The sequence below is a fragment of the Lepisma saccharinum genome, chromosome 10, assembly GCF_977018435.1.
Source record: "Lepisma saccharinum chromosome 10, izLepSacc3.1, whole genome shotgun sequence".
NCBI classification, from domain to species: Eukaryota; Metazoa; Arthropoda; class Insecta; order Zygentoma; family Lepismatidae; genus Lepisma; species Lepisma saccharinum.
In genome coordinates this window covers 47,900,506-48,038,907 of record NC_139238.1, presented here as the reverse complement: position 1 = coordinate 48,038,907, position 138,402 = coordinate 47,900,506, and the positions used below count along the sequence as shown (strand labels likewise).

The 138,402-nt window shown below is 38.7% G+C and overlaps 1 protein-coding gene across 3 annotated transcripts; it reads left to right on the top strand.

The window, feature by feature from the left end:
- The first annotated feature begins 39,256 nt into the window (after positions 1-39,256).
- On the top strand, positions 39,257-89,346 carry LOC145993903 (uncharacterized). 3 transcript variants are annotated; one of them, XM_083129812.1, is made up of 7 exons: positions 39,257-39,323; positions 51,183-53,023; positions 55,412-55,575; positions 61,140-61,265; positions 72,488-72,611; positions 80,658-80,865; positions 84,227-89,346. In XM_083129812.1, the coding sequence occupies exons 2-7, from the start codon at positions 51,190-51,192 to the stop codon at positions 84,396-84,398; spliced, it is 2,628 nt and encodes an 875-aa protein (XP_082985938.1). In that variant the 5' UTR covers positions 39,257-39,323; positions 51,183-51,189; the 3' UTR covers positions 84,399-89,346. The 3 variants fall into 3 exon arrangements, with proteins under 3 accessions (XP_082985938.1, XP_082985940.1, XP_082985939.1); XM_083129813.1 differs by lacking the exon at positions 39,257-39,323 and adding an exon at positions 40,074-40,154; XM_083129814.1 differs by lacking the exon at positions 80,658-80,865 and having other exon boundaries at positions 84,227-84,403.
- Positions 89,347-138,402: the final 49,056 nt, after the last annotated feature.

The following is a 138,402-nucleotide window of genomic DNA, read 5'->3' as shown; positions in this document are numbered from 1 at the left end:
ATTTTCTTCTTTTATATTATTGTTATCACATATACTGCACCGTAAAGACTCTTGCACGTCTTTGTTCTTCCATAAAAAAGGGGGGATGGCGGGAAAATGGCGGCTTCCTTTGAAACTGAGTCAGTGGCGCATAGACATGTCGTTTGGGGGTTACAGGTCGTGTTCTATTGCTCGTATGATAATAGTGCAATTATTTTCTTGTTCCAAATATGCATGCGATCATGTCCATGTGTATTGCGACAATGTTCTGTACTTTGTTGTCCAAGGGCGGAGGGGGGATTTTTTTCAGAAATTATTTAATTTTCCGGTTCCTCCCCTCCCCCCGCATCCACATATACACTCAATGTGTATCGGTACTTCATTCGTCTGTCTAGGGCAATTAGCCTCCGATCTTAAGTCATCTAAATGAAACTCTGCATTTTGCTAAAACATTGCCCGGTACAGGGGGCTTACATGGCAAAATGGGCTCGGTAATCTAAAGGTTTTCAATAAACAAAATATAACTTGCCAAATCTATTTACATGCTTATTTATGATATTATATGCCTACGTGGTTAGGTTAGGTAGGCCAGGTTTGATGTTGTTAGCACGTATTTCCAAGTTGCTAATGCTGTCCCTAGCCGCTCGTCTACGATGCCAATTGGAAAGCCAAGAAAGCTAGTGATTCCAATTTTGGAATCATTCGCTCTTAAAGGGTTAACTACTTGCAACATAACGAGTGCATAATTTAATTGATTAATTATTTATCCCAGAAAAAGACCTCGAAGAAGAGGGAATAACCTGGTGACTACGGTGAGGTGGTATTTAGTGGATTTTGCTTTTTACAGATTTGGGTGTAACGAGTTTGGGTTACCATCGCGGGTTTCCACTGGGCAGGATGTGTATAGTAAGGCTTTTGTTAAGGTGCTGGCAAGGTTTCATGTATATTTTCCTCTTATTATTTCTATTGAAAATTAAATTGAGTGCGCTGACTTGAATTGGAAGGGGTGCGCAAACACCTTCTCGCCCATTCCCTCTTGGCACAAGGTGAGATGAGAATGAGAAAGAATCCTCATCGTCGCGATTAACCAAAAGAGGCGAAAAGCTACATAAATGAACAAAAGCACAACGGCAAAGCCGGATTTACATCAAGTAAAGGTAAAGGGTACGTAGTGCGAGTTATTGTAAGGTGGCCAAAGTGAAACGTACTGTAACAATACAAAAACGTTATCTATATTGCTGATAAACAGTCACCATGGCAACGTTTCGCGGCGAAAGTGAACATGGAGCGTCGAATATGAACGATTTTCCTGGTTTTGTGAAATCATTACAATATTGCACAAGTGTTACTAAAAATAGCCTAAGCTGCAAATTATGAAAATCCGAAGTAAAATGCAAGTAAAAGCAATGTTGCTCTGTTTTTTGCCCTCTGCTCTTTTCGTTTTAAGGTTGCCAGGTTTCCAGATTTAGGGGAGGATCCTCCCGATATTTCAGTTGGACTGAAATAATGAGTCGCTTCGGTCTACAAAGAAGAGAGCAACTCGGAGCAAATCCTTAAAAAGTAGGAAAACTGAAAAAAAAATAATTAACCACATTTCTTTAGATTTTAGATTTTTAAAAGATAAGCAAATTGTATGAATCCAACAAGTTTACTGTTTCCCTTTTATTTTTAGCATGTCTATTTGGTCCTGAACTTGAATTTGAAGATAATTTGTTAACACCCATGACAAAAGAAATGTAATACAACTGCGGATTTTTTAAAAATATTGAATTGAAAATATTTTCAAAAGTCAAAACGTTCAGAATTTACTTTGTTCTATACACATAACATATACATTTCAATGTGTAAGGTCCATTCAGGGAGCAGAGGGTTTTTCTTTGAAGCTTTCCACCCGAAAAAGCAGTTCACAAACTTGGTAATACCCGTAACTGCACATTTCCTTCAATATCTCCAAAGGTCATAGTTTAGTTCTACGTAATTTGGCTGCAGGAAGTTGTGATGTACTTTTTCTGTTTCTGTTACGATTGGGAAAGAAAGGCAAGGGAATAAAACACCCGTGACTGGTTGCTCAATGAGTTTTTTGCTTGGATAGGCACTGAATGGCAGGAACTTTTGACAGATATACCAAATCGGTGGTTATCTCTCGTAGAACAGCGTGCAGTGTACAGCCGAGGGGATCTCCCTTATTGCGTAATAAAATACTAACTTCGTATTCTGGCGCCAGACGCAGAATGCCTATGTTATTAGGTTTGGTCATCTTAGCATAAATACACTGCAAATGCATTATTTATATACTAGGATAACTAAACCTAACAAGCCTATACAATGTACCCGTTATCTCTGGAGCAAGGCCGCGCATAACGTCAGAGAAGGGAGGGAATCGATGGGCAGAGCGAAGCAGTAAGTACACACTGCTCGAAGGCTCAAAGATCTTACGTGGCAGATTTTATCTCGCTCTGAACTCAGCCAAATGGCATTTCGCACAGATCTAAAACATTCTCCAATTCATTTTAAAATATTATTGAATGTTTCATGTCGATATTTTGATCAATGCATCAATTCTTGACGCTGAGACGATATTTTCTACAAATACCTTATCTCTCCTCTCGTCTCCTATCTCTTCTCTCCTTCTTCTTCTCTCCCCTCCTTCGCGTCTGCTTATATGTTATATCTCCTTCCCTCCTGTTCTCGCCTCTTGTCTCCATCCCATTCTTCTCCACTCCTCTGATCTTCTCTCCTGTCTTAGATTTGCGACTTCACTGCACTCTTCTCCTCTTCTTTTCGTTCTTCTCATGTTCTCTCTTTTACTCTACTCTCCACTCCCCTCTTCTGGTCTCCTCCTCTCCTCTCATGTCTTTCCCTCCTCTCTTCTCCTCTTTGCTCCATTTTCCTCATCTCTCCTCGCATCTTTTCCCTTTCTCCTCATTACTTCTCTTATCCACATCTGTCCTATCTTTTCTTCCCTCCTTTACTTTTCCTCTTCCCCTTTCGCTCTCTCCTTTCTCCTCTCATTTGTTGTCCCTTTTCGTTTCCTCTCTCCTCTTTTCCTTTGTGTAGACTCATCAGCGATGAAATACTAGAAAATCGATTTTCTTTCTTTCAGAAAGTATTTCTTATTTGCGACAAATGTTATAATAATATTTTTTTAGAGTTTTATACAATAATACTTGGTTTTATTCCTTTCGCGTACTTCATAAATATCTATTGTGCATATGGCAACCCTGAAATTGAGCCTAACTCTACACGCAACCCACCAGCGCCTTACGTAATTTGGGTTGTCTAGTTTAAAATGTCGTTGTCCTAAAACTTTTGAGAGACACTGTACGTTTTGTCGGGTATTCAAAAGAAAGCCATCTCTCGTGCAATATACGCTGTTCTGTTAAAACGTTGTTAGAACTGTTTCGAAATACGTTTTAAGCACAAAAAAATGAAAAACCTATTGTCAATCTGTCTTGCCTTTTAATGTAAGATGTAAGCACAGCTGTCCTTTTGCATTAGCGACGATCGCGACCCGCCTCCAGTTGGAGCCATTTTGAAAAGAAAAAAAGAAGTATCAGTAAGCCAAGGACGTATTTAGGGGAGTCCAGGGGGTCCAGGGGGTCCGGAAGGACTTTGAAGGACAGTAAAATCGTATTTAGGGGGTCCAGGGGTGCGGACCTTCCCCAAAAATACTTACGAAGTACTAAAATTAAGTAATGAAAATATTAGCATTTGTTGCATAATCGATGGTTATTAATTTCTTTTGAACTTCTTAGAAGGCAAGGATTATATTGGAATCATACGGCTTTGAATGACATTACAAAGAAGATTCATGTACACTACTACTCAATATACATAAAATATATAATATATTTTAGCGTCATCGCCTTGTAATTAAGGGGTACTGGGCTCGATTCCCGGTGGAGGCACATAGATCCCACTTTAAACTGTAGTTCCAGTCCCGATTAGCCTTCTCTGTGCATAAAGTGGACTTAAAACACCAAATCAATCAATCAATCAATGCATAAAATGTTAATCAGAAACTTACTTTTCTCTAACTACATGTAACATCATTTTTGTTGTTCTATAAACATTCAATTATTCATCTATTTGACATTAATTTCATTGCCAGGGCACTTGTTTTTATGTAAATTATTCCCATCTTACAGGTAATCTACGTAATGAATAAACATTATTATTATTAGTATTATTATTATTATTATTACTGTATTATTATTACTGTATTATTATCCCTAAGGCACTTGGTTTGGACCCCCCCCCCGAAACATGTTTCTAGATCCGTGCCTTCAGTCAGCCACTTTTAAAAGGTTGGAGTCAATCAGAACCAGCCTTCCGCGTAATGCTTAGAAGTAGTTTCGCGCTTGACCAGAGGTGGCAGCATTGCACACGTGATACACTTCTATAATCGAGGCGTCTTGTTCTCTCCATCCTCTTTGATCTCAGGTGACCACAGTGTTTACCATATCTCGCAACGCTTGCAGAGATTACTACCTGCTAGAACAAACAGCATGAAACACCTCATACGCGGAAGAAAAGATTAAATCAAGTGAAAAAAGCATTCTCCAATCACATTCCAGTATGTTCTTCAACTTTATAAAACATAGTTTCCAAAAATCTATTCTTCAGGATGTAAATCTTGATGAAATTACGACTACAAATATCGTATTCACATTGGCACTCCAAAACCAACATAATCGATTCTTTACCATAACACACGATTTTTGATAATATTTCCGGAAATTTTATGGGATACTATACAATACTGGATAATAATTTTAAATGAACCCACATATTTATTTAATGAGGGGGATTTAGCTGATATTACCTCTAGAGATATGGGCCTTTTGTTCTATTATGAACTTATATTGGTTTTGATTTATTTACTTTCTTCATATAAATATTAGAAATATCGTCACAATGATAGGAAGCCGGCCCCATCACCGGCAAAACGGAATTGTTCACCTAAAAACGAAAGAATAGGTGTTCTGTTGATACTAAGCGTCTAGACAATAGAAAATGCGTCCAATTCACATGACATGATAAACCTAAATGTGGAAAAATAACATTTTGTTTCGATTAGGCCCGCATTAGATGGAAGAATTTCGTTTAACATTTTTATTAGCATAAATGTTATGTAAATGCATCTAAAAATCTTACAGCAGATGGTACTTTACACGGAAGTAACATTTCGGTTAGCTTTTGCGATTGCAATGTATAATATATGCAGCACGAAAGGCACGTTGAGTTACACCATCTATGGTGAGTTCACGTTTGTTTACAATTGAAACAACTAAAATATTCTTCCATACGTATGTACTTATGTATGTACTTAAGCAGCGTCATTGCTTTGTACACTAAAATATTTTAATAGGATACGTTGTTCCTCTCGGTTGAATAGTTACTGTCTATTAAAAATGTGAAGTGATACCACCATTACATCTGCACTCGTGACCTATATGTTGCTTCTTCTTATTGGTTATGCTACGAAAAACGAGACATCCCAAAGAGATCAGCTCCCCTCCCCTTCCTGAAAACTCGGTTAGGCCTAATGCCATTACAATTATTTTATAATTAATTATACAATTATTGTTATTATTAACGTACTAGAATGGATCGCATAAATGATACATTATAAACAATAAATGAAAGATGATCTCCCGTTGTCAAAAGTGATAAATTATTTTAATCACGGTATGATTTATATATCGTCCTTTCTGATCAACCTTTGATGTTAGTCCTATGCTGAAGTTAAATAATGCCAGAAGTATTTAGCAGAAGAACCGATCTTCTTGAGAGCAGCTTCATTCTTCATCAATCGTTTATAAATCTCCCCGAAAACCTTACACTACACATATCCTGTGTCAAGACGAACTAACTAACTAACTCTCTAGCCTTCTTGAACCCGAAGGTTCATGTCTGCAGCAACACAGGCCTTCCATCTGTCCCTATCCTGAGCAAGATTTATATACTCTTTTCCATCTCTACCAATTTCCTTAAGGTCCATCTCCTCTTGGTTTTCCTACTGGTCTCTTACCATCAGATTTTCCAACAAGAATCCTGTAAACTCCTCTTTCCTCTCCCATTCGCGCCACATGGCCTGCCCACCTAAGTCTTCTTGATTTCATCATTCTAATAATATCTGGACATGAATACAAATTATGTACTTCTAAATTATGTCACCAAATATATTCTTAGGATCTTATTTTCAAATACTCTCAATTTATGTTCTTCTTTCAATGTAAGGGACCAAGTTTCGCATCCATATAATGTTACAGGCAAAATTACTATTTTGTATATTTTACCTTTTAGTTTCTTAGATATTAAACGAGAAGACAGAAGTTTATGAAGAGAAAAGTAACATGCATTTCTTGAATTAAGACTGCTTTTTATTCTCTTTAATATAATTTTCATTTGTTAGTATTACTCCTAAGTACTTGAATTTGGAAACTGGTTCAAACGAGTTGTTATCAATAATTAGATTTTGATTAGCTATTACCTAACACTTGGTTTCGGCCTGTAGGCATAATTTAGTTTTCTCTTTGTTAACTTCCAAACCTATCTCTTTAGCTGCTTTGAAAAATATTTTGGCATTATTCTTAATTGTATTTACATCATCCCCCAGTAAGTCTACGTCATCTGCATATGCTAACAGCTGAGTCACACAGTTTGATTTTAGTCCTTCGTTAGTTTCTTTTACCTTCCTAAAAGCGTATTCTAAGGCAAAATTAAAGAGCAATGGAGATAATGCATCTCCTTGCTTGAACCCATCATGAATTGTAAATTTTTCAGACATATTAATATCCACAAGAATTTTACTTTCTGTTTCACTGTTGCTTACTGGTGTCAAGACGCATTAACTTTAATTTTTTTTTGCAATTCCATGAAGAAACTGCGTACTTATTTTGCTCTACAAATAACGGAACACCTAAAAAACAATGCAATATTTTAGCATGAAATGTGTGTCAAATTTAGACTTGGTTTTCAAGACATTTCATAGACTTTTATAAAACGGGACAAATAGTGACTTTTTAATAATATGGACGGGACGACCGGGACACGCCTCTGAGACGGAACTGTCCCGGTCGGAACGGGACGTACGGTCACCCTACTAAAGGCCAGTAAAAAAAGCCCGACCCATACAAAAATGCTTTGCTTTTTTCTTACTTCATTTTACTACGTCTTATTTCGACAGCAATGTCAACTCAACTTCAAGAACAGAAAGAGTTATATTGCTTGCGAGATTTACAATACATTAACGAAATACACGACCAAGAAAACAATTTTTACTTTAATAAATATTACAATAAATTAGAACTTTATGTAGTTCAATTAAAGTTAAATAACTAGTTACATTATAAATATAGGTATGCTGAACGTTTACCCTTAATTTCTTATATCGAACTCAGTGACGTGCACTGAGGAGCATCAAGTCTAGCATTGATAGATCAGTGATCTCACAGCTCTAACTATTTTCAAATCGCAATATTTGTCTTCCCGAAGCCACGGTTCATATGCAACAGGCAGGCTGGAAGAAACTACTCTATACTCCGTTTCGGGAATATGTGGAGCAAGCGAACGAAAACAAGTCTACGCAAGTCGTGACGCGAGACGGCACGACCGATGAACACGTGAGAGGGAAAGAGATTGCGTGGAAGGGGAGAAGAGACTGCAGCAACCAGCTGCAGCGGTGCGTACTGCTTCGCTCCGCCCATTCGCTTGTTTCCCTTGTCTGCCGATATGCGCGGCTTTGCTCCACAGATTCCAGGAATAGAGTTTAGCAAGTTTTTTGGAGGGCATGACCAGTTTCAGGTAGAGACTGCCGCTGAAATGCAAAAATTCTGTGTTTACTCCCCCAACCCGCTTACCACCTCAATGATAGAAAGTTCGTAGTTTCAAGTACCCCAGTCCATAGGAGTGCTAAGTGTTCCATGCCCTTCCCCCTCGAAGTATGAAATATTTTAATGAGAACCTACAACATTCACGATATTTTAGATTTTGCAAGAATTTCTGTTTTGTCATTGCATAAATTGGTTAATTGGTTAAATGAATAAGTTACTTCTGGAGAGAGGTAGCTATATTGCAGAAGTCTTGACTTGATTTATGTTCTTTGGCGTTTGCTTTTCTGCCACTTTTGGCTAATTGCGACGATGAAGATGAGTTGTGATATAGTAAAATCTTTCCCTTTGAGAGACGGTTAACAGCAACATTACAAATTAAAGATAAAACTCGAATGCAAGACTAATATAAGTATGAAACCTTATTGATCATTTATAATTGAAAGCAGAAATTAAATAATATCGAACACTTACTAATATATTTCAACTATTTTGTAATATCGTGGCATCTTGAACCAGTCGGTAAAGGAATTAATTTGATAGTTTATAAATATCGTATCACACGCTCATGGATATGTATGTACGTGTAAACGTTTAAACACATTTTCTGATCTGCCCCCTTACCCCCTCTCGAAGAGACTGATAGAGGATTAGTTTGCCCCGATTCCCCTAATTTCGTCCGAGCAACTCGGAGGAGTATTTCCAGTATTTACAACACAAATTTCATACATTTATTTATGTATAATAGCATGGCTTCAGGTTTGTGAAATGAGCAAATAAGTTTTGGTATTTTAAATCCACTTTATGCACAGTAAGGCTAATCAGGACTGGACCTGCAGTTTAAAGTAGGATCCGATCCACTATGTGCCTCCACTGAGAATCGAACCCGGGACCTCTTCATTACAAGGCGAAGACGCTACCACTGCGCCATCGGGGAGCCCTAAGAGAAAGTAATTATTTTCTATGCTGTAATGCAAACAGTTTCGTTTTCTCCACTAGGGAATGTAAATATAACAACGTAAAAAAACACAAGAATCTCTCTTTTTCGTTTTAGATAGATACACAAATCTCTTGCCCGCAAGTAGGAGAGTTTATCAATACATTTTGATGAGCATAACAATCTGAAATATGTATATGTGCGTTTGTGGTGAGGCGCCTGTAGTGAAACAATGGAATAATAATGTTCCAGTAAAGAACTGTACAAGGCCCAAATTAGACAAAACCTCTTAGTTTATTCTCGCTGTGCTAATTAAATTTTTGCCATTTCAGATCACTTTTCTGGTTTTCGAACTTCAATTGCGACGCGGCAATAAAAGTTACTAAGAGACTCATGGTAGTGGTTAGTGATAGTCATAAACATTCATACTATACTTGTGGGAAAGAAAACCCTTATCTAAAATTCTTAATTCAAGTTTAAAACAATGGGTGTAAGAAGTCCCTTGAGAAAGGTTATAAAGGGACAAGACAAACACAACACATTAAAAAGTAAGAATAAACTAATAACTTTCTCACTGGCAGTGTAAGAGACCCGAATGCTAAAAACATTTGTTAAAATACTGTCCTCATCTCCCAACAGGTATGATAAACAATTATAAATTGTCTGCCTGAGGAATGCAAAATGAATACGCCGAACACGAGTTACAATAATTAGATTGAGAGCACACTCAACATAAGGAAAATTAGTTTCTTGTCTTCAATCTGGAAATACTCACATGCAATATCAGACTAATCCTGTATAATGATTATAATATTTCAAATCAAAATGCAGCCGACCTTAGCGGTAGAATGGTTAGCACCGCGCGCTACAGGCATGGGTGATCTCTATGACTGTCCCTTCATCAATTTCATCGTATCGTCACTCCTCATCCTCGCAATTAGCTAAAAGTGGAAGAAAAGCGACGCTCAGTACAAAAACAGAATCACATCAAAATCCTTAAATTGACAATCTTCGACCTTAGCGTGCTCACAAAATTGTATTCTGGCTACTCTGCACTGATTTTCATAAAGTACTTACAACATGTTAAAGTTTTATCATCAACTTGTTGCAGACTAGCTTGACTCTGGCGTCTCTACCCTCTGTATTGTGTCCTACCCATGTGCGTTTGTAACTTGCCCATTCATCAATTTCATGTTATCAACATTCAACCTCATAGTCGAGATTTGAAAGAAGTGGCAGAAAAGCGGCGTAAAATAACCAAATTAATAACCAACCAATTAAGTTTGTTATCTTAATATTAACATTATCAACCTTTAATAAAATTTGTTTTGCGTTGAAAGTGCACATTTTAATGTCAAACCCAGTATTGATTAAAATATTTGTGATAAACATTTTCTTTTGTAGTCTTCACGAATCTGGAAAATAATATTATTGAAGCATCCTATTTTAAGTTCCTTAATTTCTTCTTCGTTGGAATAAGACGTTGTCATCACTTTTATATTTACTCATCTATTTTGTGACCCCAGTTAAATCCGCCAATCTTACCTTAAAAAAAAAATATTTCACCCTTGTTCAGTTTATGAACAATTTACATTTAAATTTTCAATGTCTAATTATTTTAAACGTTAACAGCTACTAATTAGATTAGATATTAATTTTTGTAATTATCTTAACTTGTTTAAACCAGGATCAATTACACAATACGTGTACTTAAATATCTCGAATAAAAGAACAAATTCACAAGGAAACTAAAGGACGATAAAAAGCAATTCATTAGATGGCAGAGGTCATTTTAAAAATGGGAATATTATTTAATTACAATAACACATCAGGTTGAATTACGATTAGAACCCGTTGCCCCAAACTCTGTCCTCGACCAAAGTTTACACTAAAATCCATCTGTTGCCTCTGAGGACTGTCCTCGGTCAAAGGTTGCTCGAAAATCCATGTGTTACCTCGGTAGCCTGTCCTTGGCAAAAGGTTCCTCGAAAATCAATCTGTTGCCTCTATGGCCTCTCCTCGGCCAAAGGTTGCTCAAAAATCCACCTGTTGCCTCTGTGGCCTGTCCTCGGCAAAACCTTGCTCGAGAATACATCTGTTGCCTCTGTGGCTTCTCCTCGGCCAAAGGTTGCTCGAAAATCCAGCTGTTGCCTCTGTGGCCTCTCCTCGGCCAAAGGTTGCTCGAAAATCCACCTGTTGCCTCTGTGGCCTGTCCTCGGCAAAACGTTGCTCGAGAATACATCTGTTGCCTCTGTGGGCTCTCCTCGGCCAAATCCATCTGTTGCCTCTGTGGAATATTCTCGGCCAAAGGTTGCTCGAAATTCGATATGTTCTCTCTGTGGCCTGTTCTCGGTAAATGGTTGCTCGAAAATCCATCTTTTGTCGTTGTGGTCTCTCCTCGGCCAACAGTTGCTGGAAAATCCATGTGTTGCCTCTGTGGCCTCTCCTCTGTCAAAGGTTGCTCGAAAATCCACCTGTTGCCTCTGTGACCTCTCCTCGGCCAAAAGTTGCTCAAAAATCCACCTGTTGCCTCTGTGGCCTGTCCTCGGCAAAACGTTGCTCGAGAATACATCTGTTGCCTCTCCTCGCCCAAATCCATCTGTTGCCTCTGTGGAATATTCTCGGCCAAAGGTTGCTCGAAACTCTACCCGTTGCCTCAAGGTCTGTCCTCGACCAAAGGTTGCTCTAAAATCCATCTGTTTCCTCTGTGGCCTCTCGTCGGCCAAAGGTTGCTCTAAAATCCATCTGTTGCCTCTGCGGCCTCTCCTCGGCCAAAGGTTGCTCGAAATTCGATATGTTCTCTCTGTGGCCTGTCCTCGGCAAAAGGTTGCTCGAAAATTCATCTCTTGCCTCTGTTGCCTCTTCTCGGCCAAAGGTTGCTCGAAAATCATCTGTTGCCTCTGTGGCCTCTCCTCGGCCAAAGGTTGTTCGAAAATCTACCCTTTGCCTCAAGTCCTGTCCTCGAACAAAGGTTGCTATACAATACAGTTGTTTCCTCTATGACCTGTCCTCGGCAAAAGGTTGCTCAAAAATCCATCTGTTGCCTCTGTGGCCTCTCCTCGGCCAAAGGTTGCTCGAAAATCCACATGTTGCCTCTGTGACCTGTCCTCGGCAAAACGTTGCTCGAGAATACATCTGTTGCCTCTGTGGGCTCTCCTCGGCCAAATCCATCCGTTGCCTCTGTGGAATATTCTCGGCCAAAGGTTGCTCGAAATTCGATATGTTCTCTCTGTGGCCTGTTCTCGGTAAATGGTTGTTCGAAAATCCATCTTTTGTCGTTGTGGTCTCTCCTCGGCCAACGGTTCCTGGAAAATCCATGTGTTGCCTCTATGGCCTCTCCTCGGCCAAAGGTTGCTGGAAAATCCACCCGTTGCCTCTGTGGCCCCTCCTCGGCCAAAGGTTGCTCTATAATCCACCTGTTGCCTCTGTGGCCTCTACTCGGCCAAAGGTTGCTCTAAAATCCATCTGTTGCCTCGGTGGCCTCTCCTCGGCCAAAGGTTGCTCGAAATTCGATATGTTCTCTCTGTGGCCTGTTCTCGGTAAATGGTTGCTTGAAAATCCATCTTTTGTCGTTGTGGCCTCTCCTCGGCCAAAGGTTGCTCGAAAATCCACATGTTGCCTCTATGGCCTCTCCTCGGCCAAAGGTTGCTCGAAAATCCACATGTTGCCTCTGTGGCCTGTCCTCGGCAAAACGTTGCTCGAGAATACATCTGTTGCCTCTGTGGCCTCTCCTCGGCCAAATCCATCTTTCGCCTCTGTGGCCTCTCCTCGGCCAAAGGTTGCTCGAAATTCGATATGTTTTCTCTGTGGCCTGTTCTCGGTAAATGGTTGCCCGAAAATCCATCCTTTGTCGTTGTGGTATCTCTTCGGCCAACGGTTGCTGGAAAATCCATCTGTTGCCTCTATGGCCTCTCCTCGGCCAAAGGTTGCTCAAAAATCCACCTGTTGCCTCAGTAGCCTCTCCTCGGCAAAATCCATCTGTTGCCTCTGTGGCCTTTCCTCTGTCAAAAGTTGCTGGAAAATCCACCAGTTGCCTCTGTGACCTCTCCTCGGCCAAAGGTTGCTCTAAAATCCATCTGTTGCCTCGGTGGCCTCTCCTCGGCCAAAGGTTGCTCGAAATTCGATATGTTCTCTCTGTGGCCTGTTCTCGGTAAATGGTTGCTTGAAAATCCATCTTTTGTCGTTGTGGTCTCTCCTCGGCCAACGGTTGCTGGAAAATCCATCTGTTGCCTCTATGGCCTCTCCTCGGCCAAAGGTTGCTCGAAAATCCACCTGTTGCCTCTGTGGCCTGTCCTCGGCAAAACGTTGCTCGAGAATACATCTGTTGCCTCTGTGGGCTCTCCTCGGCCAAATCCATCTGTTGCCTCTGTGGCCTCTCCTCTGTCAAAGGTTGCTCGAAAATCCACCTGTTGCCTCTGTGGCCTGTCCCCGGCAAAACGTTGCTCGAGAATACATCTGTTGCCTCTCCTCGCCCAAATCCATCTGTTGCCTCTGTGGAATATTATCGGCCAAAGGTTGCTCGAAACTCTACCCGTTGCCTCAAGGTCTGTCCTCGACCAAAGGTTGCTCTAAAATCCATCTGTTTCCTCTGTGGCCTCTCGTCGGCCAAAGGTTGCTCTAAAATCCATCTGTTGCCTCTGCGGCCTCTCCTCGGCCAAAGGTTGCTCGAAATTCGATGTGTTCTCTCTGTGGCCTGTCCTCGGCAAAAGGTTGCTCGAAAATTCATCTCTTGCCTCTGTTGCCTCTTCTCGGCCAAAGGTTGCTCGAAAATCATCTGTTGCCTCTGTGGCCTCTCCTCGGCCAAAGGTTGTTCGAAAATCTACCCTTTGCCTCAAGTCCTGTCCTCGAACAAAGGTTGCTATACAATACAGTTGTTTCCTCTATGACCTGTCCTCGGCAAAAGGTTGCTCAAAAACCCATCTGTTGCCTCTGTGGCCTCTCCTCGGCCAAAGGTTGCTCGAAAATCCACATGTTGCCTCTGTGGCCTGTCCTCGGCAAAGCGTTGCTCGAGAATACATCTGTTGCCTCTGTGGGCTCTCCTCGGCCAAATCCATCCGTTGCCTCTGTGGAATATTCTCGGCCAAAGGTTGCTCGAAATTCGATATGTTCTCTCTGTGGCCTGTTCTCGGTAAATGGTTGTTCGAAAATCCATCTTTTGTCGTTGTGGTCTCTCCTCGGCCAACGGTTCCTGGAAAATCCATGTGTTGCCTGTATTTCCTCTCCTCGGCCAAAGGTTGCTGGAAAATCCACCCGTTGCCTCTGTGGCCCTTCCTCGGCCAAAGGTTGCTCTATAATCCACCTGTTGCCTCTGTGGCCTCTACTCGGCCAAAGGTTGCTCTAAAATCCATCTGTTGCCTCGGTGGCCTCTCCTCGGCCAAAGGTTGCTCGAAAATCCACCTGTTGCCTCAGTAGCCTCTCCTCGGCAAAATCCATCTGTTGCCTCTGTGGCCTTTCCTCTGTCAAAAGTTGCTGGAAAATCCACCAGTTGCCTCTGTGACCTCTCCTCGGCCAAAGGTTGCTCTAAAATCCATCTGTTGCCTCGGTGGCCTCTCCTCGGCCAAAGGTTGCTCGAAATTCGATATGTTCTCTCTGTGGCCTGTTCTCGGTAAATGGTTGCTTGAAAATCCATCTTTTGTCGTTGTGGCCTCTCCTCGGCCAAAGGTTGCTCGAAAATCCACATGTTGCCTCTATGGCCTCTCCTCGGCCAAAGGTTGCTCGAAAATCCACATGTTGCCTCTGGGCCTGTCCTCGGCAAAACGTTGCTCGAGAATACATCTGTTGCCTCTGTGGCCTCTCCTCGGCCAAATCCATCTGTTGCCTCTGTGGCCTCTCCTCGGCCAAAGGTTGCTCTAAAATCCACATGTTGCCTCTGTGGCCTGTCCTGGGCAAAACGTTGCTCGAGAATACATCTGTTGCCTCTGTGGCCTCTCCTCGGCCAAATCCATCTGTCGCCTCTGTGGCCTCTCCTCGGCCAAAGGTTGCTCGAAATTCGATATGTTCTCTCTGTGGCCTGTTCTCGGTAAATGGTTGCCCGAAAATCCATCCTTTGTCGTTGTGGTATCTCCTCGGCCAACGGTTGCTGGAAAATCCATCTGTTGCCTCTATGGCCTCTCCTCGGCCAAAGGTTGCTCAAAAATCCACCTGTTGCCTCAGTAGCATCTCCTCGGCAAAATCCATCTGTTGCCTCTGTGGCCTTTCCTCTGTCAAAAGTTGCTGGAAAATCCACCAGTTGCCTCTGTGACCTCTCCTCGGCCAAAGGTTGCTCTAAAATCCATCTGTTGCCTCGGTGGCCTCTCCTCGGCCAAAGGTTGCTCGAAATTCGATATGTTCTCTCTGTGGCCTGTTCTCGGTAAATGGTTGCTTGAAAATCCATCTTTTGTCGTTGTGGTCTCTCCTCGGCCAACGGTTGCTGGAAAATCCATCTGTTGCCTCTATGGCCTCTCCTCGGCCAAAGGTTGCTCGAAAATCCACCTGTTGCCTCTGTGGCCTGTCCTCCGCAAAACGTTGCTCGAGAATACATCTGTTGCCTCTGTGGGCTCTCCTCGGCCAAATCCATCTGTTGCCTCTGTGGCCTCTCCTCTGTCAAAGGTTGCTCGAAAATCCACCTGTTGCCTCTGTGGCCTGTCCTCGGCAAAACGTTGCTCGAGAATACATCTGTTGCCTCTGTGGGCTCTCCTCGGCCAAATCCATCTGTTGCCTCTGTGGAATATTCTCGGCCAAAGGTTGCTCGAAACTCTACCCGTTGCCTCAAGGTCTGTCCTCGACCAAAGGTTGCTCTAAAATCCATCTGTTTCTTCTGTGGCCTCTCCTCGGCAAAAGGTTGCTCGAAAATTCATCTCTTGCCTCTGTTGCCTCTTCTCGGCCAAAGGTTGCTCGAAAATCATCTGTTGCCTCTGTGGCCTCTCCTCGGCCAAAGGTTGTTCGAAAATCTACCCTTTGCCTCAAGTCCTGTCCTCGAACAAAGGTTGCTATACAATACAGTTGTTTCCTCTATGACCTGTCCTCGGCAAAAGGTTGCTCAAAAATCCATCTGTTGCCTCTGTGGCCTCTCCTCGGCCAAAGGTTGCTCGAAAATCAACATGTTGCCTCTGTGGCCTCTCCTCGGCAAAACGTTGCTCGAGAATACATCTGTTGCCTCTGTAGCCTTTCCTCGGCCAAATCCATCTGTTGCCTCTGTGGCCTCTCCTCGGCCAAAGGTTGCTCGAAATTCGATATGTTCTCTCTGTGGCCTGTTCTCGGTAAATGGTTGCTCGAAAATCCATCTTTTGTCGTTGTGGTCTCTCATCGGCCAACGGTTGCTGGAAAATCTTTCTGTTGCCTCTATTGCCTCTCCTCGGCCAAAGGTTGCTCAATAATCCACCTGTTGCCTCTGTGGCCTCTCCTCGGCCAAATCCATCTGTTGCCTCTCTGGCCTTTCCTCTGTCAAAGGTTGCTGGAAAATCCACCTGTTGCCTGTGTGGCCTCTCCTCGGCCAAAGGTTAGTCTAAAATCCACCTGTTGCCTCTGTGACCTCTCCTCGAACAAAGGTTGCTATAAAATACAGTTGTTGCCTCTGTGGCCTGTCCTCGGCCATAGGTTGTTCGAAATTCTACCCCTTGCCTCAAGTTCTGTCCTCGAACAAAGGTTGCTATAAAATACAGTTGGTGCCTCTGTGGACTCTCCTCGGCCAAATCCATCTGTTGCCTTTGTGGAATATTCTCGGCCAAAGGTTGCTCGAAACTCTACCCGTTGCCTCAAGGTCTGTCCTCGACCAAAGATTGCTCTAAAATCCGTCTGTTCCTTCTGTGGCCTCTCCTCGGCGAAAGGTTGCTCGAAATTCGATATGTTCTCTCTGTGGCCTGTTCTCCGTAAATGGTTGCTCGAAAATCCATCTTTTGTCGTTGTGGTCTCTCCTCGGCCAACGGTTGCTGGAAAATCCTTCTGTTGCCTCTATGGCCTCTCCTCGGCCAAAGGTTGCTCAAAAATCCACCTGTTGCCTCTGTGGCCTCTTCTCGGCCAAATCCATCTGTTGCCTATGTGGCCTTTCCTCTGTCAAAGGTTGCTGGAAAATCCACCTGTTGCCTGTGTGACCTCTCCTCGGCCAAAGGTTGCTCTAAAATCCATCTGTTGCCTCTATGGCCTCTCCTCGACCAAAGGTTGCTCGAAATTCGATATGTTCTCTCTGTGGCCTGTTCTCGGTAAATGGTTGCTCGAAAATCCATCTTTTGTCGTTGTGGTCTCTCCTCGGCCAACGGTTGCTGGAAAATCCATCTGTTGCCTCTATGGCCTCTCGTCGGCCAAAGGTTGCTCGAAAATCCAGCTGTTGCCTCTGTGGCCTCTCCTCGGCCAAAGGTTGCACGAAATTCGATATGTTCTCTCTGTGGCCTGTCCTCGGAAAAAGGTTGTTCGAAAATCCATCTGTTGCCTCTGCGGCCTCTCCTCGGCCAAAGGTTGCTCGAAATTCGATATGTTCTCTCTGTGGCCTGTCCTCGGTCAAAGGTTGCTCGAAAATCCACCTGTTGCCTCGGTGGCCTCTCCTCGGCCAAAGGTTGTTCGAAAATCTACCTGTGGCCTGTCCTCGGTCAAAGGTTGCTCGAAAATCCACCTGTTGTCTCGGTGGCCTCTCCTCGGCAAAAGGTTGTTCGAAAATCTACCCCTTGCCTCAAGGCCTGTCCTCGAACAAAGGTTGCTATAAAATACAGTTGTTGCCTCTGTGGCCTTTCCTCGGCCAAAGGTTGTTCGAAAATCTACCCCTTGCCTCAAGTTCTGTCCTCGAACAAAGGTTGGTTATAAAATACAGTTGTTGCCTCTGTGGCCTGTCCTCGGCAAAAGGTTGTTCGAAAATCTACCCCTTGCCTCAAGGCCTGTCCTCGAACAAAGGTTGCTCGAAAATCCATCTGTTGCCTCTGTTGCTGCTGTGTCCTTTTCTCGGCCAAAGGTTGCTCTAAATTACGTCTGTTGCTTCTGTGGCTTCACCTCGGCCATAGGTTGCTCGAAAATCCATCTGTTCTCTCTGTAGCCTGTTCTCGGTTATAGCCTGCTCGAAAATCCATCTGTTGCCTCTGTGGCCTCTCCTCGGCCAAATGTTGCTCGAAAATCCATCTGTTGTCTCTGTGACTTTACACAAATGTCGATCTGTGTTGTTTTGTGGCGCGTGTAAGGCGAAAAGCTGTTTTTTCACATCTACTTTTCTCATTTATTGTTAGTCCTTTGTCTTTCGTTGCTTCCCTTCCACACATGAAGCTGTATATGGTGGAATGGATCTGCTGCATAAGTATTGAACCATTTCTTAGAATAGAATTTATCAAAGATTACACAAATACGATTATATTTGGATTGAAGCAAAGTTAAATTGTGTGTTATGAATTTAAAATCAAATCGTGTTCTAATCTGGCTTAAGTTACCAAACGCTATGTATATTTATTAAATAAGTCAACAAATCTTTAAAAAATAATATCATTTTAACATTTTATTAAGGCAACTATACCCACGCAGCACGAAACTGTTGGGCAAATATTAGCAAATTTTTTTCGACTTTTGCGCCAACATTTGAGAAACGCTTGGCGATTCCGCGTTGCCATCTATCTCCCAACCAATCATTTCCCATCGGTGGGCCAACAATAATTGAAGGATTTTGCTAACCAACGGTTTCCTAACGGTGCCCAACGTTGGGCCAACAACGTTTATTGTTTATTGATTTACTTTATTTTACTTTGCTTTTTGTGCCACTTTTGGCTAATTTGCGAAAATGGGGATGAGTGATGATATGATGAAATTGATGAATGGACACTCACAAACATCCATGCCCAGGCCGGAATTCGAATCCGAGACTCCTGGGGCCAACAACGTATGCTACATGGGTAAATAATCACATTTTCCTAATAACGCTAATTTCATTGTATTTTAAAGCTCAAAGTTGGTATACCTTTCTTTAGATTATCTTGTTTATACGTTCAGTTTATTGTAAAGTTGAATTTCTTCTTTCTCCAGATGGACAGTGCGGTATATGAAATATTCGTCCAAGCAAAATTAGTGGAGTACAGGGAAAGCGAAGAAGGGGTTGGAGTAACACCTGCGATGCTGAAAGTGGCAGGTGTGGTGGAATTTATGTGTATAGCAAATAGAAATAGTGCCTAACAAATCAAAATAGAAGACGGGTGGTTTCATATAATGTGATCCTATACTCTGTCATGAACCTATACTCTGTCCCGGGTATCACTGGACCAAGCGATCGAAAATAAGTCTCTGTGCAAGTAGTGACGTGAGACGACTCCATGAGTGAACACGTGAGAGGGAACGGGGTCGTGTGGAGGGGAGAAAGCGACTGCAGTTATCAGCCCTCGTAGCAGCGTGTACTGCTTCGCTCTGCCCACTCGATTTCCTCCCCTTCTCTGCCGCTATGCGCGGCCTTGCTCCACAGATTTGTCGACTACTTCGTTTGTGGAAAATCCTAACGTTCCCATTGCACTGTAGAATGAATGTTCGTGGGCAACAACATCAAACAAATAACGCTGTCGAAGACTGGAACACAATTTGGAACGTATCTGTTGGCAAGAAATTACCAAACTGTTTTGCTTTGGTACTGAAAGAATCCGCAGAATATTCAGATTTACTTCTTAAAAATGCTAGAACGTGGCAACCCGGCAGCCAAAAGCAAGCAGTTGTAGCTACATTGGGGTCCATGAGTATTACCGTGCAAATTATCCATCAGCATGTTCGTGCACTTTATTGACTAAATAAGAGCTTCAAGAATTAAAATAAGACTCAAAACAAGCTGTTGACAACTTCTGCACCAGCATACATAAAAATCCATTGCTTAGAAACACATAGGATGTAAGAGAAAATTTAATGAAAATAGTCATGGATGCCACTGTACATGAATCAAAACTCGAGGATTAAAACTGTCTCAAAGCACTTTGGAACTTGTAATGATAAATCAAAGTGCCTTCTATCAATTCGTGTATTATATATTTATTTCAAACTTAATGGTAAAAAAAAGTGATCACCAGTTGTGAACAGGGGCGGCGATTATGGGAGCGAGGAAGGGGCTGTTGCCCCCCACTTTTTGCCACATTTGCTCCCGCACTATGCTAAAACGTATCTACCAAGCGAAAGTAAACTGTCCTTGCCCCCCTCTCCTTAGTTTTTGAACCTTGACCCCCCCCCCCTAGTTTTGGGACCCAATCACCACCACTAGTTGTGAATCACACAGTTTCTACACAACTGGTATGGTTGAAGTCCTGATTGGAACGCTAGTTCGTTACCTTTGACATAGCTCGATAGGAAGTCGAGTGGACAGCATCTGTTTTCCTGTGAAGCGCTGTTACATTTACCTGCAGTGTTTAGTCATCCAATACGAACTGCGGCGACGTTTCCCACCAATAGCGGGCAGACAGATCGGCACATTCTATGAAAATGACAACCCAGAAGCCCATCCATTTCATGAAAATTTCCACTTTTTAACACTCGTAGAGATATATAGCAACGTCCCTTGAAACTGGTTTTCTTTAAGACATGGTCACTGTTTCTCCGTAAACGTCCATGCATGCTTGTCAACTGTTATCACTGTTTGGAAGCTTTCAATTTCTACCACAAGACTCCCCACGTGAAGGAAACGGCTATCCCTGGTAGCTGAGAACAAACGACGTGCCCTCTCCAAGGCTTCTGCCAATGAATGAAAAGACTCACGTCGCGCCCGGGAAAGTCGGCTAGCAGAAGGACATCTACGGTTTGGCACCAACTGTGCCAGGTTAAACTTATCTTTCGGAACTTTCTGTGAAGTAAAGTGCCGTTCGAATCAGGACTTAAACTTTACAACTTCACAACTGCGAGTCGTAAGTCTTGATAAAGCGTGAAGGGAAGATTTGTAAAATGACGTAGCAAATTGCCTCCTTACCTTTGGGACATTTACGCAAATTCCACGTCCACACCAACACGTGCCACCCCAACCTTTCTTGCTTTTCCCCTGCACTCAAAGTCCACTAAGGGATTCTTTCTGAAGACACCCAAATGTCAACCTCACTTCTACGGAGTACACCATGGACTGCATTTCGCGGACTAACGAGGCTATGGCGTTTGGACCCACAGCTACTATAATAGAGGTAAAGGTGGTATTATGAGCCATTCAGGTATTATGAGCCCCCCCCCCCCCCAATATTTTTTCATGGAGCGCGCTCAACCTGGCGGCGACGATTTCAACTGCTAATTTAGTAACGCCTTTTGCCGCCAGAGAGTTCTCGTTCAGTTGCAGCTGACAGTTTATGAGTGAACGTGTTCTTTTTGTTTTCTCGATCCGAAAAACTTTGAAAGGTAAGTGTCTTGCTTTTAATTACAGTACTTATTAATTTAAATTCATCGTAGTGCATTATTGCATTGGATAAAGCATGTTTAAAAGATTGTGTTTGTGTAGGTACTATGAAATTTTGCATGTACAAAGATTCGTTATGCGTGTTCCAATTCCAATATGACGAGGGTTGTAAAATGAGCCCCCAGCGTGCTTGGTATACGAACTTTAAGGGGCTCATATTATATACACTACAGGAGTGGTTTCAACTTTGTCTTTTCAGATGCCACGAGAAGTACTAGGCCCAAGAAACAAGACCAAAAGAAAAGACAGGAATACTGAAGATATGATTAAGGCGATCAAGGCTGTAAGAAACAAAGATATGGGATTGAAAATGGCATCAAAAATGTTTCTTGTTCCAAGACCTACTCTTCAAAGACTTCTTCGAGTTGACAAACCACCGGAAAAAATCGCTTTAACAAAATTAGGGAGAAAACTTGTAATGGGCGAGGAGCTACAAACAGAGTTAGTCGAGTATTTACTTATCATGGAAAGTAAATTCTATGGTCTTACTAGATAAGCTGTTCGCAGAGTAGCTTACCAACTATGTGAAACAAATGGAATTAATCACCCATTCACAGAAGAGGGGTTAGCTGGTAGAGCTTGGTTCGACCACTTCATGAATCGTCATAGCAATGTTTTTTTTATCTCTTTTGGAACCTGCTGCGACATCGTATTCAAGAGCAAATGGCTTTAACAAAGAGGCAGTCGACAATTTATTTGATATCCTGGAAGCTGAGTACGCCAAACACAGCTACCCGGCAGATAGAGTATTTAATGTCGACGAGACAGGAATATCAGTCGTTCAAAGCAGAATCCCTCGAATCATTGTGTTGAGAAGAAAAAGACAAGTGGCAGCTCTAAGTTCTGCTGAACTGGGCTCTCTCGTGACAGTAGTTTCCTGCATGAGTACAGGGGAACTTTTGTACCTCCTATCTTCATTTTTCCCAGGAAAAATATGTCTGAGCTTCTCATGAAAGACGCTCCACCGGGATGCGAGAAGGATATATAACAGTTGGGCTGAAAAGTTCGTAGGCTAACATAGTAAAAAATATTTTTTTGACAAAATTCGATTTTATTATTCAATATAGTTGCCTTCGAGGGCGATACAACGATTATAGCGGCCATACAATTTTTCGATGCCATTTTTATAGTACGATTTCTCTTTAGCCTCAAAATAGGCCTCAGTTTCGGCGATTACCTCTTCATCAGTGCTAAATTTCTTTCCAGCGAGCATTCTTTTAAGGTCTGCAAACAGGAAAAAGTCACTGGGGGCCAGATCTGGAGAATATGGTGGATGGGGAAGCAATTTTATTACGGTTGAATATCGCTAAACATTGCTCCGAATCATCAAAACGTTGTTGCTTTTGATCGATTGTGAGCACGCGCGGCACCCATTTTGCACACAGCTTTCGCATGTTCAAATATTCATGCACAATAGGCTATGTCCAACACGTTCCTTTGATATTTTTAAAGTATCAGCTATCTCGATCAACTTCACTTTACGATCATTTAAAATTATTTTGTGGACTTTTTTGATGTTTTCGTCGGTAACAGCCTGTTTGGGGCGTCCACTGCGTGCATCGTCTTCGATGCTCATTTCGCCTCGTTTAAATTTAGCAAACCACTTCTCAACGGTTGATTTTCCTGGTGCAGAGTCCGAATAATGATTATCAAGCCAAGCCTTGGCTTCAACAGTATTTTTTTTCGCCAAAAAGCAATGCTTTATTAACACACGAAATTATTTTTTATCCATTTTTTCACAATAACAAAAGCTGCTTCACTCACAATGCTATATCTCACGAACTAATTATCCGGCAGCTGTGAAATTTATACACGTATCTTTTGAAGGTTAGTACTAAGTAAAAATCACATGGATTTAATTCTAGTAACGCCATCTATGAGTCAGCCTACGAACTTTTCAGCCCAACTGTTACATTTGCGACTTTTGTAAATAGGCATGAAAAAGAAATAAAACTTTTAAATGGTTTCTTAATGACCCTTTCAATTCATTTTTAATGGCCCTTTCCATTGGTCTTGTAATGTTTTTTTCAATGGTCTTGTTATAAACTCTTTTATGGTATTTCACATCATATCTTTCTTAAGGTTTTGTATTGAATAAAATGTTGTTTGTATGATTTAATTTGTCATACACTATTCTAAACCATTTATTCTATTATTTCTTCCTAGGGGCTCATATTACCAGCACAAAACTTTTTTTTTCCACAAAATTACTTGTTTTGTATTTTATTATTTTTCATATCCTTAAAGTTGCTCAAATTGGTTTATATTTTAACAGTAGTTTTATCAAATATTGTAGTTAAAGTTATCAAGAATCTGAACAAAAAAGTTAAAAATCAAATTTAAAAAAATACAAGGCAATATGGGTCTCATAATACCACCTTTACCTCTATTCTATGGGACTTATGTTGTGCGCTGTCCATATGTGTCTGTCTGTTCTTTCATATACTTCATCTTATCATCATTCATCCTCATCTTCGCAGTTATCAAAAATGAAGAATTAGCTTCTCTGGGAAAAAAACATAAAAATTTTCCATACTTTGCCATTATGGAATTGCATACAATATCTGAATTATGTGTACGATTTTTATTTTATGTGCACCGTATTTTATTACTTAAGTTTCACACTGTCAAAAATAATTTATTCAAATAACTTGCAAGCTACTCACAAGGGTTTGTTCCGCTTGCTCCAGAGATTACCAGGATAGGGTATAGTTGCACTGTTACGTGACACATAGAGGGCGTAGATGTAGGAGCCCACACATTCTCTTATCTCGCCTTAGTGGAGGTGAAATCATCACGGTCCGGCCGTCTCTATCATCCATGGTCCTCCCAGACATCCTTAATCAGTACTGATAACATTTTTTTAATATATACCTAGGTAGATTGTAATGCACATGTCCTGTAGTACGTACCTTTATGATCACTTTCGCAAAACGCCTTTGCACAACTCGGTACCTCGAATATCACATACTTATCAAATCGTATGCTACGACTGTTTTTAAGCAATAGCCTTAACTATAACGTATTGTGACTCCCATAGAAATAGTTGGGCATTACAAATTGCTAATATAGGTCATTCATTGTCGGGGTTCCAATATTTTTTTCTGGGAAGATCATGGAACAAATGGCATTTATAAATGCACCAATTTATGGAGATAGATTGAAGTTTAATATTGTAATAGGAAGTGTCCTGTAGTTAAGCATTTAGCCGCTAGGCGGAGGCAGTTTTTACAAGATGGCTCTCAGAAGGATTTTTTTGTGATTAAAGTTCTTCATAGTCTGTTGCTGTTTTCTGACGAATTTCATTCGCCGGTGGTACACACAGTTTCAGGAGAGAGCGTGCCTCTATAGTGAAAAACCCAAAAGCACAAATGAACCAGGTTCGAATTGAGTCCTAGAAAATAAGAAGGAACTCGGCAAAGTAAAGAGAAAGTGTTGCATATTTTGCTGTGGCAACTAAGCATGAGGTCATATTGCATAGCTACACTGCTTTGAGCTTTAACACCTGATCACTGTCAAAGGAAGACTTTCTGAGAAGTGTGTTAGACAGTAGTAAGGAACCTCTTTGTGAGATCCGTGACCCACCATCTTGTAAAACCTGCCTCCTAGCGGCTAAATGTGTATCTACTGGGCACTATCTTTGACGAAATACAGTGGAACTTTGTTTCCAATAATTGTCGTGGTTATAAATGTCATATGTTTCATGACTTGCCAAGAAAAAATATTGAAACGTCGACAATTATTTTAAATAACCCTGTATTCATTCTATTAATTCGATAAGTCGCGAATACTTCCACCTTTACAATCTTTTCTGTTCTTGCTCGTTCGGCGCCTCCTTTCCTTCGTCAACTGCCTTCCCCCGCACCTACTGCACGGTTCTACAGTCACTACGGTAAGTGCAAGTAAACAACTAAGTAAATTTTGAGGATATTGGTACAAACAACTTCTTGTCACATATACAACATAAGCTATATTTGTTAGTCTTAAGTATAGAAAACTAATAATTTACCTTCGATTGAATGTAATGCATTACACCATTCGATGCGCAAGTTTCATTGCCCCAACATGGATTTACTTTCACTTGATTTTTCCAGTATCTGTTGAGAAAACTATGGCGACATAATGGAATATTTGTTACGTAGCAATTCTCTATGCATTGCGAGAATTGTTGTTACAATTGTTGAATACCGATTGATGGAATGGTTTGAAATAATTATAATTGGGCTTATGCGGACTTACACATTCGTAGTTGAACAAAGTAGTGTTTGTTTCCTTCTATCTGTAATTACATTTCTCGTCGCTAGATGGTGTCAAATTCAAGATGCTGCTATCGGGAACTGAAAAGGATTCGAGTGTGCTACATTTTGATAAAACAAAGAGTGTCACAGATGTCCAACGGATAATTATAAGCCAATACGGGAAAGAAACACCATGCAGGAAGGCAATCTACGATTTGCATCGGAAGTTTGTTACAACTGGGTGCTTGTGTGCGAAGAAGAGAAAAGTAGTAAGTCAGGTGTGAGTGAAGGTGATTTGAATGGGTGAGGTAAGCGTTCAAAAGGAGATCGAGGAAATCTTGTGCAGAGCTTCACGTAGACTGGGTATGCCACCAATGACTGCATGGAGTGTTTTGCGGAAAAGGATTGTGTATGAATCCGCACCGACTGCAGTTCGTGCAAAAGTTATATCCATATCCCCAAGACAAAGAAATGCGGAACCAGTCTTGCTGCAAATTGCAGTAGATAGAAGACGACTCGTGAATTTTTTTATTTTCAGTGATGAAGCAACATTAGAACATTTTTGAAAGTGTTAATGAACTTTATGAACACCCTGTATTATCCCAACGTTCAACAAGGTGTGATATATTTTGTATGACATTTAACTAAAATAAAGGAAGAAATTTGAATTTTTTGTAAACTGTGTGCTTAAATTGCCAATAACTGATTCCTTTACCCTGTAGGAGCCTGCTAAACGTATTTTCTACTCTTACGGCAGGCGCTCTATATGCAGGATTAGAGACGTGGGGAGAGGGGAATACACAGCAGACCAGCCAGACAGCAGAGTTAAGACGTCGAGGGAAGGAACTACAACGTGCAAACCTCGTTCTACTGGCTGCTGCGTTCCTTATCTTGCTGGATTAGTCGCTTCCCCGCTCCCCACTTCCCTTGTCAGCATATAGAGCGCCCACCGTGAGACAGGAAAAGAGCTTATAGTAGATAAAAAGAAAGGGAAAAGGCCACCAAACGAGCGAAAGAGAAAAATTTGTTCTACCTCGCGAAAATATTCCTACCTTATTAATAAAGCTATTGGCAACTTTCCAAAGAAACTTCTAAAAAAATTCTTGCTCGCATTTCGTTTCAACATTTTGTGTAAGAATACCACGTATAGGAACTGTATCAAATTCGGGCCTTCATTTTGTTTTTCACGAATATCAAGGAAACCATCGACCCAAAATAAATGTCACTGAAGCCTGAAAGACTACGTCATTTACTTACTTAGCATGTCTGCTTCCACAGCAAGGAAAAATGACCTTCTTGTGCATATCCTATTTTTTTTTGGAAGAGACGTAATTTTGAACATTAAAAAAATATATTTCCTAAAATTCTTCCCTTAAATTTACTACAATTAAAAGGAGCAACACATATAGTGCTATTAGCTGAAGAGCAATACGTGGAAGACTGCGGGTGTTGTTCTGGGTACGTGATACATGTTCTTTTTTTCAATTTTCAAGCCTATCGTTTTCTGTTACATAAGATCTATGTTCATTTACGGATTTAGCGCGGGGGGGGACTTGTCCCCCAAATTAGTAAGTTATTATGAAAATGGATGGCAATTGTTAAATACAAACGAACAGTATTATTTCCATACTGCCATAGAAAAGAAAGAAGGCCAGCTATAGCTGCCGTGGCTCCCCTCCGCTGCCGAAATCTGCAAGCGCCTCGCCTCAATAATAATGATAGATAAATACATGTGACGTGACCATGAATGATCAGCACAAAATCTCTTCATGAGTTTATTTACTGTTGGTACATCTGTATACAAGTAATGAAAATGTAAATGTGTTGATAAATACAGGTAGACTATTGTACAATTTATTAATGTTTATAAGCTGACTGTCAATTGATTCAGCAATTAATAAGATAGAAAGATAAATACAAACAGTAAGAAAAACCGCATAATTGATGTTAAAAACAGGCATCATAGCTATAGTGTGTATGTGTTTGGATTTCTTCATTTAATTGTAGTCCTGTTTCTTCTAACATGCTCAATGTGCGAAAGCAATCGCCAATACAGGATACCCTTCTACCTTGTGGAGATACTTTCAGAACATTCAGTTTGTGGAAAAATCAGAAAGATATGCACATTTTTTTGCTGACATGTTTTTCTTCTACAAGGTACGAATGCAGTCTTGTCTCAGTTAAAAAAACACGGTAGATAACATTGCCGATGGACACCCAACGTCAGATGCAATAATACAGAAGAGACTGATATTTTTTTATATTTTTGGAATTCTCGATCCTTCCCTGAGAAACTTCGGCGCCTCCCTAGGGAGGCACGCCTCACAGTTTGAATACCATTGAGCTAATCGCTACAGGAGCTATTTGACATTGATATATGCCACCACTAAAACCGAATCTGGGACATCTTGTTTACAATTCGATAATGTTAATATACGAATAACGTTAATACACGGCAGTCAAAACAGTGGCGGCAATACAATTTTTGTGGCCCCTGCAGAAATGAATAAGAGGACCCCATGTAAATCGAGTTTCATAACTTTTCCTTGTAGTTTTCAGTACGCCAGAACTTATTGGACATAAGAAAAGTAACGAAAATTGAGTAACACCGTTGAAGCGCAAGAAAAATCGAATAAATGAATTAATAATAATAGTTGCGCCATCTGGGAGGCTCATATTAAGTATCATATAGGTAAATTTTGAATGTTCTAGTGGTACGAACTGCTAACTACGACTGATAAGAAGCATACAACCTGCTGGGGCAGTGGTAGCGTCGTCGCCTTGTAATGAAAGGGATCCCGGGTTCGATACCCGGTTGAGGCACATAGTGGCTGTCAATCGGAATATATTTTACTGCAACTTGAATTGTCTCGAAAATGAATACACAAGCCGTTGCCGCACAACATAGTGTTATTATACACAAATATCAAGTGGAAACTTTTCAGTGTAAATATTGCAATTACTCCCCCAAGTTCATCGGACGAAATGAAAGGGTATGGGTAGGGGTCACCATAATATTTTGACCCAAAAGCGGGGCATCAGTTTATTATATTATTTTCGATTATATTATTGTTATTACTAACGCATTGTTATTATTATTTATGAACGTATGATTCACATACATAATACTTCATAAACAATAAATGAAATATAAATTCCCGTTGTTAATATGTATTAATTATTATAATCTTGGTGTGACTTTCATTGTGTTTCTGGTCCCTCCTGATCAACCTTTGATCCTACGCTGAAGTTAAGGAGTGCCAGAAGTATTTATTAAAACCAGTCTTATTGAGAGCAAATTTATTGTGCACCAACCGTTCATAAAACTCCCCACATATCTGACACACAATTAATGACGTATTTATGGGGGGGTGCATGAGGTCCGGACCCCCCCGAAAGACTTACTAAATACTAAAATTATATAATGAAAGTAATGAAATAATACAATAGCTAACTAAAATTAAATAATGAAAATATACTTGTTGTGTAATCGAGGGTTATTTATTTCCGCCAAACTTATTTTAAAGCAAGGATTATATTGGAATCATACGACTTTAAATGACAGTACAGAATATGATTTATGCAAGATTCATTATGTGCATAAAATATTACCAGGAACTTTACTTTTCCTCAACTGGATCTAACAGCTTTTTTTGATATTCAATAAATATTAAATTCTTTATCAAGTTGACATTAATTTCCTTGCCAGTGCAGCTTTTTTTTTACAAATTTCGCCAACATTAATTATACGTAATCTAGATAATTAATACGTGCTGTTATATCACTATCCTTACGCCATCATTCTACCTATTCATGAAATAAAATATATTAATTAATTAATTTGAATATTTTAATTAATACTATTTCAATTAATACAATTATATTTATTTTAATTTAAACATTATATTATTATTATTATTTTGAGACACTTGGTTCGGGCACGTTCCCCTGAAATGCATTTCTAAACACGCTTCCAAAAGTTAAGCACGCGATGGTAAAATCAACAAAAATGGAAAAGTAAAGCTCGGATTAACACAAAATTGCACATGAAGGTAGCAAATGTGTTTATGCATTAAGGAAAACAAGAATTGTGTACAAAGATGAAAGAAATATTTACTTTTCGTAAGTTATATGATGACGTCACATTTAAAGGCAAACAAACCAAACAAAACTTACAGTAATCAATTCTGGTCTAGGAATCTCAGGTATCTCTTGAATTCTCAGAATAAATTTATTTTTGTGGAAGCAAGAAGCAACTTATTTGTTGTTTCAAGTAACCCCATTTTTAGATTATCGGAAAATCATTCTTTGATGTTATGCCCATACTGTTCGTGAAATTAAGGCACAGATGACAGAATGAACATTCCTTTGATTAGAGAGTTTATTAATAGTAAAAGTCAGGCGTCGAGATTGTTTGAATATGAGAAAGAAAATTAAAGAAAGCATAGGCCAAGTGATCATTGAAACATGCTTTGAATGGCATACTTCGTGTTCCCTTGAAGTCACCTGGCCAGGGTTATATAAAAGTTGTTTGGTCGAGGATCCTCATTCAAAAGCCTAGTTTTCAGGATAATTAAATACAAAATTATTCAGACCATCTTTTTCAGGCAAGCATGGTAATTCTTTTAATATTTTAATAAAAGCTTCTTCGAGCCTACATGGAGACCCTTTTGTGATAATTCTGTAACTTGCCATGTTCTCAATTTTGTTATTGTCCGTAATTCTACGTTTCCGTAATTCACTTCCTCAATGGACATTTTCTTAAAAACCGAAAGCGTCATAATACTCGTAGAGTTCGAGTTCAGTGCATTTAATTTTAGTCCAGTATCTATATGTAAAAATGCAAATTATTTCTTCAAGAAATTTTCTTTTGAATACATCGCTGCTCATTAAATGTTGTAGAAACTTATATGTTGATGTTCATTCTTACTTTCTTTCTGATTTGCCAATAGGCTGTACTGGACTATAGGGGCTATCCACGAGTAAACAAAAACATATCGAACGGTACAATCGATTGTGGAACTGAAGCACAGCAACTTCCTGTCCACTGCGGCTGGGTAATTCAAAGGGTTATGGCCATATCCCGTTTCGCCTTATTGCGTTTTCACCTCCCCAATACAATTTCGCGTGATTTATGTGACACTAACTTTCTAAGGCGAAACGGGACATCCCATTTCGACTTATCCTGTTTCGCCTTACACAAAAAAAATCCCACCAGGGAATATTATCGACATGAAGGGTAATTCAGGATAAGGCAAAATGGGATGTCCCGTTTTGCCTTACAAAGTTCGTGTCACATAAATAATTTGAAATTCTATTTGGGGAGGTGAAAACGCAATAAGGCGAAATGGGATAAGGCGAAACGGGAGGACACGATTCAAAGTTACCTTTCTTCTCGTTTAGTACATCGGATGAAATGGATCATATAAAAGCACTTGACGACGAAGAGAAGAAGAGATATCTTGGCAAAGTAGAGGGCTTTCCATATAAATTGGATGAGCAACTAGAAAGTAATACGACATTATTCCAGGATGAGATCCATTTGCTGACCGTCGTTGCATTTGGCGATTTTTGTAGCTCTTATATTTGATAGAAAGTACTTTTTCCTACACAGCGAGAGCGCTTAAAGCATGTATATCTTTGGATGCATACATTATTTTTTTTAATGTAAAAGTGCGAGATGTACGGACATATAAAAAAGGAAAAAGGAGCTTCTTTTTCTTCTTTCTTCAGTCAGAGCGAGTCAGAGGGATGCGGTAATGCACACTTACTGGTTTCGTTCCCGTTTGAACGCAGAATTTCAAAACGCTCATTGTTATTTTAAGCCAATTTTCAGCTATTTGTGTTAAACATGACGATGAAGATGGAAACTGGAAAAAATAATGCTTGGACAAACACAATGACACATCATTGCCCGACCAGTGTTCAAACCTAGGACCTCTTCCCTATCAATGTTGAAGAGATTTCCATTACAAAAGACGAAAATTAATAATAGGAATACCTGGACTTAGTTTTCTGGTTACACAAGAATTTATTTTGTCTGGACACAAAAATTTATTTCCTCTGGTTACACACACTTTTTTTTTCTGGTTACACAAAAATTTAGTACAGTTCGTGTGTTCTTCAAGAACGTAAGTGTAACTTAACTGACTATGACCGAGCATCTTTTGAAAGGAAAAGTAATATTTTTGCTCATATCACTAAAACAGAGAAAAAAAATTGAATGATTTATCTTCTACCTCTAATGAAGTGTAAAGAGTGCGGGACGCAAACATTTTCTTTGGGAAGGAAACAGGACGGGGTATTTTTAAAGTTCTGACGTTCAAAACTGGGAAAATAATGTAATTTCCAGACTAAATTGGTAGATTATAGGGGCGGAAAATATTCAAAATTACCCGACACTAAAAAATGTTAATTATACACAATTTTACTCTCGGGTGATGATTTAATTTGCATTTATGGAATAAAAACTGCCAATTTCAATAAATTTTGGACATTTAGTGTAAAAAGAATGTAGGGAATCAACTACTTTTAAACTCTATTATTTTTTCCGAAGTCTGGAACAGAATTTTTTTTCCGGTCCCGACTTTTTGGGTTCCTGCACATCCGTTGTCATTACTGAGGAGTCTACTCCTGCTAAGGGGCTTCCAATTTTCACGCCTGGCAGCTTAAATGCAATAATTTTGGTGCCCTAGATCTGGAAGAAATGGATGAAGAGAGATCTGTGAAAGATTATTTAGCCCTGATCGTAGTTTACATCATCCTTGTACACACCCATTCGTTCCTTTCATACATGACACAATCTCAGCTCCAGGGGCGGCGCCAGGGAGGCGCGAGGGAGTGCTTGCGCGCCTCTTAATTTTCTTCCACACCCCCTTCAGCATCCCCTACGTTAAACTGAAAACACTAACCCTTAGTATCATATTATGCTATGTCGTCATAGTCGTCATATTGAGCGCCGAATGTTAGGTACTGAAGTAAGTCCGTTATTATTGTATGCAACAGGAAGCACTAAAAGAGATGACGATGCCCGATTTCGTATTTACTTTTCTGTACTGGCGGCAACCTCTACAAAGATCAGCGGCCGTTTTTTTTTCGTCAGCATTTTTTTAGGAATTTTTCCTTGTTTATTTCTTCAAGTGGTCTGTTCGTGGTTTTTGATAATTGCCTATAGCTTAATGTGAGTTTTTTTATATATAAACTGTTTATTTTCCACCTACTTGTTCTTCCTCGTACTGGAGCAAACATTTCAGCTGCTTTCAAGGTATCACCAGGCCGTGCTCCGGAAATTATTTAATGCGAGTTGTAACATGAAAGATAGTTTACTTGTTAATATGCTCTATGTATTTGTTCCACGTAACATGCCTAGTAAACGTACCATTTCAGGCTTTTTCGAAAAGAGTTAAGAAGAGGCGTAATGTTCATGAATAATTTTTTCAGTGCGTTGTTGGGACTAGTGCGGCAGAAGGGATTTTAACGAAGACGAAGTTGCTGTGCACTTCGCGTTTTGCCCTGTAGTGGTATATGGAAGGTACATATTATGTACTATGTAGAACGTACTGTGATTTTTTTGGACCTCCATTGGTTACACTGAAAAGGCTCAAGGATAATTTCTTTCTTGTATTTCACTACATAGTTCAATAAGACTTTAATGTGTATCTGAATGTTTACACTATATGATCACTTTCTTGGAGTTTAAGACCTAATACATATCATCATGACCGTCCAGGGGGAGGGCAAGGGGGGAGCATAGGCTCCCTGGAAATTGAATGTCAGTCTAAAGTTTTATATTTCACACGTATAATTTCATTTCAGTCAGTAATTTATGTTAATCAGTGTCTGCGATTAGGGTTGTCGTTGCCCCCGCTATTTACTATTTTGGCCCCGCATTATGCTAAACCTTATCTACCAAGGGAAAGTAAACTGTCCTTGCGTCCTTCAGTTTTGGCACCTCGCACCCCCAGTTTTGAAAGGTTGCATGCCTGTTTCATGTTTTCCTTATTTTCAGCATCGCACCCCCTAAATTTCCTTCTGCACTCCCTCAGCACCCCTAGATAATTAATCCTGGCGCCGCTGAGCTCCCTTTAGCGGCATGTTGTGAGCCTAAGAACCGGAAGTTGTTGTGCTACAAGTATGGAGTCCGCGCGAAAACACTTCCTTCTGGTGGATAGCCCCTATATAATCTGAACCAACGAAACTTAGAATGGCGTTGATTTCTCTTCCATTTGATATAAAAATTAGATATTAATCAATTAATGTCCAATTATAAGCATGCAAAGTATATAAGTAAAAAATAAAATAAAATGAATAGAAACCTATAACTAAAGAGTATTGTGGGGAGCTCTTTTCAAACATCTATAAGATTAACCAATTAAGTTAATCATCCCCTCTGATAAAATCACATATCGCACCCTGGGTAGGTGTTCACTATCAGTTGACGGAGATTTATTGTAGATGCCCGGTGTCTTCGGCGACAGCTGAACTGTCTTTTCCTGCAATGAGACGTCTTAAGACATGGCTAAGGGCAAAACAAATTTTATTCCATAGCGCTGTTGAACATAGAAAGGGAAATTGTAGTGGATCGGAAAATATTTTATCAGTTATTTAGACAGAAGTGCATAAAGAAGCCCTTCTATTGAAGTTTTGGCTAAGACAAATACGTCATTGCTTAATGTTTTAAAGTTTCTTTTACAAATCAGCTGTAATAAAATTAGGAAAATGCAAAGTTTCATTGTATAGAAATTAAATAAATTTATTTTTTTTACTTTGTGCTTTAAAATGCCTTGCAGCATTATGTTTTGTTCATTACCCTGAAAATAGGATAACCTTTAACGTTATCACATATTAAAATTATATCTTCATTATTATAAGAAGAAATGTGCTCTTTAATAAGTTTGTAGCAATATGCAATAGTGTATTTATTCCTTTCAACAAAAGTGACACTCGATATCAAAACAATTATATTTCTTACGGATAAGATGAAGTGGGAATAGCCTGTGTCCCGTTTTTTTTTTTTGTTATGGATAATAGCGTGAATCAAGTTAGCCCCAGCTAACCCCACCTCCCCCCTCCAAGCGAACTGGTGAAAATCCGGCTATGTGTTTTTGTTCGTCTGTCTTGAATGAAGATTCGAGATAAATTGATATGTAAGTTTGATGTGTGAGGAAGGCTGCCTCTTATAGGTTTTCCTTTAAAAAGAAATATATAAAAAGTCGTTATGGCGTGTAACTACCACGCGAGACACCTGGGTTCGATCCCCGATGGAGGAAAAGTGGGATTTTTTTCCATCTGTTCAAGCGGCTCCGGCTCCATCGTAACGCGATGTGCTATCCACTCCGCCACAGGGGCCGGCATTACAAGATCTGAAACAAAAATTATGTGATTTTTTCCTCAAAGGCTCTTCTACGACGGAACGAACTTGTCTCTTAGCAGTAGGATTTATTCAGACAAAATTCCTCGGCAACCAAAAGTTCGAAATCTGCATTTTACATTACTCATTTTCCTTCTTCTTGGTAATTTACAACGCGTTACTGTGCACTGCACTATTGAGTAAAGTTATTACGGCATACAGCAAATCGTTATATTTTTTTAAAAGAAAACATTCTAAAACTTATGTTTTTAATATACACATACGTACATAGGATTACCAGATCGCTACAAGGGAAAAGTAGGACTATAAGTCAAAATTTAGGACACAATACATTCGCAATAAATAATACACATTGCCAGAACATAGAAAGTAATTTAAAATTTTCAGTTTTAAAAAGAAATATGATTTCTTAATGAATTCTTAAATGCAAAATTTCCAAACTTGTAATCAATACTAAACAACAGCCCTTTTTTTTAACCCATGTTTTAAATGGTACGCGTACTTCTCAGAGGAGACAATTTTTAACAAACTTTCAGGTTTAGTCAAAATATATCTATGAGAGACTGAGCAATACAACTCTTTGAAATTATACTGAACAAGTTACAAATATTTTTTGCAGACAGACACACAGCAGAACCTTTAGTTCCAGAACCTAACTTGACTGAAGTTAAAGATGCACTTGAAAGGCTAAAGAATAACAAAGCACCTGGCATTGATTTAATACCAGCTGAGTTAATTAAATATGGTGGAAATTCATTAATATGTCAAATTCATAAATTAATTTGTTTAATATGGAATAAAGAAGAAATCCCTCAACAGTGGAAAGAATCCATAATTGTTCCTGTGTTTAAAAAAGGTGATAAAATGAACTGCAATAATTACCGTGGAATTTCTCTACTCTCAACAACATATACAATATTGTCTAACATTCTTTTAACAAGACTAACCCCATATGCTAATGAAATTATAGGTGATTATCAATGTGGATTTAAACGTAACAGATCAACTACAGATCAAATTTTTCACATCAGACAGACACTTGAAAAAAAATGGGAATATAATCAAAATGTCCATCAGCTATTCATTGATTTCAAAAAAGCATATGATTCGGTCAAAAGAGATAAATTATATAATATATTAGTAGAGTTTGGAATACCTAAGAAGCTTGTTAGTATGATAAAAATATGCACCAGTGAAACAGAAAGTAAAATTCGTGTGGGTAATAATATGTCTGACAAATTTACAATTCATGATGGGTTAAAACAAGGAGATGCATTATCTCCATTGCTCTTTAATTTTGCCCTGGAATATGCTGTTAGGAAGGTAAAAGAGACTAAAGAAGGACTAAAATTAAATGGTGTGACTCAGTTGTTAGCATATGCAGATGATGTAGACTTACTAGGGGATGATGTGAATACAATTAAGAATAATGCTAAAATATTTTTCAAAACTGCTAAAGAGATAGGTTTGGAAGTTAACAAAGAGAAAACTAAATATATGCTTACAGGCCGAAACCAAGTGTTATGTAATAATCAAAATCTAATTATTGATAACAACTCGTTTGAACCAGTCTCCAAATTCAAATACTTAGGAGTAATATTAACAAATGAAAATTATATTAAAGAGGAAATAAAAAGTAGGCTTAATTCAGGAAATGCATGTTACTACTCTCTTCATAAACTTTTGTCTTCTCATTTAATATCTAAGAAACTAAAAGTTAAAATATATAAAACAGTAATTTTGCCTGTAGTATTATATGGATGTGAAACTTGGTCCCTTACATTGAAAGAGGAACAGAAATTGAGGGTATTTGAAAATAAGATCCTTAGGAAAATCTTTGGACCTAAAAGGGATGAGGAGACAGGTGAGTGGAGAAGGTTACATAATTTAGAACTACATAATTTGTATTCATGTCCAGATATTATTAGAATAATTAAATCAAGAAGACTTAGGTGGGCAGGCCATGTGGCACGAATGGGAGAGGAAAGAGGAGTTTACAGGATTCTTGTTGGGAAACCTGATGGTAAGAGACCTGTAGGAAGGCCAAGACGAAGATGGAGGGACAACATTGAGATGGACCTAAGAGAAATCGGTAGGGATGGAAAAGAGTATATAGATCTTGCTGAAGATAGGGAAAGATGGAAGGCCTATGTTGCTGCAGCCATGAACCTTCGGGTTTAAGAAGGCTAGGGAGTTAGTTAGTTAGTTAGTTAGACAGACACATATTTCTCTCATGAGTCAGTTATGCAGATGCCAATGAAAGTACTCTCTCAACTCTTGCATTATGACCTTGAAATGGTTACAGAAGTTTCATCTGAGATAGTTTTTAGTTGAATAACTTTGTTCTCTATACCCCCTGCTTTAGATTTCATTGAATAAGAATAGAAAACGCCCTTTTCCATCAGTATAAACCCCAAGGCAAGAAATTCCGCTCAGGCACTGAACAGTGACATCAGAATGTGGACCCAAAATTTTGTTCATTAATTGCTTCCATTTTTGTTCTAGCAGAGCAAACTTTTATTTTATTTTCCGACAATGACTGGACCAAAATAAATTTCACTAGACTAGACTTGTAACTTGAATGATTTCTTTTTGTTCAATTGAAACATGTATTTTCCTAATTACCTATATTATATGACGCTCAAAATGAAGGAAATTTATAATATTCTTCAAATTTCTCTCGGAACGCCGGACATTAAATTAAAATGTAGGACATGTCCGGGAAAAACCGGACGTCTGGTAACCCTACACATAGACTACACCAAGAAAACGTATTGAGTTTGTAATTGACAAATTTCACAATCAATACTGATACAATTTTTAATGCCTTCTAATTCATAATTGCTTCAACAAAACATCAGAAACATTTTACCCAATTTTAAGCTATTTCTAATTTTAAAACTCCTTACACATGCTATTCTTTTAGTAGTTATTGCTCGGTTTGCCTGGCATATCAAATCATCAAGAACCAATTGTGTACTTTAAATGTTTTCAAGTAATATCCATGGACGCCTACAGGATCTTTCCAGGGGGGAGAAAAGACCCTGCGAATACACACACCCCTTTATGCACGCTTGTACATAATACTTAATGTAAAATTGAACTATTATTGTCTCCGAAGATTGCATTACTAGATATAAATGAATGGATTATATGATTAGATATGCGGGCGACATTAACAGGAAGCAATTTCAAAATTAAATATTAATGGCACACGCACACAATTAACAAAAACTGCTCTAGACTCCGAGCTGCTACAACACGAAAATGGAGTTTGAAACATTTTGTATTCATTTTATGCACAGGAACTACAATAGTTCTGTCAGCCTATTACGATGAAAGCGAGAAAGCTAAAAGAAGAGTTTATTTATATTGTTTCAATTTCCTTAGAAAGTAACGAACAATGTATCAATTTAGCAAGGCGCCAATACTTTCACAAGATGTTTATTCTGTAGCTACAGTTTTGGTCTCGCCTGGGTAAGATCATGGAAGCTAAAGAATTGAAAGTCACTTTTCTATTCGATATTTCAGGATCAACTGAAGCTCCAAATACGTAATTCAGAAAGTCGTAATATGTAACAGATGTATGCGTTATATCTATGATTAATTCATAGATATACGTTTAAATGTCAATATGCATGATTAGACCGTCTATTTCAGAGTTCGAATCGATAATTGAAATAATCTATTTGTAAAATTATTGCAAATACAAAGATAAAATCTGGTATACCGACAAATTTATAATAATAATGCACTGACTTTGGTAAGGGGGGGGGGGGGGCTAGAACCATGTTTCGGCTCCCCAGTTTATCTCAAGGAGAGCGTGCGTGTGCGCTTGTATGTCTTGCCTCCAAATTTATTTCAGGTTGGTATCACTGCTATCATGTACTCGTTTGTAATATAAACTAACCTGACTTGTCAGTATCCTCAATGAATATATATATATATACAATTTTTCGAGGGGTCTCCCCGATGGCGTAGTGGTAGCTTCATCATCTTGTAATCAAGGGTCCGTGGTTTTATACTCGATGGAGGCACATAGTGGTTCGGATCCCACTTTAACTGTAGGTCCAGCCCCGATTATACTCACTGTTCATAAAGTGGACTAAAAACACCAAATCAATCAAAAAATCTGTCGATTATATACTAATTAGTACATAAAGAATATGTTCCGGTTACGCAGCTCGTATGTATTTTTCCAGAACCCTATCTCTTGCTTTCGGCACATGCTCTTCAACAAGAGCAAAGTCCATATTTGAGTCAACATTTGCTCTGTGAATGCCTATGGGACTTTTTAAGCAGAAGAAAACAGAGTGAAAGAACGTCTTTGTCGCAGTATCTTTAAGGTTTAGCACCTAACTGGTTGGTATATAATATTGATCTCTATTGATACGACACAAGATCCAAGAGCAGGTGACATGTGTCATTAGTTTTCAAAGGTGGTCTCTAAAATAATACAATCGAATCTCATTGGCTCCACGTTACGTCATACTCACGTGATGAATCCACACCCATAATTGAACTGCAGAGCTCCTCTAATAGCTGGCAGTTGTCCCCGTAACAAGACAGAGTACATATCCAAGTGAACTGAAGAAATAGGCGGTTTAGTACCTTCAAGGTAGGTAGACAATAGTTATTTTGTAGCTTCCATTTTCAGTTTCCTAAACGCACCGCATGTAGGTAGCTCCTGAGTGTGCACAAGCTTTACACGCAAACAGCTTTTCACACAAGTTGGCTTTCACTATAAAACAGAAACTGTAATAACGCAACGGTAAGAAAAATCACCATCTTCCAAAGAAGCACTGCAAACCGCGAAAACACTTGACGCGCGGGAAAATCAGCCATTTTGCTAAGAAGAGCCAACGCGTACATCTGATGCATCATAGCCATAGGCTTGATATGGAAGTATCAAGCAATTCTACAAGATAAAGTTTGGTGTATATCTTATCGCTGTATGTGCGTAACCAGCTTGCTTTCAGGCAACAATCGCGTCTAATTTTTTGATATCAATGTTTTCGTTGTTATAAACAGCATATGGGGATGTGTACTCGGGACCCTGGCATGTAAGTACCATCTATTCTACAGCTTATCTAAATTGCTTCGTATGTGCCATCTCTATTTGCGTATAAGATTTATGCTTAGATGATAACTACGATAAAAAATTAAGCGTTCCCTGCATTAGAATGTGATTATCAAAGCGGAAGATGTTTCGTGTGGAAGCTTCAACCACTAAACGTTATATCCGTGTTGGAAGTGTCTGCAGAGATTTTGCATGGCATGAAAATCGAAGTACTGTAACAGTATACTTGGAATAGTGGTTAGTGATTACTAACGTGTGCGGTAATTTCAGAAGTACTTCAGTCATTGAATGCAAATGGCGGCTTCTGGGCGTGGCAGAAAATGGCGGACCGAGAGCTTCCACAACCTGCTCGTGCAACGCGACCAACTCGTAAGTGCAATTTGTAATTCGGTACGTTCATATGCGTGCAGTTTTAACTACGCAACACCTACATATATATTTTCTGCAAAGTTAGACACAAGAATAAGCATTGAAGCTTGATCTAGTTATTGTTAACAGTAAATATCGATTGCTGGATCCAACGTGCATGTTCACTTTCGGAAGTTTGCAACAAATGAACACGCCCTTTTTTGCAATAACTTATGTGCTACTTTTATTTCGCACTCCACATGCCAATTTCTTTCATATTGACTGTGCAGAAATTGGTATCTGGCGTGGTTGGTTTATTTGGGTTAGAACATGTACTATTTTGATTCCAAACATGAACCGTTATTTTCATTCGAAGCTGGGGGTGACTCTCGTCTTGAAACACACTACCGTCTTACTCTAAGCTCTAAAGAGATAAAATAACATCGGTAATTATTGATTAATTGGTTTTTGTTTATTTTACGTCGCTTTTCTGTATATTTTGGCTAATTGCGACGACGTAAATAAATTGTAAAGATGAGATGGATGAGGCGACAGTCACAAACACATATGGAGAACACAAACAAATCTTTATATTATACTGGACCTCGTTAGCCTGAAAATTCAGTCCATGATATACTACGTGGAGCATCTGTAATAAAACGATGGCAGTGAGTGAACCTTAAAATCAGGCACCATACAAACAATCCAAACATTTTTCCCTCTCTCACATTCAGCCTTTTTTCCAGTGTTTCGTATCAAGAACTGAACTGGCTGCAGCTATGCTTATATACATAGGGAAGTAAGGTGATTAATTCTTCTCTACATATTAACTTAAAATTCGAATTTATTACTCCTTACAAATCATGCACATCGACATTTGGATGCTTCACTTATTCTTCATTACAAAATAATTAATTGCAAAATTTCTGAAATTTACATCTAAATATTCAAGCACCTTATGCACATATCTGCTTTGATAGCATTCGCTAGATGAACATATTAATTGCCATCTGCTCTGCTCCTTCTTCAACTAAAATAAGTGGCGAAGTATGGATTTAGAAGGTATTTGTTTCCATTGCGATATGTGCGTTTGTGTTCTGTTGAGTTTCTTGGTTTAATATTTTTTCCTTAGTTCTGTTTCACATATGACACTGAGGCAGAGTTAATATTTTGTATTTCCTAAACAATTTTTGCACGATACTGTACTGTTTATACCTGCTAAAATCCTTGTTTTGGTTTCTTAAATCTTCTAAACTTGCCGACGATTTTCATTAAAATATAATTGCACAATTCATTAGCGTAACCCAGCTATGGAAATCTACAAGAACGGTTACGAATGAAATTTTGCATAATGTTCCATGAATTTGTGAATGTGCATTTAGTGCTTGTTTTAACAGCATGCGTACCAGTATATTTTGTAATTTAGTTTTCACAGGCATTTTCACGTGGTTTCACCAAACTTTAAAAAAATTTAAAAACTAAAAAAATAATTAAAAAACTGTTTACCTGAATAATAGCTAATCCTCTCTGGGGATTTGTTTCCTGTTTTGTTTTGTTTTGTTTTGTTTTGTTTTGTTTTGTTTTGTTTGTCTTCAGAAAGCAAACATTTTAAATCTTGTACCGACTAGAACTGTACTGAACTTACTTGTTTAGGTAGCTTACATTTCAAAGTAATTTTCTGAAGACTGTGCAAATTGAAAGAAAACGCCAAATTAAAGAAACAACGACTGGGGTTGCTGACCACATGTCTGCTGTAACTATCAGATAACTTATCTCCCACCTCTGCAGGTGGGGTGAGGCCGGCAGTCGATAGTAGGCCCTGGCTCTCAGGGGTTGTTACTCCACGGTTGTGTGTATACACCTGTAAGTATTAGACAATAAAAATAAATGAACATTCAAACCGTTTAAATACAAAGATAATATTATTAGTTTATTTGAAGTGCTGAGCACAGTATAAAACCTGATACAGTGAAGCAAAAATTGTACGAAATTACAGGGATAAAATATGTAAGTGTATAATAATGTGGTCGGAGCAACATATTTACATTTCAAGTTTTCAATAAGATCTTCTACTATACCTCTAATAATTATTATTTATTGTTACTCCATGCACACCATCAAGTCCAATTAATACAATGAACTCACAACACATCATCCTTTAAATTATCTATAAGAGTTTCTATCAATTCCATACCGGTTTCTATTTACTGAAATAAGGGAATTGTGTCTATATTTGGGAACCTTGTGAGTTTCATTAAAATACAATTGCATAATTTATTAGCGTAACTCGTTCATGGAAACCTACAACAACGATTACGAATGGAATATTTCATAATGTACCTGAATTTGTACGTCATGAAATGGTCACTCTCAATACTTTGATGAGAGCACATAACGTACACATACACTTATTTTGTTACACCTTCTAAAGAACAGCGTTTGTAATTTAAGTGATTCCAATCACTCATCATATTGAAATGTTACATAACAATTTTGAATTTTCATACACAATAGTCTGACAAATAATTTCTGAATTGATTCTAATTTTTCTGTGTGGTACTTAGCACCTGAACTCTATATTCTAATAATGGACGTATCCGTACAATTGTGATAAATAAAAACTTGGTTGGTTTCCAATATCCTAAAAGAAGTCCAATTAAAAATATAAAACCTTGTAACTTATAGCTTTTTTATAGGTTTCTTTTGCGTTCATCAAATAATAATGCTAAATCAATGATTATTACTCAGCAGCAACTTTTGAAATTTTAAAAAATAATTGGATTCAATTAAGTGCGTTTTGGTCGTACATATCATTATTTTATCATGATTAATTTTCATTCCATACAGTGATCCAGAATGCCGAAAAAATCAGCAAAAATCTGGAGCTTGCTATTTTTCCCCTAAATCAATACAAATGCATAAGATTAGTAATTTTAAGGAAATTGTACACTTCGGTTTCACAGAATTGACGCGAAGTTGATTATTTATCCTATTTTATGCAAGAAGTATAATAGTGGCCCTGTATGTGATCCATCAACAGCACAACACGCGTTCACAAAGAACCTAAGATACCAAAAGTAGCAAAAATTAGCAAAACGTTTCTCCCGTACGGGTTTCACAATACTTTAAAGTATCCCTTGCTTTAGAAATCGTCGCGGAAATAGCGGCGATAGCTATGTTAACTCAAGAAAACTTTTGTATTTTCCACTTAAAAATTTTAATTCAAATGATTGTGTTCATTTTCTGTACATTAGTGGGAACTTCTGAGTCTACCTAGCACAATTATAGTGCCTGGTGAAATAAAAATTGCTACAACAAGTCTTAAAGATAAGTGCGAAATATAGTACGAAAATTCCATTCTTACGAGTGGCCATTTTTCGGGCCGAAAACAAAAACAAATGATTGAATTAGAGAGTTATTTCACTGGCAGTTTCCTGCTCTTGTTCGTGTTTTATCCCCTTGCCGAAAAGTACATTTCCACTTTTTTTTTTGGGCATTCTGGATCACTGTGCATTGCACAATAAATCGTTTATTTTAAGTGTTGAGCACAGTATGAAACCTAATATAGCACTAAGTCAAATACAAAAGTACAAAGTTACACGAATAACGAATAAGATTGATTGATTTGGTGTTTTAAGTCCACTTTATGCACAGTAAGGCTAATTGGGACTGGACCTACAGCTTAAAGTGGGATCCGAACCACTATGTGCCTCCACCGGGTATCGAACCCGGGACCCCTTGATTACAAGGCGAGGACGCTACCACTGCGCCATCGGGGAGGCCCTTACGAATAACGAATAAAATACGTAAGCTGTAGAATAACATAAGATAACAAGTTAGCATACTTACACCACAAGTTACAGTTTTCAACGAGATCTTTTATATCTCTGATACTAATAATTGTTTATTGTTATATAATATTGTGCAATTAACTGTGTATTGTTATAATAATAATAATAATCATATTTATTTAAGTGATGATAACGATTAAACAACCAGGCATATCACTATGTCAAAATTGGTTATACAAAATTTGAAAATTGTACATAATTATTAAATAAAACAGTGAATCCTACAATCTTATACATCAACATAAATTCAAATTGTAGGTTTCAACAAGATCAGCTACTAAACCTCTGGCCTTGTTTAGGCATGTGAGAATTGATAATAATGATGATGCTAATAATAATAATAATAATAATAATAATAATAATAATATAATGATGATGATGATAAATGCAATTTCACAAAGGACGCGCTGATACCTTTAGGATTCACTGTGACTCTGCCATTATTCCATTGAATAGTGAATTTTGTATTTTAATTCTGAAATTGCATTTGTTGGAAATGCATTCCTTGCTTTAGGAGTAAAAATGAAAAACATGATCTGTAGGCAGAGGTTGAATGCTGAGGTAAACGGAAATTCTTCCAGTTATGGGTAACGGACATCCTTTCGAGAATGCAATTTTTTTTTAACCGGTACTGACGGTTTGCCTTCCGCTAATATAACGTGGATGAAACTTGTGCGAAAGTAAGAATGTGAGTACTATTTAAAATTTGAAGAATATGTACCATAAAACATTTTTAGTTGGTAAATGTATTTAATATACGCATTTTACACCATTTTTATTTTTTAGCTGTACTTTTGCTGGAGTTGAGGAGGGTCAAAAACACAATAAAAAAATTATAGAATGGGTAAATTAATGCCTGGACAAGTATTTGCTTGCATTCCACAGGAAGGTATTCACGGAAACGAATCAGGCTTCTGAATGTTGCATTGTTGCATTTTGTCCTTGCACGTTCTGTCCGACCAGATAATTCGTCAAAGACCAGACCAAGATTTTTAGTGGCGTTGCTCATGGCAATAAACAAATAATTTATTTTCAGTATGAATTCAATTCTATTAATTAACAACCTTGAATAATTAATATCAATGATCCTGAAAGTGGATTTTTCTGGATTGATTTTCAGACAGTTAGGTGGACAGCAGTTATTGCAGGGTTTTCAGGTTGGAGTTCAATGACTGTATGTTGTAGGAAAAGTCGGTACAGGGATTGAAAGAAAGGGCCGGTTCCATCATATTTAATTAAATGTTTAAATCAGTTTATTTATAACTGGCAGAATTTCCTCGAACCTTACTTCTTCAAGCCATCGCGAACCACAAGGGAAGGCATGGCGTCATTGTGAGGGTTCATGGCAGGGTCGTTAAAGGTCCAGGAATTATAAATAAATTCAATCGGGCTGTTTGTTCATTGCCAAACTTGCACGTGACGTAAACAAGTGCTGTGCAAAATTTAAGGCTTTTTTTGAGTTCCGATATCTATTCTGTTGTTGACGATCGTCTTTTCGACAATTTTACTTTTATCACAGTGCTTTTACAGCACTGATTATTCAACTATTATGTTCAGACTTGATTTCTGAGGTAAAGATGAAATTAAACTTGCAATTTAATGTAATAGCAGCACGCTCATCATCAAATTACCCATGTATTTAAATGGGAGAACAATTGGCCATCAAAAGAATGGGAACACAACAGGGGTGCTGCCACCTACAATAGTTTGCTTTGACCAGGCCCATTCCCGCCCAGGAGGGAAAATCAGCAAGTGTAAATGGATTGTAGACCGTAAAAAACCTTTTCAGGTTTAAAGTATTATTTCAATTCAGTACAGGAACCTTTTCTCCGGATCAATCTAAATACGGTCCAGGAACTATTTTTTCCAGATCAATCTAAGTCCGGTCCAAGTTCCGTATTGAAATTAAACAACACGCAACTAGGACCGTATTTAAATTCTGCGAGAAAGTAGGTTCCGGTCCTGTTGCGGGAAACCCATAAAACCCATTAGAATTTATGGGTTCTTGGACCTTCAACAACCCTGGTTCATGATACATAGGTTAATATTTGCTTTTATAAAGCATTATAAACAAAGTTTTTCTGTTCATCGCTGCGGAATTATTTGCTCTTGGAGACACACTATTTTATCACTAAAAGTCAAGAAAGAACTTTGTTACTGAATAACTGTTTCCTCCCTTGTTTATATATGTGCAGTTATACGTATAATAATGAAAATAATTACAAGATTTCCATCATTAATAAAAAATAAGAACAAATTAATTGCATGCGTGTCACACACATATTTTATCGTTCACTAAATCTAAAGAAATGACACATTAATGTCGCATCAATCCTTCTTTGTATATATATAGTAATTATAATAATTTTCATCATTTACCAACCAATTCTGTTCTGTTACTTGCATGAGTGTCATGTCGTAACACACGTCCCAAGGGGGGAGCAGGTGCGGGAGTCGGAGATGCGCTCATCACGCGAAAGTTTGCCTCTTATGTACCTTACAGTTTTTAGATTTTATGAACAAAAATAATACAGAAGCCGACCTCCGTGGCGGAGTGGTTAGCACAGCACGCTACGACGTGTTCGAATCCCGGCCTGGGCATGGATATTTATGAGTGTACCTTCATTAATTTCATCATATCATTTTTCATCCTCACCTTCGCAATCAGCCTAAAGTGACAGAAAAGCAAAGTAAAATAAACCAAATCAAACAGACAAACATTGGGAACAAACACCCTAGTGAATAATGACTATTTTTTTCAATTTTTAATAAAAATATTCAAAGTTGAAAAATCGAAAAGCAAGAGGTAGTGGGCCTGGCAGTCCCCCCTCCCTTCTGGTAAGCTAGGGCTAAAAAGGCACACTCATTTTCTGCATGTTGCTTTGTATGGAAGTAGCAGACAATTTTCATGGAGCAAACCAGACGGTCCGCTTCATGAGAGAACGAACTTTACGAGTCGCACGGAACGCAATAACGAACTTCACATTCTTCACGCGAGGACTTAAGGAATACCCAATCAATGGCGTTTATCGATTAACATGTTACACTCGTGCGACTTTGGGAATGTCGTGTGCACGCATCATGGAGGGCGGAGCTTCAATTTTGTTCATCTGGATCATCCTTCAGGCCCTCTGTAACGTGTATTCTAATTGGTGGGAAAACCCATCGTTTATCTTGTCGATTAAACCCCGTCTTATAATGCATTACATCACAGAAACAAAACGCCGATTCCTTTCACTTGTAAACCTCATCCAATACGTTTGTATACCTATTTTTATATATATGATGTATTTTATTTTGTAAGGACGATTCTATTAATATTTTTAAAACATCAGAGCAATAACCAGTTCAACAACCCCTCCCCCCTCCTTCCCTTAAAATGATATCACGCTTTTTCCAAAGGATAAGTAAGATAAGGTAAGACAAGTGACGATAAGTGACGAAGTGCAGGGGAACGCGAATAAATCGAACCTGAGTCGACGGAAGACGCTGAAACGAACAACGCAGCTCGTGGTTTCTAGTGTTCGTTCACCAACGGGTCAACAGATGATGAGGAAAGCCGAATTTCATAGGGAATTTCTGCTTCTAAAAGCCAGAAAACAAGTCCTTGGCTTGACGCTAATGAAAAGCAGTGTATAGTTTGTACCGGCTATCCCTGGAGCAAGCGAACGAAATCAAGTCTCTGCGGACGTAGTAACGCGAGACGGCAGAGGAGGGGGAGGAGGAATCGAGTGGGCAGAGCAAAGCAGTACACGCTACTGGGAAGGCTGGAAACTGCAGTCGCTTTCCCCCTCCACGCAATCCCGTTCCCTCTCACGTGTTCATTGGTGGAACCGTCTAGCGTCACTACTTACGCAGACTTGTTTTCGTTCGCTTGCTCCAGAGATATCCGGGATAGAGTACAGTTTGCCTGTTGCGCGAGAAGGGAAAATAACTTCGTGTGTCTTATAATGTGCAGGGAGCGTGCAATGTTAAACGTTACTGCACTGTGTACGGTAATAGTCGACTGTTCCCTTTATTTGTCGAAGCCACCATACAGGTATCGTTTCTTGCAATTACAATGACCTCCATAGCCCTCTCTCTCACACATACACTCACACACATACATACTCACTTGGAACTTTAGGGTACGCAGGATTTTTTTCCCGAGGGGACTGGAATTGTAAAAGTCCGTATCACATAGCTGCTTTCTAGGTAGGGGCGGAATAAACTATAAAATATTTTGCAATCACCGCTTTAAACCTTCGTTTTAAAAGATGTCTAAAGACAAAAATGTTAATTGGAGATCATTTTAAGGGGTGTTTGCATTTAACACAGTTTCTCCCCGAGTTTTTTACTGCTTTCATCCGAAACTCAAAATTTCGAGATGGGATGTAGCCCCCATCAACATACCCGCCCCAACCTCACGTACGCCACTGCTTGGAACAACAAAACACACCTGATCCATGCCACACGCCTGACAATGAACAGCGCGAAAAAATTTCATGTCTGAATATGTAAAGTAATCCGCAAACTTTCTTCGTATACTGAGATGACAACGCTTACCGTGCTGTTGATCTGTATAGCACGCTAGCAGACGGTTTTACAGAGCCGAGATCTTACAGTATATACAAATACATCCCTGTAAAAACCGAGGGGCACGACGGGGTGTATTCAGGTCAGGCGCGCCTCGAGTTGGCGAAAACGTGCTATGAAGCCAATAGCCCGGTATTCGTTATAGCTTAACGTGCGGAAAATACGAGGAGGTATCAAAACGTTTTGCCTGTTGAAGTATAATTTGTTCAATAATGGAAAGATTGAAACAATGAACATACATATAGTTCGCCTGTAGTGTCCTCTACTCATAGTTACCCTTCCACACAGTTGCCATCACGTTCGATGCATTTGTGCCAGCGTTTTATACAGCCCTCAAAACCAGTTTGGAAAAATTCCACAGAACACTCCCTGCCCCACCGTTCAAAGCTGTTTTAACCTCCTGTCGGTCATCGAATCTCATGCCACGAAGCACAGATTTAGCTCAGACTTAAGTGGTTAAGTTCAAAGTGGGAGAAACTGAAAGCGTGGACATGACAAGGAGTGGCAGGCCATCAACGTCGTTGACCGACGACAACTGCCACAGGGATGATGAGTTCATTCGAGAGGATGGACGCATCACAATCCAGGACATTTCTGATGCAGTGCACATGTGCTATGGGTCAGCACATGCAATGATTAAGAATTTGGGATACCATAAAGTCTGAGCTAAATCTGTGCTTCGTGGCATGAGATTCGATGACCGACAGGAGGTTAAAGCAGCTCTGAACAGTGGGGCAGGGAGTGTTCTGTGGAATTTGCCCAAACTGATTTTGAGGGCGGGATAAAACGCTGGCACACAAATGCATCGAACGTGATGGCAACTGTGTGGAAGAGTAACTCTGAGTAGAGGACGCTACAGGCAAACTATATGTATGTTCATTGTTTCAATCCTTCCATTATTAAACAAATTATACCTCAACAGGCAAAACTTTTTGATACCCCTTGTACATAGTGCGCTGCAATTTTTTGAGCATCTTAACGCGAGAAGTTTCATTTTACTTCAGTGTTTTACTGAAATTCTTAAATCTATGAAATTTCTCCCATTCTTTCCATTTTAGCAAATTGAGTAACGTTCTATAGAACGGTAGCACGTATTGAGCAGCCGCCACTGATAACACGACATTAACGAAACACCGTTTCATAAACGTAACGATGAAAATTAAAACAGTTACTCAAAATTCATGCTACTACTGTAGTAAAATATGTGTGTGTGATAAAATCTTTAATTTTATTTATCGCATCATCTTTTTTCTTTTTTTTATATCGTAGAATTGTTGTCGTTGCTGGTTTCGGGAGGGGTTTGTTAGATACACCACTGATGGTAAATTCTAACGGTGCACTTTGGTGGAAATCCCTGTCTAGTTTACATTTTCGGAGATTAAGAAAGCAATTTGAGGGTATCATTTAAGCGTCTGTTTGGTAGACGGAAGCTTTCAACAGTGCCTGGAAGTAAATTGTTATAGGCAGTAGTTATTTTTGAGGGAATTCCGACTGTAAGTACTTAAAAATTGCAATCGAATTTGCGCAATGTTACAAGTGGAAATATGAAGGTATACACACCGTGATTCTAGTACCCCCCCCCCCCCTCGGTGTAGAAATTCAAGGCATTATGATTCGGTCTGGTAGAGTGGGATCCATGAGTATTACCGTACAAATTGTCCATCACCATGTTCGTGCACTTTATTTGACCCAATAAGAGCTTTAAGAATTAAAAGAAAACTCAAATTAAGCTGTTGACAACTTCTGCACCAGCATACATAAAAATTCATTGCTTAAAAACACATAGGAAGTAAGAGAAAAATTAATGAAAATAGTTATGGACAATTTGCAATGTAATACTCATAGATCCCACTGTATATGAAGGTTTGTGGTGTAGTAGCTGTTAATACTTTAAAATAGTCATTTTATTTTTACGCTAGTTGGATAGCAACGGAAATTGGCGGTTTTAGACCGTAATTTTTCCAATCAACTTTTCATAGGTGTGTTTCATTAACATCACAAACTGTTGCATTGTGGCGTCGAGCAGCCATGATGCAAGCCAGTTCTTGTAAATACACGCAATTCATGCGGGCGTGCGGGGGATTTGAACATTGATACATTGTGCAGTATTCGGTTGTTCAAACAGAAGCTGACGTTATTTCACAATATTCCCTTGCACACGACAAACAAAATTTGCCGCTAACATGGCGGCTGTGCGAATCCTGACGTTACATGAGTGCTCCTACAGTGTAGCATTACACAGAATTAGAATATCACAGGATTCCATTTAGAATATTTCGACGCCAGTGGCCCCGGGTTCGAATCTCTGCCTGGTTATGGATTTTTGTGAATGTGAATGTCCCATTCATCAATTTCATCATATCATCCCATCACTCATCCCCAACTTCGCAAATTAGCCAAAAGTGGCACAAAGGCGTTCAGTTACGTAGAACTGGTAAAAACCAATCACGGTACAAATTATTACCTGTAAATAGGTTATTACCTGTAAATAGAATCTCATTTTCGTTTTGACACTACAAGTGTCAGTTTGATCATTTGAGACAACCTGACAATGCGTTCTTTTGCACCAGATTTTTATTTGGGAACTTCACAAGAATCCTAAGTGCACGTCGTTTCTTTCCAGTTCCAGGATGGAGAACCACCAGTCGCCAGAGCCACGCTGGCGAGAATCAGACAGCGATGTCATCCAGAAGATTGGTAAACAAACTCCTGATGAGTCGCCACCACACCAACAACAGCAGCATCACCCCAGCCCAGTACCGACCCCCGTCTCGGAGCATTCTCTAGTCATCCAACAAGCCAGCCATGACAACACCGGTTCGGTCATAACTTCGTCACCGCCTGCACCACGACACGTTCCAACAATCACAAGAGCTGCTCATCACATCCAGCAACCCGCGGTTCAGTCGACTGCAATAATCAAGGTGGATCATTCACAGGAGCAGGTTAACGTTCCCAAGAGCGAGGGTGGCATCGCGAGTCAAAGTTACCATCAGCAGAGGATGACCTCTGTCGAGCAGGGTGGTGATGGTCAAAGGAATCCACCCCAGGAACAGCAACAATCCATGACAACCGTGAAGGACGCACGCGAGCAAGACGCGAGTCCTCCGCAGAGTACTGGTGACGTCACAAGGCAGCAACAGCTAATAATGACCACCAGTACCCATTCCCGTGACGTGATGCAGACCACCACGACGACGACTACTGTTCACCATGACTCGCGCGTTCACCATCAACAGCATTTGCAGCACGAAGACCCAGGGCGACAAAATCATCAACAGCATTTGCAGCCCGAAGACCCAGGGCGCCAAAATCATCACCAGCATTTGCAGCGAGAAGACCCAGGGCGCCAAAATCATCAACAGCACTTACAGTCCGAAGACCCAGGGCGCCAGAATCATCAACAGCATTTGCAACTCGAAGACCCAGGGCGCCAAAATCATCAACAGCATTTGCAACCCGAAGACCCAGGGCGCCAAAATCATCAACAGCATTTGCAACTCGAAGACTCAGGGCGCCAACATCGCCAGCAGCATGACGATGCAGCACGCCGTCATCAACAGCGTTTGCAGAATGATGAAGCAGGACGCCACCATCAACATCTGCAACATCAGACTCACCCCCATGACGTGCAGCATGGACATCGCACTCACGACCTTCAGCAGCAGCCACACCACCACCATCAACATCAGCATGGCGTCAGCACGCTGAACCAGAATCATCAACAGCAAGCCTGTCGACCTCATAGCAACGAGATGAACCAAGGAACCCAGTATCAACAATACCACTATCAACAGGAGCATCACCAGCAGCCAGCACAACAGCAGGTCCACGAGATCATCTTCGAAACTTCACAGCCAACCATCCACATCACTCCAGTTCCTCAGCTCAGCCCGAACTCTAGCCACCAGGAAAATCTTCAGGAGCTGCAAACGACCTACACCACCCTAGAGCCTGTAACCATGACAACCGGATCCATCCAGCCAGGATCGAACTACAACCATTCACAGTCGCCAATTGCTCAGTTTAGCGACCACGGGACGACATATTCCTTCCCCCTGCAGGGAGGAAAGCTCGACAACACGGTATTCATCAAAAGTGATCCCAACCTAGCTTCCACCTCCAAGTCACCCATGAATCAGTACAACCCTGGACCGTACAACCATGGATCCTCCTCTCCGGCCAACCAGATGACTCTCTACGGAGAGAGCGGCAACATGTCCTCTCTCCTCTTCCCCAATCAGGGCTCGAACATGACAGTGTCCGGACAAGGCAAAGGATGGGAGCAGCAGCTGTGGTTGAATCCATCGACGTCCATCATGGAGTACAATCCTCCCATAGTCTCTGCTGGAATAGGGGATTCCATAACCATACGCAACGCAGGGAACGTACCTCCTGGAGGTCTCCCAAATTATCCTGTTGAACCTTATCCTCCAACTTCTTGGCATCAGGAAGAGGAACTTGGTGAGTACTCACGCGCATTACTTACAGAAACGTTTTCAAACAATTATAATGTAGAGAGGGTAGACTAAATAGCACCAGTTTTAACCCTTGAAAGCTCTTGGTCACTGCAAGCAATTTGGCACATTGGCTGAGCTGAGTGACAGGAATTGAAACCGATAATACGTTAATATTAGAGCAATTACAGGTACAGTCATGGACACTTCTCGGTTGTATTTATTACCATTGAAAGTTAATGAGATTATTACAACTCAGAAGTGTCCGTGACTGTACATAATGTATTAAATTATTTTAACATGTTAAGTAATAGCCATTAATTATATTGTTCTCGTTACTATTGAATTATTGATTGATTATTACCATTATATTGATAAATGCACAATGAGGGACCCTATGAGGTCCTGCATCTAAGTCGAAAGTAATATTTTAGATTTGTTACGCTTGGTTGTTACGTGACCAAGCGAAGTAAATTGTCGACTTTCTATCTCGTCACCGAACTTCCTGGGCTCGAGTAAGGGCCTAGGAATAGGTATTCTTCTAAGAGTCCCTTCCAATCTAATATAATCATCATCGTCGCGATGAGCCAAAAGTGGCAGAACGACGACGCTAAATAACAAAAACACAAATTTCATTTTCTTGTGCAACAATGACTTTCTTAAATCTTCAACTCGATATTCGTTCACACTTTGAAGTCAGTTTTAAAAATTTTCAATTATTATTCATTGAATGTGTTTAGTCTTCAATATTTCCCTTAAAAAGCACAATGGTAAGTGGAAAATTAGAAATCTGAACATATACAAGCAAATAATAATTGAAAAGTTGTAAAAATTGGCTTAAAAAGTTAACGAATATCTATAGCATTGCGAAATATGAAATAAATTACATTTTGTATTACGTACCTGGCCTCACAGGCTCTCATTGTGCCTTTAAGTGTTAAGAAAGTAAAGTTGGCTTAAAAATACGTGTCATAATGTAAGCTTTTTCGTGTATTAACATGTATGGTTTAGAAAATGTTATTCTACGTAGTTTGTAGTCGACTCAACGTGGGGCTATTTAGGAGCCCCCGCCATTTAGAAATAAATTATTTCCCCTGCCTAAATATGTGAGCATACCACACGGTATTGATGCTTTTTAAAAAATTAAAGGATTGTAGTGGCATTCCCAGAACATTTCGGTTTTGTGGGCACCGACGGGAAAAGATTTAAATAAAGATAAGAAAGAAAATCGAGAAAAGAGCAAAAATAAATATTCAGAGGCTGAAAAAGAGATAGATATAAAGAAGGATTAGAGAAAGAAATGAATTAAGAAGGAAAGATAGAAAAAGATAGAGACAGAGAGAGAGATAGATAGATGGAAGAAAGAATACAAAACTAGGGAAAGAAATGGAAGAAATGATGAAAGAAAAGGGATATACAAAGGGAAAATGAGGAAAGGAGGGAAAGAGAGAGTGAGAGAAGAAGTTACAAAGAAAAAATAGAAAAATACTATTAGTAACCAAGATGTTCTTCCTTCATCTCTCACCTCTTTCCTTTTCGTCTCTTTCTATCTCTCTTTCTCCATTCCCCTTCTTTATGTATATGTTTATCTCTACCTTTTACTCTCTCTCTTGTTCTTAATTATTACTCTCTCTCTCTCTCTCTCTCTCTCTCTCTCTCTCTTTCTCTCTCTCTCTATCTCTCACTCTCTTTCTCTCTCTCTCTCTCTCTCTCTCTCTCTCTCTGTTGTTTATTGTTTTTCCCATATTACTCTTTCTTTTGCATGTTCTTCCCCTATTATTCTCTCTCTCTCTCTCTCTCTCTCTCTCTCTTGTTCATCTTTCTGTCAAGCTCTCTCTATGTTATGCTTCTTTCTCCCTCTTTCTCTCCATCTCTCTCTGGCCCTCCGCCAACTCTCGTTATCTCTCTTACTCACCCCCTTCTCTCTCTCTTTCTTCTATGTCTAGTACACAATCTATTCTCCTTATCTTTACATCTATTGCCAATTTTTCCGAATTTCTGCCTCTCCCATTTCCTTTATCGCCTCTTTTTCCTGTATTGAGCCCTCCCGGTGGCGTAGTGGTAACGTCATCTCCTTGAATCAAGGAGACCCGGGTTCGATACCGGGTAGAGACCCAAGTGGTTCGGATTCCACTTTAAACTGTAGGCCCAGTCCCGATTAGCCTTCCTGTGCACTTAAAAGTAGACTTAAAACCAAGAACTCAAATCAACTAAACCCCACTGTATTGAGACTTGGTCAAGTTGAACTCACGGATTGACTTTTAATGTGTCCGTGACGCTACGTGTACGAAACAGGAAATCAGAAAAAAAATTACGTAGTGCATTGTATTATTCGGTCATATGCTATTCCATATAGCAAGCAATCAACATGTTATGTGGCTTTTCTGTTTCGCAGTGATGGTTGAATCGAAGGAGTGTGTGAACTGTGGAGCAGCGAACACCCCTCTGTGGCGAAGGGCACCCACAGGGCACTACGTGTGCAATGCTTGCGGCCTCTACAACAAGCTCAACGGGACACACCGGCCTCCAATGCGACAGCAACAGAAGAAACTCAGCGGGGTGAGTGTCTTATTTTGTGCTTGTATTTTGGTTGTTTTGGGGTCGCTTGCCTAGATCTCTGTGTCTGTGTTTCCACATTCAGTGACATTTGCATTTGTGAAATGAAATTCAGATAAAATGAATGATTAAATCAAGGAGACTTAGATGGGCAAGCCATGTGCACGCATGGGAGAGGAAAAAAGAGTTTACTGGATTCTTGTGGGAAACCTGATGGTAAGAGACCTGTAGAATGGCCAAGACGAAGATGGAGGGATAACGTTGAGTTTGAACTGATGTTTTAAGTCCAGTTTATGCACAGATAGGCTAATTGGGACTGGCCCTACAGTTTAAAGTGGGATCCGAACAGTGCTTCCACCAAGCATCGAACCCGGGACCTTTGATTACAAGGCGACGACGTTACCACTACGCCATCGGGGAGGCCCTCGGATAACGTTGAGATGAGCCTATAGGAAGTCGGTAAGGTAAAGAAAAAAGTAAAGTGCTCCCCTGTGCATAGCACCACGCCATGAAGGCGTATAGGGGGTGTGGGGGTAACGCCCCACACTTTCTTGATCCGGTCGTGAGTGGGGGTGATGTGATCAGCATCACGCCCCTGACCGCCTTTACCCCCCAGGTACCCATGTTATTCGACGCTGGGTGGACGCCGGGGCCGCTTCCATCGTTAGAAAAGTTCCCGGATTTGAACCGGCCGGGGATCGAACCCGGGACCTTTAGCATGGTAGTCAGACGCGTTACCGACTGAGCCACCGCGGCCACTAAGGATGGAACAGATTGGATTCATCTTGCCCAGGAGAGGGACAGATGGAAGGTTTGTGTTGCTGCAGCCATAAACCTTCGAGTTTAAGAAGGCGAGAGAGTTAGTTAAATTCAGATACAATTTTAAGTAAAAGGTGAAGTAGAAATGTTATGAAAAATATCAAAATTGCAGGGACATTTTTAGATACAAGCGTCATAAACTCTATATCAAGTTTCTCTCTTATTTAGTCATTCCCATCAAGGGGTGGAGGGTTGACCTGAGAAGACACCCAAAAGTGAACCTCACTTACACGCGTACTACACCCTGGTGACTGCAGTATTGCAGGCTAAAGAGATTCTGGCGCCTACACCCCCGACCAGTACAATCCTCTGTGAGGTCGTGTTGTCCTTGTATGTGTACTTACAATCTCGCCTTTAACTACAGTATGGAGATTTTATCCTCGGAGACACTTGCAAAGAAATCTGTGAGTGTATTAGTTTTAAAAATTGAGTGAGATAGGTTTTAACATAAAGGGCCTGTCCTGTTTTAGTTAAGCGGCTGATCACCCTATTGTGAGATGGGCAAAAATAACCTACGTGCTGACGTGCCCGTAATATAAAATTTACATGTTGTTTTTGGGACAATTAATGCCTTCAATTTATCCAACTTTTAAAATTATAAAACACACTCAATAGTAAATGTTGGCATAAAAAGTATTCGTATTTTTGTACATTTTCATATAGTGTAGAGTCGACTTCCGTGGCAGAGTGGTTATCTCAAGGCGGTACGACGCCAGGGTCCCGGGTTCCCTGGCCTGGGCATGGATTTCATCGTACCATCACTCATCCACACTTTCGCAAATTAGCCAAAAGTGGCACAAAAAGCGAATTAAAAGAACGCAAATCTTTCGTCACTCCTTGTCTATCCAGTTCTCTTTGTTTCTTTATACACTGGAGCCTTGTAGCGGCATGGTGAGTTCAGTGTGAATGCTTTCATTTGTTTCTGCATGTTTTAAGAATTTTAAGAGTGTTCCGGGAAGCACGCAGGGCGTATCTTACTGCCTCGGAATGTGAGCTCCCTCAAGAGTCACTGTGCCAACATGCAGATAACAATGAATGAAAGTTTCCCCTACACGTCTGGCCTCGAGTACAACTTTACGAAGTGATGGGCGTGGCAGACGCGAAACAAACATGTCGATAGCGAAGGAAACGGGTCGTCGTTGATAATGAAATGGGTAAAACAGAAATGGGGAAATCCTTCTCTGTTTTACACATTTCATTATCATTTACGACCTCTTTCCATTCGAAATTGTTTGAATGTAGTGACACTCAGTGTGCCAATTAAGCTTTTTGCTATGTGGGATGCCCACACAGTGGCGTATTTGCAGTGCCGGATCTACAAATCTTGGGCCCCACCGCAAAATATTACTAAAGGCCACCTCTACCTACCTACTTTCACACACCACACACACACACATTATATATACCGGGTGGTCCAAAAGTCCTTGAACGGTCACATATCGTGAGAAATACACATTGAATCGGAAAACAAAAAAATACGTCTTGAATGAGTGAAAGAAAGCTATTCAATGATATCACACTTCATTCCCCACCCCCTGGGGATGGAGCGGGGGTAACTGTGAAATTTTAAATGGAAACCTCATTTTGTATTGTGGAATCGAAAAGAGGACTTCATTCCAAGTCCACCGAGCTATCAACCATCCTCCTAGCTCAATTAGGAACGGAGATATGGCGATTTTCAATCTTCGGAAAAAAAAATGCATTAAAACAAAAAAATTTAAAGGGACGTATCTCTGCCCTTAATTGATCTAGTGTGAAAGCGATTGCAGATTCGGAATCTGCACATCAAGACCTTTCAACAGAGTATATGGAAGGGGAGTTTACTGTTTCAAGAGCATAAACTACGGGGATCGTGATCGTGACTGTGAACGCTTAAGGGGCCAGATGGTAGAGCAAAGCTACGTTTTATGTTCCCCGTACAATCTCGCTGACAGGCTGCTGGCAGAGAGTGAAAAGATTTCAAGCTATTTCGACGATGTACATCTTACCTCTCGGCCAAGCGGTTGAGCATAGACGTCAGGCGCCCGAGCACTCATGGCTGGAGAGAGATTTTAGGAAGAAGTAAAAGCAAGCAAAGTTTTGCATATTGATGAAACTAGTTCAATAACTTCTACATCTCTATCATTTAGTTGTTACAGTCTCCCTTGAATTGTTCCACGATCCCCGGCCGGTTCAAATCCGGGAACTTCTCTAACGTTGGAAGCAGCCCCGGCGCCAACCCAGCGTCGAATGACATGGGTACCTGGGGGAAACCCTTGGGTGTAAAGGCGGTCAGGGGCGTGATGCTGATCACATAACCCCCACTCACGACCGGATCAAGAAAGTATGGGGCGTTACCTCCACACCCCTATACGCCTTCATGGCGTGGTGCTAAGCACAGGGGAGCACTTTACATTTATATATATATAATATATAATTACACATATATTATGTGTGTGTGTAATTCTTGATCTCATGTTGACTAAGGCACATACAAGGGCGTATAGAGTTATTCTAAAGTCCCTTAACACTCCTTATAAAGAGTAAAGGAATTAGGCTGGGTACATGATCTAAACAGTCCTCCTCCGTGGCCGTGCGGTCTAAGGCACCTTGCTTTGGACGGCGGCTGCGGGACGTCATGGGTTCGATCCCGGGTTCAGTCTCCGGGAATTTTCGGCCTGTGTATAGGGCCGGTGGCAACCCACCATCGTGAGGAAATTGGGGAGCTTCCTAGTGAGTGAGTGAGCGTAATCCAGTTGCAAAGTCCTACAACGGCTGGGGATCCCCCTAGTCTGGCTGCAGATCTCCACGCCCCCTTGGTAGCCCGCGTGGGAGGGAGGCCAGCAGTCGATAGGTAAGCCTTCGCCCAATATTGGGCAACTGCCCCCCCCCCCCACTTTTTGCAACTTTTGCTCCCGCACTGGCTAAACCTTATCTAACAAGGGAAAGTAAACTGTCCTTGCCCCCCCCCCCCCTTAGTCTTGGCACCTTGCCCCAAGTTTTGGAACCCAATCGCCGCCACTGGTTAAAGACGATTACCGCTCTCCTCCAATTTCGCATGTAAAACTTGATAAAACTTTACGGTGAACGAAAGAGCATGAAAGATCAACATTCCTCCTTCGACAAGCTTTATAAGTTAGCTGCAGATGCACAGTGATCAGAGACAACTTTAAAATTAAATTTAAATGTCATGGCTAAACCGCCACTGACCCTGAGCTTATCAATCACTGCGGTTTGACAAAATTTAGGTGAAACTGTAAAGCTCTCGCGTTGCCGAACGTTCAAGATCAAACAATGTACATAATTGTTTGGTAAAAATTTTAAAACTCGATAAGTGTACTCTTCACATTTGATTTTTTTTTCATTTATCATGAGATGGACCTAAGGGAAATCGGTAAGGACGGAAAAGATTAGATTGATCTTGTCCAGGATAGAGACAAATGGAAATCTTGTGTTGCTGCAGCCATAAACCTTCGGGTTTAAGAAAGCTAGAGAGTTAGTTTAGTTAGTTATTCATTTAGCATCGCTTTTCTGCCACTTTTGGCTAATCAGGACAATGAGGATGAGTACTGAGATGAAATATGATGAACGAACACTCCCAAAGAACACACACGTGCCCAGGCCGAAATTCGAACCCGGGACCGCTGGTTTCGCGGCGGCTTTGCTAAGCACTCCGCGAAAGAGGGCGGTCTTTAGTTTGGTGCGAGCGATCCCGAGTTCGATCACCGTTGGTTCCGAAATGTCGGTGTTGACACACCATCGTGAGGACAATTGGATGCCTATCTGAAAACGCTAACAGTCGAAAATTAGTCTTTGAACGAACCTTGACACCCAAAACCGTTTTTATTATTATTATGAGAAATGGTTGGACGTTCTTAGTTTGCAGTGTATGGATTTAAGAAAAGTAACCTCTCTCTCGCCATGTTACAACGGCCCATGAGAGCGGCTTTTCCACTGGGTGACGTTTGGTCAACGCGTAGAGTCCCATCGCCGCTGCTTTCTAGACCGGAGCCAGCTACTTCTTTTCAAGTATCTCGCCAATTGTCCACACTATTCTGGATCAACACCGGTATTATGGGTGGGGTGTTCCCACTGGGAATCGAACCCAGGACCGCTCGCACCGAAGGCAAGAGCACTAAACATTTGGCTAGGCGGGAACCATAGGAAGAAGTAAACAGGGAAAACAAGGGTATTTTTTCGAAAATTATTCTCATCTTAGATTATTGAGAGTCACTGCTAACAAGGTTCGTATGTACAGGGTGTACCAGAAGTGATAGCGCAAACTGAAACGGTGAAAAGTAGAAAAAATAGTAAAAGCAAGAAAGTTTCAGTAATCATGAAGTCGCAAACGAATCGTTTGCGAGATAATTGGGATGTATGTTTACGATCCACCACTGACTTGATTGTTTGTACACATCGTACGCTTGTCACTTTACAAGTGACATGCCTGTTATGCCTTCCGTCTTGTACAGGACTTATGGTTTGTTTACAACGCACCCTTTCGGCAGTGTTCAGTTTTAAACCAAGAAACCTCGAAGTGCGCAAGGAGACAAGCGTACGGTGTGAACATGTTTACTGAGATGCTTCTACTGTCGTGTGCTTTTCACCGTTTCAGTTTGCGCTCTCACTTCTGGTGCACCCTGTATAGGACTAGGCACAATTACATGATAGAAAATTTAAATGATGATGTGGTACTGACGTTTCGGTCATGCTGTGTTCAGCACAAAGGAACAAAAAGCTATTATTATTATTATTATTATTATTTTCAGTCTGGCAACCGCAGAACCGGGGTGTCCTGTGCCAACTGCCAAACAACCAACACTACGCTGTGGAGAAGGAACAACAACGGGGAACCAGTGTGCAATGCATGCGGCCTATACTACAAGCTGCACTCGGTAAGTACCTGCACTGATTTTCCTGAAATTTTCTGTAAGTGAGGCGAAAGAAATTCAAAACATATTGCATATCATCTGTAGTAACATACATTTCCTATTTTATTGATTCCTCAGAATTGCTGTTTTTTTTAGAAAGACTTCCAGCGTTTTTTGTTATTCTTCTTTTGAGAATTGAGAGATGGTAATCCAAGTATTCTGAAAAAAAAAAAACAGCACTGAAATTGATAACGTTTTTTGTTGCCTCAGGATCTATCCTAAACGACTAGGTTAGGTTAGAAGATACTAACCTGATGTGACCAGACTTGTCGATTGAAAAAATATTTATATGAAAAGTTTCGACGAAGCTACTGCAGAATAATATGAATAAATAACCTTAAAATCAGCAATTCATTTTACACTACACGTTATCTCATCCCAAGTGTGAAAAATAAAGGAATGTTACGTGTGTGCTCAATCCAAGGTCGTTTCAATGTCATCCAGACAGTGTATGCTTGCTAAAAATGTACAAGTGCGCTACACTCTAAAAATGTGTATTAAGGTCATAAATAACATGGGGGGAGGGAGATGCATCATCTACTCACGGCTATATTTCCAATTTTCATGTTAATAATAATAACAACAACAAATATAATATATGCACATGAAAGAGTAAGTTTATTATACACAGTACACATTGTTATAATATCATCTGTTCAACAATTTTCGGTCTCGATTTGTCACTCTCGTTTTTTAAAACTACCACTGTTACATTTTAAAATAGTCGCATTAAAGTATCCACGGGCATTTTTCTTTTTGTTGATTAGTTAACTATATAAATTTGTTTCAAAATTTATTCTATTTTATTTTTCGGGTATTTTTATTGTCTTTAATCTATCTTCTTCTATACAGGGCGTCATTGTAATGGCGCCCACGGAAACGTATAGAGGACATAAAAACAAACGACTTTTCTCAGTAACATTTTTCTCGTTGGTGCATCATTTCGGCGCTACAGTCGTTCAAAAAAGCCCGTTTTGCCGCCTGAATGCTGGTAACCACACACATCATTTGATTGCATTTGTGACTTCATATTCCGTCGTGAACAGAGGTGTTCACCCTCCGGAGGGCGACCCTCGTGAGGGCAGACCTCACCCTCACCCTCACCCTCCGGAAGACTTGTGAGGGTGAGGGCGGTGGAGGGTGAGGGCAACTGCGATCTCGGAGGGCGAGGGCGGTGGAGGGCGAGGGCGAGAGCGATGTCGGAGGGTGAGGGCGGTGGAGGGCGAGGGCGACTGCGATCTCGGAGGGTGAGGGCGGTGGAGGGCGAGGGCGAGAGCGATGTCGGAGGGTGAGGGCGGTGGAGGGCGAGGGGGACGTGCGATCTCGGAGGGTGAGGGCGGTGGAGGGCGAGGGCGAGAGCGATCTCGGAGGGTGAGGGCGGTGGAGGGCGAGGGCGATTGCGATCTTGGAGGGTGAGGGCGATGGAGGGCGAGGGCGATTGCGAGCTTGGAGGGTGAGGGCGATGGAGGGCGAGGGCGACTGCGATCTCGGAGGGTGAGGGCGGTGGAGGGCGAGGGCGACTGCGATCTCGGAGGGTGAGGGTGAGGGGAGGTTGACTCAAAATGAACACCTCTGGTCGTGAAGCGATGCGTTCCAGGGTTGTGAAAAATGACATAGGTACAATCAGCCACATTATTTACCGTAAAACAAAACGAGAAAACACGTTCTGTAACCTAACAGGAAGTAAACAAACGGTACGAAAAATGGTAGAAAGAAAATATAATTCAAGTGGAAATGGTCATATCGAATTTTGTCTCAGCTTACATGTCAAATATTTGCAAATCTAGTTACCAAGTTGGCATCTATCCACAATTTAGTCTAGCCACTTCGTTCTTCTGATACTAGTTGTCTGTGACACACTGAACAGATGACAAAATAGAAAAGAACTCAAAATTCCAAAGGTAAGCAAAATATAATATAATGTATATTCAGGGAATTATGAGGCAAGTGGCAAAAATGGTTGAAAATACACGGATATAAGTAGTAGTAAAACAAACTCTCCGGCGACTGTTAATCTACGCACCGGATATACTTTTACATCTAACAGTTTGCAACTGTGAACAGTGCTGTATACTCGCTACTGATTCATCATCATCATTAGATTGTTACTGTGGTTGTACGTGTTTCAGCCGTAATGTAACAACGTGAACCTCGGATACTTCAATTATGAGCACAAAAGTACCACAAGCCATCTGGACACAAACCTCTAGATATCAACCTTGCAGCGAGATTTGCAAATATAATTGATATGTACCTGGGCGTAAACAGCCACGTGTAAGCTGTAAGTCCAATAAAATTTATTGTTATTGATATTTGACACGTAGGCTGATACAAAATCCGATAATGACACTTCATTTTGAATACATTTTTTCACCATTTCTCATATCGTTGGTTCACTCCCCCTTCCCCTAAGATGACTGCTGATCTTCTGGCTGGTAGCATACGATGTTAGGTCTTCTGGACGCGTTTCTCGCTTCGTTTTACAGATAATAATGTGGTTGGTAGTTTGTCATTTTTCACATAATTTGTGTATTACTTGCAACACTGCCGTGCGCTGTTTCGCAGCAGGAAATGAGGTCACAGATACTATCAAATGTTGGGTTTGGTTGCCAGCATCCAGGCGGCAAAACGGTCCTTTTTGAACGGCTGTAGTGTCGAATCGACGCACCAACGAGAAAAATGTTACTGAGAAATGTTGTTTGTTTTGATGTCCTCTATACGCATATGTGGTCCGTGGGCGCCATTAAAATGACACCCTGTATATATAAAAAAGGATGTATGTGTGTGTGTGTGTGTGTGTGTGTATGTATGTATGTATGTATGTATCGTAACGAACCTTAAAGTTCGTGGGATCTTACAAGTACCTAGAATATTAACCAATTAATCAATGGGTGATGTAAGTTACCCATCATTCATCCTCTGATGAGAACACTCGTCATTGGCATGACGAGTTAACGCTTGGCAATGCGAAAGGTACAAAATCACACTAAGGAACTGAACTACAGAAAAGACAATGGTCACTCGTTGGGTTTTGTGAACCGTTGAACCTCAATCATGGCTGGGTGTTAGGATAATTACCTGTCTATCTGAAGTATTAAGCTGAATAGAATATGCGAAATCCTCTGTTAGCTTCTCCAATTCGTCGACCAAAGCGTCGTTCCGCTTCTGACCTACTGCTCTGCTAAACACCTCTTCTCTCAACTCCAATCCCAAAAGTCAGTCCCCTCTCAGCTTGTCTCACCTCTATATGACTAGGCCATCGAGCTCTTCCTCTATGCCGAATCGTGTTATTAATTGGCGCTATGCAAACCGCTGACTCCATAAACAGAAGGAACTACCTGTTTTCCTGAATGCTCAGGAGGTTTCCATAGCGCAACACTGTGCATTATAAACATGCCTCAGAGGCTTGAGACAACTGAGAAAAACAAGTGAATGCCCTGCTCAACGTGAAGCGTTCAGAGAGACTTAATAAAATAAACATATAATCTTAGGGATTGATACGGTATGTATGTATGTATGTTTGTTCCGGCATAACTCTCGAACGCCTGGAGCGATTTCAACCAAACTTGGTACACGTCTCACTTGCAATCTTAAAAGAAATACTGTTCGGGTAAAACACCCTTGGCATGGCAACCCTAAGGCTGGGGGTTGGAAAGCGGTGACATGTACAAATAATCGAAAAGGACCGATATTAGCAAGGAATCAATAGTTTTCGGAGTCGCTAAGATGAATAGTGTCACTCCCAATGCTGTTCAACTCAAAGACGCCCCTGGAACCTTTAAGGGTGGGGATGGGAATGGGTGACATGTAAAAATAATCGAAGACGACCAACATTAATGTGGAATCTATAGTTTTCGGAGTCGCTAAGATGAGCAGTGTCACTGCGAATGCCGTTTAACTCCAAGGCACCCCTGGCATCCCTAAGGGTGGGGGTGGGAAGGAGGTGACATGTAAAAATAATCGAAAACGACCGATATTAGTGTTTAATCCATGGTTTTTGGGTCGCTAAGATGAATAGTGACACTTCCAACGCCGTTCAACTCCAAGATACCTCTAGCACCTCTAGGGGTGAGTGTGGGAAGGGGATGACATACAAAACGACCGATACTAGTGTGGAATCCATAGTTTCCGATTCGCTAAGATGAATAGTGACATTCCGAGTGCCGTTCAACTCCAAGACAGCCCGTGCACCCCTAGGGGTGGTGGTGGGAAAGGAGGTAACATGTAAAAATAATCAAAAACGACCGATATTAGTGTGGAATCAATAGTTTTCGGGTTCGCTAAGATACATAGTGACACTAGGAATGCCGTTCAAACACCTGGCACCCCTAGGGGTGGGAGTGTGAAGGGGGTGTCATGTAAAAATAATCGAAAACGACCGATATTAGTGTTTAATCCATATTTTTCGGGTCGCTAAGATTCATAGTTACATATATTTTCCTTATGGTATTAGTAGAGGCACATATTTTTGGTAAATAAAGAAGCAAAATTTCGGTACAAAAGCAGAGTCTATTTCGGGTTCAAAAGCGGTAAATAAAATAAAATTTCGGTGTTATAGCGGTGAATCACATCAAAAGTGCTATATAAAATGACATTTTGGTTTTAAAATTGTGAATATAATCCTAAATTTGATTTAAAACTGCACTTATTACACAAAACAAACTTATCCCTTCTAATAGCACCTTTACGTAGTTACCACAGTATTAAGTTTATTCCTGTGTAAAGGGGTCCATTTTTGCTTCTCAAATATTTACAGCAGAATTAATCAATTTTCCGTAAATTGCATAACTCACAGGATACTTCAGACTTAAGAAAGTGTCGCGTCGGTATACGTATAAACGGTAAATTTCGTGTTTAAGAGTATATTTCGCATTTTGCAGTTCATTTCGCATTATTTCGTGACAAATCAGGGTAGAAAAATGCACTTCACACCTTTCAGAAACATGGAAAAGGAACATTACAGCATGTTATTTCATATTTTGTGTTTTCGTCAAAAACGCAATTTGCATGCCTCTAGGTATTAGCTCATGATGTATTAGATAACAATGATAATAATAAGAGTAATAGGCTGACTATGTACAACTATGACTACATATACACGTGTGTTCTTTCGATTATAGTCCGCACCCCACACGCACCCCTGGATAATAGATTCTGGCACCACTTATGTTTTGGAACTTTTTTTTTTTTTTTTCATATTCTGACTTTCAATCCATTTTCATTCTCTCTCCACAGTTCATTGTTTTGTGAGTGACTCTTCATCAATATCATCAAACAACTACTCATCATCATCGTCCCAATTAGCCAAAAGTAGCAGAAAAAGCAAACTAAGAACAAGAAAAAATGCAATAGAATAACAAAACATCAAGCCAATGAATGTGAAACAAATTAAGAAAGTTAATAACATGCTCTTTGTCTAGTTTCATGCTTTATTTATTTTATACTGCCTTTTAAGTGCCTTGTTTTAATATCTATTGCGAGCCTATTTTGCAACTTTTAGTGCATATAAATCCACATCATACTTACAAAACTTGGCTTTAAAACAAGCTTTGTCATGTGTGGGGGTTAATATGTGATAAGTTTAAGGGCTCTTGGTCTCATTTGGCATGCCACGTGGCGCACCAGTAGAGAATTATCCTTGAAGTACGTGCAGGAGTGATATTGTACTCCTGTGCTTGTTCATACCTTATGATTTGACTGAAAGTGAATTTGAATGTTTTTTTCAAGTTGTAATTACTTTTAATATGTTTCATACTCTTGAAACGATAATGAAATATAAATTGATTTTTGTGAGGAAGGGCTGTTTCAGGATTTCTTTTCACACTATCTTCGTCACACCACTTCAATAATGAACTCCTTATGTCGTTATCACAGGAAAGCAAATATAAACGTTCTTATCAGACGTCTTTTAGAAGCCAAAAGGGGTTTTGTTGAAAAACGTTCAAAGATCAATGATTGCATCATATCTAGGTGTTTCAATAACATGTCAGATAACGCCAAAAGCACGTGAAAAGAAAATTGGCACCTAGTAATGGACCTCCAGAAGTTGTAATGCAAGGGAAAAATCAGTTTCGGTAATTTCCTATCAGATTTCGTCCGAGAAATGCGTGGGAGAAGTGAGGGAAGATCATATTGTTGACTTGTAGGTAAAATATTAGAAGGTGTACTTGAAAACGAAACATTACGGAGACAGGATGTTCTCGTCGGTTTGGAATGCAGACCTTACAAATTCCATTACTTGCCTCGTCCGTGGAAAGGTACCAGCCTGACAGACGGATATGAATCGACAGGTATTGGAATTTGTATAGCGAAGCAACCGAACCGATCTGAGAAGATCGGAAGGGAATTTCAGCATCAGTATTGGATTTGGTTTTGGTGAGTGAACATCGAGGAAGACAGGGCAGGTATGTACCTGGAGGACGGAGGCGTCTCTCCGAACTTAGAATGGTCTGAGCCTTGTTACTGAACCTCTCGCTAGTACCTTTTCTTACTTACACCCCGGTAATAAAATAATGAAATAAGGGAAGGAGGAAACAATATACGTATCCACTAGAATGTTTGTGTTAGCAAGGTTTTATAACTAAGCCCCGCGACAGGTTAAGTTTGCAGCAACTTTTCACATATATAGACACAAACTTGCGCGCAGAATATAGTTCCGCTGCAATACTGCCGATTTTGTTACTGTCTGATATGAAGATCTCCGTGGTTAAGGTAAGACTGGCACAGGAGATGCTGAGCGCCGTTCTAGCGTGGATTAATACATAACATCTGCTGCAAAGTTAACCTGTCGCGGGGCTTAGACGCGTTTCTTGTTTATCTGAAGCACGTTGTCACGTTCCCTTCAGTTGGTTTTGAGGTCTGGCAGTTAACTGGACACGAACCACCTCGGTGGCCAAGTGGTTTGAGTGTTCGACTCACCATCTCGACACAGAAGGATCTCGACCTGGGTGTGATTGTTCTTTTTCCTCCAGATATTTTATTTTTTATTTATTTATTGAACACAAGAGGCGAATGTCCAATTTACAGTGTTCTAAATGATATATATATATATATATATATATGATATAAACTACATAAACTACTAAACATAATAATATAAATTACTATTTGAGAAGAGTATTTACAGACTTACACTTTTAACTATTATTTTCTCAAGGGGCTCTTTATATCCAATTTTTAACTCTTAGGTAAGAATTTTAGATCAGGGGCTATTTCCCCCTATACGCTAAAGGGTGCAAAATGGCCTTACGTGCCCACGCACCCAAAAAATGTTAATCAATCATTATCAATCGTACAGAGAAGTATTGCATTCTCGTTTATTATTATTTAATGCACTGATTCATAAGAATAAAGCATTTAAGCCTCCGCCATCCGCGTCCTCATTGCAGCACAAATGTCCCGTGCGCGGCACTCCGTGACGCCTCATCAAAACCAACGATATTTACGTGAATTATTGGTGCAAATTGAGGTTGAATTACACTAGAACTTGCTGGAAATCAGGAGAAATATACATGAACGCAAACATGTTCATTTCGGATATTTTTATCAGCTATTAAAAGAAAAGCAAAAATATATGAAAGAGTCTCATAGAATTACAAGCTTAGAATCTTGAAGCAAATGCACCAAAATATTATTATGAAAGTAATTAAAACTTTGGCATATAATGAGGACACTAAAAAATTAACTCACCATTCACAAAATTATCGTAGTATTTTCCAAAAATGTTGAACGTATTTTTTGTTATATTTGAAATATTTTTCAAATCGAATTGAAATCGTACAACATATATGGGCGTAGAAAGGAACTATTTGTTCCAAACCTCTTTGTCAAAATATTACTGACTCGCAGAAAAAGCAATCAAATGTAGAAAACACAGCTCGAAGAAACTTACAAAATATTTTTAAAATGTTCAAATCTCAATTTGTGTCTGGTACTCTTACGAGGTATACGTAGGAAAAGACATACTGACTCAAATATAAGGAACCGAATGTTGTCACTTTTCAATATCGTTATTTTAACAGCTCCGACATTTCGTATGGGTACTGCAGTGGTTTCTGCATACAAATAATTTGCATTCCGAACAACGTACCGTGGTTTTATTTTTCTTATTTCCCCAAAATTCATGGCTGGCATGCTGTGATTGAAGATATGAAACGTTCCCGCGCCAAAGGGGGGCCGGTCACTTCAGAGGCTTGTAAGTAAATGAAAGAACGGCAGAAAAAAGTCGCCAACGCCTCTATGTTTGCGGGGAAATAGTGAAGACAAGTTACCTAGTGCTATTCCGACCATTATTGCGCTGGTAAGCAAAATAATTCAAAATTTTAAAAAAAGGCGCCACTCGTTGCTGCCGCGCGGGTTACGGAGGATTAAACTAGCACGGAATATTACATTCACTTCTTGATAAAATCGAATTAATGATATCACTTATTACAATAACAACTCCTCCAGCATCGAAACCCTCATGAATTTAAATGGAAGAACAGTTGGCTGTTGCGTGGAAGTGCTGCCATGTGCAATTGGCTTTGCATGAACAGCCCCAACGCACTGTTCGAGTTCTTGTTGGGCCCACACTTCCCCCTGGGTTCATATTACAAAAGAGAATGAATGGTTGTTTAATAATTCAAGGCGATCTCCCATCATATCTACGTATGAATGGTACAGACTACAAAAAGATCGTATCCGAAACGTAGGAGTTAGGAAATAAAGTGTGGTTAAAAGTTCATGTGACACAGTACAGTCACAGACACTTCTCGGTTCTAATAACTCCATGAACTTACAATGGGATCATTACAACCCAGAAGTGTATATTGAATATTGCTCCTTCAACCAACCCCTGGGAAATGTGCAAACAGCAAACAGACTATGCAGAAAAGTTAATTAAAGATTTCTTCATTTAATACTACATTGTCCAGTTAGAGCAATAATACAACATATGAACTTCCTTTTCATGTAAAAAACTTAATCCTCAGTAAGGTAGCTAGAGTTGGTTATTTTTCACATTTTTTAAGGTGGACATTAATTGCCTCTTGACATTTTGATATACCTATGTAGATAGAACAGATTCCTTGCAATAATTGTCTTTTATTTGTGTTCGAATCGAAACAAGCTCTTTCCAGAGATGTCACAATGTTTCCCATCACCTTTTCACTAAACAGTTCATTACAAGTGAAGAATGAATGTGTTGAAAACGTTTGTAGAAAATATTGATTTATTTACTACAAATAGGCAAATCATTTCGGAGCAATTTACTTATACGAAATACATCTACTGGAAATATGATAATCTTAAGTTTCTTTACCACACTCACCTATTGCACTTTATCACAATGTTACACTGACAACTTACGAATGATTCTGCCTACTGATATTCACTAATTTATTTTGGGTTCATATAAAAGATATAAATGGTTCTGTTATTAAATATAAAATGCAGTAATTCCCGAAGTACATTCGAAGAACTACTTTTGGCGCCATTTTTCAATATGGTGGATCTGACTAATATGTCTTTGTTCTCAGTTTTCCCGCCCTCGTAATCGACAAATCAAAACTATCTCTTCAGCTAATAGTAGAATTGTGAGTAACGGATACATGTGGTATCGCCCTGATAGAATAATCACACTGAACTCTGATTTTAGATACAAAACAGCTGTTCTAAACATAAACGTCTCTATTTACCATGTCACAATCTGTATGACCTAGAGATAGAAACAGTCAAATCTTAACTCAACTAGGAAATGGCTACTGTTTTTTGGCGGATAAGATTGGATAACAGAAATCTCATCTCAGGAATGTTCTTAGGATAAGTTAAGAAGAAATATATTAGGTGGTGTAGGGTCCTAATCTTAACTTTCAAATATCAAAACATATGACTGAACCGATAATAATACATAGATATAAGGTAATCAGCTTATTTTGGGAGATATTGGTAGATAATTATTTATCTCTAGAAATAAAATATCAGCTGTTTTAGTACTTATTGTAGAACTATTGCTGTAAATAATTTGAAATTTTGTAATATGTTATACTGAAGGGAAATGAAATGTTATGTTTTTGATACGTTGACATGCAAGCACTGGTGTTGTATAGAAAAATAATAGCATTCATAGAAATAGTGCATGAAAGAGCCATGAAACTACATTATGTCTGACAAAAATTACAGGACAAACTGTAAACAGCTCAACTTTACACGAGGTATCGACTGTTATTTACAAAACGACCTCAAGGCTGCAACACTGATTACAACACTATTTTTGTCATCTTGAAGATGGCACCTCATGCATACACATGCACCAGCAAAGAGATCAGTGGTTTCTTGCCCTCTGGAAGCCTAAAACGTATAGACATTCTACGGCAAATGTAAATTAAATGTCTCTTTGTATGTTTAAAACGCCAGCAAGTTTACAAATAAAGGAGGAAGTTCGACAATGGCCTCAGTCTGCAAGCAGATGGGTGGAAAGACCTTCGCGGTGGCTCATAAGTGACTGCACATAAATTCCAAATACTCTTCTTCTTGAGGTATAGAGCTACTAACTCGGACTTGAAAATATATGTGGATCAGCATGCAGCAAACGTATTCAACTTTGCGTGTAGAAATAAAACACAAAAAACAAATTAAGGTTTTAATTTTAATGTCCCTCGTAGTTATGGTAAAACATTGGAATCATATGTATTCGATTCTTCAGTTTCCATTAGTGAGTAAATAGTGCAGACATGAAAAACTAATTATTCTAGCATTTAATTAAGAGGAGTACCCAAAAAACCTGCAGTCACTATTCCTAGAATAAGCAGGGACTACTATATTTGTGATAAATGGCAGTAGTAAGGAATGAAGTAAACGAGGAGATGTAGGACTTCCATGACTTAAAAACAAGATTAAGTGAAAGTAAGGTGACGGGTCTGTCGCTAACAGATTACTTCGTCGCCTTGTGATCAAGGAGTCTCGGGTTCGATACCCGATGGAGACACATAGTGGTTCGGATTCCACTTTATTTTCATTCATTCATTCTCTCTCTCTCTCTCTCTCTCTCTCTCTCTCTCTCTCTCTCTCTCTCACACACACACACTCACACGGACACTTATGTAACGCACAATCTATTCACATTTCTCCTTACTGACAATTTTAGAAGCATTAAGAAAGGATTGTTAATATGCGAATATCATATCGACGTGTTTCTTCTCTGATTGCAGGTGAACCGGCCTCTGACCATGAAGAAAGACGGGATTCAGACTCGCAAACGCAAACCAAAGAGCCAGACGGTGACTTCTCAATCAGCTAGCCTGGCCAGGGCTGAGCCCAGGGTTGGACCCTCTCGTAAGTATGAAATATGCAATTTTCTTTGTAAAACCTAAAAAGAAAAAAGGACATGGGACGAACATGAAATATAACACTGTCTATCCCAAGCAAGGATGATAGAAAGTAATACAGATCAACTTTAAAACTGGCAATTTGTATTATGTGTATTTTACACATTCGTAAAAGGCTATGAAACGAGAAATAAGTTGCACAACTTATCATGGTCACCTAACAAAAATTAGTGTAAGGAACAGGGTGCGAAATCGTGCAAAGATAAGCAATATGTTTTCACCTCAAATATACTTAACTACGGTTAATGTCGAAAACAGTGTTTGTGAGAGTTGCATGCTGTATTTCACTCCATTAAGAGACCATTAACGGATGTACACCAATAACAATATGAATAACAAAAGTAAAATAATAATGGAAACAAAAAATTAAACGTAATAAAACCTTTTCAGCTATTTTGTAAATCATTGATATTTTTAACCAGTTTCAGTAGTAAAGAATTTATTTATTTATTTATCTATTTATTTACGACTTTGTTTACATGGCGAAGTTAAGGCATTAATGCCTTCTCTTCCACTTAACCATTAATTACAGGGATCATTTTTTTCTTTGCAGTAAATTGTATACAATTAAAAAATTAAAAAAATAAATGAAAAATAAAATAATAAAAGAAAAATAAAGTAGTGAAATTAGTTTGCTAGTTATAAATATCTGACATGCATGAAATTAATAAAGGAATTCGTTCATATGCATATAATAATAATATATTTTAAGATTTAGGAATTCACTTTTTAAACGTAATAAATATTATGTCATATAATAATTTATATAAATATATTAAGATCTTGTTTCCCACACCAGTCTTCAATGATTTTGCAGCCCTGTAAGAAGTCAAGAAAGTGACACCAGACACCTTTCTCCATAACAACCGTCACTGCCCCCCGTTTTCTTTTACTGCCAGCATACCTTCTGGCAAGGCACACTCCCCATTCAAAATAATAATAATTTTCAGTTTTCAAAAAAACGTCATTCTTTAAACCGAAAACGAATTTCTGCAAACCAAAAAACTGTCTTAGAAACTAAAAAGCTTTTTTAAATCGAAAGTTTGTTTTCAGAACCAAATCTGAAAAACTGCTTTCAAAACAGAAAAACGGATTAAAACAGAAATCTGAAAAATGATTTAAAAAGCCGAATATTAAAAAAAAAGAAGTTTTGAAAGCTGACCTGTTTTATGAAATTATTTTCTGTTTTTAAAAAACAAAAATAGTTTTGACAGTACCAGCCGGATTTATACATGTGGAAGCTAGGGACATAAGATTTCGGTAATAAATTTTAGGCAAAGATTATGCACACGATAAGTTATTGTATATTCTTAAAAAACTTTCCAATATATCTCTTTTTAAAATTTTGTGGACCTTTTCAAAGCAATATTCCCAGTAGGCTGTTTGCAGGAGGCCCGGGAATTAGCTCCTTCGACTCCTCCCTAAATCCGGGCCTGTATGAGTTTGAGTTTCTGGAAAGAATGAAACATGAACAGTTTTAAAGAATGGAGCGAGTCGGGAATTACAGTGAAGTTCGGAAGTCCGTGCACCAGTGTGCACAGGATTAATTTTCGGAGGGGCTGATGTTGTAAAGGTGCATACTGCATAGTTGCGTCCTAGGGAAAAGTAGGATACACAATAAATGATTTCGTAATTACAATTGTCAGCCTTCGTTTTATAAGTTCATTAAAGAGGAAAAATAGTAATCTGTGATAATTTTAAGGGGAGTTTTGTTTTGAGCTTAGTTATTTATTTAAAAAATTATGTTTTTCTTAAAATTTCTGCAGGGGCTGTAGCCCCATCAGCTCATACTGTGTAAGCCATTGTATGGGTGCGAGAATATTGCAATTACTACAGATGTGAAATTAAATGTATATCCGGGATAGCTTCAAGGAAACGCAGAAAGTAAACTGACAAATATTTTTATTTACACAATGTTTACGTGATGTGGATCTGTAAACTGATAAATGTTATATCTATAAACTTGATTTTATGCCCTGTCAAGGGCCTCGGCAAACAGACGCTTACCCCAGGCGTGTTATTTCAAAGGCTTACAATGAAGCACGTTGCAAGAACATGACGCTTCCACGCGGAAAATAATGATGCGAGTAGGAGAGGCCCTACACAAGGCATAAAATCAAGTTTACAGACATCATAACGATCACGAGGACGCACCTCACACTCATTTCCACTGATCAGGACGTTTGCGAACAGGGGCGGTGCCAAACCGATGTATCCTTCTTGAGTAGCGTAAAAACCTTAATTTTGATTATATAAGCGAAGCTATTTGTGTTAAAAAAAGGTTTTTTACAAACCACATATTTTATATAGCACGGAATGGAAAGGAAGAAGTTACAGAAAGAAACAAAGATGGCAGCACGAAGTAAAATAATATATATATAAGAAATTTGAGGATAAGTATTGATTTAGTAAAAGTAAAAATACTGTAAAAAGATGCAAAAGACATGAAAGCAATGTATAAAAGTGGATAATAGAGTAAAAGGAAAAAAGTGGTATTAGATACTGAAGAAGTTCAATCCTGTAGTCAATTATTAGGAAAAACTTAACGAAATCTTTATCTTTTTTACAAAGAATTACAATTTTATATGCAACGTTGTAAAACCATCAAATGAGCATTTTAGTTCATAAATAAATACACAGGACAAAATAAGTAATTCTCCATATAATGAAAATTTCAATGTTACATGTGCGACCATAAAATTGGAGAAATGAGTTTTTTAGTATTTAAATACACTTTATTAACAGGAAAGTTAATCGGGACTGAACCTATAGTTTAAATTGAGTAGAACCACTGTATACCTCTGCCTGGTATCGAACCCGGGACCTTTTGCGATGTCGTTACCACTTTGATATTGGGGAGGTAATTGAAAAAAAATAGTTTCTTTTGCAAATAAAATAACTGGTGATTGAAAATCTTTTTCATGGTCATCTGAATAAAACTGTCCATATATTGAGTCACTTTCCCCGAAATTCCCAGGAATAGCTGTTTTATCCGCTCTAGTTCCTTCATGTCCATCTTATCACACCAACTTTTCAGTTGTTGCACAAGTATCACAGTTTATTAGAAATCCCACAAACACACAAATCAACAAAAAGGGCACTCTTCGTTAGTTGGGCACCAAACGGCAGGTCGTGGTGTGAAAGAGGAAGGTCATAAACGCAGCTAGACAGAGGGAGGATGTTGACAAAACAATAATTAATAAATAGTGACGTTAAAACCACACCCGCGGAACTAGAGACCGTGCGCAACCAACGAAGGGTTAATGCAAGCATCCATCCAAGGAGGAAGTTTTGGAATTTACTGCTGCATAACATAACACATACATTCCAAAATCATGTAGCAAAACCAAGCTAAAGAGATTACTGTTATTTACGTTTTGAGCCGCGATGGTCTAGTCGGTAGGGTGTCTGACTGCCACGGGGAGAACCGGGTTCAATTCCCGGGGTGGGTGATCTAAGGTGAGAATTTTTCCGGCCTTCTCCACACATAAACCGGCTCTGGGGTTCACCCAACCTTAAAACAATGGATGCCTTTGGGCAACCCTGGGGGGTACTGGTGGCCGAAGCGTGGTGGTGATCGCATAACTTCCAAAATGGCCTAGATCGGGAATATGTGGGGCCCTAAGCCCACATTCCCTAAATGTGCTTTCATGGCACAATTCAATTCTGGGAACTTTGAACCAGCAGTAACTTCATTTCATTCTTGTCAACAATAAATCCAATTCTTTTAAAAACAAATAGCACATGGTGAAAACACATGGTGATTTGAGTCCCACTTTAAACTGCAGGTCAAGCCCCGATTAGCTTTTCTGTGCATAAAGTGGACTTAAAAAATAAACTCAAACAAAGAAATATGGTTTTGGCGCAATTAAAGGGGACCCCCGAGAACAGGGCCCGGGTCGCTCACCTCTTAAGCCGCCCCTGAACACACAAACATTTGGTCAGTTTTTGAAAAATTTGGAGCGTCAACGTTAGTTTCTTGAATAACACAGTGTCGGCAATAACTTTATCAAACCCCGACAATCATTTTGGAAAGCCCTGAATTTTGTTGCTGAAAGTGTATTAAACATCCTTTATGTACCGTTGAAACAGTTTTCCCGGAAAAGAGACGGCGTTGAGTCTGGTCGGATCGGTTTGTTTGCAGAGCGATAAGCTCTCTTTCCCCAAACCAGGACTTCCAGGCGTCTTATCTATAAGCAAACACTTCGGAGTTATGTTGCAGGTAAGAAGCAGGTCACAGAAAGAAATCCTACGGAATACCTTGTGAAAAATGAGAGCAGTTCCATTTGAAGACCTTCAGGCCGTTTTTTATCTTATGTGTTGCGTGAGTTTTCTTGAAAGAACAGGGTGATCACAATAAAACTGACATATTTTACGTTGGAAATTCGGATTTTCGAAACATTGAAAGTCATTGAGAGTTATTCTTATCATAAATTATTTTATGTATTTCTCGCCCATGGCGTTATAGAAATAACGTCATTGTCTTGAAATCAAAGGGGTCCCGAGTTCGATACCCAACGGAAGCACATAGTGCTTCGGATCCGACGTGACCAGTCCCGATTAGCCAATCCGTCCAAACTCAAACAATAAAGTATTTTCTGGTATGTTCCCATACAGCGCGATTAGAAACGAGATTGATTAATTTGCTTTATTTTGCTTCGCTTTTGTACCACTTATGGCTAATTTCCGAAGACAAGGATGAGTGATGAAATTGAATGGACACTCACAAAGATCCATGCCCAGTCCGGGATTCGAACCCGGGATTCCTGGTGTCGTAGCGCGGTGTGCTAAGATAGAAAATATGAAAACTGAACCTTGTTATGGGGGGGGGGGTGAAAGATGTACGTAAATAGAAAATGCAGCAGCGCAACCAGAATAGCTTGTTGCACTTTTTTTAAAAGGAGAAATAGTAGTACAATAATCTGTAATTTACGGGTCACAATGCGTATCAATTGTGATTATTGTGTTCTTAGAATACAACTTTTGCCAGAATGTTACCGAACACATTAACACAATGAATAGTAGATGATTAATTTTCGTGCTGTTTTCAGAGGATAATGTATAAATGTGGTGTAAAACACGAGAAACTAAGAATCACATAAAATACTAAATTTATATTATCTCACGGCTTAATATGCATGCAAAATATGCTTAGCTTGTCATGTTATCCATTTATAAGTAATTTCATACAATTATTAACGTTTTTCCGTGTTGTAGTGATCATGAAATTTAAAGTCTTAATTTTAAAGTCTTCCATTCAGTTTCTGTTACATTATCTGATAATACATTAAAACAAGAGACAATCAACAAAGAAGCCTCAGTTCAATGTACAGAATAGATTATTTGTAATTTTTAAGCAATGTAGAAAAAGAAAGACATCTGAAAAAAATTGGGAAGCTTCCAGATCCTTTGGATGAAGATATAAAGACAAAAACTAATCTTTTCCAAGACAATATTGATCTTCTATTCTCTCTATATATGCATATATACGATAAGCACTTTTCCTTATTATATAAGAAAGTCATTCGCTCATAAATTACTGCTTTTTTATTAGAGAAGTACATCTCGGTGAATGAAACAAATATGAAGCAAATATATTCTTTGATTTGATCTATTTGATTGTTATGAAGTGCACTTTTCATCTCTCATTAATGCAACCACAATCCACAAATCAATTTTTACATTAACATGTATTTTAAAAAGGCTCTAATTTATATTTTGCGTTTATCACTCTCTTTGATTGTGAACCTCAGATGATCCTAAATATGTGTGCCAGCTGATTTGTGATTTAACGAAAGTTGAGAAGAGAGACATTTCCACGCAATCAGGTAGTTTGAGGTTTCTGCAGGTTAAAAATCAAGCTTATATTATATATAAGCATTCAAATACTCCGATTAGAACAGTAAAATGGATAAATTTTCGACGTGTGTGTACTCGGACATAGTCCTCTTAATTTTATGGCTTGTAGAGATAACGCCAAGTGTGTTATCGCGGCTAATAACGTGTGATTGTATAAACAGTTGCATCTCTTAAATTGTTGTGTCAACGTGTGTTCGTTTGACAATTATATTCTTAAAACGTAAAGATGTTTGACTTTTTAATATTATATCTTGCATAAAAGATACGTATATACTAATTGTACAGTCACAAACAGTTCTGGGTTGTAATGTTCCCACTGTAAGTCAATGGAATAAATCAATTAGGTATTTAGGTTATGTATTAGCCGTTGATATCTAAAAAACTGCCATGTTTTCTCATGTGTGCGGATCCCCTACGCTTTGGACTTATTGCATGAAGTCCATGTAGATGAAAGATTTAAATAATGGTTGTTTTTTGTTTGTTTTTTAAATAGACTCCAGGAATCCTGGGTTCTAATCCCGGTCTGAGCATGAGTTCTTTTCTTGAGTGTCTCTTCATCAATTTCATCATATCATTACTCAACCTTATTTTCGCGATTAGCCAAAAGTGGCAGAAAAGCAAAGTAAAATAAACCAAATAAAATCAACGTTTAAAGAAAAGAACTACACAATGAACCTCATATCCTCTTTCAAGTATATTTTTCCGAAAGCTATCCCTTATTCAACTGCTGACTTCGTTTCGTTTTCACATACTTATGAGAATATTCAATTTTCGGTGGCCGAGAATGCTGATTGGTCGACTCACTATCACGCCACCGCGGTGCACCAGTTCAGGTTCCAAGTAGACAGTAGAATCGTAAATCTATGTTTCCTTTTGCTTGCTTTCATGTTATATTTACATGGGTAGTTGGGATTGTTATTTCTATGTTGGATTTTGGTAAGATTGTGTAGATTTAGATACACAGAAAAATAATCATGTTGTCTGTAAAAGGAATGCTGTTATTTGCTCTGAAAAATATTTCGGAAATCACGCTAGAAAGTAATTTTTTGTTGTTGTTGCTGGTGTTATGTACGGAAATTTTGTTAATGGAATTGTTAAATTTATAATGTACAGTAACGGGCAGAAGTAGGTTGGAGTTAGTGTGTAAGAAAATCACGAATGTTTAGTTTTGATGGGAGGCACCAACTCCTGCTAGCCAGGCAACCCGTATCTCAAGCCATATTGGCGCTTTGCATAACTTGCAATGATATCTGTTGAGATAGTGGCAATGTACTCTGAGCAGTGGCGGTGATTGAGGGAGACGTTTATCCCCAACGTGTTGCCACTTTTGCCCCCGCACTATGCTAAACTTTATCTAAAAAGGGAAATAAACTCCTTGTCCCCCTAGTTTTGGAACCCAATCGCCGCCACTGACTCTGAGGAATTCCTATATGGATCAGGATACTGTCAAATCATCCAGTGACATTCAAAACTAATAAATTTGTATGTTCTGAACATTTTATTTGTGCAAAAGACATTAAAAAAGTTATTTGACGCCTGTCAATCCCTCACGAAGTTTGTTAATCCCTGAATGCCACAATAGATGTTAAATGAAATTTGAACTAAATGAAAACTAAGCCCTATGGTGTAACAGCTCTTTAAGGGAAAAGGGCTACCATCTTCTCTTTGGGTGAACATTGTCAGGGCGCCCACTCCCATCGCCGATGTTATCTTACTTTCCAGATCAGAGTCTGCTGGTCTCCTTTACAAAGCAGCTCCCTCAATTGTCCTCGCGATACGACATTCTAGGAGCCCCCATGAGAATTGAACGCAGCACTTCTGACACGAAAGACGAGAGCGCTAAATATTCAAAGTGAAAACAACTTTAGTCATAACTCGTTAATACAATCCTTACATGTCATACGGGGTGCTTCAAAAAATGTTTGACATTAACCAATACCAGTTATGAATATATGTGCTAACATGTCTGAAGTTCCCTTTTCACCTTCCCATGTATGTGTAGGGTTGCATGTCTGTCGTCAGAGCTTAGTGTGTGATCTCCAACCCACTACTGTCCGTGACTGTACCTCTTGTGAATAATGTCTGTTGTTCAATGTCTGTGGATTGCACCTTTTTTCTGCTTTCGTTCTTGCAGACAGGGTTGTGTTGGCCCAGCATTATCACAACGTTCCATCGACAAGCCACCAGGCCATCATGGCAAACGATCTCGCTCCACCTTTAATACCTGTGACGTCCGGCGACAGTGGCGCCATTATTCAATACGTTAGCCCTCCCAATACCATTCCCTCAGGAGTCCAGTCTCCAATGCTGCCATCTGCTAGTCTTCTCAACAGCCAAATAAAGTAAGTGTACTTGCTTCTTTTTTTATTTATTAGCTGTAGCTAAGAGTGTAGTTGTTCATTTGCTGCGTGATGCTGCATGGGGCATGAATGTTTGGTATGTTAAGGTGTTGGCAAGGTATGCTCATGCTTTATTATTGTAGGGTTGGTAGGATTTAAGGTCGTGTCCGAATTTGCAAACACATCGTTACGTCCTCCCCTGTTTCTTTCACGTGCTGTTAAAGTCGTTGGGATCGAGTGGCTCCCGAGTGGTGCAGTTGCCACTTTTCCCACTAGATGTCATTTCGAAAATCATTTTTTTTTCTAAATTCCGCCTATGCTCTTGTCTCGCGAATCTGTGGAGCAACGTCGGGCATAACTGTAGAGAAGGAGCGATTGCGAGTGGGCGGATCAAAGCAGTGCGCGGTGCTGCAAACGGCTAGTAGCTGCAGCCACGTTTTACTCTCCATGCACTCACGTGTTCATTGGTCGAGTCCTCTCGAGTCTCTATCTTGCGTAGACACTTGTTTTCGCCAGATATTCCTAGGACAGAGCATGATTAGAAATTTATTATTGTATATATATTTTGGATGTTTGTCCTCCACATTATGCGTTCCGAATGTTTATGGTATGTTCTTGTTGTAGATGAAATGTTGAAAGCGAGTAAAGGTATTATTGGCTATTTTTTTATAAATTCTACATTACCTCTTTCCAATTCTGTGTTATTCTTTTATATTAACGTCTTTTCTTTATTCTCTTTCCTTTCAAGTATTCAAGTATTATTACAGTGAACTACTAAATTATATTCAGTTTTACCTGTCACTCATAGTATAATTTTACTGGTGCATATCACATATATTATGTCAGTGGCCTGTCCATGTTGGGGTTAGTGATGTTAGCCTCCTTCTTGATACAACTTTCCCCTTAAAAAAAATCAATGCATGAAAGATTACTAATATATTGAGTATTGAATAAAGAGAGCGTAGAATGACGTGCCTAGCTCGACCTGACGAATCGAAACAAGGGAAGGGAAGTAAGCAGAAACGTGGACACTGTAAGTTTGAAATCACTATTTCGCTTGTATGGGTTCAGTTGTTTATTATCACTCGTGTTTGTGATTTGTGATGGCTGTAATAACTGGTAACAAAACCCTATCGAAGTTGAACAAAGACAATTTTCACGTTTCACCTGCAGCCATCGCTCCTATTTTTTCAGTGTACTCGTCCACTTAGCGCATGCGTCTTTGCGTCGATGAGCTCACTAACGCAGACGAACTGTAAACACCCCTCATGTCTCCGTTTACAAAAAACTTTGTTCTAGGTGTTTATTGTTTATTGTATTTGTTCTTTCGTCCCTTTCATTAAATTTACTCATTAACTTACACAGGAAGACGAAAAATAACCAAAAATACAATGAACAAATACCATTGTCAACGAAGACCTTCAAAAAGAAAAAAACACGGGTTTAAAGAGGCAGTCCCATTCTTCCTTTTAATAGACTCAACGAATAAAGTATGTGGGTCTATGTCATCACTAAGGAGTGGATTTTTAGGTTAAACATTTTTTTTCCCACATGGAGCAGTGGTTCCCAAAATTCTTCGTTTCACGGCCCCCTTAGTGTTTCAAGATGCTTTCGTGCCACCTAAGTAGAATAGAATAGAATAGAATAGAGGTTTATTTCAGTGCGAGCCTTTGCATCTGTACATACATTTCCACATATCAATGAGGTTTTTATACATATGCCCTTTCCTTGTGCCCTCATATGTTCGTCTTTTCCTTTAATGTTAATTGCGTATTATCCCTTACTACAATCTATCCTCCTCCTCAGTTTTTTTGTACATTTTACACACAGACAGCACTAATTATTTGAGTAAGCAGCAAGCTTTCCGTGCACCACTCTCAAGCATCTTCACTCTCCTCCCTTATCTTGCCTATCTAACACTTGCAACGCTCAGTTAGTGTGGTTAGGATCCTTGCCTTAAGTTAATAAATAAGCACATAATTGGATTGATGCGATGGTCCGATTCTAAAACCATGTGTAGACAAACAAGAAAGTGTCATTTCAGTGAAAATGTTGGAACATTTCCCGACACACCTGTAAGCCAGCAACTGACATAGAGGGAAGTGGATGGCCATTCAATGCCGCTTATACAGTGGCGGCGATTATGGGCGACGAGGGGGGTAGTTGTTCCCCCCCACACCACTTTTTGCCACTTTTGCTCCCGCACTAAGCTAAACATTATCTACCAAGGGAAAGTAAACTGCCCTTGCCCCTCCCCCCAGTTTTGGAACGCAATCGCCGCAACTGCGCATACAATCCAACGTCCATTGGTTTGAACCGGCTCTAAGCTGCTGAGATGCTCTTTCGTGCCAGCAGCTGCCTGTTACAATCTTCTGAAATTTCGCTGCACTTGAGTTAGCGAGTTTGTCTCTGCAAAGCACAAGACACAGTTAAGACCAGTAGCGGATCCAGAAGTTATAGTTGGGCGAGGAGAATTTCAGGCGGGTACTTTACCTCACAGAATATCGATTCTATCCTACACTTGCAGGAACATGATTTCAACGTTCTGAAGATTAGAGTAATGATTTGCAAAAATAGGGGTCCAGGGTTGAAATAGATGGTTCTTATTGTGTGTCGTTATGAAATTCCTACCGTTGACCCGGAAAACTGAACGATTAGATATGGGTTAATTAAATAAAGTGCTCTCAAAGGGTCTCGAGTTCGATACCCTTTTGAGGCATATTGCACAGTGGTTCGAATCAAAATTTAAGTTTGAGTTCTTGAGTTTTTGTTTTAAATCCACTTTATGCACAGATAGTCTAATCGGTACAGAACCTACCGTTTAAAGAAGGATCCGACCCACCAAGTTCCTCCAGTGGATATTGAACCCAAGACCTCTTGATTAGAAGGCGACAAAGTTAGCAGTGCTCCATCGAGAAGGCCAAAGAACCAAATTTAAACTGTAGGTCGAATTCTGATTACCTCATCATGCCTGAAGTGGACTTAAATCAATTTTTTCAAAAAAATATTCGGGAGCCTGTTGTACTTGGTGATAAAAGACACAATATTTGAGTCTTCAAAAATATTAGGCACAATAATATATCCAAAAACCTGCACTTGGGAGGGGTGATCGCCCTCCCCGTGGATCCGCGCCTGGTTAAGACGCCATTTCTGTTAACAATACAACCAGCGCCTCCACTCGCCAGAGTTTTGAACTAGCGCAATGATCCAGTCTACAAAGAAACTGCCACAGTTACGATCTATTTTTCCATCTCAGACAATTTCCTACATATTGCCATTTTATTTTTATTACACTCCGAAGTTGTACACTTCATTTGTGCACACCCTGTATTTTTATTAATTATTTATTTCTTCTTTTATGTAGTCTCCCTCCGCTGGAGCCCATCCCGACCAGGTCTCCGACAGATGCTCTGACTAGCGTGATAACTTCCACGTCGCTAGCAGGCCCTGACACCGGGATGCACCTGCACCAAAATGAGAGGGAACAGGCGTCGCCAGAGGAGGAGCTGCACCAGTTCATCGTCAAGAAGCACTGAGGAGGAGAAACGAATCCAATATGATTCATCCTGAAAATTTCACCTTGTTGATCGCAACAATTATTATTTATTGTATATATTTATTATACACGCCAGCAACAAATTTTGAGGCAATTTGGATATTTTTCATAAAATTTAATTTACGTTTTCACTGAAAATTTTAACCGAAATTTCAGCCCGACTGTGGCCGAGTGGTTAGCACATCGTGCTGCGACGCCAAGGGTACCGGGTTCGAATCCCGGTCGGGCTTGGTTGTTTGTGAATGTCCATTCATCAATTTCATCGTTTCATCATTCATCCCCATCTTCGCAAATTAGCCAAGAGGCACAAAACGCGAAGTAAAATAAACTAAATCAATCAATCAATCAATCAATCAATTAACCGAAATTTCCCTTCACCAGTCTTTACATAGTAGTTTGTATGAGCGATCTTCCATATATTAAAGCTTAATGTGTAAAAAGAAATGTAAGATAAAAGTTGGTTACTGGCGGTAAGCACAGTAACATGGAGATCTTTATTTTTTCTATAACAGTTGTAAGTAATTGTAAGTAAGTTGGAATTAGTAGACTAATTTCATTATGTATGGCCAAAGAGACAGAAATTTCTAATTTCGTCGTTGTAATGTTCGAAAGAGAATGTGTGTTTACAACTTTTTGTTGAGAATTGTCATAATTATCCATTGTTGCACACTGGACTTGATTGTGGTAGTTTGTGTGGTTCGTACGTAAAAATTGGACCAACATTAAGTTATTCCTACGGCGCTAGTGTACACTTTTTTTTTTTGTAGGGGCTGGAATTGTAAAAGCAGGTATCACTTAGCTGTGTTCTAGATAGGAGCGGGATAGGCCTACACTATGAATTGCCATTTTAAACCTTTGTTTTATAAGTTGTGAATGGACAAAAATGGTAATCGGATATCATTTTAAGGGAAATTTGCATTCACCACTTTGATTTTACCCGAATTCTTTACTGCTTTCATTTTAAAATTCTGATTTTTCTTTGTAAAACTTTGAGAGGTGCTATAGACCCATCAGCTCCCTTCTGAGTACGCCAGTGTCCTGCGGAACAATATCTAGCGTTTCAACCGTGAAGAAATAGTTCCTACACTAAATAAGAACATTCGCATTGCCTTGTAATCAAGCGGTCTTGGGTTCAACGTCTGTTGGAGGCCCATTGCGTACAGGTTCAGTCCGACTCTAACAGTCAGCTTAACTGAAAAAGGTTTGGTAAAATTTCTTCATTAAACTAGAGCTTAATTTCTTGGGAACAACCGTAAAAAAATCTATAAAACATAAAGGGAGAGACAGTTATGACAATGAGGAGTGACTCGTACATTCTGAAAGCATTCCATTATAAATTTAATTTGAAATTTCTCATTTTTGTACTTTTTTGTTGTGAGATACTAGTGTACTAATGTTGATAAGTATTGTAATAATCCCCTCAATTTTTCCAAGATATATTCTTACTTGCGTTTAATGAAACCCATAAACCCTTGATTACAAGACCTTGAAGATTCGGTAGCTGGAAGTGGTAGATTAAGTGGTCCACTATTCCGGCCTTGGAATAAGTGTTCTTTGTAAGTGTTCATCGTAAATTTCATATGATCATCACTCTACATCATAGCAATTTGCCACAATAAGAGGAAAAACGACATAAAATAGCAAAGCATTAATTACCGTATATTTATTGCAATTAAAAACTATGAGTACATATTTCCTCACCGAGTTGCTGTTGTCTAGTCGGTAGAACGTAGGACTACCACGCGGGTTCGATTCTCGAAGTGGGTGATCTCAGTTAGAAAGTTTCCCGACTATGTATTTTGTGTGGCTCTGGGGTTTACTCAGTCTCTTATATATAGGGTCTTAGGCAAGACACTGTGGGGTAAAGGTCCCCGGAGTTTTCAGATATTTCAGAAAAATAATACGAGACAATTATGTATCTAAATCAGTTCAATGATATGAGGGACAACCAATATTTACCAAGAAACAACAGCTTGACTTGAACAATTAGATTTGTAAACAGAAATAAAATTATCAATTATCCTTTTAGGCATTGGTAGAAAAAAATCAACGTTTTAATTTGAGTTAACAACATTCACAGGACACAATAAAATCACTGATCATCGCTAAAAAAGAAAAATATAAATTTTCAAGGAGATATGGTACTTGAGCCGAACTAGTAATCACCCCAGTTTAGTTGCCCCTAAATTTGGATTCTCTTCAAAGCTTCCAAAAGTTGCAGTTTTCGCAATACACTACTGTGGGTTTTACCACAGTCAGAAGAAAGTTAGTTACCAAATAATTTGGTCAAAACGAATTGCTTCTATTGTGCATATTGGTTAACTTACCAAAACATTTGGTAGAAATCAATTGTTTAGTAATCGTGCAGTTTTCATTAGTTACCAAATAATTTGGGAAAAATGAAATCATTTTAGAAATCTTGCACAAATATTTAGTCACAAAACAATTTGATGAAAACTAATTGTTTTAGTAATTCTGCACATTTGTTCAGTTACCAAACAATTTGGTGCAAACCAAATTGTTTTAGAAACCTTGCACATTTGTAAAGTTACCAAAGATTTTTTTTCAAAACGAATTGTTTTAGTAATATTGAACAACTTCTTTAGGTACCAGACAATTTTTTTCAAAATGAATTGTTTTAGTAATTTTGCATATTCGTTCAGTTATCAAACAATTTTGTGAAAACCAATTGCTTTAGCAATCTTGCATATTTCTTTAGTTAGAAATTTGCTCAAAACGAATTGTCAAAACATTTTTTTTAGATACCAAAGAATTTGTTCAAAATCAATTGTTTTAGTAATCTTGAACATTGGTTCAGTTACCAAACAATTTGGTGAAAATCAATTGTCTTAGTAATCTTGCACATTCTTTTAGTTACCAAACAATTTTGTGAAAGCTAATTGCCTTAGTAATTTTCATATTTGTATAGTTAGAGAAGAATTTGGTCAAAACGAATTATTTTAGTTATCTTGCACATTTATTTAGTTACCAAATAGTTTGTTCTAAGCGAATTGTTTTACCAACTTGTACATTTGTTTGGTTACCAATTGATTTGTTGGGAACAAATTGTTTTAGCAATCTTGCACATTTGTTAAGTTACCAAATAATTTGTTCAAAACCAATTGTTTTAGTTATCTTGCACATTTATTTAGTTACCAAATAATTTGTTCTAAGCGAATTGTTTTACTAACTTGCACATTTGTTTAGTTACCAAATAACACTGCTCTACAAAATGAAACTTGTTGAGAGATGAATTCGAAATGCGAGATTATTTAACATAATTCGAGGATGCTGATTATTAATATGCAATTCATTTTCCCCTTTACGTCAGATTTTTCAGAAATTGTATAAATAAATTTCAAATGTCGATATTTACATCAATATTTGCGTACATTAGCAGCTAGATATGTCTTTCAAAAGAACGAGCGGATTTTCATAATATATTCGAAATCTCATTGGTGAAACATGTTTAACTCATGTCCTTTTCTGCTTTTTCGCCTGGAAGATCCTACATCCAGATTTGCATTTGTGTGTACCTCGTGAATCCTCAATACAAACATCCAACATTAATCCGCTATCGCTGTTGTATTCCAAAGTCCCTGAAATCTGCGCCCATGCCATTGATTTCCTGGCGAAACATTTTACCATGTTTTTAACTTATTTTACTCATATTAAAAGAAAACTGCATAAATGCGAATGCAGGAAATGGAACTTAGGTTCAGTTCCCTTTTCCTTTCCGTACTCCATGTTATTGCTTTCCCTGCTACTAGATGAAGGGTCTGCATAGATTGGTTATTGCGGTAGAACTTCATTTTCGGATTCCCCATGTCAAATTCATTAAGAAAACGTTCACAGTTCTGCAAACAGCAAAATCATTGACATCCAGAAGTCCCTTTGAGAGTTAGAAATTTTACTGAAATATAGGCTATATATATATATAGTGCGTTGCCCAACCTCTTTTTCGAGGAAACTTTCCAAACAGCAAAATCATTGACATTCAGAAATCTCTTTTAGAGTCTGGACTTTTTATGAGAAATATACGTATAGGCATGTTGCTCCCTGTGAAAAACTGAGAGAAAACTGCAAGTCATACAGAAAAACTAACTAAATTTTTTGATTTCTCATGCCACATTCATTGAGTAAACGTTCACAGTTTCCAAACATCAAAATCATTTTAGAGCAGTGTAATTTGTTGAGAATTTCTTTTAGTAATCTTGCACATTTGTTCAGTTACCAAACAATTTGATGAAAACCAATTGTTTTAGTAATCTTGTACATTTGTTCAGTTACCAAACAATTTGGTGAAAACTAATTGTTTTAGTAATCTTGTACATTTGTTTAGTTTCCAAAGAATTTGGTGAAAACCTTTTGTTTTAGTAATCTTGCACATTTATTCAGTTACCAAACAATTTGGTGAACACCTTTTGTTTTAGTAATCTTGCACATTTGTTTAGTTAAGAAACAATTTGGTGAAAACTAATTGTCTTAGTAACCTTTCACCAAATCTCCTTGAATAGTTGTGAGCGCACTATTCCCCCAGCGTGTGTACAGTTTCTCGATTGTACTTTGAGCTCCCAAAGCAAGGTTAGATATATCATTTCAATTTTTTCTGTGTATAATATGTAGAAAGATAAGATTATGCAAAGCAGTTCTCTAGAATGAGGTCGTCATTTTCAAAGCAGGCCAAAAATTATTATGAGGACTTTCATCGGGAAAACGCAACGTTTCCGTTCTTTTGTTGGACGTCTGGCAACCCTATCGGAGATTGGTGATCTCCATCCTCCCTTCATACCCGTAGGCTTAAATATTTGTAATGTTTATTTTTTACTTTAATACACTTCAAAAGTACGAATGTTGAAACATGATTTAAGTGAGTTGTATTTTTCAGATATACTTGTTCTTTGGTTCGTCTGTGTTAAAAAACATTAAAAAACGTATGGCTAGTTAAAATCATGTATCACCCATGCTTGTTTTGGATATTATGTAATAAGTATTACTTGCTCAATAAACTGCTCTACGCTGGGTATTCTAGTGTCTCATTTATGCATTTTACTCTTAAGGGGTAACGGCTACATCCATGGGGGAGTGCTTATCACAGCGTGCTTCCATTACAGGAGCCCCGGATTCGAATCCCGGCCTGGGTATGGATGTTCTTTGTGTTCTTCATAAATTTCATATCATCGCCGTGATTAGCCGAAAGTGGCAGAAAAGCGACGCTAAATAACAATACTCAAATCAAATGAAATCTTAAGTGGTAACACGTTTTCTGCAAAATGGATGTATTAAACATGACGCACAGACAAGGAATCGCCATGTGGAACTTTCCATGCGTCTCTCGAAGAATACTCCTGCCCTTTCTCAATCTCTACAAAGAATGCCGGAAATACACGAAGGCATTCGGAACGATACAAGAGCGGATCCTGAGGAGCCACGAACTGAAAATTCCTCTCTACACTCTCTCTCGGGAGTCTGTGGAGCAAGGCCGGGCATATAGGCAGAGAACGGGAGAAAGCGATTGCGTGGAACAAAGCAATAGGCGCTGTTGCAAACGGCTGGTTGCTGCAGCAGAGATTTCCCCTCTCGCGAATTTATTGGTCGAGCTCTCTTGAGGTTTACTTGCGCAGAGGACCTGCCTTCGTCAGCCTTGCATTGTTATTTTCTTTTTTACAAGTTAATTTCGCTTTTATATTTATTACTAATTTTTAATTTACATACACAAAAGGATTCTGGCTCTACGTTCACTAAGCTAGAACTTTGATTATTATTAATATTATGATTGTAAGGATAATACCAGTGTATACAGTACTTAAAGTTAGAAACAACTAGGTAAAAGATAGCTGTGCTTTATTTTCAGCACTAGCAGATTGGTGTAAATGATGTTTCTTCAGTTTACTTCTTGCACTTAGTAAACGTTCACATTGACACTTTAACAGATTCGATTAATACTACACTGGCGAGGAACACTCGCACTCGGTATCACAAAGCAAAACAAAAGTATCTTGCACGTCTCACTTCTTGCAAAGAATATGAGTTGGAAGTTGGATGGATCGACATGAAGAAAATACATTGAGTGTGGAGATGCCTACGCAAATTATCCTAGTGGTGGGATCATCTTGATCTTAATCCCCCCTCTCTTTCTCTCCAATATTTCTGTTTCTATATTCCTTTTTCTCTTTCTCTGTTTTTCCTATGCCTTCTTTTTTTTCTATCCCTCTTTCACTACACTATATTTTGCTTCTCTTCTCCTTTCTCTTTCCCTAGTATGCCTTCGTCTTCTCTTTCTCTTTCACTGTACTACTTTCTGCTTCTTTCCTCTAATTTCTGCGCTTTTCTTTGTCTACCTTTTGTTTCTCTATTTTAATCCACTATTTTTTCTTCTCTTTTACTCTTTCTCTTTCCCTAATATTCATTTGTCTTGTGTTTGTTTCTCACTCTTTTCTCTGCACTATTTCTGTGTCTCTCTCTGTTTTCATTCTTTGTTCTTCCTTTCTCAACTTTTTGTTTTTCTCTCTCTCTTTCACTCCACTACATTTGCCTCCCTTCTTCTCATTACCATTTATTGTGTATCTCCTTCTCTTTCTCTCTCTCTGCTTTTCCTTTGTCACTTTTTGTTTCTCTCTCTCTCTCTCTCTCTCTCTCTCTCTCTTTTTCACTCCAATACTTTTGCCTCCCTTCTTCTCTTTCTCTCTCTTTGTTTTTCCTTTGTCTTCTCTTTGTTTCTCTCTATTATTTTCTGTGTCTCTCCTCTTTCATTCTTTGCTTTTCCCTTGTCAACTTTTTGTTTCTCTCTCTCTCTCTCTCTCTCTCTCTCTCTCTCTCTCTCACTCCACTACTTGCCTTCCTTCTTCTCTTTGTTTTTCCTACTATTCCTTCGTCTTCTCTTTGTTCCTCTACTATTTTCTGTCTTTTACTTATTTTTTCTTTCTCTGCGTTTAGTTTGTCTTATTTATGTTTCTCTCCCACCTCCATCCATTTTTCTTCGGCTCTCCCTGCTTGTCACTCCTAGGATTCCCCATTTCTCTTCCATTTCTTCTTTCTTTCCCTATAATGCTGTTTCCCTCTGTTCTCTCTTCTTCTTCCTCTCGCTCTCCATACTTCTAAAATTATTTTTGTGTACATCAGTCATTCCACTTCTTTTTTATTTTGTAATTCACTAAAAGTAAATGCAATATTATTTCTTTCGCCAACGCGAGCCTTAATATGGCTTACGACAATGAAACAGTACAACAATGGTCACGTGATAATCGTTTCCGTAGATCATATCTTACAAATATGGATATACAAAAAAAAACTGTTTTTGAATAGCAGATTTAGAATTAATTGGCTCTTTACAATATTCCAAAGCCTAAATTTGGCTAGCAAGATGAAGAAGGTAAGTGTTGTTTATGAATGTAAAAATTAAATGTGAACTGTGCTCTCGTTAAAACTTTAACAATTGAGGACCTCCAAGAAAAATGGGCCCAATTCCACTTTTTCTCTGAAGTTGATTTTTTAGGGTTAAAGTACTTTTTATGTGCCGGGACACATGATGAAATAAAGTTAAGTGCAAGAAACTCATTTTGTGATTGAAAGAACAATTTTAAAAATTTCCGCTCCGTCGAAAAATTTCCTTCCACAGAGGTGCTAGGTGTTGTTGACAGGGGCGATTCTTCCATGTAGGAAGTGAGGAACTTCCTGCAGTTCATTTATACTCTACTTTTTAGGAGTTTAATAGTAATGCGCGTTATAAATTTATGAGCTCAATGTACGTACAGTCACGGACACTACTGGATTGTAACGACCCTATTGAAGAAGTACTGAAGCAAGCCCTCAGTGTCTGACCACCAAGCGCCTTGTGACTAGGCAACTCAACCAGCATTGCAATTCTGCGGCTTGTATACCAATCACGGGTATACATATCTGTAAATTGAACAGTGATGCCAAAGACAAATACGAGATGAAGATTGTCGGACGTAATGTCTCGTGTTCTCGACATGGAATAATACTCGGTTCACGTTACGTTCCATTATTTAATGTTGTCTGGGAACGAACCTGACGGACTGGGTTTATATTTTCACTCCTTGCATTACACTAAGTTCTATATTTTACAATTATATTAATGTTTGAACGAAAATGATACCTAGAACAACATCCAACAGATGTTCACACCACTCTTGTCACACACATGCACGTGAAAACACACACACAGACCTAAGTTTTAACTTCCAAGTCAATGTCCAAATAACAATAAACGGAGAAGCTTTTCACAGAAAGAGTGCGTCTATTTTTGACATACGTGGTTTCTATCAATAACCAAACAATGAAACAATTATCAGTGAAATTAAGATGCATTTGCTTCTACAGGTGCTGAGGAAGGTAACAGACTGACTGGGGAAAAAATGTAGTGTTATTGATAGTGTGTTAGCGTGCAGAGCTTTCATCAGCGACGCCTGAGTTCGATCCCCACCATAGGCAAAAACAAATATTATTTTCTAGCAGTGGACAAGTATAATATATTGTTTTCTACGCATTTTGACCAAAGGATATACATCAAATTTAATATCTTAATCTGTCCTGTCATTCTTTTAATAGGTTCTCTATCACAAGGAATATAGAGATTCTCTATCTTGGCGAAGGATATCTTCTCAATGGTTTCGTAGCTATGATTCTCCAGTCCCTTCCACCCACTTGTCTTATTTATTTACTTTCTTCATATCTACTCACGAAATACCATGAATCTAACGAAAACACGCAGATATAGTTAGAACAAAACACACCTCGCATCGAAGTTTCCAGGCTCGAGTCCTGGATTTTTTGCGAGGGTGATTATCCCTGTGTGTCTATTTATCATCTTCGTCTAAAAAACATTCCTCACTATTCCCGTGATTAACTTAGGGAGAGACCAGAGCTACTCAAATAACAAAAGTACTGAAAATGCAAGACACGCCTGCCAGTGCATGTTAATCCTTGTGAATTAGCAATCTGAAAATAAACTTTCGATTTAGTCGACTACTTGCCAAACCTTTTCGTGTTGTCTAGATTGGAGTGTTGGTTATCGTATCGGACTAACATGCGGGCAACCTGAGTTCGAGCCCAGGGGAAGGTAACATTTTTTTGTCTAATTTCATACAACCTTCCTTACATATAAAATTGAGGTTTCTTCAAAAGCTTTTGAATTACATGCTACTTCGTATGTTGGTAATCTGAATGCAGAACATATGAAAAATTCTTGTTCCGAAGCAACGATGTATTTGTAAATAGGTTGAAATAACACAGTTATTAGGGAATAGAATGGATCCATATTATCATTGATATCGCTTCCTAGTTGTCAGTGCAAATATGGCAATAGCTACATTCTGTCAACACACCAACTTTCACGTTCTCCTTAAAATGATTATCTTTCCACGTTTCAAAATCGTGAGTGCTGTCTGAAGTAAATTCTTTGATACTTTCGTTTCCATGTTCGAATCCAAAGTAATACGATTTTTTCCCCCAGCAAATTACATTGAAACCATTAATAACTTTTTTGGAATGTGACATTGATATATGTTCAAAGAATAAAAATGGAGAATTTCGCTTCAACCAACTTATAAATGATATTAAATTAAGTGGATCATACCCGGATGTGAAGCGTGTTCACGACAAGAGGACATTCAGAGAGCCTAAATATTGCATTGAAAACTGCAGAAAACAATGACTGACTTCTGAACAGTGAAAGGTTTTTCTATGCTTCAATGGGCTTTTAGTTATTACTATAAATAAACAAGGGAGAAGAACACAGGTTGGTTTGATGAACTAAATTGTAAACTAAAATTTTTAATTAAAGAAACAAAACACGTTCACGATTTAAAATATGGCATTCAATTTTAGGCATATTCTACCAACTCAAAGAGTATTTTCAAAATTAATGATCTTTGGATAACCGACAAATCCAAGCTTGACGTTGAGCCCGTAAAGCACTTGATAATCGCAGAAATATAATTTTATTTGAGCATGCCCTTAATTTTGTGTCTTGAGTGTGGAAATAATATGTTGCAACGAGCAGTAGTATGTTTTAGGGAGTGTTTATAATCTCTTGTGTACTGCATGAGAATACTGAAGTCATTTTTAGTTTCCAAATCAAATAAAAAATATTAATTATAATCAGTGTGGTATTTAAAAAAATTTCCAGTGGGGGGAAATTCTACTGACTGTCTTGGGACAGCATAAGATAGTGACTTTATGCCATATAACATTCCCCCCATGGATAAACTTTATCAAGCAGACGGGGGGGGGCACAAGTACTCAGAGGGGGAAATCCCCCCTTCCCCCTACAAATATCACCCTGATTGTAATTTTTAGAAAGAAAAGCCTTTGTTTCTTTGCAGCTGTTCATGATAGAAATTCAATTGCAAAACAAGTTACCAAATTAACAAATAACCATAACATAACCCTACAGCTCTACAGCACCATGGCGGGCCTTGGCTTACCTACCGACTGCTGGTCTCCCTCCCACACTGTTCCGCCGTCACCTGTTATAGCGTGGAGGTCTCAGACCAGTGTTGGGGTGACGAGTGATCAGCCCGACGAACCCCCAGTCGTTATTGTAGGTCTTCTTGACCAGGTTACGCTCACTCACTCGGAGCTTCCCAATTTCCTCACGATGGTGGGTTGCCACCGGCCCTATACGTAGGCCGAATAAATTCCGACCAGAGCCGGATTCGAACCTACGCCGTCCCGCAGCGAAAAATTAACAAATACTTCTCTTAATTATTTGTGGTATGTGCTCGTATGCATTATACAGGATGAGGAAGGAAGCAGATATAAAAGATAGAAAATTACTGTTCTTGGGTAGCCTGTCATGCTTTTGTCATAAAACCTGACCAGCACTGAACAAACCCACACATGAGATACGACTTCAATAATAAGATCCGTTTCTGTGGCCAAATAACTCCAAAAAAGGTAATGAAATTGTCAGTGTGAGGAGACGAAGAAATAATTGCCTCCTATCTTACATTACACTCTGTATGCCTAGTGTGGTTTGCCTGTCCCAAAATAGTAAGCTGAAGACAAACCTCTGTCGGTTGTAACGCGTGAAACGTTTTGTTCCAGCTTACAAATCACATGAAATACCTTCACTCGCTTCAGTATGTTGGTCTGAATGCACAAGGTCATGTTCGACTGATAAGCAGAGTAGTTGTATTTACGGGGGGATAAACTCGAGAAAGTATGAACTCTCCTCAAGCAGGTTTGGCTATACTTAAAACTAGCTTAACATGGCCATATGAGTTTTTTGCTCTAGTGTGAAACCCCGTATAATCCAAGATTTTTGTAAAAAAGCCCTCATGGATTCCATGAGAAAGTATGACCCCCTCAGATTGATGAGGCTACACTTATAAAAGGTACTTTTGTGAGATTGTTGTCCATAAATTTGTTAAAAATATGCCCCTCTTGTGGCCACACTTAAAACTAGGCCACCCACACACACATACACACATATTTATTTCTGGTTTAAGTTCAATTGGATACCAGCTTCAATTTGTTTATCTAATATTAAAACAATGTAATTCTTCTAGAATTGCTCCGTGACTCTCTCATTTCTTACATCATAAACATATGATTTTTCTCCTATGAGAATGACACTACAAATGGTATCTAATACATATCAGTATTGCCAATTGTAGAAAACAGTAAACAAAATTTGCCTGTTTTAGAGATATTCCAAAAAAATAAGCAACAACAACAGGGGCCATCTATGTGCAAATGTCTGAACTCGGTGAATACTTGGGAACAAGTCAATTATTTTAATATGTCAATATTTTTAACTCTTTTTGCCAACAACAGAGCCATCTATGTGCAAATGCCTGAACTTGGTGAACACTTGGGAACAAGTCCATTTTTTTTCATTATGTCAATATTTTTAACTCTTTTTGCCAGTAATAGGGAATGGTAATAAGCAATAAACAAAGTACTTTGGAGCCGAATATGCCTTTCTTAGACGTCGTATATTACTAAAATATCTTTAATTCACATATTTCTCATACCGCCGTATCTTGTTCTATTAGGTTTGTTCAATAAAATTGCCTCTTCAAGAAAATTGCACACCAGCAAAAGAGGTACCAATAGGACAAGATACAGCGGTATGGGGATATGTGAATTGTTGGTTTCTTCGATTCAGATAAATGGATTGAATTGAAACTGGGATATTTTGCATTTGTTACATTCAGTTTATTTGTTGTAATCTGTTCATATATAAAATCAAGCACCGAGAGGGTATAAGATCAATACTTGAACAATATGTGCGCATGACGGCCCCAAAGCGGTGGGATCGATACTTTCCGCACGGTGCACAGTTCTATTGCACGGTGCACAGTCCTATTTGCCTGTATTGAGTCTTATTAGAGCTCCGGCAGTTTTATTCTGATCGATTAGTTCCAGACAATTCCGCTTCCCCGGCGCTGAGGCATGGCGCTGCGGTATGGATTGCATGTACGCTCAGCAGAAAAACGGGATACACTCAGAAGAAAGTACTTCGGCAAAAATGTTAGAGAATAGCTCATGTTTCTGAATGCACCCCCACAGTGTTTCTATTGGCTCTGTAAAACTATAAAAGCCAGGGCACAGTGCAGATTCTTCACCATTGCTGGATTGGCAGTGGAACCCACAAGTGGGGGGGGGGGGGGCAGAACCTGAACAGGCTCCACCAAAGTATAGGAGACTTGAAGCATATAATTTGGCAGAATAACCCAAATAAGATCATATATACATACACATACAAAGCACAATGCTGAACCCAACTGATCCAGTATAGAGTTTTGATTTGAACCCCAAGAAATTGTATATAAATACCAAAGCCAAAAATATTAATACACATACACACATACACACATACAAAGCACAGTGCTGAACCCAACTGATCCAGTATAGAGTTTTGATTTGAACCCCAAGAAATTGTATATAAATACCAAAGCCAAAAATATTAAGTGTATACACACATATATACATACACACACACAAAGTACAGTGCTGAACCCCAACTGATATTTTTATTCAGTATAAAGTTTTGAATTGAAACCCAGGAAATTGTATATAATAAACAACAACAAAAATGCCGAATCAAAAATATTGTAATCAATGCAATAAGAATATATCCAGCCCCAATTGGGCCAAGCATCAAAAGATTTGTAACCCGGACAAATACAGAACTCCCACAAAAATTTGCCCCAAATGCCATAGAAAATATAACATGGAATATTTCACATATACACATAAAAATACTTGTTCTGCACAACCATCTACATCTGGTCTGAAAAGAAGGCACGAAGCACCTCTTAATGCCAGAGCAGCAAAGCAGCCACGCTATGAACCCATCCGTAGCAGTTTTAACGGCCAATTAAGGGATCACAAGTTTGTATCAGAGCCAAGATGTGGCATTGAGAATTTCTTGAACAGTGTAAATCCTAAAGTGCAGGCAATTCTAAATGCACAAAATGGCTCTTATAAGCTTTCTCTCAAATTGTTTATACAATATAAGAAGCCAAATGGCACAAAATTTACACACCCCCACGTAACAGAAACTGTACCGGTATATTCAAATGCAAATTTAGACACAATAATAAGCAGATTGATGGATCAATTGAATATTAAACACTCTGAATTTGCAGCAAAAGAGTCAGGATGGAGCCTATGCGGTTCATCACACAAGTTATATGTTAATATTTCTGAATTCAGCCCATTACAAGGTTCCACTTATGTGCCATTACCTGCCAATATCAAAAACAAAAGAGCCGTGGTCAATATAAAAAATAATGACCAGAAATGCTTTTTGTGGTGTATATTAGCTGCTTTGTATCCAGTTTCAAGAAATCCTGAGAGAATAAGTTATTACAAACAGCATGAACATATTTTTGACGATGCAATGGAGGGTTTGGAATATCCAATGTCTGTTCAGAATATTGATAAATTTGAAAAAAGGGCCAGGCACATCAATGGCAAGCAATTATCTATTAATGTATTTATTTGTTCCACTGGCAATTGCCCGATAGCACCTCTCAGAATCAGTACACTTGATGATGAATCTGCTATTCCGATTGATTTGCTCTTAATTGAAGGGGATGGCACATATCATTACACTCTGATACATAATCTTGAAGCTTTAGTCAGAACACAACTAGACAAATATAAAAAAATATTCAAGTTGTGCAGAAGATGTTTAACTGTATTTTATGGTCAAAAAATGGTGAAGGGGGTTCGGGAAGAGAGTGCGGAAATTGCTAAAAACAAGTTAATTGAGCATCTGAAATACTGTGGGAACCATAAACCTGTTCATATGGTGATGCCCAATCCAAGTGAAAATTGCAAATTCAAAAAGTATGAAGCCTTGTTGGAACACCCAGCATATATTGTCTGGGATTCCGAATCAAATCTCAAATCTCTTGCATTCTGCAATCCAGATCCCGAAGAATCTTCAATTACACCATACCAGCTGCATGAACCTTCCAGCTTTTGTTATGTGGTTGTACAGGATGGTGTTGTTATTAAAGAATATTCATACAAGGGACCAAATGCCATCAAAATATTTGCACATAGAATAGAAAATGAGTGCCGTGACATAGCATATAACATCTTATTAAAATCAAAACCTATGTTGCCTTTAACAGAGGAACAGATTGAGGATTTCAACAATGCAGAAAAATGCCCGGTATGTGATTCTGAATTTTCAGATACAAATATCAAGGTTCATCACCATTCTCATACAGATGGTCGATATAAACAGGCCCTGTGTAATAGCTGTATTATTAAGATCAAGAGACCAAGATTTATCCCCATATTTTGCCATGGAGCATCCAATTATGATTTCCATCATCTGATCAGGTACGAGGGGTTTGAGAAGCAGAATTTAAATATTTTAGCTGAAAATGACGAGAAATATATATCTATTAGCAAGATAATTAAAGTTGATGGTGTTCCTATTCACATAAGATTTCTTGATTCTTACAGATTTTTATCTGCTAGCCTGGCTACACTGGCCTCTCAATTACCTGATGATAAATTAAAAATCACACGTGCATTGTTTCCAAATCAGGACCTGAAATTAATTAGGCGGAAGGGTGTATATCCATATGACTATGTTACAGATTTTTCTAAATTTGATGAATGTTCTCTGCCACCACAACAAGAGTTTTACAGCAAAATCAGAGGATCTGGAATCAGTGATGAAGATTATCACCATGCCCACTTGGTGTGGAACAATTTAAAATGCCAGACATTTGGTGATTATCACATGGCATATTTAAAACTTGATGTCACCCTCTTAGCTGATATAATCCAGGCATTCAGAAAATCTTCCATGCAAAATTATAAACTGGATCCAATGTATTTTTACAGTGCCCCGGGTCTAGCATGGGCCGCAACATTTTTCAACACCAAAAAGCAATTGGATCTGATCCACGATCAAGATATGTATCTGTTTATGGAGAAATGTATAAGAGGAGGGATGGTGCAATGTTCCCAGAGATATGCCAGAGCAAATAACAAGCATATTATGCTGCCTGATTATGATCCAGCACGGCCATCAAATTATATACTGTATGTAGATGCAAACAACCTCTATGGTCACGCTATGATGGATAAATTGCCATATGCAGGGCTTGAATGGGTTGAAGATTTTAATATTGAGGATCTTCAGGACTTTGATGACAGTAACCATGGCCTATTCTTAGAGGTTGATCTGATAATTCCTGATGATTTGCACAATAAATTTTCTGATCTGCCCCCAATTTCCGAGGTTCAGTGTTCACCTGGCTCTAAACAGAAGAAGCTCATGATGACTCTAGAGCCGAAACAAGGCTATGTTACATATTACAAAAATCTTCAGTTCCTGATGAAACATGGTGTTCAAGTGACCAAAGTTGGCAAAGTTTTGAGGTTCAAGCACTCAGAATGGTTGAAACCATATATTGATACAAATACAGAGCTTCGAACATCTGCAAAGAGCCAATTTGATAAGGGCTTGTTTAAATTAATGGTGAATTCAGTGTATGGCAAAACAATTGAAAATGTCAGAAAACATACCGATGTTAAAATAATTACTGACCCCAGCCGGAGCAAAAAATTGGTTGCAAAGCCCAACTTCAATTATAGAAGAATTTATGATGAGCACATGGCACTTTTCAACATGATGAAAACAAAGATTAAGTTTGATAAACCTATTTATGTAGGGGCTGTGATATTGGAATTGTCCAAATTACATATGTTAACATTGTATTATGATGTGCTGAAACCTTTTTATGGTGATCGTGTAAAATTATTGTACATGGACACGGATAGTTTTATTCTTGATATTCAAACAGAAGATCTTTATCAAGATATGGCACAGCCTGAATTGTTTCAATACTTTGATACCAGTGAACATACAAGAATTCAACTCCACAACAAAAAGGTGCCTGGCAAGTTAAAAGATGAGACATGTGGTGATGTTATTGTGGAATTTGCTGGGTTAAGTGCCAAGGTGTACAGTTTTAAAACATGTAGTGCTGTTGTCAAAAAGGCCAAGGGTATTGGCAAAGTAACTGTGGAAAAAGAGCTTGTATTTGAAGATTATAAAAATTGCATCAAATCACAGAGTTCAATTAGAACATCAGAAAATAGAATTCAGAGTGAGGATCACTTGTTGACTTCAAATGTTGTAAGAAAAGTGGCCCTGGACCCACATGATGATAAGAGATGCATTTTATCATGTGACATACATACTCTACCATGGGGTCATTGTGATTTGAAAAGTGGCAAACAATGCCCAATTACAGAGCATGATTTGAAATAAATAAACATGCCTATGAACTTATTTGGGTTCAAGAAACAAGGTATTATGGAGCTACCAACACCACAAGCCTCTCCTGATATGCTGTCTAAACTGAGTGGCTTGTTAATTATTCATCTGAACAGCATACTTACAGATAATGATGATGAAACAGGCAAAACATTGTACATATTTAACAATAATTTAAATCATTACCAATTACCTGTAGGTGGGCAATTGCAATTTATTACAACCCCTGAGGGTGATGTCAAGATTTCAATAGGGAGAAATATTTATAGAATTAAGCACTCAAACATGATTTCTGGCACTGTATATACTGTTTCTGCTGGTGACTGCTTATATATTGAGGTCCCTGGATCCTATGACAAGCTTATACCCTTTTTTATAGAATTAAGAATCAGATACTCTATAATAAATAACCACTAAAACAAAAATGCCTAATGATATATTTGGCCATACAAGACATGAAGATCACAGTGATGAGATTCTGATGCTTGATGTCAGAGTCAAGAAATTAAGAAGTGATTTACAAGCTTTACAAACCACACTCAATGCCAGTCTTCAATTAGAAATTACAAATTTGCAATCACAATGCATGGACCCTCTTCTTAAAATTGATTCTGAACTCAAATTGTTGCTTCAGAAATATACTGACCTGGCCACATTAGATAATTTTCAAAGTTTGGAAGAAGCTGTAGCAGCTCTTCAAGCCAAATTTAAGACCCAGGCCACCAACTCGGAGCAATTGAAACAACAATTGGAGGAACAGATAAATAATGTCCAGGCACAGCTCCAAACAATTGTCAAAAGCATAAAATCACAAGAAGATTTTGATCTAGTGATTTCCACTCTAAAGGAACAGATTCAGTCACTCCAGATACCTAATCTGGACCCCTTGAACAATGCCATAGCCGAGGTTAAAGAAAAAATTGAGACACTTGAAAATTTTATGAACAACTTGCCATCTTCTGATGCTTTGAATGCAATAACTCGGAGTGTAGCAAATATTAAGCTGCAACTTGAAACATATGAAGATTTTGGAAAAATTCAAAGTTCCATAACCCATCTTGAAGGTACAATAGCAGCAGTGCAAAGTGATTTGGCAAATGTACTAGAATCCCGATTGCCTGGAATTGTAGATACCCTTGTCAGTGTCCAGCAACAAATCACAAAACTTGAAAACCTCAACACTGAATCTGAACTATCTCATTTTCATCACTTGATCGATGATATCCAAACAAAACTTGAAATTTTACAACAATCCACACCCTCTCAGGCAGATATAGCCCTGCTCCAAAATGCTATGCAAAATGTGGCTGATGCATCTGAATTAAACAATGTGAAATTGGCACTTGAATTTTTGCAGAATACAGTATCAAATCTGCCCACATCACAGGAACTTAAAAATATTAAGAGAGCAGTGAATAGGATATTGAAATCAGAAGATATCAAGAATATCCAGACAGAGATCAAACATCTCACTCAGACAGTGGCTATTCTTCCAACCAATCAACATATTAATGAACTGCATGCCCTGTTTGAGGATATCAGAAGACAGGTCCATGATCTTACTGCTCAAAATTCAAAATTGGCAGTTGTTGAAAATTTGCAACAAATTGTAGCTAATATCAAGCAACAGCTAGGGACCATGGAATCCAATCAAGCAAATGCTCTGTCTGTTTTTGCCACCCAGCTACAAGAGATTGTGCAACAATACAAGAAACTTGTTGTGGACGTAAAGATCAAGCCAGGCCACGATGATGTTGTTAGGACCATCAATGAGCACCTTGAATCTGTAACAAGCAGATTGCTTACAGCAGAAAAAGAAATAACAGGCATAATCGAGAATCCAAAACATACAGTAATTCTTGAATTGTACAGCATCCCCAGCAAAGAATATGATTCACCATTTACACCAGGTGGCAAAATATACATGCTGTCCCCTGCACAATTTTATTACCAGTTTTTTGTTGGGGGCACACTGAGACCAATCAAGATCAAATATTGGCATCAGCCACAGTCACACCACTACCCCACCTTATCAATAACAAATGCTGACAACAAAGTAAAAATCACCAGTGTAGAATTAGAGGATTTTACAGATCCCAATACATTAGAAACAGCCTATACTGAAGATGATGGCTCTCTGGAATTTAAAATACAAATAGGAGACAAATTATATTTAGAAAATCCTGCAGTCTCAGCTGCTGAACACCCCATAGTTGCAATATTCTTGTTTACATATTATGTCTAGAGAAATTATTGTTGATGAATTACACAGACAAGCCAGACATAATTTTAAGAGACTCCCAGTAGTCACAAAGGGCATAGATGATTTATGGCAGAGCGACTTGATTGAATTAGCAAGTGGACAGTTGAAAAACTTAGACAAAATCAACAAGGGCTACAAGTATCTACTCACTGTGATAGACACATTTTCAAAATTTGCCTGGGCTGTGCCACTCAAATCCAAGACTGGAAAATGTGTTACAGAAGCTTTTAGAACAATCATCAATCATTCAGGAAGATCACCGCGCTATTTGCAAACAGATAATGGCAAAGAATTTTATAACTCAGTGTTTCAACAATTTATTAAAAGCCAGTCAATAAAACATTATTCGAGTTACAGTGATCTCAAGGCCTCAATTGTAGAGAGATTCAACAGAACCTTAAAAAATCTTATGTATAAACAATTCACTCTGCAAGGTAATTATAAATGGATTAATATTCTTCCAGAACTTCTACATAAATATAACAACTCGGTCCATTCCACAATCAACATGAAACCCTCTGAAGTAACTTCATCTGATGAGCAAAAATTGATCAGGACTGTTTATTATCCTAGATACCAGCCAACAACAAGAAAGGCCAAATACAGGGTGGGCGATCAAGTAAGAATCAGCAAATATAAGCACTTATTCAAAAGAGGCTTTACAAGAAACTGGAGCACCGAATTATTTACAGTAGTTCAAGTCAAACCCGGGACCCTTAACACATATATAATAAAAGATCACCGAGGAGAAATTCTCAAAGGCCGATTCTATGAACAAGAGCTCAGCAAAACTAAACAGCCTGACACATATCTCATAGAAAAAATCATCCGCAGAAAAGGCAACAAGTTACTTGTCAAATGGCTGGGTCATCCGGAAAACAGCTGGATCGATGCAGACAAAATAATAATATGAGCACCTGGGATGTTATAAAAAGGCTGCCAGAACCTGAACAGCAGAATAAGAGAAATGGCAACTTGCTGCCTGATAATATTAGGTGTCTCATTGTTGGGCCATCTGCTTGTGGTAAAACTACACTAATGGTTGATAATTTTTTATTGGCACCCAACTGGTTAGACTGGAAAAACAGGCACTTGTATGTCTTCTCTAAGAGCTTGGAACAATTAAAATATCAGCAGCTGATGAAGCTATATGATGGATTGGATATAGCCACTTTTGAACCAGATGTTAAGCCACTCCATGAATGTCTCGATAATTCTGTTGTTGTGTTTGATGACATTATACTGGATAATCAAAACAAGGTTAGAAATTTCTTTACACAGGGCCGGCACAAAAACATTGATTGCTTCTACCTGGCACAGACTTTTTCAAAAATACCGAAGCAGCTGATCCGAGACAACAGCAATTTTATATGTGTGTTTCATCAAGATCATACCAACCTCAAACACATACATGATGAATATGTAGGTGGGGACTTGAGCTACAATGATTTTTCCAAGTTTTGCAGCAGGTGCTGGAACCAGGACAGTTATGGGTTTGTCACAATTGATATGACAAGAACACCCAATAGTGGCAAATACAGAAATAAAATCAACGATTTTCTAGACGTTGAGACATAAATAAATAACCATGAAAAGGCCAATCATTGATGATCTTAAGTTAAGAGATTATCTTGTAAAAAGATTTAAGGGATGGAAATCAGAGAACCGTGGAATCTATGAAAAACACAAACAAACAGAACAGCCTGTCATTGATGCTATTAATAATTTAGGTAAGAATATCAAAACTGTTACAGAGCAAAATCAAGATTTGATCACAGAGCTTGTACCTGTAGCTGCTAGGAACATATTAGATTATCCATTCACCCCACTTTCCAGTATTCATACACCTAGTCCTGTTGCTCCTAGAAGAATTGAAGCTACTCAGGATCCTATTGAATTGGGTCTTCTTGCTCAAAAATATTTAAGCACACCTAAAGACAATAAAGATGAGGTGTTTGGCTTATATGCTGACACAGAGCTTGATGGCAGCATCATACATAGAATTGGTAATTTCAGAGTAACTTTTATGGGGGATGATCTGATTGTTTATTCAGAATCTCGTCTCGGAGAAAAAGGTGCTTTTGTTAAGTACCCCGGAACACCTGGGTTGTGGGAACTGATGACTAGGAAAAGGCCTGGCAGCTATACAGATCAAGACTATGAGCACTACAAAGAAATATTAATAAAATCAGATGCTCTATACCAGAACAATGATCCCACACAAAAAAGAGTCAAGTCTAGCAGTGGGGCAAAATACAACAATTTAATGAAGCCCATATGGTCACAGATCAAGACTGGCAGTGGAATCAAACAATACAACACCCTGCCTAAAGAATTTGTGTGGGTTGATGATGTCAGGAAACTTGTGGATAGGTTGCTGGTGATAGCTGGGGAGGAAAATGCTGGCAACCACAATTTTTACAATGAAAAGGTTGGAATTATGGACATGATAAGCACCAAATTGTCTAATTTTATAGTGAATGACACTAAGGGGATTGGATATCTTATAAAAATTATTAATACTCTACCACCTAAATTTTGGAATATTTCTGAGGGTCGGGGGTTGGTTAATGACATTATAAACAAGCTGCCATTTGAACTACACATTCCAGGCTATCAGTATTGCGGTCCAGGCACAAAATTGGACCATAGATTAAACAGAGGTGATCCTGGTGTAAATCCCCTAGATGCTGCTTGTAGAGACCATGACATAGCATACAACACAGATTCTGATCTTGACAAGAGACATGTTGCAGACAAGAAATTAGAAGAGGCTGCATTTGGTAGATTTGTAAGCAAAGATGCTTCTTTGAGTGAAAAAATAGCAGCATTGGGGACCACCATAGCTATGAGCACCAAACAAAAATTGGGGTGGGGGTTGTGAATATGTATATAATAAACCTACAATGAAGGCCAAGGGTGTTATGTATCAAATACCTTATGCAGGTCTTAAATCTCTTAAAACTATTGATAGTCTTTTAACCAAAAAGCAGCGCAAGAAAAAAAGCTCTTGTCTTGCAAAGGGACATGGTATGAAATTGTTGCTTAGCACCCCCCAATTAAAAAAATTACAACAATCCAGGAAAAAATTGCATACAGGGGGATTCATATTTACCATCCCTGCCATCTTAGCAGCACTCGGGGCTGTTGGGAGCTTGGCTGGGGGGATCAGCTGCCATAGCAAAAACAGTAATAGATGCCAAGAAAAATAGGGCAGAATTAGATGAGCAGAAGCGCCATAACCTGGCCATGGAGAAAAAAGGCAAAGGTGTTAAGAGAGCCATGAATAAGTTTAAAAAAAACAAGAGCCGCTTACAAACCAAGATATTGAAGCTTTAATCAAGCCAATGGGCATCAAACATTTTAGAGGCGTGTACATGTCTGATTCTTTACCGGAACAACCACTCAACAAAGAGTGTGGCATTGTTAATTTGGATGAGTACAAAAATCAGGGCACTCACTGGATTTGCTATCTTAAATATTTAAAAAATGAGGCATTTGTGTTTGATTCATTTGGAGGTGTTCCTCCTGAAAATTTAGTAAAATATCTAAAATCAGCTAATCTTTATTACAATAATGCCCGTGTTCAAAACTTCAAAGATGTTAATTGCGGACATTTGTGTTTATCTGTTCTCAGATATATGTCTCAAATAAATAAACCATCAATTGAAAATTTTCAAAAGGCCTTGTGGTATCTGAAACATCATGGGGGTATTCCATCTCACCAGCCAAAATTCAATATTGAAACTCAAATTGCATGATGATATAGTGTATCCCAAAACAATAGCTCTCAGAGCATTTTACGGCATGTACTTGATACCTAATATTACTCACCACAACAACACGATTGCAGTTGGGGATCAAAAAATTGTCATCACTCCAGGGCAGTATAATCTGTCCACTCTAAATGCTCAATTACCCAGAGGTATAGTATTAAGTCAAAATTCTGTCACTCACAGAGTAGAGATTGTATCTGCTACAGAAACAGTGCATCTGGGTACTATAGGAGAGCTGTTAGGATTTGAGAACAACACAAAACTTGAACCGGCCATCAAACACACTGCTATGAATATACCCAAATTCTTAGCCATAGAGACTCTGAATATTCACTGTAATGTGGCTGAGGGTATGATCACCAAATCAAATGGCATAGGCACTCACAAACAAACCGGCATCATTGCAACATTCAAACCTAATTCCGAATTCATGGAGCCCATCATCTACAATCCATCCCCAACATTATATTTTCCCGTGTGCCATAATAGAATAGATTACATTGAATTGATGGTCACTAATGAAAAAGAAGAATTAGTTGATTTTGCTGGAGCCACAACAACTGCAATCATAGAGATTAATATTTAAATAAAAATACATACAATGGAAAATATTGAGAGTTATGAGCTACAATCATTCCCTCCAAACAGGAGGACATTTGCAAATTTAAATCAACCCAACACAGAGATTGAGGTTGATCTTGATGTAGGGGATGGATTTATACACCCCCACAGAGCAGATCTATACATCAAATTTGATGTTGTAAAGCTCGATGGAACAGATTATCCTGCAAATTCAAACATAAGATTGGTAGACAATTTTGTGCCGCATCTGTTCTCTGAAATTGAGGTCAGAAAGCATGGTGTTGTTATAAACAGAATAGATTATCCCGGTATTACCTCCACGGCTTTGGCTACATTAAAATTATCCAAAACAGAGGCTTCTTACTACAAAATAGGTGGTTTTGAAGCTGGTGATAAAATATTATCTAAGAACCACACAGTGCTGTTCCCTATGCGCCTGTTGCCAGGATTCTTCTCGGATTACAAAGATATTATGTGGAAGGGTAGTTTAAGAATCACATTTAGAAGAGCTGCAAATGATAACAATGCTTTGATGAGGTACAGCACATTAAACCCTACAGGAGAAGCTCTGCCCAATACCCTACCTGATGAAGGCAAGTGCATTATTCAGACTATGGAGCTAAGAATCCCAGTTGTTGAATATGAAGCCAGTTATGCTCTTAAATACAAAGCTGATATAATAAAAAATCCACAGATTCCTTTACAATTTTATACATATCAATGCGTACAGAAGCCTGCCGCTGGTACTTATTATGAGTTTGATGCTACAAATTCATTCTCCAGCATACAATACGACATGCCTGATTTTGTGGTGGTACTGTTTCAGACTGGAAGACACAACAATCAGGAAAAAAATTCAAGTAAATTTGATAACTGCAACATCAAGAACATATATCTTAAAAATGGCAGAAATGAGGTATTTCCTAGAGAAAATTACAATTTAGACATTTCCAAGGATGATTTCCTCAAATTATATGAGGCATTTTCGGCTTTCAAGAGGGTCACTACAGGCAATACTGACATGTATTACGCACCAGATGAATTCAAAGCACGGAGACCCATGTTTGTAATCAACACTTCAAAAAGGAAACAAGTTGTGGTTAATGACAGGACAAACATTAAAATTATCTGTGAATTCCACGAGGCTTTACCCGATGATACCATTTGTAGCGTCATTCTCATAGGAGAAAAATCATATGTTTATGATGTAAGAAATGAGAGAGTCACGGAGCAATTCTAGAATAATTACATTGTTTTAATATTAGATAAACAAATTGAAGCTGGTATCCAATTGAACTTAAACCAGAAATAAATATGTGTGTATGTGTGTGTGGGTGGCCTAGTTTTAAGTGTGGCCACAAGAGGGGCATATTTTTAACAAATTTATGGACAACAATCTCACAAAAGTACCTTTTATAAGTGTAGCCTCATCAATCTGAGGGGGTCATACTTTCTCATGGAATCCATGAGGGCTTTTTTACAAAAATCTTGGATTATACGGGGTTTCACACTAGAGCAAAAAACTCATATGGCCATGTTAAGCTAGTTTTAAGTATAGCCAAACCTGCTTGAGGAGAGTTCATACTTTCTCGAGTTTATCCCCCCGTAAATACAACTACTAAGCAGATACCACGTGACTCGGCGGTCAACCGTCAGCACTGCAGAGAACCTTCTGTAACTTTGCGAGGTTCCTTCGCATTCCTGATAAAGCGCATTCTCCGTGTAGTCTTGGCACGTTTTGCATAACTGGGTAACTAGCAGTGATATTGAACTCTGGATATTTTTTGAACTCAGAGAAAAGTAATGGTGTGCAGAAAACACATTTTTTTGTATGTTTCGATTGTGTGCTCAAATGTTGCAGTAAATATAACTCCGTGACACACAACAACAATTACATTAGCCAGTCATTTTCGAGAAAAAAGCGCTTCAAAGATTAGAAACTAAGCAAGCTCTACTCACGAGATGAATATATTGTCCGACTGTCAGACGGCCCCTTGGCGTGGTGGTAGCGTGTTAGTTTGACACGTAGAAGGTACTGGGTTCGATTTCCGTTTGATTACCTCCATTTTTTCTTCGACCAACTTTCTATTTCATTTTATTTATTGCGCACATTCTTTTTTTATTTGCTATGCGAATTGTTGAATTTTGAATTGAATTTTGTTTTCCAAACTTTTACGATAATTACTTGTGAATAGTATGATATTTATTTCCGGATCATTTTCTCGAAAGAAATATATACTTTTCGCCAGGCATAACATTTTTGTTAATAAAAAAACATGGACAATTTAATATGTAAATGTTTGTAGAATGTTGAGATAAGTTGAAAACTATTGTAAAAAATCATTTTCATAAATAAAATTGAAAACGATAAAATAGAGATTTCCACCCCAAAAAAAGTAAAAATATATTTCACCTTTATTTCAATCAATTATTAAATAAAATGCAAAAATTGGTTGCTCGAGTTATTTAAAATAAATTGTGCAGTAGAACGGTAATCGAACCTAAACCTTTAGGGACGTGAAACTTATTCGCTACCACGGGGCCACCTGGCCGCTAGAAAGACATACAATAGCTTCGCCTTATAAGGGCACTTGGAAAGCATCGAAACCTTCAAGCGCTTTTGCTCGGATTTTTGTCTTATTTTAAGTCCACTTTATGCTAATACCAAACTGTGCCTACAGCTTAAATTGAGATCCCAACCACTAGCGTCTAAACCGGGTATCAAACTTTTCCTCGGAAATTGCTGGCTAATGTGCGATATTATCAATACCCGTTTCGGGCATGGATGTTTGTGTTTGTCCCAATGAGAATAATAAGAACATAGAGAAAATTGACATGTGTGACAACTGAGAAAAATGTTAAAAACTGGAGATACTGACGAGTAGGTGTATTACTTTAATTTAATAATAAGAAAACTACAGGCTACTCTACCACTATACAAAGTCCCGTCCCAAACCGTAGCCTCTCCTTCTTAGATGAAACCAACAGATATTCGTAGTGTGTGACTTGTGTGCCTTCTCCTGAAAAACTTAGATATTTTATTTTAGTTTACAATTTTAGTTCATCATTAGTTCTCTCTTGTTTATTTATATTAATAACTAAATTTCTATTAGAGTATGAAAATACATTTCACTGTTCATAAGTCATTTATTGTAAACTGTTAAAAAATAATGCATTGTAAACTGTTAAAAAATAATGCATTGTTCTCTGCAGTTTTCAATGCAACATTCAAGCTTTCTGATCGTGCATCTTACGCTTCACATCAGGGTATGATCATTTATAAGTTGGTTGAGTAGCTTTGGTCTTTCCCTAGGTTAATCAGGGGAACAGTGAGGAATGTTTTTAGACCAACATGATACATAGACCCACAGGAATATAATCACCCTCGCAACTGGAAACTTCGATGCGAGGTGTGTTTTTTTATTAACTATATCTGCGTGTTTTCGTTAGATTCATGGTATTTCGTGAGTAGATATGAAGAAAGTAAATAAATAAGATAAGTGGGTGGAAGGGACTGGAGAATCATAGCTACGAAACCATTAAGAAGATATCCTTCGCCAAGATAGAGAATCTCTATATTCCTTGTGATAGAGAACCTATTAAAAGAATGAAAGGACAGATTAAAATATTAAATTTGATGTATATCCTTTCGTCAAAATGCGTAGAAAACAATATATTGTACTTGTCCACTGTTAGAAAATAATAAATTTTTTGCCCATGGTGGGGATCGAACTCAGGCCTCGCTGATGAAAGCTGTGCACGCTAACACACTATCAATAACACTACATTTTTTCCCCAGTCAGTCTGTTACCTTCCTCAGCACATGTAGAAGCAAATGCATCTTAATTTCAATGATAATTGTTTCATTGTTTGGCTATTGATAGAAATCACGTATGTCAAAAATAGACGCATTCTTTCTGTGAAATATCCCACGTTTCGCACATCAAGCTTCTCCGTTTATTGTTATTTGGACATTCACTTGGAAGTTAAAACTTAGCCTTGTGTGTGTGTTTTCACGTGCATGTGTATGACAAGAGTGGTGTGAACGTGTGTTTGATGTTGTTCTAGGTATCATTTTCGTTCAAACATTAATATAATTGTAAAATATAGAACTTAGTGTAATGCAAGGAGTGAAAATATAAACCCAGTCCGTCAGGTTAGTTCCCAAACAACATTAAATAATGGAACGTAACATGGACTGAGTATTATTCCATGTCAAAAACAAGATACATTAATTCAAATCAAACAATCTTCATCTCGTATTTCTCTTTGGCATCACTGCTCAATTTACAGAGATGTATACCCGTGATTGGTATACAAGCCGCAGAATTGCAATGCTGGTTGAGTTGCCTAGTCACAAGGCGCTTGGTGGTCAGACACCGAGGGCTTGCTTCAGTGCTTCTTCAATAGGGTCGGTACAACCCAGAAGTGTCCGTGACTGTACAATTGACTAGGTTAGCTAGCTACTGTCAAGAGTTGACTGCTGTCGCTCGCTCCAGCTGCAGCCCAAAGACGATGGACGCAGAGGCTTTTCTGCCCCGACTGAGGAACCTCGCTGGTAGATGGGTGAGGAGTGGAAATGGGGTTGTCGGAAGGTAGATCCAGTCTCGATTAGCCTATATGCGCATAACGTGGACTTAAAACTTCAAACAAGTGCAACTCAATGTTCGCATTGTGCAAATTTGGTTTTTGAGCTATATTTCAGTTTTCTATTGTGCACGAACTACACCGCACAACAGCAGATAACTTTTCTTATGTCTAACTTATATTCCCTTTCTTCTATTTCTTCGTTTTCATCTTCCTTTTCTGTTACTCTATTTTCACTACATCTAGCATAATATCACATAACTGATTGTTATGTCCTCAACTTCTGCCGAATTAATACGTCACCCGCACTCAAATCTAGTGAAAGGAAACGCAAGGCGTATATATACGCTTTCCTCACTACAACTGTACATTGCTGATGGTTAATATATATATGCTGTCCACACTTAAGAGTTAAAGTTTGCAATTGTATAAGTCTTAGTGACTTAACTTTATTTCTTATTATACCAACAGTTCTCGCCTTAATATAGTACACTGTGTTGTAAATGTATTTCTTCTATCTAAACTTCCTATAAATTCGCGAAAAAAATCCCTCTAAATCCAGAATTTTGCCATTTTTGTGTATATTTATAACAGCATTGCGATTAATTATTTTCTGAACCATTATTGAACAACTTAAAGGCCAAATTGCTTTAGCGGAAAAAGATGACTAGTCGAGTAGGTCTTCGTAATATGGCAGGCACTGAAGAGTAGGCATGTGCTTCAGAAATTTCAAAATGCAATCTACCACGTTAACAAGTATACTACTAATAATAATAATAGGCAAATTATTGAGTGGACTCGAGCTCCACGTTCTCATGTTAAATTTGCTCCAGTAGTGAATTTAACACACATGCAGTTTTACTGAATATTCCAGCATGCATTTTCTAACCTAATTTTAAACATTTTAGCAATATGCATTGTTGGAGCAAAACAATGCTTGCCTCTTAACCATTTCCATAGAGGTTATCTTCAAAAGACATTGAAATAAGATAGCCTTTGACTCACAGTAAAATAATGTTTTCTTGCAACTACAACTTGAATCCCCCCAAGTAAGTAAGCTTCATAGATGTGTGTTACACACTCAAAACCTTTTCCTGTTTTAAGACTGCATGTACATTTTTCACGCATCCAATGCTGGAAATGTAAATTCCCAGCTAAGGTTACCTGTAGGCAATTTATCTTAGCTAGGAGATGCTTTACACAAATTTTCTTCTCTGGAAAGTGGTCTGGGACTGGCTTTCGCCACGTTGGTTAAGGCTATAGTCTTCAAAAACAATGGATTTATTCAATTTCCAGAAGTCCTAAATGAGATTATTATGAGATCCCTTAATGTGTCTACATTCCAATTCCGAAATCCTATTCAGGAAGTGTTCGCAGCTGTTTCTGTTGTAAGTCTGCATATAGCTGCTTAAGAAATGTGAGATCATTTTGTAAAATTACAAATCGCTTCAATTTAATTTTAAACTTGTTAAACATTTAGATATGTCCTATAAATGTGGTAAAATAGTAAGAATATATATTGTTTGACAGAAAGAATTGTTGCATGGCCTGAAGAGTCCAAGCAAATAGGTTTCTCTTCTGGAAAGAAGTCTCAGCACTCTTCGAGGCTTCCACAAGGCTACCTAAGGAAACACAGAAGTTCCACAACTATAGTGGACTTCACGGCGTCTCCTAAGAAGCCAATGAAACGGAAGAAGGGTGGTGTATATGGTCCTGATTAACATCGTTCAGAAGGAACTGCAGGCTACAGCACCTGGCAAGAGGAGTACTGTACAAGCAGTAGGTGAGAATTCCTTTTTATATTCAAGAAATCTTACTTGTTATTCAGTGTGAATTCAAACAGGGTAAGAAGACAATTAGCATAGTCTCCGTACACTTCTGAGATCATGAGCTTCGGGAGAGATCTGGAAAACCTTCTGAAAATATTTTCCCATATCACTTCAAGACTCGAGAAGCGATCGAGATGATAACTGGGCTATATGGTGGCGAGACAGGAATTTGTATCTGTAGCATAAAATAGGGGCTTGAACACTGAAATGTCCCCCTAGCGAAAATCAACCAATTGTATGAAAAGAGACCTCTTGGAGCTAGCATAAGGTGCGCCTAGGATTGGATCAAAGCAATTTCTTTGAAGTGAACTCCGATGACGTGCTTCGTCCTCGTTAAGAGTTGTTGATTTGCAATCAAAAATTGTATCATTGTACAGAAGTCACTGGGTCATTTTGTATTCCTTAATGGCGTTGTTTTATTCATGACTATCAGTTTTAGAAGAAAATGAAAATGTTGCTTTGTAAATGTTCAAAATTAGTAAAATCTCTGAGTGTATTTCAAGCTATTGTTCTCAGCAAAGCACTGTCGATATAGTATATAGATTGCCACCATTTACCAGTTTTCACGTTTTAAAAACTTTGCCTACTTACATTTTTGGAGGTTAGAAATCAAAACCCTCAGGTCATCTAAGGGTTTAGAGACTCAACGGATTTTCCATGTGTTAGGTGCTTCCAAATTCCGTAAATTGAATGTATTTGTCTGTAACTTTGAAATAGCGTACAGCACTAATTGGCATTTGTATTTGGGAGGAATGGGTTGATGTGTTTCAAGATGATAGCCTTCAGACTTACAGTAACAAAACTTTGGTACACTTTGGCGGTTCTTTTGTTTAACCATTTCCACAAAGTTTCGTGAAGTATTTTTCTGTGTTCTTAAAAGTCTGGGCAACAAGTAGAGCCTTCTCTTATGTGGAACTCCCACTTATATTTAACATAAGTTGTTAATAAATAACATTACATCATGGATTATTTGTGTCTCATCTTGTACCTTTCAGAGGCAATGCAGTGATCCAGGAACAGAATCAAAAAGATGCACGTCCGAAAAGGAACAGTCGTAGACGATTGGTGAGTACCATTTCTTAAATTTCTCTATAACCTAATCGCTGAAACTTCACACCATAGTTCCAACTCAAAATTAAATATACCCTTAATGAATCTGGATAACAATTTTCGGCTAGCTACTACTAAAATTTAATTTTGCTGTTTCTGCAGTAAAACTTACAGGAGCTAAACTTAATTAGTATCATAATTGTAATTGCCTGGCAAAGTGCAAAAGATTTAAAGGCGAATCGAGAACTTCAGTATAAAAAATATTTCTTTTTTGTCGTTGGTTTTATTTTCAGGTCAATAGATTAGCTACATTTAATGTTAATTTCCCAAATAACAGCATTTTAATAGAATAGCTTATTGATTGATTTGGTGTTTTAAGTCCACTTTATGCACAGTAAGGCTAATCGGAACTGGACCTACAGTTTAAAGTGGGATCCGAACCACTATGTGCCTCCACCGAGTATCGAACAATAGAATAGCTTAACTCACTATTTTATATACTTGTTTCATATCACTGAACACACGCTTGATATCACAATTTTACATTTTATTATTTTCTTCAATAGTGGGTTATACAGTAGCGTGCACAGAACCCTTGGTGGTTTTTTTAAATAGTTTTTTGTAATCACGTTTCATAAATCGACGTAAGATTAGTAAAATATTCACGTGTCTACTAACAAGAAAGGTAGCGCTTGCTGACTGTTTCCGATGTAATTTTGGTAAAGATGTGTTACGTATAATTGCACAAATACACGACATTAAATGTACACGTTCCATGTAAGATCAGTGGCGGCGATTAGGAGCGTGTGGGAGACATTTGCCTTTCACTTCTTGCCAACTCTTGCTCCCCTATGTTCTCGTAATGCACAGCCTTGTATACAAGAGAAAGTAAACTGCCTCTGTCCCCGTAGTTTGGCACCAAATCGCCGCTACTGTGTAAGACGTAAGGGAACTGTTATGAACGGGAAATGGTTCCAATGCAGCATATGTAACAATGAAAATACAATACATTTCCTGTTAACTTTCGGTTTTGACTTTAGGATGGATTAGCCTTAACTTCAACGAAGGGAGCGGGGGCTTCCAGGCCAACCACTTCTAATTTTTGATTATTCAACTCTGAATATATTTATAAAAATTGAAAATAAATTACATTCTTTCTTAGGGTGTTCCCAATTCTGTATTACTTTTGTTGATAAAATTCATAAAGGTAACGTACATATTCTTGTGTGGGCCTTTAATCTCCTCCCCCTTTCCTTTGGAGTGTGTTCCGACATGAATGCATGATTTACTTTTCTTCCCGTTTCTGCCACTTTTGGCTAATTGCGAAGATGAGGATGATGAATTGGGGGACATTCAGAAACAGATATCACAAGACCTATAGAGGATTATACTGGCCATGGGTACAGTCGTCAGAGACCTGTTAGTCTGCAAAATGCAGTCCAGGGTGTACTACGTGGAAGTGAGGTTGACAGTTGGGTGTCTTAAGAAAGGGTCATCTCTTACACCCCTGTTCCGACATGACACCCATGCCTGTAATGATGGTAATTTTTGTGATCATATTATAATTACTACATAAAACTGCAAGTAAATAAACAATAAAAGCATTGATGCAATAATAATATATTTTATTTTAGGTTTAGTGAATTACAAAATATGTGTGTAACGCTCATTCTACAATTGGTCCTTACTTTTTAATTAATGATGATCATTTTTTGTAATTATTATGCAATTGCACCTTGTAAACAACAAAGAAGGCAGTGATTCAATATCCAAATTGTTTCCTGAATTTTAGAGATAAAATCATGTGTACCAACCACCTTTTCCCCATCTGAGGTAAGTTAGTTTCTTGTACAGCACGAGTAGTTAATCTCTAACAACATGATTATCTCTTTCAGATTCCGGATAAAAAATAGAATTAGAAAACACATAATTTGGGAAAATTTATAGATTACTGCTCTTAGATCAAATAATCTCCCCCTCGAATTAAAGCCTGTTTTGGGCCAGGAGAGAAACTGGAGTCCATTCTCTAAGGGTTCCTTCAACTGTAGGGGAAAGGGTTTGGGCGGGGGGAGAAACAGCACTGCGGAGGGGTGAATGGTCCTTGGGGGACAACTAGCATTGGAACCTGCATGGCTCTAACCATTCTGTCACCGCAGTCACTGATGCAGACTGGATACTAGGGTGTATCGAAAAAAACTTTTTTTCGAAATGTTAAGGTGGCTAGTGCGGAAAAGTGGCCATTTGTGATCAAAAACACGTCTGATTTTTTTTCAGATTTTTTGGAGGTCGTTTAGGTGGCGCGCATCGACCTTCAAGTTTTGATAGTGATTTGGTTATGCAACACGCACAACAATTTCACAAAAATGTCATTATTTGGCTATTTCATGTGTTTTTTTCTGCATTATGGTCATTTATTGTTTTGTTTATGGCAAATATGTTACATTCGTGCCTTACGGGTGGTTTCCTATGCTGTTTACGTATGCTTTTGGTCAAAAATTGTCAATTTGAGGCTAAAAACTCCATTTTTCTATTGATGGTTTCCAATTGGTTTTGACTGTGTTTTATTCAAAGGTTTTCCGATATAAAAGACTAAATAAAATATTTTGGCTTTCTAATTGCTAACAGTTCCTCAATTACTGTCCAGCGCTTCGCTTATTTTCATAGCTTATTATGCTTTGAAAATAACCCAGAGCTCACCACGAGGAGGTGGCTGGACTGCGAGCTCCATCCACGCAAATGATGTTGGCAAACATAATTTTACTAAGGGGCAGGCCAAGATTTTCTTCTAGTTTTCTCCTTGAACTTTGTAGTCACTTTTTGTTCGAAATTTCGGCATATGTTCTCTAGATTCGAATTTCGCTTTAATGTAGCCATCACGTGCGCTGGCGCCGAAAACGGAAGAAGCAGCCTCTGTGATAATTTTCACAAGTCGCTCCACTCCTTGTGTGTGGCAGGGAGCGTCTTGAATTTCCGCTATATTTTTGTTTTTATTGTAGTCATCTACTTCTTCATTTGTAATATTATTGGCCAACGTAGGCTCGTGGAGGGAGCATGAAGCCCAATCAATCATGTCATAGTATTGGTCTGCATTAAAATTGATGGTTGGTAAAACAAAAGTGCGAATTCTTTTGCCTTTTTTTCAATCCTCTTGCTTTCTTAATTCTTTGCCAACCAAAACTTCTTATTTCTGGGATTTTGTCGGTTATTAAAGCCAGCAGGAGATTTTCAGGATGGGCCAAGAATGCGTTTTGTTGAATGACCCTATTAATCAGATCTCTCAAGTGGTGTGGGAGAAATCGGACAAGTAGATCAAATTCCACATACTTCATAATGAAGGTGTACGCACCGGTGTGGTTTGGGATCAAGAAGGAACCATCGATAACTGACGGAGCCCGACACCTCTGGAATTTGATCCACTTGTCCCGATTTCTCCCACAGCACTTGAGAGATCTGATCTGATATGGAGATTTCATCATGATATTTGAGTTTTTGTCTATTCCGTCTCAACCTTAATCAAAGCGTCTGCGCACGCCTATGAATTCTTATACTAAATACTTTCAATTGCATCTTCTTTGAAGGGGATTAAAACATCCCTGGCAGTGATAGCCGGGGAAAGTGTTCCGGTTTATTGTTGTAAACATATGGTCGCCTTAGTTTACACAGTTCTAGTAAACAATGTAAATGTCAATCAAATGAGAATGTTCTTCCTATTCTTGCAACAAAATTGCAACTATTGCATGGAAGAATTGAGAAAGGAACACAACAATGGGAGCTGTTTGTAAATAATGATATGTTGATAAGTAACGGAAATAAAGTTTTCTATTTAATACTGAGTACCAGGCATTTGATTTACCAGTTCAGTGATCTACGAAGCTGAGGTGACACTTGAGTAGATGACTGCATGGAGCAAGCATATGTTCTGTACGAAAATCCGAACCAACGAAGTTATTCAAAAAATGGACGTGTTAAGCATCCAAAGTAGTGTGTATAACCTCAAATCAATATCTGGCACAGAAGAAAACACAAGTAACTACCAAACTCGTCAATGATTTGGGACAGTGTGGAAGGTAAATTATTAAGTCTGACATAATTGGTAGTTAACATAGTGCAATAATAATTTGTTAGTCTAAATTATACACATGCTATTTGAAAGCGTAATATAGTTATATTGCAACAATAACCTTTTAGTCTAAATTATATACATGTCATTTCCTGTCTTAAGAATTCTGACATTGAGAATGTTAGCAGAGTCTATTGCTTATAAATTAGACGTACTTTGGCAATAGTTTACAGTCATTTAGAGTTCACGTTTACCACTATATTCAAATCAACTTTTCCAGGTAGAGTACCGTAAGGAGAGGTTGACGCTAGAGCGCCAAATAGTTTGCACGGACGACGATAGATAGCGTATACAATTGAAAGCTTCGGTCAAGCGAATAACGCTCGAACAGGCAAAATGAGCGGTATACACTTGAAGCCCATTAGTACACGTGTAACCATAAATTATCTGTGGTAGTAGGCTCTCATGAAATGAAAAAAGCAGTGATATTGAAACTTTAGTGAACATAATCACCATCTCCATGGGGTGTGACCTTTCCGTACACCCAAATGTCAACCTCACTTCCTCGTAGTACACCCTGGACTGCATTTTGCAGACTAACGAGACTCTGGCGTCTAGACCTATGGCCAGTATAATCCTGTAGGGTTGTGTGTGTGTTGTCCTGCGTTATCTCCTTGCGTGTGCTGAGTGCCCTTCACAGCCTCAGCTTTTAACGCAAGTAAGAATGTTTTAATTACACGACATTACAGTTATATTTTAGTTATGGCAAGGAACTGGACCCCTGTAATGTAACGGGTGCAAAATAGCCTGCTGAGGCACTCAAAATTACAAATTCAATCAATCACTCATCATCTCCTTGCTAAAATTTTGTTAGTCTATCTTACCAATACACGGTGATGTATGAAAATGAAATAGATGATTGTGGGCTGAAATTACCAAGGCATATATTTCACATATGATTAATGTCAGATTAAAATATATGATTGTATGCGTTGGAGACTCAAGCGAACACGAGCGTGCAAAAGTGGTCCCATGTAGGACTCTATTTCCAGGCCATATATTGACAACGGCATACTTTGACATTTTAAGTTCTTCTGGCAGTTTGGAGCATTATTTCCACGTATAAGAAGCTCGATTTGACATTTTAAATGCCTGTTCTGTCACATCAAATACCAGGTGGCCAGAATTAAAGTTGTCCAACTCAGAGCCATCTGTAGCTTCTTTGAGGCATCGTAGAACTCTGAAATTTGGTGAATCCACTATGCAGACCATGGGAAAGAGGATGGCGATAAGAAAAGTTCAATTTTCCGCCACCTGGTTGAAATGTGGCGCTGTGAACTTTTGTGCAGCACTCACGTTAAGTGATTTAGCTGAGTTATTAATTAGAAAGACATTTGTTAGTGGCTGGAAGCTGCGAGAAAATAATCTCTCGTTTATTGCAAGATTGCAAGGTAAAGGCAAATCCATAACCAATTGTAGCACTTTACGTCATTATTACAACCCATCATGGAAGTACAGCGCCATATTTCAACCTGTGGGCGGAAAATTGATTTTTTATAGCCATCCTCTTCCCCATGGTCTGCATAGTGGATTCACCAAATTTCAGAGTTCTACGATGCCTCAAACAGGCTACAGACGGCTCTTAGTTGGGTAACTTTAATTCTGGCCACCGGTACTTTGGTACTTTAACAGTTGTTCAAAGACAGGAATGGTAATCGGGGGTCATTTTAAAGGGAATTTGCATTTACGACTTGTTTCTTTCCGAGTCCTTTACTGCTTTCATTTCAATGTTTTAATTTTAAAAATTTCTGGAGGGTACGTAACTCCATCTTCCCCCCCCCCCCTTCCCCATACACCAGCGTGCTGTAAATACATTAGGGAATCGATTTCTAGGGTGATTTAGATCAAAAATAAAATAAAGTATCAAACATGCATTTTACATAGCAGAAAGCACTTTTCGGAAGCCAGAAATGCATGGATTATACATTTAATTTTGACATTTGCAATTTATACAACTTACCACCAAAATAAAGGATACGCGCTATTGTCAATTAGTGTTCCAACTCTTTACAGCTGGTGCTAATAACAAAGTTTTACACTAATAGCCTACAGATAGAGTGGAAACGACATATAAAGATGTTATTCTCAAAGAGATGAGAAAGTTGACCTGCACTTTTCTTCTTATACTGAAATGACAACACTTACCGTGCTGCGATTGTGTGTAGCACGCTAGCAGACGATGTTCTTAAGCCCCGATCCTACACCCGAACAGCACGGTATTCGTTGTAGCTTAACAGCTTGCGAAAAATACATAGAGCGCTGCAAATGTTTAAGCCTCTTAACGTGAGATGTTTCATTTCACTTCAGTGTTTTCTTGAACTTCTTCAATCTATGAAATGTCATTTCTTTACATTTTAGCAATTTAGTAACGTGCTACAGCACAGTAGCGATTATTCAGTAGCAGCTAAGTTTAAGGTCGACCATATTTCAGGTGGGTTGGGAGGGTTCTCATCAGTGGCACTGAGCCGGCCTCCGTGGTAAAGTGGTTAGCACACCGCTCTATGATGCCAGAGGTCCCGGGTTCGATTCCCGGCCTTGACTTTGGTGTTCTTTGTGACTGTCACTTCATCAATTTCATCATTCATCTTCATCATCGCGATTGGTCAGAAGTGGAAAATATACCACTTCTTTACCATCTGCTTTTACCAATAAGCGTCGGGTTCCATCATCCACTTCCTGTAGACTTTTCGATCAAACGATAGTTTTCGGATTTCGGATATTGGTTTCCCTTTCTTCTTTCCTATCTTTTCCACATACTCTGCCCATTGAACTCTTGGTCGTCCTCTCCCTCTCTTGCCTTCTGGTCTGGCTTCCAGCACCTGTCTAAGCGTCTAAGCTTGCGATCCTCCTCCATTCTTGTCACATATCCATATCATTGCAGTGCCTTTCTCCCTATTGTTTCCATTAGTGGCTTTTGCTGTAACTGGTCTCTAATGGAGGTGTTTCTAATCGAATCTCTTCGTCTTCCTACTGCTTTTCATAGGTATCTGATCTCCGCTGCTTCAACTCTCTTATTCTGTTTTGGTAATAATGTCAAGCGCTCTGTTCCATACAGTAATGTGGGAATGCAGATTGTCTTGTAAATCATTTATTTATTTATTTCGTCTTGTTTTACATTTACACATTGATAATTATTTCCATTTTACCTGTTAATGTGTTGTTGAGTTCATAGTACACTTGGTTTTCCTTTTGTACTCCATTGTTCACTTCCTTAAACCAACTCACAATCCAAAAAAATCTGTGTCACTGATGAGAGATTACAAAGTCTGCATTGGCATACTGGATCACCCAATAGTGTTCCACAGCATTTTAAATGTCACGGTGGCATTAGTTGGAAATTCTGCACTTGCAATAACAGAATGTACAATGGCCTAGTGGACCACAATGCATCTTTGTCAAGGAGAGAAAATATAGTTAGGTGGGTTCTCGTGATTGCATCGGTTGCATTTGGACCACTACGAGGTTTAGGCTTCACCGAAACCCAGGGCAATTTGTCACTGCGTAGGTGGGTAGGGGACCTCGTCATCGACAATGGTTGGAAACTTTGGAGTTGCAATTGCAGAACGTACAGCGGCCAGTGGAAACACCGAATGGTAACTGTGAAGCTTACTCAACGCAATGCACCTTTGTAACTGAGGGTTGGGTTGGGGGGGTCCTCACACAATAGAGAGATTGGATGAGATAATGAACCAATAACTCAGCTAAGAAAAACTATAGAAAGCTTCGTTTCTGAGGGCAACAGCTATCGATTGGATAGCCTCTGCCCCTCAAATCTTCGATGTTGAGAACTGTTATTTTGGAATGAATAGGATCGGTGTTAAAAGCATAGTTAGTATTTGGTGTAAGCCAACCCTTGTTTTGGAACCCCAAGTTTCTATTAGAAGAGTCTTGCATATACAGATATTTCCGAATCGCATAATAATGTCTAGCGGGCTGAAATAAGGATGCAGCAAATGGAACGCTCCCTAGTTTTGCTAGTTTTGCCAATGGTACAAGTCATAGGTGCGCATTTTGTTGTACCAGAGTATTTTTTATCATTTCTGAGTATCTAATGCACGTGTGGAAGCAACTTGTAAATATGTAAATAGAAACAAGAAACAGTATGTACATTCTATGTAATCCCCAGATATAATCCTTTGATTTAAAGTAAAACTCCCTGAGCACATGTACAACAAGAACCAGTAATTTATTAACTCTCTGTACTTGTGTAGTGCCATGTAAACGAACCTAGGGACAGATGTGAATATTATGTACGGCCCCCTTTCCGAAATTCCGGCCTTCTGTTAATCTGCTCTCGAGACATCCGGGGAGAGGTGTGGAAAGAGAGAGATGGGATGGATGAAGGGAAGTAATTCAAGGCCGATTCAAAGTAGGGAATCGGGGGCACGATACAGTATTGCGATATTACTGGTACTAGTCCTTATGAGGTATGGATTTTAGCGTGGTGTAGCTGAGTATGACGAGTTTTTGACGGTATCGTCCTAATTGCGAGCACTTGCTTCCTGAACAGGAATAACCTCGAAGTTCTGTGGCCTAATTGCGAAAACACATGCTCTCTGAACAGGAATATCCTCGAAGGGCTGTGTCCTAATTGCGAACACTTGTTTCCTGAACAGGAATAACTTCGAATGTCTGTCCTAATTGTGAACACTTGCTACCTGAACAGGAATAACCTCGAAGGGATGTGTCCTAATTGCGAACACTTGCTCCCTAAACAGGAATAACCTCGAATGGCTGTGTCCTAATTGCGGACACTTGCTCCCTGAATAGGAATATCCTCGAAGGGTTGTGTCCTAATTGCGAACACTTACACCCTGAACAGGAATAACCTCGAAGAGCTGTTTCCTAATTGCGAACACTTGCTCCCTGAACAGGAATAACCTCGATGGTCTATGCCCTAATTGCGAACACATGCTCCCTGAACAGGAATAACGTCGAAAGGCTGTGACCTAATTGTGATCACTTGTTCCCTGAACAGGAAAAACCTCGATGGGCTGTGTCCTAATTGCAAACACATTATTCTGTCTTGGGACCTACAACTTTTCATCTACCTGTATCTTTTAAACGATTTCTTTTTTTTTAAGGTCTTATTTATTTATTTCAAAAATCCTGAAAACATAAAATCCATTTTATATCAGCAGAGAGAAAATGAAATTAGCATTGAGAAGCACGTGCACGGCAACACAAACACACGCGCGTTATAAGAACAAGAATAAAAACAATAATATATAACAAATATTAATTACTCTTCAGCTGCTTGAAGCACTTAGTTCTGAAAGCCTGCTTGGATAGATGGAAGCCTGGAGGATCATTTAATGAATTGTACAAGGTTTGTAGCTTATACAGAAGGGACCTTTGTTCTAGTGATAGCCTTAGAGACTTAGTGTAAAAGAAACTGTTGCGTTTGCTGTTGGTACGTGGGATCCGGGTGTGAAGAAGTGGCAAGAGTTTGTTAGGTAAAAGTTGTCCAGTCATGATTCTGAAATCAAATGTTAGATATGAAACTTGACGGTGAAGAGAAAGATCGTGAATGTGAAAAGTGGATAGAATTTCGAGCTTGGAAAAGCTTTCAAGGGTTGGGCATCTGTTTGACTATTCTGATGAATAAATTTGTTCTCTTTATATTGTTATCACAGCCCATTGACTAAAATGTAGAAACCGTATTCAAGAATAGACACACGTTGTAAAGTAAGTTTTGAGGGAAGGATCATGTGTGATATCTGTAGATATGTAAATTAATCCAAGGATTTTCATGGCTTTAGAAGTTATGTAAACTACATGGTGAGTTTGCTATCGAAAATATCTTCAAGGTCTTTGTGCTGTTGTACGAACGTAATAATTTGGCTGCATAATTTATAGGATGGTGCTGTAAAATTTGATTTCAGGGTAAACCTCATAACAACAGATTTCTCTGGATTTTGTTTCAGATTCCAGTCTGTCAATGTGTTAGAGATTATTTTGCATAGAACATGTGTGTGAAGCTTAAGGAACGATTCTAAATAACTTGCAGTCAACAGCATACAATAAGACTGAGAGGTCCAGAAGGCAAGAGTGTGGCCAGTTTCACATGCGTAGATGGTTTCGACGTTCTGAGGTTGGCAACTCTGGAAATTGCATGCAAGTTGCGCCCATGCACTGGCATAGGCAGTTGTAGCGCTCGAGACGCGTGTAAAAGGATACGGAGTATCAAATATAGTACTGTAGTTCTTTTGGTGCTTGTAATAAATAAATTGTTACAACATATTTCTGGTTATATATTGAATGATCCTTGTATATGCTTTTATATGTAAAAAATGTATGTTTATCTCGTAATGAAAACTATCCCGTTCATAATAACTTAAAATTTAAATGCAATACTCTGAGCACTGACGGACACTGGCCCTTTTTTCACAACTTCTTAACACCGACTGTTCGCTACAACTTCTTGACACAGCCTTCCAGCGCAACTTCTCCAGAACAGCCAGGGGCCCGTCAAGTATCTCTGACCGATGCTCGCTGATCATTTACTTGACGGTGGTTGCTCACTGCTCATTGATCAAAACATCAGTGCAGTCGTCTGTAATTGCGCGTTACAAAACTAATATTATAAAAAATATTGCTTCTCAAAACAATGATAGGTACTAATGAATGAGAACAAAATTCGAACATTTTTCACCACAAGTTATTCGAAATTTTCGTTTTTACACACTTACACCACTTTGCAAAAACTACGGTGCATGCAACACTTTCGTTTTAATACAATTACAAAAGTGGAAATTTATGTTACCTTCCGTTACGCACTTGAACTTCATCTCTAATTACACTAATTACGCCACATTTTTGCAAGCCGTTAATCACAAAATCGTTCTTCATTAGCCGACATCTCACAAGATCGAAACACAAAACGTATATCCTGTGCCTTAAACATGTGACGAGCAAGGTTCAAGCTCGATCAGGGAGCAAGTGGGCAGAGCTTGCCGAACAATGCTTATTTGACCGTCAAGTAGCTGAGCGATCACGTTGCTCGCTGAGCGCTCAGATACTTGACGCGCCCCTGAATTCACTGTCCGCCAAAATCCACAGATCGGTTTTGGGTTAGGTTTTACACATGTTCAGTTTCTATTGGCTGTCGTGACAGGAGGAGGTAGGTGCAGGTAGGATGGAAAATTTTTAGACGTTGGGAGGACAAAGGATTATATAGGGGTCTCAGAAGAGAAAGTGGGTAAATATACAGTGTTGCCAAGTTAGCTCTTTTGGGGCCAGAACTGGCCCTTTTGAGTACGTACTCAGCCCCAAAATTCAGCAAAAGCCCCAAGGGGCTTTTTAGCCCTACAGAGAGAAATCTTGCTACAAATCTAGCCCTTTCGGCCTGCGACCCCTCTTGGGGAGCAGGTAGCAAGTGCACATTGTCACTTTATCCTCTGGTTTCTGGTTTTGATATGCTGTGTAGCCCGAGGCGAATTACGGATAGCGTCGATTCCAGAAAATGCGAATCTTTGTTCAGTTGTATTGCATCTGGTCCTTGAAAGTTCACAGAAATGCGATGTGGAATCGACGAATCGTTCGTAACAGTGAGGCTCGACCAGAGACTAGTTCGTGTGTGCGGCCGTGTGTGTGTTAGGAGTGTGCGTGGGCATATATATGAAGGAGGAATATGCCGAAAATGTGTAATGCTTTTGTGTAATTTACTGCACCACAATTTACGGGGGAAATGAATTATTTAAGGTAAGAAAATTTAATTTAGTTGAGCGTATGCCCCTCATCTTGACAGTTGATTAGTTTTGGTTCTTGAGTTTCAGAAATTTTGCACCAAAACACCAAAGATTTGGAAATCTAGCCCCTTGGATGTGAATTTTAGCTCCATTTTGGGTGCGATTTAGCCCGTTTTTCTCTCGTGCTGTTGGCAACACTGTAAATATAGCTATCCCCTTTTGTGGGTTCTCAAAAGGGGGTAAGGCAAATGACCTTCGCTGATTGATTGATAATAATGTGTCCGTACGGGACCGTGCTTAAATTCATCCGGAAAAAAGGTTCCTGGACCGAATTTAAATACTTTACAGATAAAAAGATTGTTTCAGGTCCAGAACCCATTTACCCTTGCTGATTTTCTCTCCTGGACCGGAATTGAATTCCACGTTAATTCCACGTTTGGTTCATCTGCGTCGGTAGACTCGGACAGGATAGAATTTCAGACCCCCGCGCTTTTATTGTGGATAAACTTGCACCTTTCCCAAGGTCATTGAAAGTAGCATACTTAAACTGTGAGTCGCTCATGAATAATTTTCACGAATTCTATGACACTTTTTTGGAGTTGCATGTACATTTAATTTGTTTATGTGAAACTTGGTTAGTTAACATAGCAAATAATGTGATTGACTTACCAAATTATAATTTATATAGAAATGATAGAGTGGGGAAACGTGGTGGGGGAATAATTATATATGTTCGTAACGATCTGAACGTCAAGATCTTATCAATGTCTCTTTCGCAATATATGGCACAAACTGAATATATAATTTTAGTTATGCATGAACCGACAAAATATTTTGTTAACAACGGTATATCGACCGCCCGACTGTAATTTTGAGAATTTTGAGGACGATTTCTTTCAATTTCTTCCACAATACGATAATGTTTTGCTTTTGGGGGATACAAATTATAATTTGCTCACAGATAAAGTAGATACAAATAAATTTCGAGACCTTATGACAAACCTGAACTTGAAAATTTTACCATTTAATTCAACTTACCATAGTGGAAATACGAAATCATGGCTTGACGTTATTTTAACAAATAATGCGAAACGCGTACTAATTCATGACCAAGTTAGTGCTCCTGGTATATCGCCCAGACATGATATTCTCTTTATTTCGTATTCATTGAAGGTGCCGAAATATCGCCCAAAAATAATAACATATACAGATTTTAAAAACGTGAGTGATGCGGATCTAGCAAAGGAGTCTGCCTTGCTGCCTTTTCCTGAAATACTACATTTGCCGTCTGTAGATGAAAACATAAGATTTTTGAATTTATTGATTCTAAAATGTTATGACAAAATTGCTCCCGTGAAGAGGAGGAGGGTTAAAAATCCCCCATCCCCATGGATGACACCGGATATATTAAAGCTTATGTCACTACGAGATATGCAACAAGTGAAATATAAAAAGGCGTTACGGAAATCCTCGGAAACAAAGGTTGCGTAACCACTGTACGCAAGAAGTTCAGAAGACTAAGCTAAAGTATGATTTTAGTCTACAGAATGAACAATTAAATCCCAGAGAATTGTGGAAGAGGTTGAATGTGTTCGGAGTAATCCGGAAACAATCAGATAACACGAATCTTGATATTTCAGAAAATCAACTTAACGATCACTTTTGTACAGTGTCTCTCAAAAGTTTTAGGACAACGACATTTTAAACTAGGCAACCCAATTTACAAAAGGCGTTGGTGGGTTGCGTGTAGAGTTAGGCTCAATTTCAGGGTTGCCACATGCACAATATATATTTTTAAAATACACGAAAGAAATAAAAACAAGTATTATTGTATATAAATATAAAAAAAATATCACTATTATATCGCAAGTGACAAAATTCTTTCTCAAAGAAAAAAAATAGGTTTTCTAGTATTTCATCGCTGATGAGTCTACAGAAAGGAAAAGAGGTGAGAGAAAACGAAAGGTGAAAAAGGAGAGGAGAAAGAGAAAGCGAAAGGAGAAGAGGAAAAGTAGAGGAGAGAAGAAAGGGAAGATAGACGACTAGAGGAGATGTAGTGAGGAGAATGGAAAAAGATTCTAGGATAGATGAGGAAAATGGAGCAAAGAGAAAAGAAAAGAAAAACGAGAAGAGGGGAGTGGAGAGTAGAGTAAAGGAGAGAAAAAGAGAAGAGCGAAAAGAAGAGGAGAAGAGAGCAGTGGAGTCGAAAATCTAAGACAGAAAAGGAGATACGAGGAGTGGAGATGAGTGGGATGGAGATAAGATGCGAGAAAAGTAGGGAAGGCGATATGAGATAAAAGCAGAGCAGAAGGAGGGGAGAGAAGAAGAAAAAGGAGAAGAGAAGAACAGAAGGGACTGAAGAGAAGAGGTAGTTGCAGAAAATATCGTCTCAGCGTCAAGAATTGATGCATTGGTCAAATTATCGACATGAAACATTCAACAACATTTTGAAATGTATTGGAGAATGTATTAGATCGGTGCGAAATGCCTTTTGGCTTAGTTCAGAGCAAGGTAAAATCTTCCATGTAAGATCTTTGATTTTACCTGCGATTATACCATTAAAAACATGAATGGAATTTGAATATTTATAAGAAATATCCAATTTCTGTCCACTTCTCGGTTCGTTGAAATGGAGATTTTGTAATTTAATATTTCCCCTCCCCCCCATCGTTAATTCCAAACTGAATCATTTCGTTTCACATGACGTGGACAATGAACACAATGGGATAGGTCTAAAACTTACGAAAATTTTCTGCCATCGGAAGGGTTTGAACCTACGACCAGAGCGTATATACGCTCTGCTACGACCATGAGATTGACAGACCTGAACGGTAAACACTACCCTACAAGCTTTCGCTCCTGAAAATAAGTAGAAGGAGCTTTCCAATGTGAAATGTAGATGCAACTCTCCTCCTACATGTAATGTGCAAACAATACTCGTTTGTAACAAAGAAAACGAAGTTAGTGCGACTCGGCGAAAACATTTAATGGAGAATTGCACATGATGAGAACTTTTCATTCGATATTTCCGGAGGTATCCTTGTTCAAAGGGATATTTTCATGTATCAAATCGTGAATTATGATACTCTAATGATAATTGTGTACTGCTTCAAAGACATTCACAAATATTAATGAAATAACTATTTATATTTGTGGCAATTCAGGACATACTAATTTTACCCCTTTTCCCACTCGAGTTCAATGCAAGAATACCTCCGCAAATATCGAATGAAAAGTTTTCATCATGTGCAATTCTCCATTAAATGTTTAAATGTTTTCGCCGAGTCGTACTACCTTCGTTTTCTTTGTTACAAACAGATATTGTTTGCACATTACATGTAGGAGGAGAGTTGCATCTACATTTCACATTGGTCAGCTCCTTCTACTTACTCTCTGGAGCGAAAGCTTCTAGGGTAGTGTTTACCGTTCAAGACTGTCAATCTGATGGCCGTAGGTTCAAACCCTTCCGGTGGCAGAAAATTTTCGTAAGTTTTAGACCTATCCCATTGTGTTCATTGTCCACGCCGTGTGAAACGGAATGATTCAGTTTGGAATTAACGATGTGGGTATGGGAAATATTAAATTACAAAATATCCATTTCAATGAACCGAGAAGTGGACAAAAATTAGATAATTCTTATAAATATTCAAATTCCATTCATGTTTTAATGGTATAATCGCAGATAAAATCAAAGATCTTACATGGAAGATTTTACCTTGCTCTGAACTAAGCCAAAAGGCATTTCGCACCGATCTAATACATTCTCCAATACATTTCAAAATGTTGTTGAATGTTTCATGTCGATAATTTGACCAATGCATCAATTCTTGACGCTGAGACGATATTTTCTGCAACTACCTCTTCTCTTCAGTCCCTTCTGTTCTTCTCTTCTCCTTTTCCTTCTTCTCTCCCCTCCTTCTGTTCTGCTTTTATCTCATATCGCCTCCCCTACTTTTCTCGCATCTTATCTCCATCCCACTCATCTCCACTCCTCGTATCTCCTTTTCTGTCTTAGATTTTCGACTCCACTGCTCTCTTCTCCTCTTCTTTTCGCTCTTCTCTTTTTCTCTCCTTTACTCTAATCTCCACTCCCCTCTTCTCGTCTCCTCTTCTCGTTTTTCTTTTCTTTTCTCTTTGCTCCATTTTCCTCATCTATCCTAGAATCTTTTTCCATTCTCCTCACTACATCTCCTCTCCTCGTCTATCTTCCCTTTCTTCTCTCCTCTACTTTTCCTCTTCTCCTTTCTCTTTCTCTTTCTCCTCTCCTTTTTCACCTTTCGTTTTCTCTCACCTCTTTTCCTTTCTGTAGACTCATCAGCGATGAAATACTAGAAAACCTATTTTTTTTCTTTGAGAAAGAATTTTGTCACTTGCGATATAATAGTGATATTTTTTTATATTTATATACAATAATACTTGTTTTTATTTCTTTCGTGTATTTTAAAAATATATATTGTGCATGTGGCAACCCTGAAATTGAGCCTAACTCTACACGCAACCCACCAACGCCTTGTGTAAATTGGGTTGCCTAGTTTAAAATGTCGTTGTCCTAAAACTTTTGAGAGACACTGTACATTTTGCCATGCTACTAAAACAAATACAATTGAAGATATAAATTCCTCGCCAGTATCACATTCTGGTCCAAAATTCTCTCTGTGTGTGGTCCAGAAGGATGAGGTAGAAGTTGCAATCAATAAAGTAAAAAGTAACACAAAAGGAACCGATGACATTTCTATTACCATGGTTAAAAAAATTATTCCACTCATACTTGAATATGTCACTGACATTATCAACTCATCGCTCACCTCTGGTATTTTCCCATCATTATGGAAATTAGCATATGTGCGAGCACTTCCTAAAATATCATCTCCGGTTAATGCTTCGGATTATAGACCAATTAGTATTCTGCCTGCCTTATCGAAAACCCTAGAGTATGTTGTCCATAGCCAAATAAACAAACATCTTGTGATAAATAATATGTTATATCCTTTCCAATCAGGCTTTAGATCTAACCATAGTACTTGTACAGCTCTCGTAAATGTGACAGATGATATCCGTGAAGCGATGGATAACCGCCAAATAACTATACTAGTGTTACTGGATTTTAGTAAAGCCTTTCAGACTGTGGATCATGATATACTTTTGAGTAAACTTGGATGCTACTTTAATTTTTCTGTGGGTGCAGTTGATTGCGTTAAATCGTATTTATCTGGTAGAAGTCAATGCATTGCATCATCGTCTGGAAAATCTGACTGGAAATCTTTAGACTCTGGTAGTGTATTGGGTCCATTGTTATTTTCAATGTATGTAAACGATATAACAAGAACCATAAGAAATCTTACACATCATATGTATTCTGATGATTTTCAGTGTTATATATCAAGTTCATTGTCGAATTTATCACGTGGAATTGAGCTGATGAACATGGAACTGTCAAATATTAATAATTGGGCTACCCTTCATGGGTTATATATAAATTCCAATAAATCACAATGCATATTAATTGGATCACGTCAGCTTTTAGCACGTATAAATTCGGCTAATATGCCAACTGTACAACTAAACGGTGCATGCATACCATTTTCTAAATCTATAAATAATCTAGGAGTGATTATAGATACAAACCTTACCTGGTCTGAACACATTAATAATATATGTAAGAAAGCCTATGCCTCCTTACATCTATTATACAAATAAAAAAAATATTTCGCCTGTTATTAAAGAACGACTTGTACAAGCTTTGGTCCTCTCACATCTGGAGACTATTACGATAGTGTATATGCTGATTGTAATGAAATGCTGGCAATGAGAATTCAAAAAATTCAGAACTCATGCATAAGATATATATTTAACCTTAAGAAGTATGACCACTTAACTGAATATTATAATAAATTAGGCTGGATTAAAATGAAAGAAAGACGGAGGTACAGAAAACTAGTGTTGCTATATAAGTTACTTTATACAGGAAGTCCTTTATATCTCACCGACAGATTGCTTCCCTTAGGAAACCCAGAGTTATCATACACAAGATCCCAAAGTTCCAATCTCCTTACAATTAAAACTCACAAAACTGAATTTTTTAGTAACTCTTTTACTGTATCAGTGGTTAGGGACTGGAATGCACTTTCACATGAAATGAGAAAATCAATTTCCATAGGTATCTTCAAGAGAAGATTAAGAGAAAGTTTCATGGAGTGATTTTTTTTGTTTTGTCAAATTAGTACATGTTTAATAAATATTTGTAGCGGCCTGTTATGTATATAAACCTATGTATGAGTGTGTGTACATGTATATATATATGTTTATGTATTTCTTTGAATTACATATTTTTACCGCTGTTGGTTTGACATGAAATGTATATGTGTGATCGTTATTTGCAATGTTTATATATGAATCAATTTATGAATATGTTCTATATTATGAACTTTTGTATGTGGTTGAGTGTAAGAAAAGGCATGAGCCTTAATCTCCGCCACAAATAAATAAGAGACAAATAAATAAATACATTTCATTTATGTAAAATATCTGGACCTTTAACAACCCTGCTTGGTACGCGCTACTAACTAACCAGTAGGTACTCGCGTCACGTTATTTCCCAACCCTGCCCGAAACCAAGCTGGCGTCTCTTCGATTTCCGAACCCTTCCCATGATGCATTTCGTTTGTCCCCACGTGGCAGACAGCGTGGGTTATCTATCGAATTCTGTGTTGAGGTTTGTTTATTCTTTGGAAGATATGGAAGGATGACGTTCGAAGTCTCTTATCTTGCTTTCTTCATCTTCCTTTCGCATTTCCGAAAAAGAGTGCCAATTTGTTAGAAAAGCTCGAAATGGTGTGTGATGTGTCTCATTAATCAGTTCAGCAGCAGCCATTATTCAATGTTCATCCTGGCTCTCTGATTTATGTCAGATGTGCCAACAAACGCTTCTCCTTATCTTAACACTGAAGACAAGGTTTCATCCTTGTCAAATGTCTTCATGAGTTTTTCTCTTCGACTCTACCCTGAAAGTTGCAGATTATTAGGTGATATGTCATGAGCAGTAGGGATGGTACCGAGTAGGCCCGTATCTAGAATTTTATTTCGGGAAGGGGCATCCCTTATCAGCAGCCTACATCTAAAGGCGAAAAAGAGGGTGGTACAAGCCCTGAAAATGAATTTCTCAGTATACTATTACAACTTATTGCAGAAGATGTTTAATCCTGCTAAGGAGGTAAAATTTATTGCCACTGAACAGTATTTCCAACGAAATATTTGTAAGATTTCGGGGGAGACTACAGCCCCCAGAGCCCACCCTACTTACGTGGGCACCGAGACGAGACACGGGTCTCGTCTCGAAATTGGAGACATACATATATTCTAGAGAATAAGGCTATTATAATCTTAATTTCGCCATTAATTTCTGTGCAAACGTAGGCAGATTTATACTTTTCAAGCCAACCCCATTCCCTGTGAAATTTTCTGACAAAATGGTTTCCCGTTCTGTGTATTTCTTTGTTTCTTAGTTTGCGTAGTAATATTTTTAAGTAGCTACTGCTTCAGCACAATTCATCCGAGTATCATGGTTCATACGTCTTTCTCTTCAGAATAGAACAGGTTTTAAAACGGTACCACGCACATGTGTACGCGTACATCAAGTATGAGGAAAGGGAAATCGGGGATAATTCAGAAAATTCCCTCAGAAAAATCCCTTTTGGTAAGTTTGGGGCCCTCTGGACCGACCCTGGATATAGGTACTCAAATATAGTCTACCTTGAAAAATACTATGGTCTATAGGCTACGTAATGCGTCCGCCAAGTTTCATTGCATTATCTTCAATAGGTATGAGGGATAAGGGAAAAAAATATTTCGCAATCCTGTTTGACAATACTATTAGATAGTATTAGAAACTCACAAACTCAAAAACCAAAAATAAATCACCAACAGTTCAAATAACGCAACACCAAAAAATGTACATAAAGCAACTGGCTAAACGCGGCACACAAACTGACGTTTGCACTTTGTCAGCATAACACAAAAACAGTTTACTTTCCCCTGAACTTCTTCTTCTTTCTTTCTTCTTCTTCTACTTCTTGTTTTTCTTTGTCGGTACTGAAAATCGTGACTAAATAAAACGTCGTTGTTTCTTCAATAGCAAAACATACATATGTTTCACCAACAAAAACGTATTATTCCGTTCAACACAGGTTACTTCAGTCAGAGATGTTCACGCGCGTAATATTACGCCCAACACAGAATAAGCTATAGTGACCAAGGGCGTAATATTACGCCGAACACAGGGAAGGTGTTGAAAAGAACAACTGTAGAACTGTAGTTTAGCAAATTTTTTGGGCATTCAACAACCTACTTTACATAAACATTCCCGAACCAAAAAGAAATAATACTAGGTTCATAGTCCATGCAAAGAAGGATGGCTTTACCAATTACCATTTCCATCTGGTAAATAACGTACCTTTATTTTAATAGTTTGTAAATCCAATTTACTTCTTAACGATTGACAAAATTTATATCGAAACATTAAAAATTTAACAAGAAATTTCAAATTAATGAAAGTGTAGCGTTCGAAATAAGATATATCGTATAAAGTTAGCTTTTAAATCTAATTTCATTACACATTTTTTTTTTAAAAAAAAATTCTAGTTCTCGTAGATTCCTAATAGCCAAATCGCGATAACTAATGTCTTAACTACAATAGTATTGCTATTGCTCTCCACAAAATATATTTCTGTATACATTTATTAGCGATACAATCACAGTAATAACGATTATTGCTGTCAATTGTTTGGCAGATAGATATATCTATTAAAATGTTAAATATTATTACATTTATTTTGGAATCCACGAAATTTAATCATTACATGTCTTTGGAACTATTTGGTGAATAAGCAAGAAATATTGATTCTAACGCACAAATGTACAGTCCAGTTGAGGATATTTTGCCGAATGGAGATATTAGTTTGTATATATACTGGGAGTTCATAAAGTCCCGGTACCATTACAAAAAACATGGCTCGGAAACTACATGCAATAGAACAATGCTGTTGATTGCATAAAAAGCTACAACTCTCCACGTTTATATGCCATACACCTCAATGTGCGCCCCTATAGTTGCTCTCAGAACATCAAGGCGGTGATCCATTTCTGTCCATACACGTCCCAGCATATCACCAGTAACAGTTAGGATACTCTCCGTTGTTCTTCTTCGAAGAGTAGCAACATCCGGAACAGGAGTGCGGTAAACACAATCTTTGACATACCCCCAGAAGAAGAAATCCAAGGGTGTGATCAGGAGAGCGCGGTGCTCAGGGAATAGTTTTTTTGTAATGATACCGGGCCTTTATGAACACCCTGTATATCTTGGCACACCAAATTACATGTTTTTATTTCCGCCTGACACTCAGGTATCACAGGGTCCCAAGGTCGAATTCCGGCCGGTGTTCTTCATATTTTCACTCATCCTATCTTCGTGATAAGTCAAAATTGGCAGAAAATCGAAGTAGAAAGCTCTAGTTATGGTTCCTTTTAATACTCGTCCGTTTCCAAACATTCATTCTTAATTAGAACCAGATTAACGGTAGAACGTATGCTATTCCCCTTGATGTATGTCACTGGTGAGTTATTAAAAAGCGAAGTTAATATAAAACAAAAGAAGCAAAATGTGTGAAATACACAGATGGTGGTAAGATAGAATACTTTTCCTACCTTAATTTGTACTGCCACTATTTTTTATGTTATATATTACTATTATTTTGGCTGTTCTTTTTCTTAACACGTGGCGGAGTGGTTAGCACATCGCGCTACGACACCCGGGTTCAAATCCCGGCCTGGGCATGAATATTTGTGAGTGTCCATTCATCAATTTCATCATATCATCACCTAGCCCCATCTTCGCAAATTAGCCAAAAGCGGCACAAAAAGCGAAGTAAAATAAAGCAAATCAATCAATTAATCAGTAGCATGTTTGGCATTGCGAAGGTGAGAACAGGGTCGCCCTCATGCAAGGGTCAGTGGTTAGAGTGTTTTTTGGCGGACAAAGACAGAAAGTGATAGAGCAAAGAAGAGCGAGGTATGTAAGTGGTGGTGACGGAAACTTCGTGTAGGAAAAAAAAAAGGCAACGCGTTTTCGGAACATCTCTGAGGTGTTCTTATGCGCAAGTTGAAAGCGAGTCGCACAGAAACCGAATCAGCTGGTGAGGGAGTTGCAACGCGTGACTATTCGCGCGTGTTTACAATTCTTAAGCAGCGTTACAAGTGAACAAAAAAACAGTGGCTAACAATGACTCAATGCAGAATTGTAGAACAACAAAAGCTCACTAGCGAAAACAATACAATAAGCTTACATTATGTGTTGTAAATACTGCAAATACGATCAAATGAAGAAACCAATGATTTATTCCAGGTCTTCGATGCCGTCAAGTTCGGAACCTGAATCGGACATTTCGCAACGAGAATCTTCTGCACTTGACAATGAATCGTCCGCACTGCTGCTACTGTCGCCAACCCTGAAAGCCAGACGCTGGTTCCAGCAAACCCTCCGTCCGAATGTATTGTTCCTCAGTTTTTCTAACATTGCTGCAACATGACTCCCATTCCTCCTCTCCAATCACCGAAAACGCTTCCTTACAAAGTTCCCACACATCATTTAATTTGAAAGTCACATTGCGATTTGCAACCCATTGTTTAGAAATGCCCCAAATTTTCTCTATAGCATTTAAATCGGGATGATATGCAGGCAAGCGAAGGACTGTGTGGCCATGTTCATTCATCAGTTCATCTAAAATGTAGGATTTCATCTTCGGTTTGTGCAGTTTTATAAGGCTGTATAGTTCAGGCTTGAACATATCGTCCGTAAATGGTATATTGTTTTTTAATAGCCACTCTTGCATTTCCTTTTTCTTGGTGTTAGACGAAGGGCATCTTTCTTTCTGAATAAAGTGGTAGAGCAAAACAATAACGGGGGAACCGTAATTCGAGCAAAAGACGTCCCAGTTTATTCACAGAGGCACTGGGACAAAGCGTATGCCCTCGAATGCATACGGGTGGAGGTTCGGTAACATTCGGGGGTTCCCCCTTTATTGTATTGTATTTCTTTCTGAATATTGTGGTAGGATGCGTTGTCGATTACGAAGACGGAATTTGAGGGTAAATTTGGAATGACCATTTCTCTTATCCACCGCATGTAATTGCTGGAATTCATCTCCGAGTGGTAGTCTCCAGTTTTCTGATTGGATTTAAATATCAGAAGGGCGTTAGGGATGAACCCCTTGTCGCTGCCTGCATGGACAGTAATGAGACGTTGCCCT

Coding starts and splice junctions, on each gene's coding strand:
- LOC145993903 (XM_083129812.1), top strand. CDS start 51,190: ATGGAGAACCACCAGTCGCCAGAGCCACGCTGGCGAGAATCAGACAGC. Junction 61,266..72,487: donor TATACTACAAGCTGCACTCG/GTAAGTACCTGC, acceptor CTCTGATTGCAG/GTGAACCGGCCTCTGACCAT. Junction 80,866..84,226: donor CTTCTCAACAGCCAAATAAA/GTAAGTGTACTT, acceptor TCTTTTATGTAG/TCTCCCTCCGCTGGAGCCCA.